Source organism: Syngnathus acus, chromosome 16 (genome assembly GCF_901709675.1).
Source record: "Syngnathus acus chromosome 16, fSynAcu1.2, whole genome shotgun sequence".
Lineage (NCBI taxonomy): Eukaryota > Metazoa > Chordata > Actinopteri > Syngnathiformes > Syngnathidae > Syngnathus > Syngnathus acus.
This window is the reverse complement of record NC_051101.1, coordinates 13,197,031-13,306,272: the sequence shown is the minus strand read 5'-3', so window position 1 is coordinate 13,306,272 and position 109,242 is coordinate 13,197,031. Positions and strand designations below refer to the sequence as shown.

The 109,242-nt window shown below is 45.4% G+C and overlaps 13 protein-coding genes and 1 long non-coding RNA gene across 14 annotated transcripts; 8 read left to right on the top strand and 6 right to left on the bottom strand.

The window, feature by feature from the left end:
* Positions 1-3,759: 3,759 nt before the first annotated feature.
* LOC119136039 (soluble guanylate cyclase 88E-like) lies at positions 3,760-8,780 on the top strand. The gene is made up of 17 exons (XM_037274112.1): positions 3,760-4,014; positions 4,113-4,317; positions 4,381-4,513; positions 4,752-4,926; positions 5,019-5,110; positions 5,296-5,553; positions 5,639-5,783; positions 5,915-6,037; positions 6,103-6,223; positions 6,306-6,435; positions 6,511-6,657; positions 6,778-6,924; positions 7,003-7,159; positions 7,446-7,555; positions 7,659-7,748; positions 7,820-7,935; positions 8,093-8,780. The coding sequence occupies exons 2-17, from the start codon at positions 4,190-4,192 to the stop codon at positions 8,448-8,450; spliced, it is 2,430 nt and encodes an 809-aa protein (XP_037130007.1). The 5' UTR covers positions 3,760-4,014; positions 4,113-4,189; the 3' UTR covers positions 8,451-8,780.
* Positions 8,781-11,208: 2,428 nt separating this feature from the next.
* Positions 11,209-14,711, top strand: tnfaip8l2b (tumor necrosis factor, alpha-induced protein 8-like 2b). The gene is made up of 3 exons (XM_037273034.1): positions 11,209-11,515; positions 13,633-13,956; positions 14,057-14,711. Exons 2-3 carry the CDS (start codon positions 13,639-13,641, stop codon positions 14,297-14,299), a joined length of 561 nt encoding a protein of 186 aa, XP_037128929.1. The 5' UTR covers positions 11,209-11,515; positions 13,633-13,638; the 3' UTR covers positions 14,300-14,711.
* Positions 14,447-16,284, bottom strand: lysmd1 (LysM, putative peptidoglycan-binding, domain containing 1). Its single transcript, XM_037273033.1, has 3 exons — positions 16,073-16,284; positions 15,582-15,859; positions 14,447-15,370 (listed from the first exon to the last, which is right to left on the bottom strand). The coding sequence occupies exons 1-3, from the start codon at positions 16,253-16,255 to the stop codon at positions 15,217-15,219; spliced, it is 615 nt and encodes a 204-aa protein (XP_037128928.1). The 5' UTR covers positions 16,256-16,284; the 3' UTR covers positions 14,447-15,216.
* Positions 16,285-16,799: 515 nt separating this feature from the next.
* On the top strand, positions 16,800-18,761 carry scnm1 (sodium channel modifier 1). The gene is made up of 8 exons (XM_037273032.1): positions 16,800-16,931; positions 17,111-17,181; positions 17,264-17,352; positions 17,447-17,541; positions 17,734-17,837; positions 17,907-18,001; positions 18,094-18,214; positions 18,276-18,761. The coding sequence occupies exons 1-8, from the start codon at positions 16,881-16,883 to the stop codon at positions 18,388-18,390; spliced, it is 741 nt and encodes a 246-aa protein (XP_037128927.1). The 5' UTR covers positions 16,800-16,880; the 3' UTR covers positions 18,391-18,761.
* Positions 18,762-19,341: 580 nt separating this feature from the next.
* tmod4 (tropomodulin 4 (muscle)) lies at positions 19,342-24,610 on the bottom strand. Its single transcript, XM_037273027.1, has 10 exons — positions 24,514-24,610; positions 22,989-23,169; positions 22,367-22,523; positions 22,161-22,280; positions 20,677-20,769; positions 20,472-20,602; positions 20,298-20,405; positions 20,076-20,219; positions 19,870-20,014; positions 19,342-19,494 (listed from the first exon to the last, which is right to left on the bottom strand). Exons 2-10 carry the CDS (start codon positions 23,088-23,090, stop codon positions 19,472-19,474), a joined length of 1,023 nt encoding a protein of 340 aa, XP_037128922.1. The 5' UTR covers positions 23,091-23,169; positions 24,514-24,610; the 3' UTR covers positions 19,342-19,471.
* A 16,291-nt stretch (positions 24,611-40,901) lies between these two features.
* On the top strand, positions 40,902-56,907 carry LOC119135465. The gene is made up of 3 exons (XR_005100563.1): positions 40,902-41,464; positions 41,566-41,572; positions 56,895-56,907. It is a non-coding gene; the product is annotated as an uncharacterized LOC119135465 (long non-coding RNA).
* On the bottom strand, positions 42,144-44,518 carry mcl1b (MCL1 apoptosis regulator, BCL2 family member b). Its single transcript, XM_037273031.1, has 3 exons — positions 43,930-44,518; positions 43,104-43,354; positions 42,144-42,965 (listed from the first exon to the last, which is right to left on the bottom strand). Exons 1-3 carry the CDS (start codon positions 44,381-44,383, stop codon positions 42,849-42,851), a joined length of 822 nt encoding a protein of 273 aa, XP_037128926.1. The 5' UTR covers positions 44,384-44,518; the 3' UTR covers positions 42,144-42,848.
* Positions 46,269-49,878, bottom strand: ensab (endosulfine alpha b). The gene is made up of 3 exons (XM_037273035.1): positions 49,658-49,878; positions 48,268-48,390; positions 46,269-48,174 (listed from the first exon to the last, which is right to left on the bottom strand). Exons 1-3 carry the CDS (start codon positions 49,712-49,714, stop codon positions 48,004-48,006), a joined length of 351 nt encoding a protein of 116 aa, XP_037128930.1. The 5' UTR covers positions 49,715-49,878; the 3' UTR covers positions 46,269-48,003.
* hormad1 (HORMA domain containing 1) lies at positions 50,265-53,784 on the top strand. The gene is made up of 16 exons (XM_037273026.1): positions 50,265-50,331; positions 50,536-50,599; positions 50,821-50,965; positions 51,051-51,114; positions 51,198-51,234; positions 51,352-51,372; positions 51,452-51,478; positions 51,554-51,621; positions 51,701-51,849; positions 51,935-52,092; positions 52,167-52,235; positions 52,333-52,390; positions 52,649-52,698; positions 52,937-53,023; positions 53,402-53,458; positions 53,575-53,784. Exons 2-16 carry the CDS (start codon positions 50,567-50,569, stop codon positions 53,653-53,655), a joined length of 1,104 nt encoding a protein of 367 aa, XP_037128921.1. The 5' UTR covers positions 50,265-50,331; positions 50,536-50,566; the 3' UTR covers positions 53,656-53,784.
* On the bottom strand, positions 53,672-82,072 carry ctss2.1 (cathepsin S, ortholog2, tandem duplicate 1). Its single transcript, XM_037273029.1, has 9 exons — positions 81,833-82,072; positions 81,375-81,505; positions 81,198-81,320; positions 80,965-81,117; positions 80,671-80,895; positions 80,340-80,505; positions 80,146-80,248; positions 79,862-79,961; positions 53,672-53,816 (listed from the first exon to the last, which is right to left on the bottom strand). Exons 1-8 carry the CDS (start codon positions 81,843-81,845, stop codon positions 79,862-79,864), a joined length of 1,014 nt encoding a protein of 337 aa, XP_037128924.1. The 5' UTR covers positions 81,846-82,072; the 3' UTR covers positions 53,672-53,816.
* Positions 70,468-75,934, top strand: onecutl (one cut domain, family member, like). Its single transcript, XM_037273025.1, has 3 exons — positions 70,468-70,759; positions 71,636-72,773; positions 75,379-75,934. Exons 2-3 carry the CDS (start codon positions 71,768-71,770, stop codon positions 75,687-75,689), a joined length of 1,317 nt encoding a protein of 438 aa, XP_037128920.1. The 5' UTR covers positions 70,468-70,759; positions 71,636-71,767; the 3' UTR covers positions 75,690-75,934.
* Positions 82,073-82,120: 48 nt separating the features above from the next.
* On the bottom strand, positions 82,121-85,303 carry ctsk (cathepsin K). Its single transcript, XM_037273030.1, has 8 exons — positions 85,137-85,303; positions 84,474-84,600; positions 83,787-83,909; positions 83,563-83,715; positions 83,093-83,311; positions 82,847-83,012; positions 82,655-82,763; positions 82,121-82,563 (listed from the first exon to the last, which is right to left on the bottom strand). The coding sequence occupies exons 2-8, from the start codon at positions 84,597-84,599 to the stop codon at positions 82,464-82,466; spliced, it is 996 nt and encodes a 331-aa protein (XP_037128925.1). The 5' UTR covers position 84,600; positions 85,137-85,303; the 3' UTR covers positions 82,121-82,463.
* A 4,744-nt stretch (positions 85,304-90,047) lies between these two features.
* On the top strand, positions 90,048-96,350 carry lingo4b (leucine rich repeat and Ig domain containing 4b). The gene is given in 6 exon segments (XM_037273024.1): positions 90,048-90,268; positions 93,468-93,563; positions 93,643-93,748; positions 93,751-93,862; positions 93,864-94,134; positions 94,136-96,350. Coding segments are annotated over 5 exon segments (1,902 nt in total). The 5' UTR covers positions 90,048-90,268; positions 93,468-93,482; the 3' UTR covers positions 95,468-96,350.
* Positions 96,351-99,886: 3,536 nt separating this feature from the next.
* si:ch211-113g11.6 (uncharacterized protein LOC559008 homolog) lies at positions 99,887-108,563 on the top strand. The gene is given in 18 exon segments (XM_037273036.1): positions 99,887-100,167; positions 101,014-101,153; positions 101,365-101,427; positions 101,945-102,041; positions 102,166-102,270; positions 103,257-103,368; positions 103,432-103,461; positions 103,463-103,562; positions 103,631-103,643; positions 103,646-103,710; positions 103,712-103,810; positions 103,893-103,914; positions 103,917-103,999; positions 104,062-104,264; positions 105,897-106,017; positions 106,235-106,407; positions 106,585-106,640; positions 107,501-108,563. Coding segments are annotated over 18 exon segments (1,824 nt in total). The 5' UTR covers positions 99,887-100,160; the 3' UTR covers positions 107,836-108,563.
* Positions 108,564-109,242: the final 679 nt, after the last annotated feature.

Below are 109,242 nucleotides of genomic sequence, written 5' to 3'. Positions count from 1 at the left end.
TCTTCCACACACGAGACGGGATGGGATTACCATTGTTATACAGCGAACTCATGTTTGCGAGATTCAAACACTGCGAGGCGGACATCTAACCACTAGGGCGCCGTGCCGCTCTCACGTCCAACACGTGAGGTCAAAACATTTTTCCTCCTCACAAATAGTATATTATTATTCTTTGGCAGAGGAAGAACACTATTGATTCAAATGGATTCTCTTGTGTGAGCTTTTAAATTCACACCGTCTCCGGTGACCTTTAAAATGTGTGTGTTTGTGTGTGTGTGTATTGTTGCTGAAATTGGATTAGTGTCACCTGTGATGAGGCCAAGGGGCCAAAGCAGGAAAAGTATTAGAAAAGGAAGCAGCTACTCCCTCCCCTCAATCACCCCCCCCCCAATAATTTCATTTGGGCGTCCACGCTGAATACATAACGCTGTTATGGAGCCGACTCCACTTAATGGAATATTTATATGCACGCTTCCTTCTTGTGCAAAGACGCTCGCTGGCTTGCTTCACTTTCCTTTTAAGCTGCCACAGTCGCTCGGAGCGGGCGCAACAACCACGAGAAGCTAGGTGGAAGCTAACACTGCACATCCTCGATTTTACTTAACTACAACGACGATCTGGTTTTTTTTTTTGGTGACACTAAGATGGCGATCCATTTTTGCAATGGCAAAACTTAAAACCTTTAATTGAATTGCCTGACGTCACACATAAGCCCCGCCTCTTAAAGGCACAGTACACAGATGCGGTAATAGGTCCACTATTTTCTAGACATGCCTGCAATTGTGTTGAAATATGATTATGTTATGTATGTGTTTATAAGTTTATAACATTTTTCACATCCCCTATTGGCCAATTTGTGCTTTTGGCTACAGGTCTTTGTTCGAAACCTCAGCCAACAGCTGGCGTTGACTGTAATGTCTTTTTTAAAATTCTAGTACGACGCATTATCGTGCCCGCACGCGCACACACACACACACACACACACACACACACTCACACACACACACACACACACAAAGAGCAGCTGAGCAGGGAGGGAAGCAGCCAAGATAAAGATGCTGTCAGGTGGGGAGGGTTTGGGGGATTGTGACGGGGCGGGAGGAGGCCCGTGGAGAGGGGGTGCTGGAGATGGAGAACACACAGAGGAGCAATAAATGCAACCCAAAGAGCACCCAACTCGTTAGCATTCAGCTAGCGTAGCCCCCGCAGCCGCCATGTGAACCAATGAATAGGCGGCGGCAGCGGCGGCGGCACCCTGGGACTGAAATGGACTGTACGTGTGCATGTGTGAGAGAGCTAGACATCAGAATGCACATCACCTGGAAGATCCAAACACTTTTATAATGAAAGGGAGAAAATAGCATTTCTTAAACAAATAAAAGGCCAGCAGGGCAAAAAGGAAGACGTCTTCACACATAAGTGTCGACCATGCAGAGATTTGGTGCGCGTGCATGCGTGTGTGTTTGCGCGTGTGTAGAAGGGTGAGGTGTGTTGTAAACGTTATCAATCATAAAGATTTCATTTCACTTCCTTCCCCGCAGGCAGAAGATGAACACTTTTAGCAAGTGAATGTGATGGTTAGAGTAGTGTTGCATGATTGCACTTTAAGAAATAAAAAAATGAGAAAGAAAGAAAATGTTCTCCTTTATTTTATCCACCTTCTAGACAAAGCGTTTTTTTGGGCTTGATTTTGATGGTTAAATATGTAGTGGTAGCATGGAATTGGATATTATTCATGTCAGAATTCAAATTAACACCATATTCGTTTACAAAATCCAAATTTTCAATTTTAAAAATTAGTCAATTAGCTGCACTGTAAGGAATTACTTTGTTGCCAAACACTTTTTAACATAGAAAAGAGAAATTGCTTCCTCTTTTAAAATGCAAAACAGTTATGCACAAAAATATATATATAATTATTTGCAGCTTATCCCACCGGTTGAATAACAGCAAGCAAAATCCGCTATCAGTGTTGGCACAGGAGCCTTTCGGAATCAGAACCGATAACGGCGTCGCGTCAACGGATAAGCGGCGAAAAAGATCCACAACGACTGACTCAGCGGGTCGTGCTAATGAAGGCGGCGCGGCGGCCACCTTGTTATCTCTGCGAGGTACCGTCGCCGCACCACCGAGTGGCACCGCGGCGGGCCGCTAACAACCGAAACCTACCGATGAGGCGGGAAGGGGAGGCCAATGTACCCGCTAAGCCGTTAGCCTCATTAGCGCGTTGGAACCAGCGTAGCGACCGAGGGTTCGCGCGTAGCGCCGTAACTTTGTTTGCTAGCTGTCCACTGTACATTCAAAACCACTTCACTCTCAGAACATCCCGCCTGAAGCCTAGCTATTACATGCTAACAAGCTAAAATTCCTCTCAGATCGCTAAAGGAAGCAACGGCGATTTTAGAGGAAAGAAGGGAAAAAAGCTAAAGCATTAAAACGACATGCCAAGACACAAAAGTCCCTGTGAATGCTAAAATGATAAGCTAACACTCTAAAGTAGAATGCTAAAAGTAACATGGTAACATTTTAAACTAGAATAAGCTATTAAGTTAAAATGATGAAACTGAAGCTCTAAAATTGGCCAAACTGAACAGTCTTTCAGTGGGATGACATTCGAAAATGTGCTAAAAAGAAACGCTAACAAGCTAAATTGAATGAGAGGACAAGCTAACATGCTATTATGTCACTCTGAGAAGGTAAGCCATTAAAATTCCTTTACCTTGTCACACCTTTTTTTTTTTTTTTTTTTACAGTGTCGTGTTAGCATCTCTCAGGTGGGCAAGGGGAGTCATGGCCGCTGGTGCACTTTTGTTTGTTGAACGAAGAAAACGGTCAAATACAAAATGAGGAGCAACCGACTCCACATATACATCGGCTAAGAAATATACTACTTTTTTATGTGTTGCGCATACGCTCACATATATCTGTCGTTGGCAAAAGGTCACGCCCATTCTTCTTGTTCTTCACCTTTAAACTGGCGCCTTCCTCTGCAGAGGCAACAACCAAGCTGTGCCAACAGTGCCCCCTAGTGGAACCCAAAACAAACTCTTAGAGCTGGATTTACACTGCATGTCCATTGTTTAATTCTGACTCACTCACACACACACAAAATGTGCATTTCAAAGATTTCCTAGAAAAGATTCAACTGATGTACAGGTTGAAGTTACTAATTAATATTTGGTTCAAAATGCGTGTCACATTGCATGTCCAATGTGCGGTTTAAAGACGCTAATTTACATGAGATAGAAAACGTTCCGTTTGAACACTTGACCGAAAATGTCTAGTTGAAATTCTCTGATGAATATTTGATCAGGTAGTTGTTAAATTTACATGTGATCAGGAAAAAAAGTGCAATCCAAAGTCATTTTATTCATATTTAATAGATTATGAACAGTTTGAATGAATATTTAATAGAGCACGCACCTTAAAGACAGTCTTTAGCATTTCATAGAACGCGTGAGCTTGAAACAAACTTGAATTATAAAATGTCCAGGTCAGAGGCACTATTTAGCAATTTAGAAATAGAAAGTCACTATTGTGCTTACGCATTGAATCAAGCCAGAAACTTCAGTTATTTCATTTTTAACTTGAATAATTAAGACGAGACTGTGTTGGAAAGCCTGTTGGAGTGGATTTGTTTTGTTTGGCAGCTGACACAAACATACGTCACTTGGTCTATTTTGGACCTGCTCGCCTGTTGACCTGACAGTCGAGTGTCTGCGTTTGTTGGGGGGGGGGGGGGGGACCTGTCATGTGCAGGTGATCTTGGCGAACGGCGCTCTGCACCGAGCTTTAGCCTCACACATTCGCAGCCTAAGACGATACAGGGCTGAGCCTCTGAAGGTGAGAAGACTTTTGTCAGACGCCTGCCTCGTTTTGTCATCGACTGAGAACTTGGATCAAGAAGGCGCCAACCACTTTGGTATCAACAGTTTTGTTTTTTGAAAACTCGAAATGGGTCAGATTTGAACCCGGTGCTTCGGTTTTTCAGAAGGTAGTAGAGCAACACTTGAGGTGAGCCCAATTTCATTCCGGTCCATCCGAAGGACTGCCGCCGATGCACTAGGTCCATCTCACCAGAACTAACCCTAACCCCCTCCGCCCCTCTCCAGCTTTTATTTCTCCCCTCAGAAGAGCAGTTACGTCGGACAGCGATACGGAGGTCCCTAGCGCCACCAGCGCCGCCAAGATGTACGGCCTGTACTTGGAAGCGGTCAACGATTACATCAACGAGTCCTACGGCGAGGACGTGTGGCGGCTGATTGAGAACCGGGCCGAAATCCCGCACCTCAAGTTTGTCAGGCATCAGATGTACAAGTAGGTGACGGACGAGATGACGGACAAGCAAAGTCACAAACTAACACGGCTTCTCTCCTTCAGTGACAACCTGATCCTGCGTCTCGCCAAGGCGGCAGGCGAAGTTCTGGGAAAGACACACGATGAGCTGATGTATGCCTTCGGAGTCTACATGGTCAAGAGGATCGGAAATTACGGCTACGAGCGCATACTCAAGGTAGTCTATTCGATTAATTAGCCTTCTTCTTCTGACTCTTTCATTAGATTCCCGAGCAGTAGGTCGAGAGAAATTGTCCAATTCCACTTAAGTGGTCTAGTGACAAGCAGAACAAGTCAAGGCTCTTCCACTTAGATAGCAGAACGATAATTAATTAACCTTTTGAGACATTGCTACCAGATCCAATTTAAAATACGCGAGTGGATCTTGAATGACAGAAATGTGGTGCTTTTCGCAGGTGTTGGGTCGCAACGTGCGCGACTTCATCAACGAGCTGGACAACCTGCACGAGTATTTCCGCTTCTCTTTCCCCAAAGTGCAGCCGCCGAGTTTTTGCGTGGAGGAAGAGTGCGAGACCAGCCTGACGTTGCACTACCGAAGCACACGCAAAGGATTCACGCAGTTTGTCAAAGGTCTCGCTCGCCGCGTCGACACGTCACCGTTAAGTTGATGGAAGTCAAAGCCTAAGTTTCCGTGTTTTGACCTGCATCGGCGCCCCCTGCAGGCCAGCTCTCCCAGGTGGGGCGTCAGTTTTACAACACAGATATTGAAGTCGAGATCTTGTCCAAAGAGGAGACAGAGAAGATGACTTATGTGGTACGTATGAACAGCATCACAGAAATATTGCAGTAAATGGAGCGGCCGGCCATTCGGGAATCGGAACCAGAAAAAGATCTGAAAATCCCCCCAAAAATCCGCGGGGGCAATTACGGACTGTCATGTTGCGTGCGATACGGTATCCAAATGATGACAATCATCTGTGCCCGCCCCCCCCCCGTCAGGTATATAAGATGAACTTTGACAACGCGGCCTTCAAGCACCGCATGCCGCAGCAAAAGACGGCGCCGAGCTATGAGAAGCTTCCCATGAAGCGAGGTATCTTTTTTGACATGTTCCCCTTCAGCGTAATCTTCCGCCGCGACATGACCATGTACCGCATTGGCGACGGCCTCAAAGAGGTCTTCTCTGACCTCCAGGGCAAGAAGGTGAACGAGGAGTTCACCCTGGTCAGGCCCATGCTGGAGTTCAGCTGGGACAACGTGAGTATTGGCCCCAGCCTGTCTCCAACGTTAGCATCCTGGCTGCTCATTAACGTGTCCCCTCCCCCCTCCCTTCCCAACTCAGATCTACACCCACTTGAACAATGTGTTTGAGCTGGTCTCTAGAGCAGTGGTGGAAAGCAAACAAAAAGTTAACATTCCAAAACTCAACAAAGAGGAACCCGAAGAGAAAGAGGAGAGCGAAAAGGCCAAGAGGGAAGAAGAAAGAGGTACGGCACCCTAAAAGCATACCCGGAAGCTAGCAGGTGCCCAGTTAGCTACTCGCTAATGTCCAAGCTAGTCATTGTAGCGTCATGTTCTTCTAGTTGACCTTCTGAACAAGTTGTTGTGGTCCGTGTAGAACAAATGTCTGAGGAGATGAAAGGCACGGATCAGGAGTACAGCAGCACTCTGACTCAGTACAATAGCGCCGCCAACTCTGGAGGCGAAGACATTGAGCTGTTGGCCTTCCAGACCGTCACAGGTAAAGTCAGAGTCGAGAAATACGCTTGAAGTATACATGATGATTCGACCTCATGTTCCTCTCAGGCAAGTGTAGCGAGACCATCTTTGAGGACATGCGTGAACCCCCCAAAAAGCCTCTCCACCTCAAGGGCCAGATGAAATATGTACCCCAGTGGGACTCACTTATCTTCCTGGGGACGCCCATGTAAGCCCACCACCAGGCGCTCGGCACTCCCTCGCTCGGCCTTGAGGTCACCCCCATCCATCTTGTCTGCATCCTTTTGCAGTATTGAGACAGTGGAGGATATGATCAAGATGGGGGTCTACGTCAACGACTTGAACCTGCACGACTCCAGCAGAGAGCTGATCCTAGCCGGGACGCAGCAGTCGGCCGAGCTGCAGCTAGCGCTGGATCAGGTGAGCGAGATAGACAGACCGTGATGGTCAGGAAGTGGTGAAACTGCAGGCTAACATAGAAGTTGGTTCTTGCAGGAGCAACAAAAGTATGCACAGCTGCAGGAGATTATCAAGAAGCTGGACGAAGAGAAGAAGCGAGGAGACTCCTTGCTGTATGCCATGATCCCGAAAGCCGTGGCCGACCGTCTCAGAAAGGGAATCACCGCCTTGGAGACATGCCAGGTATGCCTGATGTCCATAAACCTCGGACTGGGACCAACCTTGACCACCGCAGAACCTGTTCAAGGTTGAGGTTTTGCCTTTGGTGCTATATGACTCGACCGTTTGGTCGGTCCGTTCCAGGTCTTCCCTGATGTGACCATCCTGTTCAGCGACGTGGTCAAGTTCAACGAGATCTGCATCCACATTACCCCCATGCAGGTGGTGGACATGCTCAATGAGATCTACATTGTCTTTGATACGCTCAGTGAGAAGCACAACGTCTACAAGGTGGGCTCCTCATCGGTCAGAGGTTGGACTAGCGCAGACACGATGAATCTCAAGACGGTTTGATGGACGTGGGTGCAGGTGGAAACCATTCGTGATGCCTACATGGTGGTGGCGGGCGTGCCCAACAAGACCACATTCCACGCTCATCACATCTGCGACATGGCTCTAGACATGTTGAGCTCTATTGACCACCTGAAGGATCCATCCACTGGGGACAACATCCAGATACGAGTCGGTGAGTTTGTTTTGTTCCAAATTGATCGCTCATTTCTGTCTATTATACTGCTGAGTCAGCAAATGTTTTGCTTGCACCACTCATGGCTTTGAAAAAGACTTTGGGGAAGATGATGTAAGCACAGTGACGTGCCTTTGTGAAGCATGAAAGGTTTTTCTTCTGGCCAGGGGGTCGGCGTTTGATGCCGATAGCTGGAGCCACAATTTCGACAGAACTAGCACGCTCTACTTGTGCTTATTGTATCCATGGATACATGGATGCTAGAGCTACCGTTGCCGCTTTGCAGGTGTCCACTCAGGAATGGTAGTGGCCGGCGTGGTGGGCCTAAAGATGCCTCGCTATTGTCTCTTTGGCGATACGGTCAACACGGCTTCCAGGATGGAGAGCAATGGCGTGGTGACTGCACTGACATCCATGACTTAACTCATTCTCGAGCTGGAGACCTTGGAAACCGTGTATGTGCGTGCGTGCGTGCGTGTGTGTGCCTGTGTGAGAGCAGGGTATGCAGATACACATCAGCCAGACCACCAAAGACCACCTGGAACATGAGCCATACATCATCGAGGAGAGAGGCAAGATCTTTGTCAAGGTCAACACCTTCTCCTTGTGATCACTCAAACGTCACAATTGAGCCACTCGTTAGCAACCACTTGTATACAGGGTAAAGGCTACATGAAGACATACTGGCTGAAAGGAAAAAAAGATCTCTCCTTCAAGACTCCGGCAGAGTTGCGCTACAGTAGCGAGCAGGACTCGGAAGAAAAAAGCTCCAACGGGTGAGTGGAGGACTTCACATTCACAGTACATCCCAAATTGAAGAAAATGGAGTTTCCTTTTTCCTGAGCTACTTCAGAATTAGTCAAAGCTAGCAAGGCTAACCACCATCGTATCCACTTATGTTTGTAAAATCTCCCCTCTCACAATGCGTGTCAGTTCCACCAGCACCGAAGCCAAGAACATGTCATCCAGTCAGCCCATCAGCGGCGGCGAGGAGCAAGCGGAGGGCAAACCCAGTCCCAGCGACCTCCCGCAGGATACCCTGCCGCTACCCGAGGGTTCCGGCGAGCCCATGGCCGCGCCGGGAGACCTCCAGGAGAAGTCCAAAAAGACTAAGAACAACAAGGGCGCCAAGGCTGAGGCAGGGCCGGGGAACGCTACGTCGGCGCCGCCCATGGATGACCCGGAGAACCCGGGACCCATCCTCAACATTAAGAGGAACAGCTTCAGGCAGCAGTATGCCAAGCTGCCCGTCAACATGCCCATAAAGAGCGCCTCGTGTACCCTCCTGTGAGCCAGCCGGTGACATCACGGAAATGTCCTAACATCTCAATCTCACATTATCATGCTGTGACATCGTGACTTGACTTGAGTGTAGACATGACATCTACTAGATGTTGTTCAAAGTAGAGACATGATTACCATTTGGAGTGAAACAATATGCTTCTTCTTGTACATGGTAGATTGTATTTATATAAACATGGATGTACAGCCACTGTGCATGTGTTTACATCATTTACATATTTTTGTAATCATGGGCCACATTCGATACTTCAAACAGATTAATGGGCATTGACAAAAAAGTCATGTGTAAAACATTTTATGAATAAAATAATTCTATTATTATTTGCTCATTTTTTAAAACCAACCTAATTGCAATTAATTAGCAGACATTTCCTAAAATTAAAACGGTACATGTTTATTTTATTCAACAAAACCTACAATTTACAACTGCAGGTGGTCATACCAGTAGCCACAGTGCCAATTTTGTTTATCTTCCATTACAACATCCATCTCGAAATCTCTTCACAATCCTTGAGATTACACTTGATTACACTTTCTTATTTATTCATTTATTTTTTCTACCTCGTATAGTGTACCTATTGAAGTGTCCATGAGGTGTACCTAATAACTGGCCACTTCATTAGGGAAAAATTATAGTCAAAGCTTCACGGAAAGTGAATAGTGCCACACCCGCCGATTCCCTCGTTAAGTGCACCTGCGTGAAACGTTTTAGCTCCTGCAGAACATGAAAGTGACCAAAATCTTTTCACGCAGGTGCACTTAACGAGGGAATCACACTGATATTTCCCTAATAAAGTGGCCTGTTATTAGGTACACTAGAAAATGGCGGTGTACCTAATGGAGTGTCCGTGTGATTCCCTCGTTAAGTGCACCTGCGTGAAAAGTTTTAGCTCCTGCAGAACGTGAAAGTGACCAAAAACTTTTCACGCAGGTGCGCTTAACGAGGGTAACTTTCTGATTGGCTGGTTGATCTGTGACATCACTCGGACACTCCATTAGCACCATTAGGTACACCATAACTGGCCACCCCTAATAACAGGCCATTGCATTTGTAAATGTGGGCAAAATTGTGAAAAAAATTTAAGTTTGAAACTCAATATCTAAGTCATAAATGTGGACTAAAGTGCTTGGCAGTTTTTTAAACACACAAACAGAAACAACCCCCCCCCCCCGCGCACACACCAAAACACACCCAGATATTGTTGATATTGTCACACGCCCGTTGATGTTTCCTCGTGAGATGTCATTACGCGATAAACCGGAGGCCGACAGGAAACCGCTTAAGCACTACTTCCTGCCTGTTGCCATAGCGACCGGCCTCCTCCCGCTGGGGCCCAGCCACTCGCTCGTTTGGGTTGGCGAGACAAAGAGGCAGGTGTACTCGAGCGGGGGGGATCCTCGGTGGGCACGGCACCGCTGGCCTCTCAGCCCGGCAGCTGGAGCCCAGCGGAACCTCCAATGCCAACATCTGGAAGGAATTATTATATGTTGGTGGGGAGGGGCTAAATGGGCCCAGTGTCCACGCAGCCTGCATACACGGCCATACCGTTACAGATTTCATGTTTACTGAAGTTTCGTGTTTAAATAATCACCACAGTAGAAGATTTGTTAACTAATATTATGGCTTGGTATTCATTTATATTTGCTGGGGCCGAACAGCTCGTGAATTCACGGATTCCAGGTGGATCATCTTTTCGAGGATTTTATGAAGCGTAGCTGTTTGCGATAGCAAGCGTGCTTGGCCTCTTAGTAGAACTTATAGAACTGTGCGAGAGAAGAAATACTTTATCAAGTAGATTGTAATATATGCCGGCATGTTTTAATACATTTTGAGTAAATGTGTGGGAGGCGTAAAATCATATTAAAAATATGTATATCGTTTCTCTGTAATGCAGATTTTTGCAGGTGAGTCTGCAATGTATCCCACATGATAATCGGGGGGCTCACTCTTCATAAATAATCCAAACAGAGTCGAGGATTTGTAAACTCCACATTTATTTATATTTTCTGGGGCGAACAGCTCATGAATTCATAAAGATTCCAGATGTATCATCTTGTAGAGGAAGTTTGGAAGCGTAGCTGTGCACTACACTTTATAAATAAAACCCACAAGATTTCACTCTGGCTTTGTCCTACGTTATAAAATGAAAAGACGAACTTCTCAGTTGTGAGGTCGACGTGCTTTGATGCCATGCTGCTACGTTATTTCTTATATAGAAAAGTAGACTTTGAATTGCGGACAACATAAACCGGTGGCGCCACAGTTAAAAATGTTCCCTATAGGAGTAGAACTACAAACTAGGGATGGGCCATTATGGATACCGGGTGTCTGTATTTTAAGGTATCGAGTACTTGAGGAGGCTGCTGATACCAGCCACCGATACAGAAAATAAAAACTAAAATGAAAACCCCCAAACTATGATAAATCAGAGAAGAAAAAAAACGGAGTAAAAGCTCGTGACTGGGAAAAACTCAGCAGTTGTACTTTTGAGGGAAAAAAATGACGAAATACACAATAAACGTATCTCCACCTACGTCACGTTTTGCTTTTCTGCCTTCGATAAAAGCCAGAAAGTGAACGCAGCACATTCAACCGCATTCCGGGCAAGGTGAACCTACACACACGCACACACACACACACACACACACACACACACACATACACACACACGCACACACACACAAAGGTCTAAGCCGCTCCCCTTTCAGGCTGCTGCATCTCTGGCTTACATTCTTTGTGCTTTCACTTGTCAGGACAGGCAGACTTTTACAACGTCAGCAGTCGGCGCGTTGATCGCGGGGCCGCTGCAACTTTTACATGTCAATCTACGAGCAGCCACTCAGCGAGACACACACACGCGCACACTTGAGCACTGAGGGGTGTGTCAATGCACGTTGAGTTCCTCAAGGAAGTACAAGTCGTCAGTATCTCAAGGCGGAGTGCCGAGACGCCTGGGCCGCTGCTTTTTGCTAACATGAAGCGTTGAGGTCAAGCCAGTCGTGCTGTTTGTTGTCGACCACGACCAGAGCAGGGGGGGGACGCCGCCAACTCAGGTAAGCTGGCTCGCTAACATTCCAGCAGGCTAATGGAAGCACTAGGATGAACTACAAAACAAATAGTTTTGCACTTCCTCATGCACGCGATACGCGCAGGTAGTTGCTCAACTCAAGACTTTGCACTCCCCCCGCTTCGCTTATTGGGTACGAGATGCCGAGAGACGACGGCGCAAACCAACTGTCAGCTGTCAGTTTCACTTCCCGCCAGAGGGGCGTGGCCGGCCAGCCAGCCAGCTGGCGGCCTTGAGCAATGTCCACTTGAGCAAGAGCGCAATGTCCGCTTTGCACTTTCATAACTTCAAGTCGGGATGCTTTGAGGAAGCGATACTCTCATTTAAATGTGAGCAACAAAAAAAAAGGACTTTACTGCCATATGTTTGCCAAAAAAAACATTCTAAAAGCTTAAATGCTAATGTTTGGACTTCAAAGTTAAAGACAACTGAACTAACAAAAGTACTGTACTGGGTTCAAGACAAAATGAAGCCACTGTGACATCACAGACAGTTTGAAGATTTTTCCCGCGCATAAAAGGCAAACGTAGCGCCGCACACTTAAGCCGTAAATGAACACATCTTTGCAATATGTGCTGACGACATGTGCGGCAAACAGGCGTGGGCTTGCCTCAGCTATGTCACTCGCCTCCGAAACAAGCCAGCACAGGCAAGAAGTTGCACACAGCAGCTTCATACATTCTCGTCATATATCTCATCCTGGACACTCAGTCCAGAGTAGAGATATAGTGTCCAGAAAACCAATGGGACTTGGGGAAATAGAAATTGTTTTGGGAATGCACTATTAGCACCTTTCCTCGCACCAAAACCAGCAGACAGCCACGCTGTTTTCTCCCGAGGGGTCAAAATGGCAATGAAAGCATATCAATGGATCGCGTTCCCTCCTCAGACAGGATAAAGTAAAATTCAAGAAGATAGTGAGTTTCCTAATGGTGTGTCATCAAAGTGTGGGACACCTCAGGGAGTAACATTCAGGGCTGATGACCTCTCTTGGGTATCTGTGTGTGTGTGTGTTTTGGATACAAAGTGAGCTCGACGATCCCAGAGGAGGGTAAAAGCCTCGACGGGACACGTTAGCGTTGTTTTTGCCAGTAGGTCTCACTGGTCACAATCGCAAAGCAAGCAAATAAAAATGAGCTGAATGAAGCTTACGTCGCTTTGTTTCACTATGTAACGACACACGTTAATGTGGGCTTTAGTTGGACACAAGTAGTGCTAGTTTAAAGCATCTTGTGGCATCTTAGTGCTAGGGGACTACATTGGAGTGATTTGAGGAGCTTGTTAGACAAAAGTAGGGATTTGGCGCCATCTTCATGCCAGGGAACTATGTTGAAGTCAGTGGAGGAGCTTCATTCAGGCATACTTTAGTGCCGTCTTGGTGCTAAAGGAATCATATTAAAGTGAGTGGAGGAGATTCATTGATGCAAAAGTAGTGCTTTGGTACCATCTTGGTGCCATGAATCCACTTTGAAGTGAATTGAGGATGTAATGTCACAGTAAGCATGTGACACTTAAGCTGGATTTTTAAAAAAAATGCTAAATATGGAATGGTGATTGTTGTTTAATTAATTGGTCATCTGAATCACTTGGGTGACTCATTTGGTGACAAACTAATCAGCAAACATGTTAAGAATTATGATGTATAAAAGGGGTAGGAAAAAACAAGCATTAGCTTCTTCCTTCTCCTTTTTTGAACATGTTGATTTATTTGTCTTCTTGGCATAACATGAAATGTGAAAATGTGAAAAAATGATTTTGTGTTTGGTTGATCTCATGTTCAAAAATAAACTTCAATTTCTCCTTTGAGGCCCGTTTCCTGTGATCATGTGTTTTGCTTGGCAAGTGGCGGTGAGAATGTTACCTGTCCTCATGCCACTGAGAATATTCGGACGATTGCGTGCGGATCAAAACCTGATGTGCAATGCCATCTCTATTAAAAAAAAAAAAAAAATTTGATCTTGCACAAGGAGGGAAAATAAACAATAAACCAGAGGGGGAAACACGTAAAATGCAAAATGGGTGGCGCCCTCTCCATTGTCCCGCTGTTGCAAAGTCATGACCCATTTCTTGTCACCTTTAACGTTTGTACTTTTTCACTTCCAGACAGCCATGGACCACTTCAACTCCAAGGACACGGCCTTGAAGGTCCAGAAGAAAATCCTGAGCAGCATGGCCACCAAGGCCTCTGTCCAGCTGTTTATCGATGACACCACTAGCGAGATCCTGGATGAGCTCTACCGCGTCTCCAAGGAATACACGGGCAACAAAGTGGAAGCCCATAAGGTGGTCAAGGACGTGATCAAGATCGCCGTCAAGATCGGCCTTTTGTTTCGCAATAACCGCTTCAGCACAGAGGAGCTGCTCTTGGCCCAGGACTTCAAAAAGAAGCTGCACCAGGGTGCGATGACCGCTATCAGTTTCTATGAGGTACGCACTCGGAATCTTCAAAAAGATATCGTTTTGTGTATAAGCTGCTATGTGACCGATGGGAAGCAATGACAAAAGAGTGGCGTGTGGTGCTCCACAGGTGGACTTCACCTTTGAGAAGACAGTGATGTCGGAGCTCCTGACGGGCTGCAGGGACCTCCTGCTGAAGCTGGTCAACAGCCACCTGACGCCAAAGTCCCACGGGCGCATCAACCACGTCTTCAATCATTACGCCGACCCCGAGCTGCTCACCCGGCTCTACCAGCCCGACGGGCCTTTCCGGAACCACCTGGTGCACATCTGCAAGGGACTCAACAAGCTTATAGAAGATGGGACAATATGACAAACTCGTGGTCTCCCCTTTGGGACCACACTGACACTTCACGCTCGATCGACACTGACCTGCTGCTAAGAGAGCAAACATAAAGAGGGAAGGTGCCCGACGCACGCTCCACTTGGGAAAAAAACTGCTGGATTGGTTTTTCTTTTCTTTTTTTTTTGAGGTGTCGTTATGACAGCAGGTCAGACTAGAACAAAGTGGTTCACACTGTTTTAAAACTTATGAATTAGGATCCATGTTTCCGTGGAAAGAGGAAGAAGCGGCAGATACATTGCTGATACAATGCTGCCATCTAGCGGTCAGGATGTTGTATCAGCAAGAGGAAAATAATATTGAAGCTACAGAAGTTTGGAAAAAAACATCCAATATTAATAATAATGATGATGATGATGATAATAAAGCCAATAAGGTGACATCAATGCTTGTGTGAGCGGTCTATTTAATGATTTACATTATGTGTAGGTCATTTATATGATCAGATCTCAGAGCAGTTGAATTTATTTGAATGTTATTCAACTAGATGGACTCACAAACAAACTACGACTCACGGTGTACTTTTTATACTTCAACTGTTTATTAAACTTTACAAAAGCTACATAGACAGAATGATCACACTCCTCCCTCCATCTCAACATGTTTACATGAATTAGTCATACTCATGTGCCCTGTATCAAAAAGCTTCAGTTTTTGGTGAATAAGTTAATAAGCGGAGAACACTATTGCCTATTGTTGTGCACGGAGGGCCTGTGAGGCCGCTTCACACACGCTCTCGTGATCGCCATCATGTGACCGCCACCATGTGACTTGCCTCCATGTGACACGTCGCATAGAGGCGCATACTACATATGGATCTAATAGTGTTAAAAATATATTTCAAAGCATACCCAGGTTCAGTGTCAGACTATGTTAGCGTTGTCGCTTCACAGCTCAAAGATGTCGTCCTCTCGCTCCCGCAATTTCATTGTCAGCTTGGTGGCGGTGAGCGGCACGGCGGCGGCGGCCGACGATGGCGGCGGCGGCGCCGCCGGACGCTCGTTCATCCTGCTGGAGCAAAGTGCCTCTAGATCGGCCAGCCTGACAAAGGAGAGAGAGAGAAAGCAATCAATTAAACCCTTTAATCATTCGGTGACTGTACTCGGTATCAGTGAGTAATAGTGAATACTTGGACTGGTTTAAAAGAAAAGAAAAAAAAATGGTACCAAACATCCGTAGTAAATACTGTAGTTCGATGCACGGACAGAAGGACAGAAATGCAGACAGACAGAATGTCAAAATGTATTTTGACCTCTTCTCCGCATCCTGCCATCTCCTGGCGGCCGCCCGCTTGGACTCGCTGATAATGCCGTCCAATCGGCTTAAGAAATCCGTCGGCGTCAACTCTTTGCCGGAGGAGCTCGCCGTCGGGCTCTTATCAGCCCGGGACAGCTCATCGTTCAAACGTTCACCTTGGTCATCCTCCTCTTCGTGAGCCTCCGAGCGTGACGGCACAGGAATGGACAAGGACTTCCTTTGGAAGATGGAGTCGTTGGTATACAGACGGTTGACTCGCTTGATTTGCTCGGTCTGAAAGAAAACCACAGCTGTTGGAATACACATTGATAAACTATTTGCTAAAAAATGTAACCAGATTTAAGTTTTGCAAATGCATTTTTTGCACTCATTTCAAATATCCCCCCCCCCCCCCTCAAAAACAGGTTTTCATAACAATAATAATGAACAAATAATCATAGTAGTGTAGTAAAAGTAGAGTAGGCAGATGAGATGGGTACTACTTACAGTGACTCCATATTTGAGGGCGAGGCCTTGAAGTGTTTCGCCGGGCTGGATGCAATGTTCGATGGGTCTCCGTCGGACCGGAGACACATTGGACCGGACCAGGCTGCCGTAAGACTTGCTGCTCCGACCGCCTCGCAACAGGCCGTTCCCACCGGCGTCCGCGGGCTCCTTCCCCGCGGACATGACGGCGAGGAGCGGAAGTAATCACTCGGCTCAAGTCAACTTTCGTCGAATCGTAGAGCAGCAAACATGGCTGTTGGTTCGATTTGGTTTGATACTTAACAAATAAACTGCTTAATCGGCGCTCCACAATGACGACCGAGGTAACTTTCGTGACGTCACCTACAAAAGAGTCGAGTCAACATTATATAGAAGGGTAAAGGAGAGGCGCATGAAAAGAGAAGCAAATTAAAATGAGACAAAAGGGGCGGAAACATCCAGCAGAAAAAAAGACTAAGTTGGGCCGGCCGGCCGTCTCTTGCCTCCTGCCTGCCATATGTTGCCATGGCTGCCTTGTAAAAGTGACACCTCCCATAATGCTTTGCGCATGCTCATGATGCCTTCAAGGACACACGTTAACATTTGAGCTGAATGGACCCATTTCCGCGTTACAATGTAGTTCACAATTTTCAAACGCAAAACGTTATATTCGATCAACAGTTGTGGCCATTTCTGCTCAATTCGGAAAACGTCCACTTTACTTCTAAACTTAAATTTACCATTCACCCTGAACGCCACAGTTCTCGTAGGCTAGACCGCTGTGTTACTAAGCTACTACTTTAACATCAAATGACACTGCTGTACAAACATGTCTTTTAAACGGGAAGGTAACGACAAGAGTCAGCTCAATATCCTCAAAGTAAGTATTAATGTTATATCATGTGTGCTATTATCAATCGATGCATACACATTGCAGTGTGCAAAGTAAGCTAATTGCTAGCATCACTTCACACAACAGCATAACACACTCATACAAATAATATAACTCTACATTACTCACAATTTGTTGGTCGTCGACACTTTTGTGTTTAATTGCAGAAACGTCGCGTCGCAGATCTCCTGTCAAATTTCATACCAGAAGACGAAGCAGCACTTCTGAGCAATGGAAGGTAACATGTAAACACGGACCGCACCGCGACTACCTGATGGCCATCTTTGATCACGTGATCACCAGAACATTTTTGTCTTTAGGTACACTTGCCTTGTGTGCCACTACCGCCCTGTGTTTGACACCGTCGACATGCTGACAGTCCACAGGAAAGGGAAAAGACATCTTGAAGGTGAACAAAATGTTCTTTTGCATTGTAACTGGCTTAAAGTCAAACAAAGCTTTGATTCATGTGAAAATATTGACACTTTTGTGTGTATGTTTAGGTTTAAAGGCATTCTATGGGAAGAAAGCGCGGCTTAAGCATGAAATAACAAAAAGGAAACAAGAAAACCTCATCAGAGCTGAGGACCAGCCGCAGGTGGGCAACACAAAACTACATTTCCCAGTAGCCTTTGCTGTGATAGTTGAGAAAAAAAAGTTCTAATATTCCATCAGTAGAGCGTACAACAGTGCACAGCCCAAATCTGTGTCATGTGATTCATCTGTTTGGACATTTTCATCGACATTGTTATTAAATTGAACTCCGATGAGCTTCTGTTGTATTTCTCAGGAAGGTCCCAGTTCAGAAGCTCCTTTACTGGCGCAAACAAGGAAGCTGACCCATCACGCTTTGCTGAAGACAACCCCATACAACAGCTGCCATCGGAGAACCAGGCATGGCAAATTCAGCTTTCACATCGTCTCACAAAAACCCCAAAAGAAATTAAACTTTTTTTTTTATAGCAGCAAAACGGAAAAAAGACCAGCAAGCAGCCAACTTGAACATGTGGCGCCACCTTGTGGAGCTGCAGAGTCAGCTGATGTTCTTAGCATGTCGGGTAATATTAATTCGAGTTTAGCTGTCCGTTTTTTGATTATCTTAAAATGTAAGACTTTACTCTCATCCATCAATAATTGTGCATTTTCACAGGCAGTGAGCGGTCTAAATCATCAAGCACCACAGGAGGGCATCCTCCGTCCGAGACTCCAACATCTGAGCCCATGTCGGCCCAGAGGAGACTCGAGTTGGAGCATTACGTCAAACTAAAAAGGTACACCGCCTCCATCATGTCACATACGGCATATGCCCTAAATGGATTATCTTTCCCGTAGCGACGGCTGGCTGCAAGATCGGTGCGGCCGATGGGTTAAAGACGAAGGTGTCGAGTTTGATTCCGATGAGGACGAGCCTCCCTCGCTCGCAACCGTGCCTTCTCTTAAACCTTAACAACTACGACTTCCCCGACTAGATGTGACTTGGATCCGATGTGACACGACACATAAAAAAATAAAAGATGGCCGCAGGTCTTGAGTGTATCAAATGTACCCCTCCTGATCCCCGCTCAGCTTAAGTGTAAACCTGAAGTGGACGGAGCTACTCGGGTGCTAATTTGGGTCGTGATTCCACCAGTTAGCATCGCGCTCAGCAAAGTGGCGTTGACTTAGAGAAGCACGCGAGGGTCAGAAGAACTAAGGCTGGGACATTTCTCAATGCCGCTAATGTGTCGAAAGCACCACGCGTCCTCCGGTTGGGGACCTTCTGAGGCAGCCATTTTCAACATCTTTTTGCAAGCTTGCTCCCCCACACCTACCTGTTGGGAAAAAAAATACACTTGACAAATTCAAAACTGCGGTTTACAAATAAATGTCTTAAGTGAGTGAACATTTCCAAATGATTCAATCACCAAACAAATTTTGCGGTCAGCAATGGAAGTCAGCTGCCATCACTTTAAAGAGAAGATGAAAAACATGACAGGCGAGGAAGAGAAGGGAATGTTGTGGAAATCCTGAGAGGTTAGCAGCTGTTAGTAGCCATAAAGCGCTGAGGGCGCAAACGAGCTCCTCTTCTATGTGGAACGCCGTAACCCAAGCCCGGCCGTCCGGATCCGTTTCACTTTGCGGCCCGGGCGGGATAAAAATAGCTCAGGTGCTTGTGGGAAGTGCGAGGATCACAAGTGACTTAAAGGAGATTTGCGTGATTAAAATGAAACCTTAGCATATTGTCAGCAGACCACGTGCCAGAGGTGCGGAAATCATGGAATTAGGGATGGGCAATATGACCTGAAATGAAAATCTGAGTTTATTTACAAAAATCTGATTTTTTTTTCCCCCAGCCCTACTTGAAATTTTGTCATTTTTCTTCATCCAATGAAAGGTGTACAAATATTTACAAAGAGGATTTGAATAAATATTTTATTGAAAGTATTTACAGACGCTCCTCCCCTTCCAAATGAGATGATGAATCATGTCACCTGTCCTAAAAAAAGATGCTCTGCGTGACAAGGGATGACTTCTTCTACCCTTCATCTTCATCTCAGCCTCTGCTGCCGAACTAAACGAACAAGCAAACAAAGATGTGTCAAATTCTGTTTTGTCAATAAATTTGACGCCTGCATGTCAGTTTTATTGTATTATACTGCTCCCTAGTGGCCAAAGTGCACACACAGGAAGGAACAGCACAATGCCCATTGACTTATATCAATGCACAAAGTGTTTATTCTTTACATTGAATTTTAGGTCATTTGTATGAAGATGAGTATTTTTTTTTTTTTATTAAAAATCATGCTACAAAAATGAAAAAATATTCTTAGTTTGCGCAGAGGCATTCAATGCAAAAAATGGCCACGAACAGTTGAGAGTAAACTTGAACAAGGCCTGTGACATTTTTGTTTCGAGATGGAAAGAAAAGATATTTTGGTTTTCTTACGCATGTCGTTGTTTCGCGTGATGGCCATGGCGGCGCGGGCGCGCGGGCCTTGCTGCGTGAAATGGTAGCCGAACTTGAGCATGCTGGAGTTGTTCTCCAGCATGGCGGCGATCTCCATCTCAACCGAGTCGCCGAGTTTCTGTCGCTGAAATGGAATGAAATTGGAGTCGTGTGTGTGTGTGTTTGTGTGTGTGTGTGCGTCCAACCTGGTTGTCGATCTTGAGCTCCACCAGTGTGGCGTTACTGGCCATAGCCTTAATGACGGCCTTCATGCCGTCGGAGGTGATGAAATTGGACTCGATGTTAAGACTCTGCAAGCTGGTGTTCTCCTGCAGCATCTCGGCACATGCCTGACACACGCAAATAGGCCACCTCAGCTAACATGACATCATATTCGTTGCTGTTCCTGACCATTTCACCAGACTCACGTAGGCCACGGGGTCGTTGCTACGAGTGGCGGCGATGCTCAGAACCTCCACGTGAGAGTTTCCCTTCATGGCCTCGAAGATCTCCTTCAGTGTCGGTATGGGAATGTCCTGAAACAGTCCATCGAATGTTCAAAAAGGTGCCAAATCCAGAAAGTAAAAACCTTGCCACCTCACCTTGATGTTATTAAAGTTGACTTGGGTCAGGCTGCTGTCGTTATTGTGGATCCTCTCCAGGGTCTCCTCCACGTTGGTGGGGTTGGGCGGCTCGTCGGGGAAGATCTTGAAGGGGTCTTCTTTCACCACGCCTGAAAGTCCACATAGGAGAGATGAATGATCTCCAGCATGGAAGGTGAGCTCACTTCCTGCTACGGCTACGTACTGTTGATGCCCTCGGTGTTGGCGATAGTTCCGGTGGTGCCCAGAGCGTCGTAGTACTGCTTGTTGCTCATCAGCGTGTACATTCCCAAGATGGCTGCAAGGGTGACAAAACATTCAATTGCCATCCAGGTGGAAGACCAAAAAGTGGACGCTAGAAATATTTGTGTATCATCACAACAATGTGAAAGAAGCAAATCGCTGAGCTGACTTCTGAAGAGTTCAGTCTGATATGAAATTGCACGTAAGCAAGAGCTTTAAATTTAGCGCAGATCATCCCAAACGTTCTATTTTGGTGTTTCTTGACCTCGGCCAGGCCTTCGCAAGTTGACGGAGGAATTCTCCTTCAGACATTTGAACTCTGGTCAGGAACAGTCTTCGTCTTTCCATTCTATGCAGGATGCAGGCCCTCAGGGGTCCGTTCTGTGACCCCTGATCTTTTCACCTGGTCATTTGTGATTTTTTTTTTTTTTTGATGATTTAGATTAGAATGTAGGTAAGATTAGCAGTTTCCACCTGAATTCTGTTGTTACCAGCAGGGGGCAGCACTTTTTTTTATCATGTAAACTGCCTCCCATCAAAGTGTGTCACACACCAACTGCTGCCCCCCCCCCCCCAATTCTCCCCAACCCTTGTGACCCCATCGGGAAAAGGCAGGCCAGTGAGACAGCTGCCTGCTTAGCCATAAACACCCGCTGTGGCCCTGACAGTAACCCTACTAGCTTTACGGATCGAGCTAGCCTAGCAGGGGAGCGGCGACTGATGCTAACATTGTAAATAAAAGAGTTAATTACATTGCTGATCTGCACTTGCGCTCGCTGTTTTTTAGGCTAGCTTTTCATCCCCTGCCGACACACTGGCCAAAAAGCTCAACAAAAGGCTGACGGAAGCTAACTGAGCTTTAATCCTCATCTGGACCCGGTCCAGATTCAAGCCCCCAGGCAGCCAGGCTCTGTGGGTCTGTCTGTTTTTCTGTGCAGAACCTTTAGAATCAAATAATTGGTCCTGACTTTTCCACCTTTAAACAGAAGCACCAAATCCAAGGCTATGCTAATGCTAGCGACAGTTGAACCCCCAAACCTGGCTCATCATTCCAGAACATGTGTTTAAACAATTAATAGGCTTAAATATCAAATTGATGCGCCACGGGGACGTCTTGGTCTTTTTCTGTCAACGGCCGTGTGTTTTACAAAGATATCCTATCTCGCTCCCGCAGAAGCCGCTCCACCCCGACGCGTTTTATTTTTGGGCTGCTGACTTCGGGGAATCGGATCCCGTCGCATGTCTGTCGTGGCTGATGGGACGTCCCGGCGTTACTTATATGTGGGTCAGTCCGGTCGATGTGCTGGCATGCTGGGGGTTAACAAAAAAAAAAAACCAGCAGGAAGCTTGTTCTTCCTTCCATCAATTACATCTATGGATAGTTTGGGTGAGCGCAGTTGACACCCGACGTCGGGACACATATAGACAAACAAGACGTGGTCTCACCCGCAATGTCGCACATTTCGGCGTCGGTGGCGTTTCTGAGAGCTTCCTCCAGCTCGGGTTCCAAGATGACCTGCTCGTGCGCTGGAATCTCGGCTGCCTTTTTGGCCACAAAAGCTTTTCCTACACGGACAGCAAAGTCTTTATTGGGTGCCTGGCCTAGAAAACAGACTACAGAAAGTGGAAAATGAATGTAAAGTGTCAGGCACCTTTCTTCTCCCCAGTGAAAGGCACCAGCTCCTCCTGGTCTGGGTGCTCCATGGCCACCTTCTCCAGGTGCTGCATCAGAGCGTCACGGTCATACGGTCCGGTGGGGTTTTTCTTTGTCTGGTCACGCTGTCGCATACCAGCTGGCAGTAAGGCATTCTGAGAGGACGGACAGGGGAGGTCATGTTTATGGCCCAAATCATAAGTCGGTCTTGAGTGTTAATCTTCAACTTTTGAGCAAGACCTAGATTTAAAGTCAAGCAGTTGTTTTAATGGTCCAAAATCAGAATCGATGACTTGATGGTTTTCTCTATTAAAGGCATAAATGGACATGAAAGCTAGCTTAGTTATCAGTTAGCTAAACTGTTAAGCTAATGTAGCCTAGCTTAATTTAGCTCACTTGAGCAGTTTTTTTTTTTACTTAAGCAGTTTTGGCATCAGTAATTATCTGGTGCAGTTGTGAGTTGCTTTTGATGACTTGGCCCATTTCCATCATTACCACACGGTTAGCTAGCTAGCTTACACAAAAGTTCCAATTCACTGATTAGACTTAGAGAACAACTTGGTGTCATTATTCAAACTCTCAAGGGACACATTTATTTTCCACTCAAGTCAGGTGACTACCTCGGGGTCCATCTCCTGCAGTTCATAATCCAGCTGGTCGAGCTCTTCGGGACTTAGGCCCTTGAGGATGGCGTCCTCATCGATGTCCCTGGGGTCCGACATGACTGACTCTTGGGGAGGGGGGGAAGGCGCACACTCACATGCACTCGCTCTTGTATGGGTGAACCGTGATGGCGGGGTTCTATGGGACAAAGGAACAGTAGAAAAACTAAATTTTAAATGGGTGAGTACTGACACCGGGTACCGGTATCAACCCAATATCGGTCTTGTTTTATTTCCTAGTGGTATCGTGACTCAGTATCGGTGCAAAAACGAAAACCAAAGTACCAGACATGGCATAGAAAAGCCACTTAACACATCACATGACGTCACAAAGCACAGGAGCGTGGCCAAGTGATGACGGAAGCGGGAAATCGAATGAGGCGCGAGTAACTCTAAACCTTTAGCGCAGCTCGTAGCCGCTAAGAATAGCAGGGAGGCTACGCAGCCTCATTTATCATCCGCGGACCCTCATTTGTCATCCACGCAGCCTCTTTAATGCAAACAATCACTTCTGGGCCCGACGGCGAGCCAGGCCAAAGCAATCGGATCATCCAATGTCAGTCAATCATGTTTGCCTGAGATCAGACGATTGCCGCATCGATTGCTTTGGCCTGAAAACCGGAGGTGACGCTTTGCAGCCACGCCTCAAACGATATCGATATGTAGTTTCTTAAAAAAAAAAGTCACCAAAGCTAATCGCTTCCCGAAAGAACACTCTAGGATTCATTTTTTTTTTTTTGTCTTGTTCCTGTTGGTGCAGGTCTTAGCGCCCAAGTGTAAAATTCCAAATCACGCTGGGCTTAATTTTAGCTTGACAAGTCAGCTACTTGCAGCCGCGTCAAGCCTCAGCACCTTACCTTGCATACGCGCACACACACTCACGGACCGGACCTGACCGCACACAAAGTGTTACACAGCCAAGAGAACTAAACAAAAAATTTCCATCAACCTTTCTTGTCCACCTTCCAAATAATTCAACAAGCCATCCTCCAAATATTTTCAAGCTCCAAAGATGAAAATTATTATTTCCAAATGCCTTCATCTTTAAAATGGTACTCTATTTTCTACTTCCAAACCTTCTCTAACTTCTAAGACCCTCCCTCCCATCTACTTACAAATTCCTTCATGCTCCAAAAACCTACATGTTCAACCTCCAAAACATGTCAAAATCTCCATCAAAATCAACTTTGAAATATAAAGCAAACCTCAAATAAAAAAACCTCAAATAAATAAAATCCCTCATCTTCAAGAAACTTTCATTCGTTGGAAAGACCTTCATCTTCAACTTCTAAAATCTTCGTTACTCTGCCAAAAACATTCAACATCTGATTATGTTGATCTGCAACCCCTATAATCCTTCTTCATTTTTTACTTTCAAAATCATCATATTAATCCGTGCATTTGATTTATGTTTCCCAATTTTTCCTGTCTCAAATTCTGCACAAGCAACACTGAGATAAAGCTCAACGTGGACCTCACCTACCTCAAGTCCCAGCGTCCAAGCCTCCACTGAGACACAAACTACACCCAGTCCAGGACCCCTTACCATCCGAGACACCCCACCTCTCGTGACGTCAGCACTGTATTTTTGGGAGAGAGAAGAGGGCGGTAGAGAGACAGAACTTTCAGGATAGACAGCAACATGAAAAGTGCAGTACACCTGAGAAGAAACACTGACACCTAGTGGCCAAAACGAGTCGGTACAAAAGACGGTCCAACATCGAAATGATTTCACGTTTAATGACTTTTTGTGTGCGCGACATGGACACGTTCGCGTTTTTTGTTTCCCTACATCGACATTCTCACATTTTTATGTCGTTTTTGCGTCCCATATTGACATTCTCAGGGATTCTAAGCTTGCCATTTTGAAATGTCTCACTTTTTTTGTGTGTCCCACAATGACTGAACTTTTCCGACTGACAGTAACACTAACCACTTTTTTTTTTTGTGTGTGTCCCCCACGCTGACATTCTCACGCTTTGTGTGTGTGTTTTGTGTTTCCCATTACCCAGACGTCCTTCCCCCGTCATGCCCCATTTCTTACGGTGACGTCATGAAGCAAAGGAGTTTGACATTTTCAAACACACCTGGCAACATTGTGCACATTCTCACTGGCAACACCAACTCCCATTTCTGACATTCTCAAGACTTTCTTGCCTTATTTCGTGACCCACATTTCTATTACCACGTCCAAGATTTGCATTCACACAACTTTCTGACGTGAACATTATTCCTCTGTCTTTTTTGTTATTGCCTCAAAGTTCTTTGACTTTTTTTGGGGGTGTGTCCTGCATTGACTTTTCGCCTCCTTCATCTTTTACATAACCGTATTGTTCTTGTGTATCGAAACAACAACAAACATACCTGGCAACATTGCGCGCATCCTTACCTACAATAACAAACACACATAATTCACATATTTTGTGTCCCTACCCAAACCTTCTGTTCTTTTCATCCTCCTTATAACTCAGTGTTATGCTTACTGTGATGTTCTGAAACTTCTACTGTATGTTGAAAATTGATAAGTATCTCTTGATATTCTAAAGTGGAGCGGTTGGATTCAGTACAATTCAGTGCAAAAATGATTTTCCAATGTACACTTTTTTTGCTACACTCCTAATCTTGTCACTTTTTTTGTTGGATTTGTGTAACATTGGGTATTTTGGCAGACATCTTTGCACTTTGCATCCCCACATTGGCATTGTCACACTTTGCCACCTACCATGTGTCTTCTTATATGCTTCAAATTGATGCGGTGTACCCGTTGGGACTTCCATGTTGATGATATAACAGGCTATGAGAGAAAAAAAAAAAAGTAGACGAACATTGTGATCGTTTGGTACATTATGACACGATTGCACATAATGGCATTCATTGCAAATGACGTTAATTGCTTCATGTTTGCTAGCAACAGCCAAGAACAAATTGTACAAACGAGAAGGTGACTCACCTGAAATGTCAGCTTGCACAGCGATCGATGACCTATGCCAAAGCCTTAAAATGTGACGACAAAAATCAATTTATGCAAATCCTGACACGAGATGTAATCAGATTACTTGCACAAGCAGTTGTCCTAACTTGCGTGCTTTTGCTATTCTGGAATCATTTCTTTCAACATTTCAGAACGCTGCACAACACAAAGAATGTCGTGCAACACAAAGAATGTAGCGCAACACAAAACACAGCCTACAGCAACACAAAATATTACAATTCAACAAAACAGCACCTTACAACCCAAAATAACTCCACCAAGTATTCTCCAGCTATGATACCTGGTCACCTTTTTGGGCAATCTTTTAACCTCCTCAGAGGTGACCAAAACACACATGTGGCCGCACACAAAAACTTTGCCTTGCAATATACATTCCGCCGCTAGGAGTCACCCTAGACGAGCTACATTTTAGGGAAGGACACTAAAGTCTTTGTACAGTAATGCTAATTTTTCCCTTTGTGTGTCTTTTGGGGACAAAGAGAATCAAAGAAAGATTTGTTTGTATGCGTGCGAGAGTGTGTTTGTGTATACACGTGTATTAATTAGTGTGAGAGCATAACAGAGGCTATGCGTATGCAAAGGCCATATAGTGTCCTGCAAGGCGGCAATTAAAAAATTCAAAGAAAGGTTGCGGTTGGACACCAGAGCAGGCAAGCTGGTTTGTCATGAAAATGATGCCATCCACAGGTGTGTCGGCGACATTACTCAGAAGTCTCACAATGTATGTTTGTTGATGTTACCATAGCAAGTAGGAACACAAACGGCGAAACCGGAGTTTAATATTCTCCACATTCATTTCGCCAACATGCTGAAAAATGGACCCATTTTGGGAAGTGTGTGTTTGGATGTATTTTAGGGATGCTCAACAGGACTCCCACAATACTTCACAGATGTGTTTCTCCCTTCTGCTTGGAATGAAAGTGAAAATTTGGGGGGATAGAAAGAAGCAGATGACAAGACAAAGAAAAAGCGTCCGTCTCGAACGTCTTGTTAAAAACATGAATGGCTAAAAATGTGAATGGACGCAGGCAGCCCAGCCGGCCTCCTCGTGAGCGCCATCACGTTCTCTTTGTCTCTCAACGCCGAGGTCCGCTTTGTCCCACCCGGGTGGGGAGGGGGATCCCATTTCCCCTCCACTTTGATGTCTCCTCCCCCATCCCACCCACCCACACACACACACTCATACCCACAGACCACATGAGCGCATAGGGAAAGAATTCCAAAGCAAATCCATCAGAGTAAAAACAGAACCTAACAGAGAAGAAGTGAAGTCTGAGAGCTGGTTTGTCGATACGTGGCCTGACATTAACTGCACAAATGGAAATCTTTGTCACGGTCCCTACTGTCGGAAGAAACGGAAATACGTCGAAAAACATCAAACGCACTAAATGAAAAGGAATGCTAATAAATACAGGAAATATTACAGAATGTAAATCTATTTACCAAGTTAATCAGTTGATCAATAAATGGGATGTGCGCAATGCATTCTGGGTATTATGGAACTTAATCGTGCGTGTGGCTTGTGTTTCACATTGAGTAGAATAAATATTTACAATGAGCATATGACCTCAATTTCCATATGTGGTGACAGTGAGGGGGGGGGCACGTTTAATCCATCTTAACGACAGCGGGGCCTCGAACCCGAAGCGGCAAACAACATGTGGCACGTAAAGCGTCCCTTTGATTGCATTGTTGCCATCGCGGGCCCGTCGAGGCGGCCCGCCAGACTGTGGCCGCCCACCCCCGCATTCACGGCGCCCCTTCGGGCCCCCCCGTGCAAAAGAGCGAGGCCGAGTCTTTCCTGCAGCCGGCTGATGTCAGGCTGCAGGAATGTGGAAAACAGAGCACACTGGGGGGCCTTGTTCTCCCTCCTTGAATAGAATCCAGCAGGCCAAAGCACATGCCACACACACCGCCCGGCCGAGGGCATTGGAGGGCTTTGCGGGAAAGGGGTGGGGGGGCACCTAATGTAGTTTGAGGTCATGTGGAGGCACTTCTGATAAAGTTTGGAAAGAGAGCTCTACTGAAAACAACGAATGTGAAAGTGTCAAAACAGGAAGTGCACGGTCAGCACTCCGCCTCCCGATTTTTTATTTTGTTTTTTTTATCACTCTATGAAACAGAGAAGCGCAAGGGGGTGATATAGACTCCTGGAATACCAAGGGCAACAAGTCAAGTTGATAGACAAACAAGCATTCAAACAAGGACTGAACGATTAATCAAATTTAAATATAGCTAGCTAGCTAGCTAGCTAGCTAGCTCGATGTTACTTGTCAAGCCTAAGGATGACCACAACAGTGTCAGAATTAAAGCACCAAAATCAGGAAGAAGAACCAGAAGACGTGCACAAAGCACGTCCAATTCAAAAAGTGAGAAAGTGATGAAATCAGGGAGAGAAGTGAGACACGGAAGAGAGAATAGCTCCTTGTGACTTTTGCCTAGCAACCGGCCTTATACAAAATAACAAGGGCGAGGGTGTGTATTAAATGTTTACATGCATGTGTGCAGGCCGAAACATTTCATCACCGCGTGACTCTCGGGGTGCGCTCATGTCTGCTGGGTTGCCGTCTGCACTCTTATGTAAGCGCCAACAAGTCCAGGCGTGCTCTCGCCGCCAGATGTTTGATGCTAGTACGTCACCAAGTACAAAATCTTTCTTACTGTACTTAAGTTGTTGTTTTTTTCAGACTAGTTTTATTTCTATTGCTTAACAATCAAACACTGATATCTGCAGTTTTTTTTCAATGTTGTAAAATGGTGGGCACACAAAAGCACACTTAGCTTGGTTTTAGCTGATCCTTTTAGCGAAATGCTAACAATAGACGGGCTAACGAATGGCGGCTACGTATAGAGCTCTTATAGCTCTAACGCAACAAAAATGGTGAAGCAGCATTTAGCTGTTACGCCGCATGGAATTCAAATCACTTCAGATTCATTTTCTTCTGTAAGCTACTTTTGTTCTCTTTGCCTTGTTATGTTTCAAAATGTTTTGTTTTTGGTTTCTGTGAAGCACCTTGAGTTCCCTAGAAAAGTAAAGGTGCCTAGCCTTCAAAAAAACTGAATGCGAGCTCATTGACATTCAAGGATAGTAGCCAAGATGAGAGAATAAAACTAATTAAGTTGACTTTGAAGTCTCAATTAGGCACACCGGCAAGTTGTGCGGTGCATTTGCAGACGGGAGTCTATATTTAGCTGCAAAACAATGAGCACGTGCTTTGTTTTTAATTCAATAAAGTGCACCCCCCCCATCTGTGCACTTATCCTATATTCAAGATATGTTACAAATCGATTTTATGTTCATAATTGTCGATGGCCTTGCTGCATCTTTTTGTGTATGTAACAAAGCGATGCAAAAACACAACAGCACTCTTGCATGCTCTACTGATGCAATGAAAAGCCACATGCAAAAAAAAAATAAAATAAACACTTTCTATTTCACTATAAGTCCACCCAAAATCCCCAGCGGTAATCACAACGCCTCCTCACAGACAAAAATTACACGACTGTGGTAAAAAAAAAGCTTTCTATTTCACTCGAAGTCGAGCAAAAATCCCCAGCCGTAGGCGTATTCGCTGGTGTTAGAGCGACAGCACAATGGAAGCTAAGCCATGATGCTCCATGCATTTACATGTCAAAAAGTAGAGCATAACACACACACACGACAGATACAAACATGTGTATGGACAAAAGCGATTCCATGGCCGCCCACGAACTCGCATACTTACACGCGCACACGCACACTGGGAGTGAGCCCACAGACTTCTTTCATCACATGAAACCAAAACATTTTTGTTCCAGCCAAGTCAAACAATGCATAAAAAAAGTGTTTTTAAAAAATGTGTAAAATATATTTGTGCAGTCAGTAAAAGCAGCTTCTGCAACAAGTAAAAAAACAAGATGTTCCATGCAGCTCGATTGTCTAAAGACGCTATTCTAATTAATAATGTAATTGTGGAATATGAATTAAGTGGAAATATCACAAGGGAGGGCCATTTTACTGCTTTTCACAATTGCTCAGTACTCGGCTAACGACCAAATGAAACAAGTTGAAGCACTGAGTCAGCATTACGTGTTTGTGCTAACGTTACTGATTGACATGTTTGTGTGTGTGCGTGCTGATAAGAGCCATTGCTGTGTTTTGCTTGGACACGAGTAAAAAAATGATTGCTATCAATCATCCGCGACCATCCAAATTTGCCTGGTTAGCATGGAGATGCGACGAGGTTCGCCACGACTCGGCTCTTTTTCGTCACATACGCTGCCTGTCGCTGATTGCTTTAGCGTACTGCACAATTTAACTAGACTGGACTAGCACCGACTCGTTCATGCTATGCTATGCTATGCTATGCTATGCTATGCTATGCTATGGGTGCAGGTGACACAAAGACAATGACCGTGGACCGTTGGGTTAATATTGACTATACCTAAATAAAATGAGTTGCTAGTTAATTGCTGATTTAGTTATGTTGTCATTCATGTTGTGGAATCAATGTAGTCAATCGCACGATTGAAATTTTTATTGTAGCATGCTAAACTCGAAAAAGGCTTTAAGGCTGGTTTCAGGCCCGTCAAGGTCAACAGAGTTTGGAGTCTCGGGTACTTTCCTCGGCTCTCGAAAACGCTCTCGAAAGTTGACGCGCACCGCTAAGCATCGACATGCTACGCTGCCACGACTTCTGCTTTTTCTGTTTCAACGCGTCAATGAGCACCAAAGGTGTTGGTCCGCTTTCAAACAATCTTCAAATTAATGTCAGGAAATATTTATTGACTGGAGCGGTGCTCAATGTTAAGACATGTTTCACACAAACAACGGCGCAATCGGCATCCGATGATGTATCGACATGTTCGAGTCAAATAGGTTTGATTATTAAAGACTAAAACGAAAACGGTGACGAATGAAATCAAAAAGGAGTGGGTGGGAAAATTCCGAAACGTGAACGAGGCGTGAGAAAAAAAACTTCACAACTGGCATCACAATACCCGTCTGACTAAAATTGACATCAGTGCATGGCGAGCACCAGCATGCAGCGGGTGTCATGTGACCTTCCCTGATGGGAACATAAAAATGACTTCTTTAGCATCCGACACGCGCACGACTTCAACCCGATTCAAAATGAAACAAATAAACAAGAAAGTTTCATTCATTCACGAGTGTTGCGAAGCAAATGGAACAAACAAGTCGCTAAGAGCAGAAGCTGACAAGCTAAAATAACCAAGCTAGCAAACTTTGTTTCCCACAATGCTAAAAGAAGAAACGACTCCCACAGTGCTATAAAGAGGATAAACCAACATTCCTAAAAAAAAATAAAGCCAACAAGTTAAAAATGAACAAACCAACATGGATGCTAGGGTTAGGGAGAAATGAACTTGCTCAAACTATTTTCATAGCACTCAAAGCAAACTTGCAGTGAACTTTGTTCCACTCCCAGTACGTAGGTGTGTGCGTGCGTGGGAAGGGGAGTCAAAGTTCGCATGACCAGCATCATTTAGTTGATCATCTTTCTTTCAGTCATCACTTTTATCTGACTTTTAATCAACTCCAGTCATCTAAAAGTCATGGTGGACAGGAAACTGAGTCACATGACAAGTTGTCACATGACACACTGGTCAGCCCAAATGTGAGTCAGTTGAGGAAGAACAAAACAACCGGATGTAAACTTTGAACTTTGTACGTGGCAAAAGCAAGCAGGAGCTACTCCAGTTTACTTTTGGAGTCACATGACCCTGAACTGCTCTGTTCAGGAACAATTTTGACCCTCAATAGCATCCATACACACTAATAAAAAGTTTAGGGTTGTATTAAGGCAGGGGTGTCAAAGTCATTTTTTTGGCGGGCCGCTATGATTGTAGTCATAGCTTCTTTCGGAAGGCCATTATGACTGTCAACCCAAATAAATGTATGAGCACCTGATATTATATACTGTAAAAGCTACAAAACAAACTGACATATAACTCGATTTCAAATCAGACGAGTAAAAACTGGTCAAATATAAAAAAAAAAAAAGATATTAAAAGTGAAGACAATTTGCAATTCTAGTAATGACACACGAATTTGATGCACAATTTGTCTTTGCGGGCCACAAAAAAATGATGTGGCGGGCCGTACCTGGCCCCCGGGCCTTGAGTTTCACACCTGTGTATTAAGGTGAGCTGAAGCCAACCTTTAGATTCAATCTCTGAACATTGATCTCTACTATGAGGTGGATTTCTTATTTTATGAGGAAACAAAAACTTGGCTGTTCTTTGACTTTCATTTCGACCGCAACGTTCTCATACGGCGAAGTATGAGGAAGCATCAGAAACATTTCAACAATGCTGCACTTGCGACACCCAGTCAAATAGAATCAGAAACCAGTTTCTGATATAATTAACATAAGTCCTGAAATGTTTCGGATTCCAGAATGCTTCAAAGCCAGAAGGTTTCAGAATGCTTCCTTCACACAGTAATGGCTGTTGGTTTCTTTTTCTCCTGCCAAGGTTGTTTTTAAATACTTAACAGGAAAAACGATGTCACATGGAGAAAAAAAAAAATCTAACCAAAGCATGAATATGGAAAAAACCTCGAGAAGTTCAGAGACGAAAAAAGGAACACACGGATGTCACATGTCCTGGCAGGTACATAAAAGCTTTATTGACATTCAGCATAGCCTGAGGGTCAAGATGTTCCTGTTTGGCGTGATACACGCTTCTCTGCCAGGAAACGCTCTCATTTGCACGCTCCTGACATATTTTGCTACGAAATATATGCAAAGCTGAAATCCTTCCGAAATTGCGTTAACGTTCTGTGACCAAGCGTCGTTTTAGCTCATCTTTGCGCCATTGAAATGATTTGGAATGTCGGTGAGCCGTTCCAGCTCGCCCAAAACATCTTTGTTATTTTTTTAAATACAGAAATCAGCAAACGCATTCAATTAAATATATAACATAGAATAGAGAAAATAGTTCAAAAATCCAACTGTATGCAAAGTAGTCTGTTTCTTTTAGGGGCGTGGCCCAGCAAATGTCAACACTGGGAGTCAGTCCGGTTGGACAGCCTCCCCCGCAGTAAAACAAAATATTTTCTAATATAACTCTATTATTAGACTTCTAAACAAAGAGCAATACAATTCTTCAGTAAAATGTAAAGAATGTGCATCACGATGACCGGATTTTCTGGACTACTTTTTGCACAAGCTTTGAACTCTGCAGCTTATCAATGGATTTTTCATGATTTTTATAATATTGGACGATTTGTGCATATTCGCTTATATATGTAAATTAAACATGCACACACCCGTGGCTTATATTCTGGTGCGGTTTATAGTCCAGAACTTACTGTAACTCATTGCAACTATTTCTGGTGTGTGTGACTTGGCCACTAGGGGCAGTATAATGCAGCCATGCAGACAAAATGTTTCTGAATGCAGCTCAGCAAGTTGCAGTAATTTTAGACTTTTGTTTTTTTTACAGATGATAAAGAATATATGCATTTGACTATTGTTACATTGGACAATATGAGTCACTGCATTGTTTTGTTGTTTTATGATACCGCCACAAAGGTACTAAATCGGTATCGATTTGATCGATTACGAAGATACTAATCGGTATCGAGCTCATTGCACTTTGATTTAGATACACATCTTTATTTTCTAAGTTGCCCTACAGTACAGGGTTGGTATCTGTGAAAGGCTGAAAAATTACCAGGCCAACCCGTGTGCACACTCAAAGTGTTGACGGTAGTGAAGGCCCATTCAAAAGGTTCTCAGCATTCCTTTATGCTAAGCTTTTGTTTTTCTTGACACGGATCAGAGAGTTCAAGCACTTTGTGAGAATTTGTCGTGCACATTTAACGAGCACGCCGTAGCAACAGCAAGGGTCAGGGGAGATGTCGCCTCCCGCATTGCCCGCCATGCCCACACCAGCACTTTGGTTACAAAAGGTTGCCTGAGTTTGTGTAAACAATCACAACCAGCGACTGGCTCCAGTTTTATTTATGTATCTTAATTTTTTTTTAGGAGGAATTTTTACTTTTACTTGCTACATTTGGAAACAAATAATTTTACGTCGTCAAAACAGGCAAGTCAATAGATGCCTAAAATCAGATGCTAGCATGATAAGGAAAGTTTATAGTGGTTGGGATCTAAATTGACTACGATTTGGGGGTCTTATGAGCAGTGCTAATGTAGCTTAGCCTCAGATTTACGACATGGTCAAATTGACCGGCAATCACAACGTAACTGTTTTGCGTGCAGAAAGTAGCAATGGTCACGTGATTACCATCCGAGGCACCAAACGGGAAGTTGTCAAACGTTTATCTGCTTGGGGAAGCAAACGCAACGGTTGGTGTAAACAATGTTTCTCCCACCCCCTTCACCTGTTCCCCTTCTCGTAATGTCTCACGCCGATCACCTTTCCCTGCCCAAATGTGACGCTTCAAGCGCAGGGCTTCCATTACCGACGGCCTGTTTCCTCATCGGATGGTTATCGCCGCTTCTGTCACGCGGGAGGCTTTCTCACGAGACTCTGGTTCAAACTACAAAAGACAGATGGAATTCTGCCTATGTCGTCATCTTTGACATTGTGGAAATAACACTGGATGGTGGTATACAGTCCATATAGTGCCTTGAGATACGAGTCGTTCCGAGAAGTCGTCATTCGGCAGATTTGCGGCAGTCGACGCAATTCAACTCCCATCACAATAAGCAATCGTTTTGCAAATAGAGCAATTAGAAATCAGCATCAGCTTTACACTGCCTCAAACAATTCATTGAATGTGTTTAGTTTTATTTGCACGTAGGTGACTTCCGGCAGTTTTATGCTTGTCGCGCTAAAGTGAAGTTTGTCCTCTGAGATAAGCTATCCACTTTTTATCTGTTAACCGATATCGGTGGTACAAAGTGACAGCTCATGTTACAGGATCAAAAGATGTGTTATCATGGAAAGTCATAATTAGCAGGACCTTTCAATGACATATACACCCTAGAAATGCGCCCTGACTCTGCATCTCCCGTCCTAAAGGTCATTTGGGGTAGACTCACCTATGGACTGACTGAGGTGGATTGCTTTGTTGTCTTAGTTCACTGCGGTTGGGTGGCGACCAAAGTCGAGGGTGTAACCGACTGCTCGCTCCAAATAACTGGGATAGGCTGCAAACATTAAAACAGGCGTGAACGTGATTGCGAATGCTTGTATTTATAAATGCCCTGACCTGACCTGACATTGACTTGCATCAAGTCCAGGCCGTACCCAAGGTTTCTAGCTAAACAAACATGCAGCATTTGGCAAACTTGCACGAAAATGAGAGGGTTGACTGGTCATGGAGTCACTTGACATCACAGGTGCTCAACCAAAAGTAAAAAGCAGCTGGTGTGGGTTAGCAAACAAGACGCAGGTGCGCCGAATGGAACACCTGGTGGCGGCGTCCAAACCAAACAGACGTCATTGGAAGCGATCTGGACGAGAGATGCGATAAAACAGGCTAAATGTCAAAAACGTGAGTGCTAAATTTGATCTGTGATGAATTTCCCTAGGAAATAAATACAGCGGATCACGGGATTGGTCGCCCACGCAGTCGTTCCGAAGAAAGGCCACATATATGTCATTATGGAGATTTATAGTCCCGATAAGGTTTTCATTTCCCTAATCCATGAAAGCTAAAAGTTGTTGTCACATGAGCATATCCAAATGTCAACAAAGCCTCGAGTATAAAGATCAAACAGCACATGTGGAAATCCCAAGACTTTTTGATGCAAATTAAGTTTCTGTCACAAACATCGGGATTTCCAGCTAGTTGCCCGAGAGCTTGCGTTGGATGGAAAGACTCGGTAACGGTGAATTGATTGCGATGGCGACACTGGCGTCGTTATGAATCCAATATGATTGGTCGCCTTGCTGGTGCCGCCATCTTGGTTTAGCATTGATGAGGGGGATAAAAATGCGAAAAGGACCGACCGACCTGACTACGAGACGATTTCATTTTCCTTGGATGACTTTGCTACATTCCGCCTATGATTGTTGTGCTGCCTTTTGTTTCGATTTTCAGAAAGGAGCATTTATTAGCTTTAGCTTGGCGGTATGTAAAGTGGACATAAAGTCTTTAATCAAAGTGTTGTCGAGTACAAGTGGTAGACAGACGTGTGAGCTGTTTATGACCTTTAAAGAGCTAAACCTCTTTGGTTTTAAGGAATTTTGATTAAAGTCGTAATACAGTAGGATTAAGATACTTTAAGGGCAGATTAGCGCATCGATAAAACACTCCTGATCTGGCAGTTTTTTTTGTTTTTTCTTTTGGCCAGATTATCTGCTTAACTGCTGTTTTCGGTAACCTTTTCTTTGTGTCTGGGAAAACGCCAAAGTAAAAACAGCAGGATCAACAATTTGGCGTCGCAGTTACACTGGTCTTTGTCGCCGTCTTATTTTGTCTGCGCTGTAATCCCCCCATCGTCACCTTCATCATCATCCCCCGTGGTCGTTATCGTCATCCACGGGGGAGGATGAAAGATGTGACCCACATTCACGTGGAGACAAAACAATGGCGAAGCTTTTAAATGTCAACACGTGTGTAAAAACGCTTTGAGAAATTCAACACAAGACAGACTAAACACCCGCAGCGCCATCACGTTATCGGCCGAACCGCACACGCAATACGTGTGAGACATTAAAGAAGGCATACGATGGCAAAAGTACTCGTTTAAACGATTCATAGAATCCTTTGTTTGAAAGTATTTATGATTGTTTGAGTCTTAATGGATTTGTTTCGACTGCTAAATTGTTTCGTCACGATGAAGCAGCGGCACGTGGGTCCAGCACCCGAGGCCTAAACAAAATGTCCCCTGTAAATAAATTGGACTTCTCGATCACAAGTCTCCTCGAGCGGAGTTGCGGTGACGTGATTCTCTCAAGAAGGTGAACGCTTCTAAAGCGCTCCGTGTTGCTAACACGACACATTTTTTGTCTTCTGCCGGAGTTGCTCTTTTGAGTTAAATGAGGAGCAGAAGGGCAACTATTCGGTTCATGTGTTGCTGACTAAGCGCTGAGCACAGCTTTAAACCCAGTGTGGGGGAGGTAGGGGGCGCTATAATTAACTTCTCGGGGGTGAGCTCATCTCTTGAACTTCGACAAGTCATCAGATGGTAAGCACAACAACACGTATCATCTGCTCAGCTGAAAGCACAAACATGTGAGGTAAAAATGCATGACTCCACGTTTCGGTCACACGGAGGCCGTGGCGCCGCATGCTGAGCTTTTTCCGAAGGCGGATGACGACTGACGCAAGGCCGACGTTCAAATAAAATCTTCAATCTATTTTTTTACGCCTTCGTTTATAGAAAATTATAAAGTGAGGCTTCGAATTTGCGAAAAGGCGGGCTACAAAAACGAGACCACCTGGGAAAACTGGGGTCAAACAAGTCCGGGTCTTCCCGCCGCCGTCACGTCAATGCAACGCAATGGAAATGTACTTCCCCTGTGTGACCATACAGGAAGTAGGTCATCTACTTCTCAGATGTTGATGAACGACGGCCACATCCTCACCATGAGGTCATGGAGTCTGTGTCGAGCTCGAGTTTGGTTTCCGAAAAAATTTCCCGCAAAAGTTGCACAAAACGAAACCAAAGTGTCTATATTGCGCCTCTCCATCGCTCTTTCTCACACTAAGCAAAGACATCGACAATCAGGAACAACAACAAAAAACACAAAGTGCCTTTAAGAAGGAAGTGACAAAGCAAATAAAGAGCAGTCGCCAAGTTGATATGAAGGAAGTCACTGCGTTCTCTGAAAAGAATTCCGCAATAACCGTCGTACATTTACACTCCAATTAACAATTATCTAAACAGCATTAGCAATTAGCTCGAAACAGCTAGGCTAAATAGCATTAGCAATTAGCTCGAAACATCTAAGCTAGGTTTCAGCATTCTTCATAACCTGTTGATGAAGAAAACGTGTATGACTTTATCGCGACGTGCTTACTTGTTATTGTCGATCCAGTCCAAACAGATGTCAGCGACCGCCCAATGGCGCCCGCAGAGTGGACCACGGGAAACCAGTCAGCACACAGTTTTGCTGTTGTTTGCTAGCTCAGACAGAGGCAGGTTGTCCCCTTTTAGAAAACAAACTGGACATATTTAAACTCTGGCCCGCAATCGTTTCCTCACAGACAAACCCAAAAGTTATTTCTTGTTGGTGACAAAATGTTTCCTTGTGGTCCACCTAAACAAAAACAGCAACGTGATACAGTCAAGTCATTCAGAGCTATTATTGATGTTGCCGTTATTATCATTATTTGGAAAGAAGAAGTGGGGTGCGGCCTGGACTGGTTCTCAGCCAATATTAGTTTACATACAAACATTCAGCAATTGCATGTACGGACAATTTAGCATCACGCTGTCTATCCCGGTTGACAAAAGTGGGGTGCACCAAGGACTAGTTTGCAGCCAACTCCATTTCACAAGCAAGCATTGTATCCAAATATACGGATTATAATTATCAAAACGAGCAAAGGCCATTGTGCAAGTTATTCAGACACTTCCACCTAGGACAGGAAGAGCAGGAAGTGCTGTCTTTGTGTACTTTTGAGATGATTGACGAGCCTCCGATTAAACAAAGATGTCACCTCTCCGCATTCTCATCCAAATGTTCATCCAACCAGCCAAGCAGGAACAAAGCAAAAACGAATTCTGACGCTTGTGCATACTTTTTTCTCATGCTTCGCTTTCTTTGCAAACTTCTTACTGGGAAAGTCCTGGCAATCAATTGCGGCAATGGCAACAGTTCTGGAGCGGATGTAAACAAAGACGGGTGACCCATGGTGAGGTCAGGCGCTGTGTTTTCTTCCTTTCCGGAACACAGTGTTCCCGGCGACAGCTTGCATGGGAACGATCCACATTCCAAGATTACATAACCACGCAACAGAAACACCCACAACTCTTTCCCTGCCCTCACTTTTTCATTTCTTAACCCTAGTTTGGCTTTTTAACACAAAAAGTGGCTGTTAATTAATATTCTTGTTCACGGCCAATCGTTACGACATAAGGAATTATTTTCAATATTCTATTTTAAGAGCCTATTAGGAAACATCATTGTCCTTAACTCCACCTCCCAAGCTAAAGAAATCACCCGAAATTTTTTTAAGATGACTTCATGACGTGACATAGCAGTTGGATCAGCGTGAGAAACAAGAGCCTTCATCCAGGACTTTCTTAAGCGACTATTTAAAGCGTCACTAAATTTACGTTTATGCTCCATGTGAGCCTTCAGTGACAAACAAGTGAAACAAACATGACTAAAGGCCGCACTGCAGTAAAAGGGAAGTGACAAGCAGCAACACGTCGGAATTGACATTTTTTTAGCAGTAAAGCGGAATAGGGTGCTCGTAATCCATCCTCCTGGTTTTTTTTTTTAACCCGTTTTCACAAGTCTGTGTGAATGCATACGTGTGAAACGTTTCTCAACTCCATTTAGTTGTTGTGTAAACAATGTGTCATTTTACTGCTGAGTACAAGCAGGCTTTTTCTTTCTCTCGCAGTCGTCCGTCCATGCTAGGGCCGACTTTTATCGTCTTTATCGACACGCTCAGGCTCTCGCAGTTCCGAGCTGACGCATCAAAGTTCTCAGTATGAGCAGCTGAGTGGTCGGGTTAAAGATAAACTTATGCCACGGCCCATTTCCTGGAATCGAAGGTTGTTTTTTTTGTTTTTTTAAAAAGAGAAGAGGGTGGGGGCAGCCTGTCGCCAGCGAGCGCCCGATGCACATGGCGGGGCCAGGAAGCCGATCCTCACGGCTCGTATTACCAAAAGTTCAAACTGCAGCAGACCGGTTTGCATGGGAAACTGCGGGATCACATGTCAGAACACAGCCATTCTTTTTTCTGTTGACTTGGGGCGGATTACATTCTACAAAGAAAACCACTCGGGGTGTTTTGGAAATCACTTTCTATGCATTTGATAGTACCTGATAGAGTTTAGGAAATCCTTCCATTTGGTGCCCGCAATGCAGCTTGAAAAGTAGCAAATAACTTCAACCAATGGAAAGACAATGATGACTCACTCATTGCACCTATACAGAAAAATAATCATGTATTTTAGTTTGATTTTGAAACAAATTCAAAATACCATAAGCGCCATAACTAGTTTTTCGAGCTACCAGCACTCACTTGGTCGTTTTGTTTTTGTGTTGCCTACCAGCCTCAGGGAGAAGAGACTAAGTTATGCTGTATACAGACTTTGGAAGTTAATACTCAGCTCGAAAGTAAAAGAACGAGTTTGAACCTGATGACAATCGGGCTACACCGCCCACGGAACGACAATGTGAACTATGCGCTCGATTGTTTCCAAAGCGACCGCGCCTGCAAACGCTCCCAGCACTGCAATGCGGCTTGAGCAACACTTCCTGTTTGGCGCTCTCGACTGTAAAGCATTTTTTTTTTCTCAGTAACTGCTAGCCACCAGAAGTTAAAAGAATTTTTATTTTTGATACCTTCATTACAAATAATACAATGCGGTGTCTTAGAATCAATGGTAAACAATGGACCGCTGCCAAAATGCTAGCTTACGCTAGCTAGCGTAGCAATCTTTTAGGAGCTCAACACTTAAGAATTAAAGAAACTAAATGAGGAATTGACAAATAATTCACTTGTAATTTATCTTGGTAACCTCTTTCATACAATTCCAAGAAAAATGGCAAATTTAGCTGCATAGCCGCGACTTCTCAAACTTTGCCTTCCACACCAAAATGTCTCTGGTATTCATTTCAATGAATTGTGTATAGAACGGTACATGAGGAATCATTGGCAAAGGCAAATTTTTATTTGGTTGCGGAGTCTCGCTAACATCCTCAACGTAGAACAGCTTAAGGCCGGTTACAACAAGGAAGAAGTTGCCGTCAGGGTAATCATTGTCATTTGTGCATTTCAGAGATACGTCATGGAAGCTGTGGAATGTCGTCACTCCAAAGTCTCCTTGTTCAGACGGTCTCGTCTGAGATGGAGACGTTTTTTCTACAGAAGTACTTTAATACCACGCACGGTATTGATATGAGTCACTTCCGGTTTCCACTGACTACCACAGCCTACGTTAAAGGGGAGATAAGGAAGCATCAATGATTGGTCACAAGATTGAGATTGTCCAAGTCTTGCGAAAGTCTCGGGGGAATTTTTGACATCTCGCAAGATGTCAAAAGTCTAACACAATGTCACAATGTAGGAAATTTTACATTTTCTAAAGGTATGTTGTCGTCTTAAAATAGAACAAAATCGAAGTGTCACAGGATACGTCATAGTCTCGCAAAGTATGTCCAAGTCTGGCAAACTTGTTAATGTCAAATCTCGAAATGTCAAAGTATCACAAGATTATTGTTAACCATGCCCAAGTTAAGTTAAACAGCTGACAATAATTAAACAATACCAACATTTTTTTTCAAAAAGTCTCAGGATAAGTCTTTGGAAATTAAGTCAAAGGATCACAAGATTGTAGACTCTTCATAAATGATGACAGATAATCGCCTCGGGATGCACGGCAAACGTAAGACGTCTCGGGATTTGTTTATATCTTACAATCTATGTCAAACAAGTATTTATGTTGCCTTGGTGGCTGACGAAATGTTTTTACGTTAATGAGGACGCTGCTTTAATTAGGAATCCAAGGGTAACTCAAGGATTCATATTTAAACCAATCAAGGTCATTGCCAGAGCTTCAAACTGACATTAATTTTGCTCCCAGGTGTCGCAAACATTTCTGTTAAGTTGCCCCCCCCCCCCCCCCCCCCAATTAATTCCCTTCAGGCTGCTGCACGGCAGCCGACATCACTGATCATCACCATGGAGAACACAGACTTCCTTCTCCTAAGTGTGCTTGGGTTGCAACCCTGGACAACCGTGAGGATTTGAACAAACACGACGACGCTCCTGGGCAGATATATTGGCCGCATTGTCGTGTCTAATGGAGCCGTTATATAATTCTGACGGATATGGGGTGCGGGCGGGCGGGGGAGTGTTATTTCTAAGAAACTGTGCTGTGGTGATAAATGGGAAGTAGAGCGGAAGTGGTTTGTGGGCAAAAACAAAACAAAAAAAAACTTAACTTCTTCATTTACAAAAAGTCCTCAAACAGAAAGACAGAATCAACAAAAGCATTTTATGTTCCTTTTTGTTTTTATTAACTAAACCAACTTTTCCACCTCCACATTCTCCTGATGGCTTACAGGTGAACACGTGCCAGCGCCATTGCCCAAGACCCATCGTCTTCAAGATTTTGTTTTTGTTAACGCTCTTTGAACTCAGTCCTTAACAATGTTCTTGCGCGAGACTCAAAAGTTTCCAGGGCACCGTACTTCCCAAAGTTCTGCTGTGCTTCGGTTCTTGGCGCTGATCTGACGTGAGGGGAACCGCCGAGCGACACCGATGCAAATGTTCCGAGCTCCACTCACAATGCTGGATTGTTCCGGAATGAGACTTATGAGTTTCATCGTCGTTTTGCCGTGCACGGAAGATGTGGCGGGTGCTTTCTGCTACAAATTCTTACAACTATGGGTGCAGTTAAAACGTCTTCAACCCGCAAATTTAACTCAATCCAAAAAAAAAAACAAGCACAAAATCAAAAGTTTGCGTGAAATATATTTTACATCTATTAGAAAAAATAAATTTCTTTGTAAATTAAATATTTGCTAATTGCTGGACGAAGTCAACCCGTTGGGACGCGTCGGAGAAAACACTAAATCGTAGGTCGGACCGCTCAGCTGTCATAAACGGCGACTTAATTTCCATCTTTTCGTGTCCAAGGGGAACGTGGACGTTGCTTGTACATGTTCCAGCATCAATGTTGTTTCAAAAACAGTCTTTTAAGAGTCCAACAAATTCACCTGATCAACAGGGCCAATGTGGCACCGATGCCAGCCACTCCAGCAAATGCCATTAAAGTGTTCCTCATTGTTGACTCAGGATCGGCTTCCCGGAAGAATTCTACAAAGCCATCCTGAAGAGCAAAAGAAAAAAAAAAAAAAAGGAAAAAAAAAATTACACTCGCTGCTTGTGGAGTGCACAGGCTGCTTGACACGTCGACTTTGCCGTGTTACACAATCGCTTTACAGTCAGCCATGACTCACTAACTTACCCAAGAGTTGTTATTCACCAGCCAGTTGCGCTGGTGCGACAGCAGATACGAAGAGATCTCCTCGGCCACGGCCTCCACACAGTGGGCCTGGCCCTTTTCCTTCAGGTACTGGGACACGGCGGCCCCAAAGGCCACCAGGCTGGCCACACGACCCCAGTTGGTGGTTCCGTCCGAAAACAGGCTCTTGGCCACCTCACTGACAAAACCCACATCGTCCCCTCGGTCGTCCAGAGACAATTTGTTGACGATACCTTGAGGGGGGAAAAGTCTGGTTAACACAAATGTGCTTCAGGGAAATTCACTGAAATATTCAGGTCATGCTACCTTGAGTAAATAAAAGGGCAAATTTAAAAAAAAAAAAGCCCAGTTACCTTATTGTAGTGCTTTTTGCCTTCAAGTTAAAACTGCTCACTTGTAGAACTATGTCTCACCCATAAGCCTCAGAGGGACATTTAAATGTTTGTCGACAACACCTTTAGTAAATACAAAGTCTAGTTTACAAGATTGTATTTTTTTTCCCCCACTTACATTTATTTCTGGAAGTGTGCTCTTTTCATTCTTGCCTTTTTGAGTGACTTTGTACTTGATGCTTGGTTGGAACAAGCTACTAAAAGTGATGTGTAAACAATGTTCGTTGCCTTTGAATGCTATTCAAATGATTAGGAAGTCAAATTTGAGACTCAATCCCACGTTGGAAAACAATACGTTAGAGAAGAAGGCACGTAGACATTTCCTGGTTGTGTGGAAAAAATGGCGACCGAGTAACTGACTCACATCACGTACTAAACGTACGCCCAAAAAGCCAGAAAAACAAACAGCCACTCACCATTGTATTTGTACTTGTGCTTTTCCAAAACGCTCGCCACGACTCTTTTCATGGTAGAATGCGCCTTGCTTTCGTTCCAACGAGCCTTCGACAGGCCGGTAAAGTCTGTAAGGAAGCGGCTAATGAGGGTCTTGGTCTCGGAGTCCATCGCGTCTTCGCGGTAGTTGCCGTTGGGAGGCTCCTGGGAGTCCGGCGTATCCGGCGGTGAACCGTCGCTGCCTTCCACGTCGCTGCTGTGGTTGTGGAGGTTCATGGTGGCTAAGGTGCCCTTAGAGACTAATTCTAGGGCGCTCGGTCGCTGCTTAGCGGCCGCGCTGTTGCCGTTTACTGGGTCCAAGGTCGCCGCAGCAGCAGTGGCAACGGGGGGAGAGCCGCAGTGCACCGAGCCGTCCACGACTCCATTTTGTGGAAACATGTAACTCATAACGCGTCTCGTGGTCTGCATCATATTCATCTTGAGGGTTGCTTTTTCTTCTTGGTTTCTCGCGTTAAGTGCGGGGTAAAAGTAACCTAGTTGAACAAAAGCTAGTATTACTTCGAGTTACTCTGCCATATCTGCCTTGATGTCGAAAGGCAGAAGGTGGAGTGAGCCAATGGGCTTTATATAAACACGTGGCTGCGTCATTGTGACGTCAGTTTAAAAAAAAAAGAAGAAGAAGAAGAACTGAATGTACATACTTTGACTCTTTTGATGATTCATACTAAGACAAATTAACAACATTCATGGAATTTTTTCTCTGTTAGTTTATAGTGTACTGTAATTTACAGTAAAGTTGTGAGCTATTGAATGATTGATTTTGGGCATTAAATTTAGGCTGTTTGGGACAAAAAAAGTCATACGTACTTGAAATAAAACTCCTGTCGAACACATTCTGTACAATCAATCTTTTTCTTCTATTTTTTCAATTTGCATTACATTTGACACTAGACATTTATACACTTTCGGACCTTTTTAAAATGTACTGTCCCGTCCGTACTTGATACTATTTGTGCAATGATTCAATAAAAAAACAAAAAAAAAATCTTAATGTGTTACAGTAGAATCTTTACATATGTTTTTTGGACAACACTGGGCTTTGTCATGGCAACGTGACTAAACTAAAGACAGCACAGGACGGACTGTTCCCTTTTTGCAAATAAAAACATTCCATTCATTTTTCCCGTCTGCGGTTAGTGACTAACACTTTGGAAATTAGGTTTTGCTTCCCCCCAGTGGTTGATAGTGGCAACAACTATCACATGATCTCAGTTCATTTTTACCTTCTCGAGAAGTCTAGAAAGAAATGTGCAGGTTATAGGTCATGAATGGAGAAGCATCTATTGATTTTTTTAAAATCCCCACTGTACATGTACTTTATGTAAAATAAATTAATTAATTCGTTAAGTTTAAAAACAAAGTAATGCATGTTAGATTAGTTTTGTGTTCTTAACTTGTTCCATAAGTAATTTAGCACCGTAAATATATTTGAATTTATGTCAAGTGATGTGAACAAAAACCAAGTCGATTTATAAATGTAAAATTTTATTTCAAATACTGGCAAAAAAAAAAACCTCTCTCTGCGATTCCCCACCAAAAATCAACATTCCGAGCACTCTGTGAAGAAGTTCTTCTTCCAGTGTTACCCACAAGTTCTCCTGTCATGTAAACCCTTTCTTTTTTTTTTTAAGTAATATGTTTGTCCTTCACGCATGGAGGCCTCTGGTTTCCCTGCAGCGATGCCAGGCCAGGGTGAAATATATATATACTGTATATACTTGTGAGAGGAGAGGAGAGCACAAAAACTGAGATGAAGGTGATGCTCGTTGGCCGTCACGTTTACATTCGGCCCCGCGACTTAAAGGCGACCTCGTCGTTGCCGCTCATCGCCCGCAATTTCTCTTCAACGCAACAGCGAGATGTTAAGTTGGCGTTGAGGTCAATTCCACATGTTTCAGAGAGGCGACGGCGCCGCAGAGCAAATTGGCAAATTTGCCTGAATCGGCTGCATTTCGACACGATGCAGCCTCTTCTAATAGCTGAGGTGCCGTTGAATCACATACATACGTGCGCACATTCACACGAGTCTATTTACATATTCACACAAAGATAGAGAAACGAGCAGGCTGACTTTGTACGGGGAGCCGTTTTAACATGGATTTGATAGCCTTGATAGCCATCTTGCAATTTTCTCTGGGCACGAGTAGGATGTGTTACTATTGAGGCAAAACTGTGTACTAGTTGACAACTGTGTGCTACTAGTACTAATAGTGACATAATTGGACTCCTTTCTGTTGGTCAACTGGATTCCGACTGTTTACTCCCAATGACGTATATAGTCGTAACGTACGTTTTTCAAAACGAGGGCATTGAAAAGAGACTTGTCTGTAACATTCAAGACCAACAGAACTTTCTAGGTGGCGGTATTGCCGTGTTTTGATTTGATATGTATGGCCTGATAACCGATGAAGTGATGCTAGCTAGCTAGAAACAAACAAGAGTGTACTGGTAACATTGAGCCAAATATTTGCATAACTGCTCAAACGGCTTTCCAAATACAACGTGCCTTCCTTCGCCCTCATCGTCGAGCACATTTTAAGTCAAGCTTTGTCAGAGACGCAAAGCGCTCTGACATGCTTGAGGCGTCTCCGATGCGTCACGACACGTCTATGGATTCTGCTCAGAGTAGGCGTGTGAGCGAATCCCCGCGGGAACGCCACGGCCTACTTTTAGAAAAAGAAGCCAACCTTGTTTCTTATCAGGTTACGGACACGCTACAGATTATGGAAAGTAGTTGGAGCTTTTATTCGAAATCCTCAATATCCAGTATCCTCTTTTGCCGTTTTAACAAACATCACAGCGGTGAAGGGACATTGTGATTTTCAAAGACATGTCGATAATATTATCTATAATATTGCAATTATTGTAGGTAATGCCTAGGACACAAGTGAATTCAATTCAAAGAAGCAATATGGGATCCCGCTTATATGGGCTGTGGTGCGATTCGAGGACAGTACATTTTAAAACGTAACAATTTGATTCATTTAAAATTGTAAATTATTTTCCGATTCAAATCGATACTGGTAGTTAAAAAAAAGTCTGCCATTGTGCTGACTTGTCTAACTAGTGTGGCTCAAGCGTGTACTAAGATGGACATCGAGGAGATCAAATAAATTCTCAATTGGCTTCCCGTACGAAATCTGAAATATTAACAGAGTTGTTTACTGGAGCCCAATGATATTTCATGTGTTATTTCAAGATGTGTGGATGTTGCTGTAACCAAAGTGATGAAGCACACAAGCACGATTGGCCACCAGTGTCTCCAAGAGAGAAAGTCTGTCAGGATGGATTAAAAAAAAAAAAAGAACCCACACTCTTCCTGCCACTCTGCAGCGCAATTTCCTGCTCAAAGCGCACAACTTGAACTGCACAAAGGCATGCCTGTGTGAGCACGACTGCGAAGAGCATGCGGCCAGTGCAACGGTGCTTGCTCGCAAAAAGCAGAAGTCAGATAAAGTTCAGCGACCGGAAGGCGCTGTGGATTGTCCGGACAGCAAAAGACAAAAAAAAAAAAAGTGAAGATGGTCCCCCGCCCCTCCTGTTAGGATTTCTCGTCGGATACAATCATGCAGCGTGTTTTTCCGAGGGAACAACAAGTAAAGCAACGTGAACTCCCATCGCATCGCAAATTTGGTATACGAGCAAGTAAGGACGTGCGCACGTTCGAACCCCGCACCGCATCCTGGAGCGTGAAGGTGGGCTCCTCAGTCGCCGACGCACATCAATCACCAAAATACAAAAGTGCACAATGTCCCCGGCCAAGCCACACACCTGCCGATGGCAACCATCTTGGAACACGGACGGCCAAGACAAAGAGGTGGAGCGCTGTGCACAGTAGGGGGCGCTGTGCTCAGGAGAGGACAGAAGAGGACGACGCCTCCTTCCACCCCACAAACTAGCATGTCACACAACAAGTCTGCCTGGATGTTGCCTGCGGATGACAAGGGAAGTAGGGGGGGGTGGACGACATGGGTGGGGGTACAGGTGAGGCTGGGAGGGGGGTGGGTGGGGGGGTTCTCCAGGTGCGATGGCGAAGGCTAGCCGGCGAGCTTGCTGGTCACCAAGGACGACTTCCTCTGCGGCAGGTCTTGCGGCGTGGGGATGTGGTCGCCGGTCACCAGGTTCTTGTCGGGCCCTGCCACGGGAAGCTGCTTGTTCTTCATCTTGGCTTTGGCCATGTTGTAGTCGCCCGAGTCAAAGTACTTTTGCTGTGCGGCGAGAGAGAAGTCGGCCATATTAGCACTTTCCAATAAAATGAGCATGGAAAGACACATCTGTGTTACGCAAGCGATGCGTCATACCCCTTTCTGCAGCCGCTTCATGAGGAAGTCGGAGCCGCCGGGCCGCTGACCCAGACCGGGATACTTGGCCTTCAGCTTGGCCTCCTCGGCCTTCACCGGGTTGGCGTTCTTCTCCTGGGAGTCCTGTGGGAACAAGTTGGCATCCTTATCAACGCACGTTTCTGTCAACACGGAGGAAACGGGGAGACTTCTCGCAAACAGCAGATCCAGACGGGACCGGAACCAGGCCTTATCAATTCTCATTGGGTGACGCAATGAAATGATAAGGCGGTGATGTCATCATCACATATGTTGTCACATATGATAACGACAAAGTTTCTGTTGTGTGTGACGGCCCCGTGTACTGTTTATAGTACGTCTTAAGCCGCATTGACCTACTTGACACTGTTTTCCAGTTTATAATGCAACCATGGTTTTAGTGAACAAAACGAATGGTTTAAGCAGCCGTCGCACAAGACAAACAAGTCTGATAAGCGACGGGTTTTAAGCGCCGCTAGTCACCTGGGGCCAGCGGGACACACCTAGATCTGGAAGAGATTTTGCTCTATTATTTTAGCATATACAATGTGGTGTTTAGCTGTTTGAAACCAAGTAGGTCACACTGCAAAGAGAAAGAAAGCAAAAGAAAAAGACTGTCCGGATACTTCTGGACCTAACTGATTTTCTGCACACTAGTAGGACAACCACATGCTACTAGTGAGGGAAAACTGTGCACGAATTGTGACCTGTGTCCTACTAGTCACTAGTAGGACAAAGGTCAAATACACACTAGTAACTAGTGACATGCTCTAGCAGCCTGCAGATGACAACACTAAAAGCACAGTCTACAGATATAGACAAACATGTCACACATGTAGAAGGTTATTCTACAAAAAGTAGTCCTACTAGTGCATGAACGTTAAACTGGATCTCAGCGATGTTGCATTGATGCTCAAACTGCTTTTGCATTGGATTCATTGTCAATAATAAGACGTCACCAGCATGACATTCACTTTTTATCTCTCCCATTTCCATTGTTTTGTCGACGTAGGTCAGCAGTTGACGCTTGAGGCTCGTGAAGCAACACTGAGCTTTTCATTTAGAAAAACAACTTTTAAGACAACCTGTGAGTACTCATCCAAGAGGACCCAAAGAGGCCTGACTAGCTTCAGCTCCCCAGTCAATTACACGAGACCAGCCAATGCTGTTGCCGCAGCAAAAGCACGAAGCTCTTTGGAGCAGGACAAACAGCATTTCATGTAGTTACATGAGCACAGTTTGAACAACACGGAGCACTTATTATGACACCGATGTCACACAAGTTTATGCTAGTTTGACGTCAGCCTTCTTCTGGCTAGCCTAGCACGCGATAAGTTAGCCCACAACAGATAGATAGCAACCACAAACCCACCTGTTTTTCGTCCTCGTAGTCCAGCTGAGTGTCCGAGTCCAGGTTCTCTGACGACATTCTGTGAGTGTGGCGGGACGAGCGGGTGGTCCGGTGGCCAGAAAAGCCAAAAAGCTTTTAAAAAAATATATAAAAGCTACCTTCAGTTCGACGTACCTGTACACAATCTAATCCTCGCTTTCTGAGACAGAACTGCTCCCCAACAAAAATGGCGTGCTCAGAAATGACATCACTCTTAGGGGCGTGTCGTACCTGTGAGTGACACATACAGTAGCCAATGGTAAAGCGTCACTTGCCCGGACAACAATGGCGACCATCTTTTTGTCCAATCGGTTAGCGACATTGACATCTGTAAGCGACGCCTCCGCAACGCTGCTTCAACAGCTAAACACTTTAACAAAATGTGATTTGAATGTCAAAAATCTATCATGGATATTCACTTTGAATTACAAATTGTTCTTATCTATTTCATGAACGCATCAAATAAAATGTAATGACGGGAGAGGGTGATTTTTAAGTGTCATTATCTTGCAGTATCTGAAGAAAGCAACGCCCCTCTTGCTTGATTGGCTACTTGTTAATTTTTGCTACCTGTCAATCAAACGTTACATTTGCCGTTGTGTTTTGCGGTTTCCTCACAGAGTCAAAACCATTTTCAAATAGAACTTTTTCTCCAGGTAAAGTTCATCCTTCGTCGTATTAATCGTTTTAATATTCGTAATATTTTGGGGGTCCAATTTTATTAGCTAAATACACAAGTGCTGAATGAGTTTTAGAACGGTTTACTGTTGTAACTAGTTAGCTCATGTGTTAGCTCAATTTGCTAAACCAACGTAATGAGCTAATCTGTTTGTTCATTAAATCTTGTTTCTTTCCCCCAGATCTCTGTTTACGTTCTGTTTTGCTGAAAATATGACATGTGTACAACAAATAAGGACATCTAAGGTAAATGTAATCAATAATGACTTCATGTTTAACAGTTATGTGTTTAAATGATGTAACTTAACCAAATCTATAATCAATCATAAATGTGATGCTTTTTTGTTTATTAAGAAGAAGCCATTAAATAATAACATCTATATGCCATTGAATAATAAAAGCTATATGGGTATTGTATACACACTGTTGGTTCTGTGTGAATAAACAAGTGTGTGTTTGTTCCGCAGAACACTCACTTGATGCCCAATCAGGTTGTGTCCGAGCAGCAGTCTATCACTGTCATCAAAAATCTTTTGGCCATAGGCGTGTCGGGCATCATGTACCTCCGAGGACTTTTCCCTGAGGGAGCCTACGGGATCAAATATTTTGAAGGTCGGTCAATAGAAGGTGCAATAAAACGATGAATGTTTCATTAAGTGTTTAGTTTCAGTCTATATCAACAAGTTTCTTCCCACAGATCAGAGAGTGATGATCCTCAGAGAGGAACGGAGTTGTCCCGGCGCCTGTCAGCTTGTCAAATGGTAAATGTCCGCATTTTTCCACTTACAAACAAGAGGCATGTCGGAATGTCTCTGCTCACGACTCTTTCTGCTCCCCTCCAAAGGATTATGGGATGCTTTGATGCCATTCAGATGAAATATGTAAGACACATTCAACAATATTCATCCTTTGGCTTTTGTCACATAATTATGGAAATTAAATTGGTTCACATTTTAACATTTTGCATCATACCAAATCTCATTTGTTTTCCCCTCCAGCTGCAGACCGTCATTATCACAGTAAGTTTGTTTTTTGTGACGGTGAAATTATTAAGTCATGTCAATGGCGATTTTACGTCAACTTCCGGCACGTTTGCAGGTTTCGTCAGAGCCCGACAACCCTCAGGTAAGGTGATGGCACAACAAACGACGTTGACCACTTGACAGGATTGTAACGCATCTGACATGTCTCCTTTTTCAGAACGTGACCGAGTTTTATCAATTCAGGATTCAGTACAACACAGAAGGGGCTCAGTTGGACTTTGCCAGGTGTTTTTTTTGGAAGAGCAACATGACCCAAAATCAACCTCACCTGTCTGTCTGCTCATTCTAGCTCTTTTCCCATCAGCAATGAAAACAAGGATCTTGCCGTGTCTTTTGGCAACACAAAGAAGGCCAGCATGCTGCTGGTGAGGAAGCTCTACCTGCTTCTGCAGAACCTCGGCCCTCTGCCCAACAAAGCTTTCCTGAATATGACGCTGACCTACTATGATGATGGTAAATGGCTCCGGTTCTTTTAGATTATCTTCGCAATTAGCATGGATCTCTCCTTTAAATTCTGATCGGAACGCCGCGCGCTCAGTTACGCCGCAGGACTACCAGCCACCGGGCTTCAAGGATGCCGATGACAACATGCTGGTGTTTGAGCGGGAGCCGGTGAGTCTGACGATGGGCGAGGTGGCCACGCCCTTCCACTCGCTCAAGTTGGACATGGTCACCGAGAGACACAGGCTGGAGCCGGTGAGTGCTGGGAACCAGAGCGGTTCACACACCGCCCGGGACCGACAGTAACATCTGGTGCTTCCTGCCCACAGGTGGAGGAGAGCACAAGAAAGAGAAACAGATGGTGCCTTCGGCTAAAACGTGACGGGAGCCTGTCACAGGTGACTTTTTACTCAGGCACTCTTAGTGGGCGGCCATTTTGCCTCTTGCTGTCAACGAAAAATGACATCGTATGTTTGCTAATCTCACCACCTGTAGGAGTCTCTCAGTGAACATGTGGACAACACGCCCCGAAACGACAAAATAGACCATGAAGGTAAAATCTTGTTAGTGTTTCTTATTAATTAGGGCCAAAGCAACAGGCGGTCATAAAGCCCTCCGACTGTTTTTATTGTTATTATTATTATGACATTATTGTTCTATCCTGTTGTCATGCCCGAAGAATACACTCATTTTTGCAAGTGTCAAAAATGGATGAAATTTAGCCCCCAAAACAACCAGCTCCCTTGGAAGTTGCAAAAAAAAAAAAAAAGAAGACTTCACACTGGTTTATGTTTTTTCCCCTTTTCATCAGCACAAGAGATTGAGCTGACCTGCCATGAGAACACTTGTGAGGTTGAAAGGGTGAGCGTGACATCGTCATTGTCATCACGACCGCATACACTGTTGTTCATGAAAGGATGCTTGACAAGAAATACGAGATCAGTTCATCAAAGGGGGGTGGGACATTTCAAACCTTAAACTCAGCAGTGACACAACATGAGATTTAAAAAATACGTCATAAAGTGGGAATGAAAAGCAGCTACAAAAATGCACAATTGTAGGATTCAAAAGTGGCGGTAAGAAGAAGTGTTCTTCTCAGATGGAGACTGTTGTGCTGAAGAGAACATCTGACATGGAGACGTCCACAATGACCACCAGGAGCGGACGCGTCATTCAACACACCATGGTTAGTGTATCCTTGCATTCGCTCATTTGCGCTAGTAATCGCAATAAAAAAGAAAAAGAGAAACTTTTTTGCCAAAGAGGAAAAAAGAGCATATCGTTTTAGGAGTAAGAATTTTAAATGAAGGCTCCTCAGAAATTGTGTGTAAGAATTAAAGCAGAAGACCTCAAAGGTAAGTCAAAATATTTTCTGTCTCAAGAATTAAAGGCACAAACAAATGTGCGGAAGACAAGAAGGTTTCTGTACAAAAATAGAATGCAAAAGCCACGACAGGGTGGTTTCTTCCGATGACATAAGACTGTCGATCAAGATTTCGACGTGCAAGACCTTTCGTAAAGTCATTTATAGTGATCCTAACCCGGTGCCGCATGTTTCTGTCAGCAACAGAGAAAGGCAACGATGAGCACAAGGAAGCAAGCACCTGTCAAGAAAAATATGGTAAGCAGGACACATTCTTAACAACACGCGTGCGTGCGTGCGTGGCACGCTCTTAAAAAACCTCACTTGTGTTATCGCTGCCTGTCAGCTCACATGTTCAAATCTTCTCCCATCAGGTTCGCCAGTACAACATCCCCAACAGTCAGGAGGTACCTCTGAAGAAACGCAAGTTCAGCGAGTCCAAAAAGAACGTGTAAGCTCGTCTCTTTTTTTCCCACATTTACTCACCTGTGAGGTATTTTAAAATACCGCACGTGAACTTTGTCGCGTTAGCAGTTGGAAGAGTTTTCTTTTCTTTTGGTTGTTGTATTTGTGAGGTTCTCACTGTCTGTTATTGTACCATTTGAAATGTTGTCGACGCAAGTTTGACTTCTGCAAGTCAGCATTGCCATAAATGACAAGTTCAAATTGTTTTTACTGACTGCTGTTACTGTCGTTGGTAGATGATGTCAACGTTGTCAACACCATTTTTGCTCACACAGCAAGAATTGTGCGAGATGTTTCAGCCCCCCAAAAAATCAGTTAAACTAAAAAGTGTATCGCTACAATTCAGTCCATCATTCTTCGCAAGCTAAGCTATTTCTTTACTCGCGTCCGATCACAACCCATCTCTTCATTTTGCACTCCCACCAGTCAGCGAGCACTAAAGTCACCAAACAAGCAGCATTTGCATGCCGAGTACTGAAAATGAAGCCGTTAAGTGAAAGTGGATTATACGCGAGGACAAGTGACCTTTGAGCTCCTCCGCGGCCGAGCTGTGCGTTTTTAATCTCCTATTGTTTTTCCCGGAGAGAGGAACATTTGCCGATAGACTGGCCAAACCCGCTGTCGATCAATACCGCAGGAAGCCTTTGTGATGCATATCCAAGCAGCAGCCCCTTCGCTGTCTGGGGGTGGGGGACTCCATCAAATGGCCGCTTACGGCATTGTGTGGAGCGCTGCGTTTATTTTATTGTCTCTCGGCGGCGCGTGCGCAACGTTATTAAGACGACAGGCAGAAAGCAGAGGGCGTGATAGAGCCAAGAAATAGTTGCACATCTTTGTGAGAGGCTGAAATGCGATACAACCCCTCCTGGAATAAGACTTTATGAGAACCGCCACGGGGAAAGTCCAGTTTTACAACAGCGACGTGCACGGGAACAACACACGAATATAAAACATACATAAAAATCCATAAACGTAAAAGCCAAACGGGAGATCACGCGGCACTCCCACACGATGTAAATACGAGCAACTTTTAACGCCGTCTTGTACTTTTCCTATGCGGTCCAACAATAGCCCGTCCTCACCCACAATCCTTCACTCACACATTTCATTTCGACACACAACCGCTGCCCACAAATGAATTCTGAAATGGAATTCAGGGACACACGTTCAACGGGCAGCGCAGGCCGATCAATCAGCTGCGCAAACACGGCAGTTGACCAATCAGAGCGCGGCGCCGCGCGTCTCGGTCAATAGCGGCGGTCCGGGCGGCCGGCGTGCGGTCAAGGCCTGATGGACAGCCAGCTCGACTCAGTCCAGGCTCAGCGGAGATTAAAGGCAGCTTCTGTGATTGTGCCTGGAGGGCCCGTGGGCCCCCGAGGAGGGGGGGGGGGGCTCGGGGGGTGGCGGCAGCAATGCAGTGGACATCCAGCTCAAGAACTATGACCCCTCTGACATTACCAGAAGGGCAGCAAATGTTTGCGAGCTGATTAGCGCACCCCCGCTCGAGTGGGCGCACCGGAAAATCTGCTAAAGCACTCCTGGAAAAATGTTCTAATACACAATAGGTGGTCTAAATATGCTTCAGTAGAGCTACATAAATGATATTTGATTTAAATATAAAGTACATGAAGGTAAAAAATATCAGCATTCCTGTCAATTGGAATTGGCTACTTTGCAAATCTATTTTTTTGAATGGTGGACTGCCTTGATTGTGTCCCTCCACCAGGGGGCGATAGTGGGCAATGCAAGAGGCTTTGAGACAGAGGCCCTCGGAGACAACTCCTGCCTGTTTCTTGTTCTTCACACAAGCGTCACGCTCAGCTCATACAGTTGGCTTCTCGGATGCAAACATTCCCCCCAAAAAATCTGTCCGTTTGTCCTCATCAGCGCTATTGATCGCAAACGGGAACCCTCAAAGGCGGCCATGCAGAGAGCAGGTGGTGGTGGGCAGGCAAACTCGGGACTTAGCGTGCCGAGGTGCGAGTACGAACGCTGGTCGGCAGGTCCGAGCAGATGCTCAAAAGCCACGGGATGAGCCTCCATTGTGATCCGAGTGGACAGCTGAATTGTTTGCTCCGCAAAAGGGCTTTTCTTCGGGGACAGGCCGCTAACAATAGGGGCCCCCGCTAGCTCACAACCGAAGGGGGGTTGGGGGGGGGGGCACGCGTGTGCAGGGTGAGCCTTGCCTCATACACTTTTTTTTTTTCCTTTCTCTATGTTCACTGCTCCCTCTTTCCACTAAAGCCCCCCTGAAACTACCGCAGGGCAGGGGTTTAAATGTCACGCTTGGGCCATTAGAGCGGCCTGCCCCCGGCTCGTGTCTCCCTTGGGGGGGGGGGAGCAAAGGGGCGGGACAAACTTGCCCTTGCCCCATTGTCCGTGACGATCGGCATGAGGCGCTAACTGACTCGGAGTGGAGTGTATCCTCTCGCCACGTGTCGGAGGGTGTGGGCTTCAAGTCTCAAATATGAACCTTGAAGGTTCAAACTGAGTTTAAAAACATAGTTGACCTCTTTTGTGGCATTTATCGTGAAGAATGACATTTATCTTTGAGTTTCAAATTTGAAGTCCTAAAAGCGTCCCGCCACGTGCCGAGGCTCACAAAAGGCCGCCTTGTGCGTTTGCGCCTCGGTCACGGCGCGTTTGTCACAGCGGCCCCCGAGGCGCCGCATTGAGCCGGACACCACGCGGGCCCGACCATACGCACGGAAAGCCTTCTGCTCCCCAGAGAGACCAAAATCAATGGACCTCTGCTGTGTCCTCACGTGAAGCTGTGACAAACAAGTCCGGCCGGACCGCGTTTGTCTGCTACGTGAACTTATTCCAGATAAATTTGGGAAGAGATTCACTACAAAATCCCATTTCATAACAGTTTTTGTTTTATTTATCTTTTTTTTGTCAATCAAAATAACCTTTACGGAGTTGTTCTAAATAGGGTCACGCTTGACCTTGACGCAAGACCGGGAATCATCCGTCGTGTCGGCGCTGACCTTGAAAGGTAGCGGCGCCGGGGCCTTCGCCGAGCCGACCGACTCATTTAACTCCTCGCCGCGTTATCGACATGCTGTAATCAGGAACATTACGGATGATGAAGAACTCGAGTTCTTGCTTTGACGAGAGCAGAAATTTGAGATACGAGCAGTGTGTAAGCTGAATTCACTTTATATTTTGACGCATAGTGAATAATTCATCAAAATAAGCGCGATGGAGGTTTCTATTGGCTCTCAAGGGTAAAATGACACATTGCATATTTAAGCTAACTCGCTAGCTTAATATTTGAGTTGAGAATGGTGTCATCGTATTTTTTCGGCTTTGCTGCGTTAAGATCAGGGCGGAAGGGTAAGTGAATTCAAAGTACCTCACAGGCCATAATCATTCAAGTTTGTATCCATCTTTTGAAATGAAATTATCGATGAATTATTGACGCTCCGACATGCTTTTGCAAGCCAATCGCAACAACCGCTCATTAGGAGCCGAACGAGCACGGCCAGGTCCCGAAAGCATTAAATCATTTTTGCGCTTTATGTCCTTTTTTTTTTTTAGCACACATTGCTCTGCGAGGAACACTTAACCTGTTCGGACTTCTTCTACGACCTATTATTGATCCCCCTAAATGGCCGACGTGAACATGTCTGAAGAAAACCCACCAAAATTGGCCAAAGAAATTATTGCTGCCATTACTACTGCCACTACTGCAACTTTTTCTTTGGACAGTCTCCTTCATTTGGACGTATTTGTCTTCTTCTGGCGTAATCATTCCGAGCAACTCATCCCAGCAACTGCGTCGCGTTTTATTTGTATCTGATTTGCTATTTCATCCCGCCCGGAGCGACTCTCGTCCGCCTTTTATCCAACAGAATTAGACACATAATCAATGGCGATGATACCTCCTGTGGTTTGGTATCGATACGCTGCTAGGTGGACGGCAAAATGCTGTCTAATGATACTTTGTCCCCCATATTGTATTTGGATGATCGCATTACCCTACATGAGTTTTTACAGGCACAATCTGATGACAATTTGTCTTCTTTTGTTTTTGTGGGAAATATGAGCTTCTTGGTCAGCACGGTGGACAAGTGGTTTGCGGGTCGGTCACGGTTCAGAGATTCAGAATTTGAATCCAGCATAAACCATCGCATGTGTGCGTGTCTGTGTGTGTACATCCCCGCCGCTGCTGGATGTATATTTCATGCACAGCAGGTCTGTTTGGACCACATGATGAAGCACCTCGGGCCTCAGGACAAACTTTCGCATTCGCCGCATTTGGCCTTCAGAGGTTGACTTCCTTGCCCTTGCAGCATTCGGCTGTCTCCAGGCCTTTTTGTGTGGCCGAGGGGCAAGTGCATACAACCGCTCAAACACACACACACACACACACACACACACACACACACACACACACACACACACACACACACACACACACACACACACACACACACACACACACACACACACACACACACACACACACACACACACACACACACACACACACACACACACACACGCCACACATTTCCATCTCAGCTACAGCCAAGCAGATTAGCAGCCCAAAGCTCCTTGAAGACGTGCCCTGTTGTTGGTTGCGTGGGGGGAGCCGTTCAATCCCCCCCCAAAGACATGTTGGAGGCTATGAGGATTCCGAGGAGGAATCCTGAATGAAGGAGACCCATTGTCAAGTACTGCTTGTCAACCTCAAGTCCTCACTCAAAAATAATTTAGGCTAAGGCCCCAAAATGTAGAAGTCAAAGGGTTCCAAAGTGGAACCTTGCTGAACTCCAGGTATGGTCAGTTTTTCTCAGAGTTGCCATTGGGTTCTACTTCATTCTTCTCACGCAAATGCTAAAACCATTTTTATGTGGTTGAGGTCCTGTGGATTCCAACTCAGATTTAATGTTTGTCTTTCTAAAATGGGTTGGCTGCAATTACAGCACCAACGGACATCCCTTGAGTTTACGTGTCGCTAACGTGCTAACTCAGCTCAACGCACTTATGTAGCCAAAACACAATACAATAATAATACAATGATGACAAAATCATCTTCATTCCACTCAGCATACGGGAGGCCAGCTGTCAGTTTGCAGATCTAGAAAAGCAAGATGTCAGTGTGGAGACAGTTTGACCAGAAAGGCGACAGCGCGTGTTGCAACTGACCTGGAACATGTGGGCCCCGCTTGGGCTAAATTGTGGCTGAATTATTGATACAGTTGGCGTTGGTGCGCTTTGCGAACGGGGGCATGAAAGGGAGCCAACATGGGAATGGTCTGCTAATTTTATATGGGAGCCTCGGGGCACATTCCTCCCCGTCAACACCAAACATATTGACTGTGTGTGTGTGTGTGTGAGAGAGAGATTGTATAGAATATGCTGTGTGTGTACTTGGAGAGAAATGCACAGCTTGGACGTATTGTGAGGCTAAGTGCAGCGAAGACGATGTGCTTTTTTCCCTTCTCGTTAGCACACTTGCGGCTAATCTTACTTCGCCGGTGTGATGACAAGAAATTGTATTTACACTCCTCGAAGAGTGGACTCACAAAGTGTTTGATGCAGAAATACAGACATCGGACAGCCATGTTATATGAAGTAAAACAATTCTCAATGAAAATATGCATTTGTTATGTTTTTATATATATTGTATTCATTTTTTTGGATAAATTTAGCAGCGTTAATAGGTTGTTTACTTCAGGTGAAGTTAAAATAATATTTTCTCAGGGAGTCATTTGTTTTACTTTTTTATAATGTTTGTATTTTTTAAGATGTAAAAGAAGATAGAAAACGGGCAGGATGACTTGTGAGCTTCGGGATCAAGCTGTTCTGGAGGGGAGGGGCGGGGGCTGCAGGGTGCTTATGGCAAAAGGTGGGCGTGTCTTCCAAGGTTGTTGACCATGGCTGAGCTGACGGGCTAATTTCTCCACACGTCTTCAAAAGCCTTTGTGTCCGCCACCCTTTCATGGGCGCCTCTCTCTCGGAATCGTGATGACCGTGCCTCGGGGCGACAGAAACACCTGGACTAGCGGAGCCCACCTTGGCCGACTTCAACCGTGACCCCCTTGCTTGAGGGAACCCTCGGGCGAGATTTAAACGAGCTCCCCCAGGTCTGCAACAGCAACCCCCCGCCCCCACCTTCTCAGAGAGGTGAATTGACCCTCTCTGATGGCTAATTGCGATGACCATATCAATGGATGCCCCGTTTGGGCATGAAAGGAGCAAACGTGGTGTGACAACGCTGCCAAAAATTTCATTTTGGCTCATTCGGCCACATCGTCCTTTCCTCCATAATCAGGCTTTTTTTTCTTTTTTTTTTATACACAAGTCACTTGTGTTCCTATCTGCTTTTGTCCGCGTTAAATACGATCACTTGCAATTTTTACAATCCTTTTTCGCCCCCCCCCCCCTTCCTCCTCCCATGGCGAGAGGAGCATACAATATACAGACTATTGATCCACGCCCATCACCGCGGAAAAAAAGTCGGGTCGGGGAGCGAGGGTGGGGGGGGATTGTGGGTCGGGGTGGACGCGGCGATCGATAAGCCTACTCTATCAGCCGTTTCCATGGCAACCCCACCGGGGAAAGACAGAGGGTTGCCATGTATCCTGCACCTGTCCGCTCGGAGCACCTATTGCGCTAATGAACGTGTCAGGCAAAAAAGTCCACTTCCACAATGACACAAATTACACAACGTTAATAGGCGAGTCATTGAAAAGATGGCGCCGGAGCCCAAACGGGGAATGCCGGGCCATTGGTTGGCCGTTGCAGAGATGACGGTGTGAAATCAGCAGTTGCTTCCTGACTCTTTTGTGCTTGACCCCAATTTTGAGGTCGAGTAAGCGTGATCAATGCGGCGGCAATTAGCCCGCTGTGCGCGTGTCCGCGAGTGTGTGTACGTGTCTCAAGAAGTGGAACAGCCAGGTCCAAAGACACCGACCAGGTCAAGGTTGAACAGACAAACAAATCAGCGAGCTCAAAAGTGCTGCGCCCGGTCCGACACGCATCGTATTGATCACTGGGCGGAGTCACGATGCATAGCAACGGAACCCAATCAGCTGTGGGTGTTCTGAAGAGAACAGAACCCCGGCCAGAACCCCGGCCTTTGACTCCTGGTCCACCTCGTTGGTCAGGGGGGAGGAAGAAGAGCAGGAGATGCAATAGTAAGAGATTAGATAGATGACCCCTGGGCTCCTGGCTTGCCTCCCCCACCGACACCCCCTCTTCTCTCCCCCCCTCCCTCCCTCCCTCCCCCCCTTATGCCGATCAATGACAGTTTCATGTGGCTTCTCTAGGCCTGCAGTGACGTGTGTCCTATTGATTTATCGACTTGACTCCAGGCAAGCCGACCCAGAAGCTTCTTCTCTCGGTGAGCAACCGAGTTCCAGCCAGGCACAAGCGTACAAACAACCCCCCCAAATACCCCCACCCCACCCCTCTCCATTTTCCCCTCATGCCAAGTCATCCGACTGTACAACTGGTTCCCCTCCCTCTGCTCTCTGGTTTCAGTTTGGTCCCGCCTCCTTGCTCTGGTCATGTAAAGAGGACAATGAGGGACACGCGCATTTACTGTCGCCTCCGATTTCCAGAGGCGGCTGTTCCACTTTTACGGTTAAAAGCTTCTTTTCTGTCGTGCGTGTCAATGTCACGCCTCTGTGCCCCCCCCCCCTCCCTCAAACGTTCTTATTTTTTGTAGGGGTCCAGCCCATCCTTTTTACTCTATGCCCCACCCCCTCGGGGTCTCTGGTGTCCAGTGAAAGGCCAGCGGACTCCGAGAGGGCAGCTGGACACTCCCTTGGTGGGTCTACCACTACGATGGCAGCTGGTCCTAAAAAGGAGAAGTTTAGTGGTGGCTTGGAGGAGGGGGGTCAGCGGGGGTCACGAGAGGCTCAGAGATCAGTGACCTGGCCACAGTTTCCAGCTGGGAGTTGGGAGGAGGTCACTTGGCAAATCCAGCTTCAGCCACGTGCTGGATGACCATCTGGGGGCCCTCCTAAAGAGAGCCAGCCAGCCAGCGTCATCTTCTTAGTGGGCCCATCTCAAGGTGGGGCCACTGCAGCTGTCTGCCATCAAAATGACCCCCATGTTGAATTTTCTCCTCAAATGTCAAGAGACTATCGAAGATTTCTTCCGAATGACATTATCTTTGACATGATGACATTAACGTGAAGATAAGCTGTGGAACTTCATTTGGTTGCCTGTAATGAAATGAACGATTGTCCGTTGAAGCCATTCCAGATGCTGTTTTTGCTCTTGTGCTGACAGCAAAGTAGATTTTTCAAAAAGGTGGTTGAGATTTGGGGAAATAGACACAGTAGCAGAGATTGGGATCTGGGAGCAGTCAGATGTTCCAAGCAAGGCCCTTAAAGGTTGTTTGTAAATGTCCAGATGGAGCAGCAGGCCCTCTTTGAGCTCTTAGCTGCTGTCCACTCTGATGGGCTCTGATCGAAGAAGAGATTAGCACTGGTTTGTTGCCACTGCTTTGCTCCTCCTCCTCTTCGTCTTCCTCTGTCCTTCCCCCGTCCTTTCATCATCACCCTCTTCTCCACCTGCCTTCTGTTTTAAAGTGATGGCACTGACCCATCCTCCTCTAGTTGAGGGTGCTGATTTTAAGAGTATTTTTAAGTATTTATATATTTTATTATTAATATATTTTTATTATTTTATTATTGTAATTATTATTTATTTTATTATTTTTGTTATATATATTTCTCAAGTATTTTTAAGAGTAGGGGTGTCTTCAAAATCATGTTTCGATATTCCTAATATGTCCTAAGGTCCATTTTGTATCTCTAGCCCTCGCCTCTACTTTCTGGAAGGCCCCGGAATTTCTGTCACGATACGTCCTAATCATAACAGAGCTTTGCAAATGATTTTGCGGACCTCCAAGTCATGGCTCACCGACTCCCGAGTTTCAGAAACACAAGCGGAACCATCCGACCCGGATGATCTGCTGCGGGGGGGGGGGGGGTCAGAGTTATTGCACCAAAGTACTCGAATGTGCTGAGAATTCCAGAAATGAGAAAGCGGCTAGTCAGCGATTCGATTCGGTCCTCATGAAAGAAAAAGCTGGCGTGAAATTTGATTAATTGCAGGACCGCTACCTCCTGATCCAAAATCAGCTGGACCGCTGTCGGGAAAGATACATCAGCCTGTTCTTGTCCGGGAACAGCGGACCTCTGCTTTATTTATATCAGGAGTGAGCGGTCAGGACCTTTTCGCTCGCTTTTTTTTTCGTCCAATCAGATTTCACCTTTGACGTCATGTGTTGCCAGATCCATCTAATCCGCGCAAGGCCTCCAGAATCAGTAGTACCGACTCATCAACTATAATTTCCGATCCATCCTCACAAGGCCAAAAGCATTTTTTTCCCCATCATCCTCAGAGCAAAACTATTCTCACGCTAGCAATGCTAGTCATGCTAGCGCATTAAGAGCTAGCGCCGACAGCATCAGGTGGAGGGAGAGAGGATGAATGCGCATACGTGTGGAAAACTGCATCGTCTTCATTTGGGAGTAACAAGGCTTGCTGAGGTGGGGGGAGGGTGTGGAGGATTGAAGGAGGGGCGGCGCCGGCCAGCTCGCTCACTCGGGCCGAGGCGTATCGATTGATTTCCCAATAGCCTCTGGTCCGCGAGCGGCGAACCCTGGCCCCGGTTGCTAGGTGACCGCACCGTCCGAGATGGAGAGCGGGGTGATGGAGGGTGACAGCGGCGCTCGGGGTCAGGAGGGGGCACTGGTCATTCTCCATCCGGACCCCTTTGGGATTCCGCCCGCCTGCCGACATGCAGAGCAGAGCGGAGCGCCGCCATCTTTTTACCTGCTCTCCCGCCATTACGGCCAAATAAAAGTGTGAAGCTTTTATGGACAGAGTGTGCTGAGTGCTCCTTGAAAGAAACTGCAAATGTTTACGGTGGTTATCCAGAGCCAGTTTATATGAACTATTGATCGGCGCTGGCCAGAGGTAACAAAAGTAAAAATACTTCATTTCTCCACGTACTTAAGTATTTTTTTTTCACATGACATCATTTTAATCCCTCCGTTTGAAAACGGTACTTTCAAAAATATTTTCTTTTATTTTCCTCGGTGGTGGATGACACAGCAGTTACGGTTTTGATTGATTAAAAGTTCCTAGCTAATTTAATTTAGCATGTTTTCAGCTAGCTATTAAAATTGGTTTTGTATAAAAGAGTCCAAAAAATACGAATTCAAAGTCACATTTGTTTTCTTTTTACTGACTAAAAAGAGTTAGTCATTTTTACTGTCGCCGCTATTGTTAGCCGCTAACATACAAAATGCAAACTTTTTATTTTCTCCCCTCCAGAGTACTGTCAAGACCCCAGAACAAAAGAATAATTCTGTAAACATGAAGTGTCCATAATCTATAGGCCGTATTCCACAGTGATACATGATAGCGCCAGCCAGCCAGCACGACGCTCGCTCTTCTACATATCGATCGATCGCTCGGCCGCCGCTGAAAAATGATCCAGAAGAAGAGGAGGGTGGGGGGGGGGGGGGGGGGGGGGGGGTGTAAAGAGGGAGATGAATGTAAAAAGATCTACACATCCCACTGTACACTGCCAGCCAACTTACCAGAAGGCACAGCGAGGGAGGTGGAGGGGGGGGGGGGGATTGCGAAGGGTCACCGGCAGCTCCAGTTGGGCCACCTCACTGCTCCATCCGCCTTCATCCCGTGCCATGCTTCTCATGTGAGGGAGCTTCATATCCCGAGGAGAGGGAGAACTTTTCAGTCTATTAATAAAATGTTGAGGGGTGAAGGAGGATGATAGCTTTGGTAGCGCCACTGATGTTTCTGTCTTTTTTTTGCCCCTAAGCGAGGCCGCCGCCGTTGCCGCTCTTAAATATTCTCCTCCCCTGCGACTCGGAAGCATGGCCGGGGCCTCGGGGTCTGAACGGGAAAGACCTTGCGCATCAACCAGGAACTGAGATTCCGGAGATGAATGAAGCGGAAGAGGACCTGAGTGTGTCTTGACAAGAATCCCAAAACAAATATTGTTAGTCTTCTGAGGATAGCTCCAAATTCTCAAGCCTTCCGCAAATGCAAAATGATTCTCATCTGGTGAAATTCTCAAGCTGGACCAACTGTAGGACCTCCTTAAAAGGAGCAATCATCCCGAGAAAATGTTATTTCATTTCAGGTGCAAGTTGTCATTCCCGACCTTCCACAACCAGCGGGAAGTCCAATTTCACTTCCGTATCTGTCACAGCAACAAACATTGTATTAAATTCCCCAAAACGATTCAAAGTAAGAATCAGGAGGTTCTCCTTTCCATCTAGAAAAACATGCCAAAGATTCTAACCCAGAACCTTCAAACTGCGTGGCGGATGTGCTAACCACTCCACACTATGCTGCTTCATTATTTCAAAACATGTTTTGAAATAACTTGCAGGTTCTACATGCTAAACCCAGATTTGAAGGCAGAATCTCACAACATATTTCTAAATATCTAATCCTGTCAACTTTTCTTGTTTTTACAACGGATTTCCCCCGTGGGGACGGACGGCTCTACGTATTTGTGTGTGTGTGTGTGTGTGTGTGTGTTGCAGCACGAGCGGGGGTGCGCGGATGGAGATGGTATCAATCCAGGCCATTGAATCTATTGATTAGTTACCTTTCTTATTAACATGCTGATTAAAGAGAGGGAGTGAGCGATGGAGAGGGAGGGGAAGGAAAGGAAGCAAGGAAGGAGTTGTGCACCAGGCTGCACACACACACTTTGCCTCGGACGCACACGGAGAGCGGATTTTAGATGCAGAGCTGCAAAACGGGAAGAATCGCATGCATGCGGCCATGACCAAGACGAGGATGCGTGAAAAGGTGGGAGAGGGTGAAAAAGAGGAGGAAGGGTGGGAAGGCCTTAGGAGGCCAAACACTTTGAGGAATGACTTTTTAGATGACCCAAAGGAGCGCTTGAAATATTCGCCATTGCTCCACGGGCGGGTGGGGGGTGTTCACTACTTTTTTGGCTGCTGACGCAGGTGAAATATGTCCAATACGTTCTGATCCAGTTAGCATGCGGCAAACCCTCGACATGTTTACGTTTTCAAATTGAATGTCAATTTAATGTTGTAAAGATATGTTCGTTGAATTAACATTGACTTCAATGTTTACTTAATGGTGGATGACACAGGTGAAATATATCCAATATGCTACAGGTTAACCAGTTAGCATGTGTGTTGTCAGCATGCTACATTGTCTGTACTCATATTGCCCTTGCCATGTTCAATGAAATCAGATTTTTTTTCCCTTAATGTTATGTTTTTGAAATATATTTGTTTAACACTGATCTATTTGTTTACTTGGTGGCAGGGCACACACTTGAAATATGCCCAATATGCTACTAGCATGTAACCAATTAGCTTGTGTGGTAGCATGCTGTTGGGTCTGCTCACAACTGACCCTTCCTTACATGTTTATTTTCCTGAAGACTAATCTGTTTTTAATCTAATATTGGAGAAATATGTTCATTTAGGATTGATTTATGTGTTTACTTGTTGGGTAAAATACGTCCAATCTGTTACTTCCAGGTAATCAGTTGTGAGCATGCTGCAGTTTCTGTACACAAATTGATTTGTTTTTAATGTAATATTTCATATGTTCATTTTAATTGTCTTCTTGCACTGCAGTGGGGATGAAAAGAGTGAAAAACTTCCAACATGCTAATTTCAGCTAACCAGATAGCTTGCGTGTTGTTAGCATAATTCTGTATTTGTAGACATGTATAGGCCTTAACCTGTTCATTTCTCTTTTTGTAATAATGTAGGACAAGTAGATACTATATTCATTTTACTTTGACGTGTGTGTTAACTTGTTGGCTGGTGACGCGGGTGAAATATATACAGTATGTTCGTTACAGCTAATCAGTTGTTAGCATGTTCTGTTCATGTTGGTCTTGACCAGCTTTTGTTACGTAATCTAATATTTTGGTTACATTCATTCAACATTTACATTTATGTCTCCCTTCTTTTTAGCATGCTCTAACCCATTATAATTGACTTTTGTGTTTCATTCATTTGGACTAGTTTTGTTTTATTTGCTCTACTATGTGTATTTTTTTTTTAGCCTTTTCACAGTATCATGGCTTCATTGATATTCATTTTGACTGGATTTTTGTTTTGTTTTATTTTACCTAGAAGCAAGATTTTTTATTTTAGTTTATAAAGGTGAGGTAAATCTCACCTTTATAAAATAAAATTGTGCATGTGTGTCAATCTCACTAAATATTGATTATTTTGATGCACTGGGGAGGGGGCGGAATGCAAATCAGAACGTGAACTATTCAAATTGTTGCTGATTAATGTTGCCGTTGTTTAATCTTATTAACTTTTTATTGAATTTCCATATTTAATAAGATGGAAAGACACAAACACACACACAATTTGATGTCATTTGCAAATGTATCTTGCATCTTCTATGAAAATAGTAGTAGGACAAATAGAAGCTGTTTAAAATGCATGGATCAATATGCTGAATATTAATACTTGCGCTCTCAACACACACGCTTACAGTCTAGCCACTTCATTAGGTACACAAATAAGATGAAAAAAAAAAGTGCCTTTTTCCCTTTTTTGACACGATTAGACAGATATTCGTTTATTGTTGTGCTTATTTAAATCTGTACTGCACAATAAAAGAACACTATTGCCTTAATTATAATTTTCTAATATTTGGACCAATTTATTTAGCTACATGTTAGTTGAAACATGAAATTGAAATAATGACAGCCCATAAATCAATATTTTGGATTATACATGAGTTTAAAAAAAATATGCTGTAGTATTACAATGAATTGAAAAAGAAAAAAAAAAGAAACGCGACGAGTAAAAACGAAAATCACCTAAATATTTCTAAATATGAGTTTTTGGTTGTTGTTTTTTGCAGCAGCAGTTGATCGATCGAAGCACGTGAGCGCGTGCGCGAGCTTTACTGAGGGGAAAAAAAACACGGATCTGAATGCATTCAAATAAAGTTGCATTTGTTCTGCGTTTTTTTTTAGACATTGTAGTTGTGTCTGTGTCTGTGCGTGTGTGTGTGTGTGTGTGTGTGTGTGTGTGTGTGTGTGTGTGTGTGTGTGTGTGTGTGTTAAAATGTAAAAACGAGTCGTGATGTATTTGTTTGAAGCTTGTTTTTGGGCCGTCTTTTTGGAGTTTATTGATTTTAAAAATGTAAATCACAGTTAAGTTCCCTTCTCAGCTGATCAATAGAAGTGTGAAGTCACGAGAATTTACTCCCCCAAAAAATATTCGGCGATTCCGTTTGTTCCTTTTCTCACATGAAATCCAGTGCAATTAATTCACATATTGACTGGTGCGTGCGTGTGCGCGCGTGCACGTGCCGTTTTATTGATTGCTCAGTGAAGCAGAAGACATTTAAAAAAAACAAAAATAAGGGCTGGAAGGGAAATGAAGGATATTCTTGAATGTTTGATTTAACGAAAGAAATGCAAATGTCTCTTTTGACGTAATAATATTGAATGTACTTCTGGAATCTGGATTCATAAAATAGTTGAGTGTATTTATTTGTTTCAATTCTATTGTCGTTCATTCTTGCACGATGCATTTTATTTGACAGCAAATTAAATGTGTTTTCTGCTCACTTTTGACATGTCATTTAGTTGTTTCATCGTTTTTTGACGGATCATTTTAAATTCTAAGTCAAATGTAACACTTGAATGCATGGGAATAATAGACGTATTGAAGGTGTTTATATTTATTCACTTTTTTTTAAAGAGATGTGTGTGTTGTTTTATCACAAAGCAAGTCAACTTTAAATTCCACTGCTGTGCTTGTAAAATCTAAAAAGAATGAAATACAATAAAAATACGTTTCATTTGTGCATAAATAAAGTGGAGTGAACGAGAACATGATTGCCGACTGGAAATGTTATTGATGAATTGCACACATTTTATTTTAGTTTTACAAAGTTCTTTTGTTGCATTTAAGGCCACATAAAATTGATATATGTCATTCAATTGGTTATTATGACAATAAAGTCAGTGCTTGTAATAACTTGTGTTTTTCTCTGTGTGTGTGTGTGCGTGTGTGTGTGTGTGTGTGTGTGTGTGCGCGCCTGTGTGTGTGGAAAAACACGTGTTAATGTGAATATTAAGATGAATAGGCATCGGTAAAAAAGCTGCCTTAATTGATAAATGTGAAAATAACATTGATAGGCTAAATATAAAATCAATACACAGCATGGTTAAAAATAGCAAATATTGCAGATTTGAATATAACGTGTAAAAACACCTTTTTAGCAATCTCTGCGGTTAATTGCAGCACTTGCATGTGCATAATAAATGATCATTTATTATGAATGATAAACGATTATTGTTCCGTTGTTTCACTATAAATTTTGAATTGTAATAAAACGGAGGACAAAATGAATCCCCGCAAAAATATTTGTGTTTGTTGTCCGTGTAACGTCACGCAGACATCTTCCTGACCTTTCGGCCAATAGGGGGAACCTGACACTCATCGATCATACAATTTAATTGAAAATTATTTAAATATGACCCATAACTTACATGTTGGAAGTTACTGTGGTTGAACTTTGAACCCCAATCCCCATCATGGAGCTTTCCAGAACCATCTATTTCTCCCTGTAGGCCCGGACGCGCGTGCACGCCCCTTGGTGCACATGCACGCGGATCGATCGCACGGCATCTGCTGTGCACGCGCAGCGTCGATTGAATGATCACGTGAGAAAAAAAAGACTTGATTATTACGATGAGGAAAATTCTAATACACAACAGAATAAAGCAGCAATTCAGCAAAAAGCTCATTGGCGGAATCATCCCTAAAATATGCCTTTAAAAAATTACAAATGGCTCATAAAAATAATGCTTTATACTGTTTTTAATATTAGTCATATTAAAATCAAATGTATATAAATGTACATCATAGATAAGTATATAATCCATATTGTACATGTCATTGTGTGTGTCCAAAATATTACAAATAGAACACAATGTCCATAATAAATTAAGTAGAGTTATTATTATGTATAATATACACTATATTATATATTATTTTCTATTCATCTGCACATGGTATCTACATATTGTATTAAATTAGATGCATAGTGTGAACAAGTGAGAGCTCCAATGCGTCGGTCACCCTTTGTCTTAGAAATGATAATGCAATTATAGATGTAGGCGGTTCACACTGGTCACTAAATTAGGAACACAGAGCTATGCTATCTAATAGGAGGGAAAAAAATATATTTGATGTAAGTGACCAAAACATTAGGAACACATGCATCACTAAATTAATCAACGCCGACTATTAATTATTATATTATACCGTACAATATTGTTGAATAAATGTATTTATTTTTCAAAGAAAGAAAAGACAATTTTATCCCTCCATTAGCATCGGACGGTGTACCTAATCAAGTGTCTCGACGAGAGTGCATTTCAAGAGGTTTTAAACGCTTGGATCCGAGATTTTGGAGTGAGAAGGATGAGAAGGACGGACTCAACTTAAGATAAGTGTGTGCGTGGGAGGGGGGGGGGGTATTTAAGGGGAGGGGGCTCATCATGGAGGTGGAGATGTAACACACACACACACACACACACACACACACACACACACACACACACACACACACACACACACACACACACACACACACACACACACACACACACACACACCCTGGAGAGAAAGGGTTAATTGGAGGAGGAATTTCATCGCACATCTGTCAGATTTTAAGGCCGTGGTGACGCACCGAGGGGAGGGGGAACAGTGGGGGGTGGGGGTGAGGAAGAAGAGGAGGAGGAGGAGGAGAAAGAGTTGGTGCTGAGATCGATGAAGTGGCTGGCAGAGCGAAGAAGAGGAGGAAGAGGAGGAGGAAGATCTCGGCAGATAATGAAAGAAAAAGCACCGCGGAGCTGCTAAGACCAACGCGGGCGAACGCGGAGCAAAATTACGAGTGGGGGAAGAAGAAAACGAAGGATTAAAGGCATATGTATCTTTTTTGGGGGGGTGGAGAACACAAAAAGCTTGACGGAGGTTTTCGGACCGTGCGTGTGCACGTCGCTCAATGCAGGAGATGCTCAGCAGAAGTCGCGGACGCGCGCTGAAGGTAAGACCGCGAACGCACCATTTTGATTCATTGTTTAATTCTAATCGCTTGGTTTTTATTCATTATTATTATCATTTGTCCGCATTTTTACCCCCAAGTACCAATAAATGTGGTTCAATATTTGAGGGGAAAAGCGCGTGCGCGAGACAAGGGATTCGGACGCGGTGGTGTGAAACGTGCTCGTTTTGTTGTCGGAATGCTGGAGTAGTGGTTAACACGTTTGCCTCACACTTCTGACTTTCACCGTTTGAATCTCGCATCTCATCCCAATTCCAAAAACAGGCAGCTTCTGTTGACTGCTTTGCGTCCATGCTATAGTGCTTGTTTGTCCATTTGTGCCTTGCGATTGAGTGGCAATCAATCAATTAATTAATCAATCAATCAATCCAGAGTGTATCCCACTTCTCTTGCCAAACAAAAGTCAAGGACAGGCTCCATCCAGCTCACCTGTGACCTTAATTTCACACACGAAATGCAAGTGTGAGCTTGATGCTAATTGTCCACAATGTGAATGCTTTTGGGTCTTTTAAGCGACGTGATTGGCTGGTGAGCAGTCCCTGGTGTACCATGGCTTGACTCCAGCTCACCTGCAATTGTGAACGCTTGTTTGAGTGATGAGACGCCGCTGCCGAGCCCATGTGACGACGTCTTAACTGAATTCAACAAATATGTGTGCCAAGGGTGTCATAAAGGGAAGACAAGTAAAAGGCTAGCAACAAAAACAATTCGGAACTATTGGGCTCAATTATCAGTTATAGCAGTTTTTCCAAAACAATGACATGATGTAAACAATGCTTAGGTTTGCACCCCTTTGGTGTAAAAATAACAAAAAATGTCGGTTTTTGCACTGTGTAACTGTCCTGTTGTTTCATACAGGCACAAAAGGACGCTTGAAGAGGGTCTTCCTGTGGGTGACGTGGGAGTGCCAGGAAGTATTTAACGGCGCTCACATCATTAATTAGCCGCCGCAAATCAATACATTCCCACTCATCGATAAATCCATCCGGGATGGACGGGAGTCTGGGAGAGATGTCGCTGCACGGCCACACCGAGCTTCACTCGCGGGACCTCTCGGCCGCCTTCCCCCGGCCCCCCTTGGGCGCCGCCGGGCCTCCTCTGGAAGCCGAGCCGCGGGCGCCTCCGCCGACCTTCGAGCACTCCATGTCGGCGCTGGGCTACAGCGGCGACTCCCCGTCGGCGTCGGGGAGCACCTACACCACCCTGACCCCCTTGCAGCCCTTCGACGACAAGTTCCACCACCATCATCATCATCACCACCCCTGTCTCCCCGTCAGCAACGTCATCGGGAGTTTCACGCTGATGCGCGAGGATCGCGGCGGCGGCGGCGGCCTCCCAGCCAACTTCTACAACCCTTACGCCAAAGATCTCGCCATGACGCCGCCCTCCTCGGGTTTGGGCTCCATGCACGGCTACGGGAGTCCCAACAGCGGGGGCGGAGGCGGCGGACAGATGCTCCACGGCGGTTACGACGTCCACGGCGGGAGCCTCTTCTGCAGGACCTCGGACTTTGGGCGGGAGATGTCGCCCCCGGGATTGGGCGCCGGCGACATGGCCATGGGGCACCAGCTGAACAAAATGGACGGAGCGGCCCACCACCCTCACATCTACAGCCAGCACTACCAGGCCCACCACCATCACCACCACCACCACCCCGGCCAGCAGGCCGCCAAGATCGTGGACCACCTGCATTCCCTCTCATCTTCCCAGGGGGACGGCGACCTGGGTGGCAGCTCCCCAGGGGGCGGGGGCGGCGGCGAGGAGATCAACACCCGAGACGTGGCGCAGAGGATCATCACGGAGCTGAAGCGCTACAGCATCCCGCAGGCCATCTTTGCCGAGCGGGTCCTGTGCCGCTCGCAAGGGACGCTCTCGGACCTCTTGAGGAACCCCAAACCCTGGGCCAAGCTCAAGTCCGGACGCGAGACCTTCAAGAGGATGTCCCGGTGGCTGCAGGAGCCCGAGTTCCAGAGAATGGCCTCGCTTCGGCTGGAGGGTGAGAACACACACACACACACACACACACACGTGCATACAAAAACTTGGAATGACGTTTCTCATATGAAACGATGTCCCAAATAGCAGAAAGAATGGATGATGTTCCATGTTCAGAAAAAAAAGTTGGAATCTTCTTCCTCATGGTTCCAAATGGAAAAGTATCCCCAGTAGAACGCTGTTCTTCACAGAATGTTGCCGAGGTGGCGGTTTGTTGTTTTTCCTTCCTCGTGGCCGATCCCGCTTTTGTTTAATTACAAGTGTGTATTGATTACCATGGGAAAGAGCAGCTCGCCTCGGCCGCCATTTCCAGACGGGAATTAGCATTCCGAGGAAGGAGTCTCCTCTCTCGCCCGTGCTGTTTTGTCAAATAAGCGTTTATCTGCCGAGTCGTTTGTCCAAACACGACGAGCCGCCGGTGAGCTCGGCATTAAGCCACGGTTCAATTATATACGCCACGACACCCTCGAGTGTTTGGAAGAGGCCATCGGGACGAACGCTCCGAGTGAAGGACGTGGCGATCGGAAAAGGATGAAAATGCAAAATGAGGGCTACGCAAAGTCCGGCTTGCGGGCCACTGCTCATTTTTTAATTGTTATGATTCAAGATTGTTTTGTAAACATGCACTCTCTCATTTAAAATGTATTGCGCAAAAATTGTACCTCAATAAATAAATGCTCAGAATAAAAAATGACATGCAAATGGATTTAAAAGTGAAATACAACTGAACTGTACTAATTGCGGCCCATTTGCATGTTGTGATTTCAGAGCGCAAATACACATCAATGTTGTTTTTATTCAGCCGTGCGGCCTCGCAAGAGTTAAACAGCCTGGCCGAGTCTGAGCGGCTCACATTTAATCAATAATTTCTATCAGCCGCTGGCCCACAAAGCAATGGAGAGGGAGGGAGGCGGGAGTTGGGGGGGGGCAACTGCGTGGGCTGCGGGGGGAAGGCCGGAGCCACCCTGAGGTGGGGGGAAGGGATTGTGTTGGGGGGGCGCTAAAGGGCTCTCCATCACGTTTGCGCAACACGAGACGCAGCGTACATCACGATTAGCGGCTGTTCCCACCATCATAAGACACCCGAGGGGGGGAGATATTTATGTCGGCCCGCCACCGCCGATTTATAGCGCGTCCATTGTGAGCCTCTTACGCGCCATTACAGTGCTAGCAAGCATTTACTTAATGGTCACCGCCATGGCCAGCCAGGGAGGAAGTGGGCCAGGGCGCACCCCCCTCATCCCACATCCTGGTTACCCTCCCACAACAGGCCCTAAATTCTCCCTGCACGCTAACTAGCCGTCGCTATTGTGTTGCAGTTTTTATTACGACATATCACTACTGTACAGAATACGCTTAGCTAACTAAGCTAGCTCATGCAAGGAAAATGAAGAGTGACGCAGTCATTTTGTTTTTTGCAGAAGATAAAGAATATACGCCCGCGAGTACTGTTATATTGTCTGTCTATGTGTGTTGCTGCACTATTTGTGTTCAAATAGGCATTGCTTAAATGGATGCCTGTGTAAAGTTCGAATTTTCATGTGTAAAAAAAAAATAACACACAGGTTGTGCATGAGCACTTTTGTTCATAATGACGCTAAACGAGCATCATATTGTTTCATCATCGCTAGCGCCGTCGGAGAGTCTCGTCGTCGAGACAAGCTTTTAAATGTCCGAAGGTTGTTGCGGTGTCGCCGGGGAGAAAGATGGAGAACGAGGCGGCGCTGAGGTCACGCTCGTTTCCCGACTAATGACCGAGAAACCTGGAATGAGATGTTTGGGGATGACGAAATGGAAGCGGATCAATTGCGGGTGTTTCATTTATTTAATGTAGCGCTTGTGTGTGTGCGTATTTGAAGGTCACACTGAGCTGCTATCTCCAGCCAATCAGCTGAGGCGTCTGCAGACATTCCTCAAAGAGCGGAATGAAATCTTTTCACTCGCTCATCTTCAGATGCTCGACTGCCATTTTTCAACAATGCAGCTACAATATTTATTATCGACATGAACAATCCATGAATTCAAACAAGGGAGCACTGTTACTCGTCCACCGGTAGTGTTTATTCTCCACACGAGTATTTTGGTAAAGGTGACTACAGATGATCTTATTATTCGATTAATCTTTTAATGATTTTGCCGATTAATCACTGCATCAAATTGAAAACAAATTTGAATTATTTTACTCAAAAGTAGGGCATTATATTTCAAATTGACATTGAAAACACACAAATATATGCAAATTAGGATTTCGTCTTAATGTCAGAAAAGAATTCTCAATTTGTTGATTGATTTGTCGTTCGATTAATCGGTGCGCTACAAGAATATATTATTGCAGTGAACATGTTAATGCAGTTAATGTGCTATTGCGGTGAGCAGTTAGCGTGTCACTGAAGGCATCGGCGAGCCCGTCAGAATCTTCAGGAATCCGCCAGACAGGCGCGCCGATGCCTTCACTGACACAAGTTGCTGATTCGTCTCTTTGCGGAGCGTCCGCTTTGCCGACCTCAGCGTTTTCCCTTCGGACAAATCCACTTTCCCGCACTTAATCCATTTGTCCTCGTTATCCGCCTGCACTTTTTGTTTGAATTTGTCTCTCCTCTTCGTAGCTTGCAAGAGGAAGGAGCAAGAGCAGAGTAAGCTGGAGCGGAACCAGGGGCCCAAGCGTACTCGGCTGGTGTTCACCGACCTCCAACGCCGCACGCTGCTGGCCATCTTCCGGGAGAACCACCGGCCTACCAAGGACTTGCAGGTGACCATTTCGCAGCAGCTGGGCTTGGAGCTCTCCACCGTCAGCAACTTCTTCATGAACGCACGCCGCCGCAACCTCAGCAAGTGGAGCGACGAGGGCCGCCCGTCCTCCACCGGGTCCTCGGGATCCAGCGCCTCGTCCTCGGCCGTGTCCTGCAGTACGGCCTGATGGCGGCGGCGGCGGCGAGGGGACACGAGGCCGAGTCTGAGCAGTGATCGGCCGGCGTGAAATGTCCTCGTGGAGGCGCGGAAGCAGCCGTGATCCACCATTTCAAACCAAAGCGTGGGGCGGGTGCCCTGGAGTGGAGATAGAGGGCGCCGCAGTCATACGAGCACGGAGCGGGTTGTCTGGCTCGTACAGTGGTACCTTAACTTTCCAGTCAACTAAACTCAGCTATTGTTTCATTTTTTTTAAAACACAAAAGAAATGAGAACACAATTTTCCTCTCAACAAAAAATGATGTGGGGTTTCATTTCATTGAAGCTTGGTGACGGAGTGGAGCTACCACTGTACTATCCTTTTCAAGACGCCATCTTAGATGGGAGAGTGGCGGCGGGAGGTTCCACCAATCAGGAGCAAGCATACTTTTGGTGCACCTCCACGCCTTCGCCCGCTCCTGACCAATCAGGAGCTGCTGTTTGCTCACATGCGCCGAGAGCTCTCTCTTTCTCTCGTGGGTGACTTTTCCCCCAATCAGACGCCCCCCCCCCCTCCCGTTTTGTTTATCCCCCGCCTTTCCTCGGGAATCACGGTGGAGGAAGATGGGGAGTTTGTCTTTTTTTTCTTTTTAGCATGCGTTTCCATGGCGATGGCTCCCAGGACTTGCGAGCCTGGAATCATCCGGAGGCCTCGGTAGCGTCTTCGACTCGCAGCTGTCAATCATTCCCAGGAACAGGAGCGCCCCCTCCTTTGCCACCACATGCAGAATCAACCCTAATTCCTTGGCCTTGACAGAATCACAAAGGTCAGGACAGAATCCAACAATTTTGAAAACCATTCAAGGTCTTTGAAGGAGGGGGTTGACACTTACTGTTTGCCACACACTTTTTCTTCTTTTTTTTTTTTTTACAATGAAGGAATGTGGTTCTTTCTGAATTTTGTTTGTACAGATGTCAAGCACACGCCGGTGGTTTTGGTCCGCAAAGGAAACGGGTTTTGACTTGCCGCCCTTTTTGGCCAACTGAACCCCATCCTCTATTTATCTTTGTCTATTTATTGTTTAGTTCCTTTTATTTATTTGCCTATTTATTGACTGATGCCAACTATACGATCTACGTGTTTATTTATGATGTCTGTGTTTTTAATCCGATGGGCACTTTTAGCTGTAGAATCCCATCGTAATACCAAAGATGAACTTTGCTTCCCTGAATGTACGGCTCGAACCCCCTGACCTGACCTGACCCGACCCCTTGATTCCTACGTCCCTCTCTACAATTAAGACACTTGCAGAACTCCTCTGCGCATGCGCGGGGAGTCGATGCGTGATTAGAATTTTAGAGGCTTGAACGTTGATGTTAAAGAAAAAACATTACAAAACATTGCAAACCTCCGTTCATCTTTCACAATTTCCGGACAGGAAAAAAGGACCTGGAGACCTAAGAGTATGGACTTAATTTGTAAATTTCTTCAACATATTTATTTCATCAATATGTTAAAACGCGTTGACTGCGCAACTAATGAGAGACAAAATATCAGCACATTTTTAAAGTCATGGTCAGTATGTAAATCAAGAAACATTTCCACGTGTCAATATCATAAACTCGCTGCCTTAGGTCACGTGAGCAAAACATGGCGTTATTTGCGTTTTGCTGCCAGTGTTGTGACGCATAGTAATTGAAGACAAACATTCACTTTTTCGTCAATATGCACATAAAACAGCGGTCGGTGCGCTACAAGCACATTTCAACAAATGTCCTACCTGTGTCATCGTCGTGTCTCCGCGTTGCACACTTGAGCAAAATGTCATCCATGCGTCCATCCATTATCTGAAGCGTACATCTTCTAATCTTAACTATCGTGACCCAGCATGGGGCGGTCAGCGTACGGACACAGTTTAAAGTAGATAATTTTTTTTTTTTAAAAAAGGCGAACTTCGTCCAAATCACGGCGTCCATTCAAAAGTTTTTGTTACCCACAATGCACCGTGCGAACCGGAGCTCTGCAAGTGGTCTGCTCCCGACCCCGCCCCCTCCCGTGGTGTTCCGTACAATGTCTTGACGGCTTGGCCCCCGTTTCTTTGTGTGTGCGTGCTCAGCTCTTCGAGGCCAAAGCTTATTTGAATGTTGTGATATGAATATTGATAATATTGATGATGACAATAATAGCGTGATGAGGTGGGGGAGCCCGTCCGTCCGTCCGTCTCTGGACCCTTCCGTCCACCTTCCACATGCGTCTTCAAGGTCACATGCTCGTGTTCCTCGGGGGTCCTGCATGCTTGTGATCCCCCACCCCTTCCAACCCACCATCACCTCACCCCTGTCCTCATCCACAGTCTCAGTTCCAAGTCCCTCTTGAAAGAGCCCTCAAAAGGTCTAAGCAGCTCGCAAAATCGGACCTTTCTCCCCTTCGGATTTTTTCTCTATCTTATTTTCTAAAGGGGTTGAGGGGTCCAGGAATCAGGAGCTCCTCAATGGGAAGCCATTTTGAGCATTGATTTGATATCCACGAGTCTTTGTCCTCACTCGTGAGACAATTCAGTGCACAATTGTTTCTTACTCGTTGGGCTTAGCATCACTTACGCAGCACATTCATTTACTTTTAAGGTTGAATTGTAAACGAGTAAGCCAAAAGTGGCTAGTAAGACCCAGTTGCTCTACTAATTGGGTTACTAGTGAGGACAAGGAGGACACTAGTACATGGACCTCAAGGTGGATATCAAGGATATGGAATAAATCCCCCCAAATGTTTTCCCCAACCCTTCCTCGCATGGTTGTCTGAGCTTTACGAAAATACCAAAGATCGCATCCGTTTCCCAGTCCGCTTGCGCGTCTCTGCGGACAAGCAGGCCTTCACTGTGTGCACTTGACAGATGAGCGGTGAGGGGGTGATTTGGGGGGGCCTCGGAGGAGGTCATTGACTTTTCTAGTAGACTTCAAAGGAGTCCTTCTCTGCGGGTATTTGCTGGGATGTACGCTGTCGGACATACCGGCGGGCTTTGGCGAGGGTGGGAGGGGCTTGTTTAAATGTTTAATGCGTAACAATTGAGAGCATGATGGAAGGTCAGCCCGGGTTGTCGGTCTTTTGAAGAATAAATACGGGAAGGCCTTCAATCGGTGTGCTGCCGGCTGACTGCACATTCTAGCCCCCCCCTTCCATCCCACTGGCTCCACCTAGTGGCTGGAGGATGCAAATGAAAAACTCTTTCAGGGTCAAAATGGAGAAAAGAGCAAAAAATGAATCAAATAACCAAAGATGGAAGTAATATAAGGAACAGTATTGTTGTGTTGAAGCGGAACTGAGACAATGATTCTCTCGACTGTGCCCCCCCCAACACCCCCCACACTTTTCTGTACACGAAGACTCGACCATCTACCTCAACTGTGTGAGAAGATATTCCGTAACCAAAGAATTCCATGCTGTCAGGGTGTCTGTCTGTCTGTCTGTCTGTCATCCGTCTCGTCATCTTCTACTTCATGCCTTTATGTGCAAAAAATCTAAAAAGCAACCCAAAAAAATAGCTGGAATCAATCTGTTGCGGCGCCCTAGTGGGCCCGCGTCCAGCCAAAGCTTCCGTCCCGTCCATCCGTGTTCTGTGTGTAAATAAATTCCTTGTCAAGACCAAAAATAACGAAAGAAGGAGGTGACAATCCAAGCAAGGAGGTTCTTGCTGTAATCAACGTTGCCTGTTCCTTGTTTTCCCCAAAAGAAAAAAAAGCCGGAATCACGGGACTTTTCCCCAGAAAGTCATCCCGTAATCAAAGTAGGAGACAGAAGCTATTTTTCCACGTTTGTAAGAAGAAGCCAGCCTCGCTCTCTCGTTCTCGCTCCAAAGGGAAAAACGGGGAAAGGCGCCGCGGGAATGCGAATATTTGACTGAGTGCGTTTCCTGGGCGAACGTGGCGGGAATTTTGCTTTTCTTTTTTTTTTCTAACAGCAACTCAAGAGAATCCCTTTGAATACCTCATGTGAAACTTGTTTGTTGTGATGTTGCACTAAAAAAGTAGAAAAAATAAAAACACTCATTTGTAACCCAACACGTGCTCTCTCTCTGAACGTCTTTAAGTCAACTAACACTTTCATAATTGCTTCACTTACAGTTAAATGCATAAAAGAAAAAAGCATTACTCACATGACGCTAACATAGAAGGCTAACAGAAATTGGAATCAATGTCAAGTTACTGTTACATGACGGGGTAGCAGGCGAACATGGCGATGCCGCACTGGTTGCTTTTGCCGCGAGCCATCCGGATGTAGCCGCCGTCCCCGAACGAAGCTCCCCAGCTGGAGAGAGAGAGAGATGCAGTTACCACATTTGACCACACGGTGGCGCGGTGTGGCTGTGGTATTAGGAACCGCAGCACAATTAACAACTGGCCGTTATGCTTTTAAAAGTCATTAAAATTGGATTTGTGGAGACGTTGTTCCTAATGAAGTGGCCATATTGTATACAAAATGCGGTGTGTACCTGTTCTTGACCAGCCAGAATTGTTTTCCATCTAGCGTTCCGTAGCCGACCGCTAACACGGCGTGGTTCACGCTCTTCGAGCATGACGCGTCGTCGTACACGCCTAGACATATTCATATCTTATGAAGTCATAATCTTGACTCCTCAATTTTGGATGAAGAGTGACAATGCTCGTGGGTGGACATTGAACGCACCGCTGCTGTAGAAGGCAAAGGTGGGCCGGGAGGCGTCGATGGCGACCGAGATGGGTCCGATAACGGCGAGCGCTTGCTTGAGAGCGTCCTCGTCGTTCTCGGGCAGGACGTTGTAGCTCGAGCAGTTGGCGGCGCGCTGGGCGGCGCTGTAGCGACACTGCCCGGACTGAACCAGACAAAAATAAATACAATATTTAGAAAAAGAAATGAATAATCACATAAAAATTGGTGCTCATTTTTGTTTGATATTTTTTAAATTATATCAATTCAAATTTATTCTTTATTTATAAAATGAAAAATGTTTTTTGTCTTAATGTGATCCGATCCTCACCTTCCCCGTATACGGGTACGACTTTTCCGAGTCGATGCCGCCGTTGTCGATGACGTATCGGAAGGCCGCGTTGATGAAACCACCATAGCAGCCCCGGTTGCCGTACTTGCCCGAGCAGTCCACGAGGTTCTGGGGGCTCAGGTCCACCAGGCGGCCGGTAGTCCTGGCCAGCTGGCCCTCCAGAGCTCCCGCCGCGCTGAAGGCCCAGCAAGAACCACACGAACCCTGCAAAGCCACAACGATGCCCTCGTGAAGATCACTTCTCCAGTTTTGGACAGATTCTCACCACTTCACCTGCATCTTGACGCTTGTGACGTACTTTTGGTCCCTCCAGTCTACAGAGTCGGGTATGTCAACCGTTTGGCGAAGCGGCCAATCAGAAGACCGGTTGTGGAAGTCGGTGGGAGGAGTCAAGTTGGCGAAAGATTGACGGATCTCATCAAGTGTCTACAAAGGGATACATGCAAAAGAAATAAAGATGAATCACAGCAGTGAGCAAAATTCAAAATAGGTTAAAGAGGTCTCACTAGGTCTCCAAGTATGTTCATGCTGAGCTGGTAGCTGTGGAGACCCATGGATGCTTCCAGGTTGTGCAGTGTGATGAGCATCAGGTTCTTTTCCCACAATCCTCGGCGATGAAGGTCCTCCGGCTGAAAGGCCGCAGACACTTGTCAAGAGGTTAACTTGAAAAAATAAGGACTTACCTGGCTGCGGTACCACTTGCCGTGCGTCTTCTTCCACAGCATCCAGTGCTCATCCAGGTCCACGTCCAACATGGCTGCCGCCAATACCGTGTGCAGTGAGACCAGCAGCAGGCCCATTAACATCAAGCCTCCTACATTTTTTTTTTAAACATTTTAACCACAAACTAAATGAAAATGTAACTCAGTGGGACTGTTTGGTCGAAATTTTGAAAGCATCAACTGTGTATCGGAAGCATTCAAGTGGCAGTTGACTGTCAAAATGAAAGTAGACTTGCTTCATTTCCTGCTGGCGGCACTTGAGCAACAACGTGGAAAAACCCCCGTTACATTACAACAATGTATTTTAAGTTCATTATTTGAATCATTTGAGCACCCTAACATCTCCGATTACTTATTTATTTAATTAATCAAATAACACAAATAACGATGAATGGTTTGTTAAAGTTGGTCAAACTTGCCTGCCTGAAGCATCTCAGAGGCTGAGGGCTTTTTTTTTCCCCAGAGTGATGGAGACAGAGATAAGCGTTGCTCAAGTTCTTCCTCGACCAAGTGAATATATTCACCAACAAATATTTGAAAGTAATTTTAACACACCGCCTAAATCCAGCAAAAAGTAGAAGACAGGCAAACCAGTCAAGACTTCCTTTCAGGTCATTTCCCCGTTTGTGAGTCAAAAAAGATAACCAACATCACCCTCTAGTGGCCTCTGCGTGTACTACAAGTAGACCGGTATGACGTCACTAAACTGCCTTTAGAACTTTAATTTCATTTCATACAAAACATCACTTTTTACACATGAATAACAATAACGATCACAACAAAAGTGCTGAAGTGTACGAAACCTCACACATGACAAAATGACACAAATTAGTATTGAGTGGGCCATCATTATGTCACGTCTGGGGTCCCGTAGAACTGCGTCGGCCAGCGACGCCACGTATGCGCGCGCTTTCAAGTCAAAAAAAAACTTGCAGCTAACAGCAGCTAACAGCCACAGAGACATGAAAACTGGTTGCCACGGAGATGGGCAAACATCACGGATGGAGTCGAGGGACGAGATATAGACGAGAAAGGAGAAGCGTCAAGCGCTCACACGACGGGGTAGCTGGCCAAATTGGCGATGCCGCACAGGTTGCCGCGGTTACGCGCCATCTTGATGTAGCCTTTGTTGCCCCAGTTCTCGCTCCAGCTGCCAGAAACACAAATGTCAAAACAATTCCAAAAATGTTACCATAGCGACAGCGTCCGTGTGATGATGTCACGCGACGATGACGTCACACCTGTTCTTGATGAGCCAGAACTTCTTGCCCCGGGCCGTCACGCCGTAGCCCACCGCCAGCACGGCGTGGTTGACGTCGTCTTTGTTGCAGTTGGAGTCGTAGTAAATGCCTGGTCGTGTGACAAGGGGACGGACGGCTTGAAGTGAGCAGGTTGGGATGCGATGAAGTTTGATGTGGCTGGCGTTCACTGACCTCTCTGGTAGAACTGGAAGGTCCCCTGGGAGGCGTCAATGCCAACAGCGATAGGGCCGACCTTGAAGAGCGCCACGGCCAGGGCGTGCTCGTCGCCTTCGGGAATTTCCTTGTAGCTGCGGCACTCGGCAGCTTCGGCCGACGAGTTGTAGCGGCACGTCTGCGCCTGCAGGGGGCGCCGCAGAGGAAAAAGAGCTCAAGATGTCCAGCATTGAGAAGATAGTTGTTGCCATTCCGGAAGGTCACCTGTGCCACGTAAGGGTAGGCCTCCTCCGAGTCGATGCCGCCATTGTCCCTGACGTACTTGAAGGCGTTGGTCATGTAACCTCCTCCACAGCCGCTGTTCTCTGTCACGCAGTCCACCAGGTTCTGAGGACTAAGGTCTCTCAGTTCTCCCGTGGTCTTGGCCAGCTGACCCTCCAAGGCCCCCGCCGAGCTGAAGGCCCAGCACGAGCCGCATGTACCCTGAGCAGCAAAAAAAAAAAAAAAGTGTTGATGTGTTAAGTGCATTCTTCTACTTGTCCAGTAGGTGTCAGTATTTCATCCCTTTTAATATTGGGCTTGGATTATTATGTGAAGCTTTTTGAATGTTGCTTATTCAGAGACGTTTTTACATTCTGACAAAAAACCTAAATTTCATCTCTAAAAAAACTAAAGTTCATGTTGTCATTATGGTGTGTGTTGAATGACGACCCTGACTTGTGAAGATGACACACCTGGTCTTTGACCGACGTCACCATGCCCATCTTGCGGTAGTCCACCGACTTGGGCAGCGGGACGGTCTTCTCCTCGGGGCTCATAGTGAATCCCCGTTCCCGAGTCATGGGCATCTCCAAGCCCATCATCTTCTCCACCACTTCCTCCGACGTCTGCAAGCACAGCACATTCTGGCGTCTTGCGGCTCTGATCTATATTTATATATAAATATTTTATTTCTCACCATATCTCCCAGGTGGTTCATTCCCAGCTCGTACGAGTGCAGGCCCAGCGCCGCCTCCTGGTTGTGAGCCTCGATCATCAGCGTGTTCTTCTCCCAGATGGCCCGCCGGATGCCCTCCTCATCCTGGTCGAGAGGAAGAGGACACAGAGTTTATATATATATATATATATATAGAGAGAGAGAAAGAGAAAAAAAAAAATGGGACTTGCTCATTGCTTCTAAGACGAAGCAGACTAAGAGAGGAGCAGACAAATTGAAAGTCATCCATCTGGGCAAATGGGTCAAATTGACATTTTAATTAGCCCCAAATGACTGCTTGATGCCGCAGCCTGGATTTTTTTAATCAGGACGATTAAAAGCAGATCACATTGCAGTCTCGGGACATCCTCCCTCTTTAGTAGCGCAAAACACGGCAAATAAAGACCAAGCCTGTGTGACATTGGCACTCTCGCTAAACTACACACGAGGTAGTAGCCATTTTAGAAAGGTCAACTACGCACCTATTTTGAAAGCTCAAGCCCAGTTTAAAACCCTAATCATAACCTGAAATACATGATTGACAATGAAAATGACGCTTAAAAAATATTGGCTCGCTAATGATGCAACTTTGGCCCGTTGGCCACACCTTAAGCAAGGCCCTGGAATTTTGAAACTTTGGGAACAAAGCCATAATACAAACACACTGACCAAGCCGTTGTATTCCCGCCGGTGTGTTAACTTCCACTGCTCCCATTGGTTGTCCAGGGTCACCTGATCCAGGCGGGCCAGAGCCGAGGCGGCCAGCAAAAACACGCTCAGGCAACGCTGCCACATCCTGCACAAGCGCAATTGCAACATCGCCACATCAGAATGCTTGTTAGCACCATTTGCATTCCATCTGTCATTTTCTTGCTAGCCTATTTGAAGTCAGTTCGGTTCTTTGTTTTTTTTTCGACCTCAAGTTGGTTAAAAATTCTCATTCTTTACTAGCTCATATTTTGTTGTAGGATTTTGCCCGCGGGTCTTATTGCTTGTATAAACAGGGGTTGCTGTATCCATGGCAACCAACAAGGAGGATACATTTCCAGGTTTTGTTTGCGACGCACGAGCTGTCGTCTGGCGCTCGAGCCACTCTAAAATAAAAATGCATTCTTTCTTTTGAACGTAAGTATATTTTGAAGTTTTGTCTATTTTTTTTTACTTTAGTTTGAATACAGAAGCTGAATCAGCACTTTTTTAACCGAGTCTGTATTTTGTTTTCACTTTGGTTCTTCTACTTCAGAAATTTGGTGCTGATTAAAAGGAAAACAACATTTGCAGAGCAGAAAGTAAACTTTAAAGTCAGACATACAAACATAAAAGTTGACATACCTAAAGTCCAGAAGTCGGTCAGATTCCGTTCAAGTGGTTCTGTTTTGACGCCGGGCGGGTCCAATGTGCAAGTAGGTCAGCGTCTGGTTTATATGTAGAGGGATTTTTGAGGAAGTACAAAAGGAGTTTGGGGTCCGGGGAGGAGTTGTGAGAAGAGGACATCTGGTTTCACTCGGAGGGCCAGCGTGCTTCATTATAAACAACGTTTGCTGACGCAGCTGGAAAAAAACACAGGAAGGGTTGAAATAAGAGAACATCATACTTTGAGGATGTTTGGGATGTATGACATCATCAATTGTTGCCTCGCTATATCACGGGTTCATTGCGCTCCATGAATTATCAATAAGCAATTGTTATTTTTCCCATGAATCGTTTTTTCCAGACAAATTGAAATTCATAGTACCTTGAGTTTTGTAGCACATGGACAGCACTGAGATCTTGTGGAAGATGAAACAAACCCAGAGAGATTTGCTTAAAATGTCCGCTTCAAAAACAAAATGTCTGACTTCTTGTTCAGTTTTCGGGATTGGCTTGAGAGACTTTTTCATGCGTACTGTTATGATTAGGATAGACATATCTACTAATTTTGTTGCAAATCTGTAAAAATGGTGCGGTGGGACAAATTTGATGCCATCGTCAAACGACGGCTGAATTTTTGCATTGGATCTCAATGTACCTAATGAAGTGTCCCGTGAACGTTTGCGTGCCGATGATGAAAAAACATCAAGTGACACATTTCCTCAGGTGGTCATCACAAAATGGAAACAAGCACATTTATAGAATGGAGACAAAATGGAGGCCACACGCTAGTTCTTCCTCATGGCGGTCGTCACATGCCTGATTTGTACATGAACATGTCTAAATATATAGAAAAAGGGACCGTCTCGGTCATGTGAGAGCTGACACACCGAGCAAAGCAAAACTGGGGCAGGGCGTTTTATTAGGTACACTTGTTCTTTCATGGCGGCTTTGAGAAATCTCATAAAACAATACGACTTCGTTCTCATGCCTCATTTACTGTTGAAAATGTATTTCTGCTCTCTTCAAAATATCTTTTTTAAAAAAAATAGATTTATGGCAACATGGCAGCGATGCATCCACGTGAAGGCTTTTAGAGCTAAAAAGTGATGACGAAGCTTTCCCGCCTTTCAAGGTCACGAAGGAGCTCGGTGGCATAACGATGCTAAGTGGCGCCCGCGGGACCGCCGCGCTCGCTTTGGCTCTTGATTGATGACGCTTCATTTTCATTTACTTTTCTGCGTCCCAAAGCGACGGCGACGGCACTTAAGATGATGAGATGACGGACTGATCGGCCCGCAGAGGCGGCGGGATCGCAACCTTGGTGCAAATGCGGTCTCATTATTAAAAAACAAAAAAACTTTATACTTGTATTATATAAGATTAGATGAAATTTATCATCAGCTTCCTGTTGCTGAGCAAGTGGACTCGCTCTCCCCGAGGATCAGTTCTTTTACATCAGCCGGATATGCTATAGCGATCTATAGGGGGAGTCGCCCGGGACCTTACGTAAGACGTTATTGCCGAGAAGCTTTTTTCGACAGCACTTTTCAGCGGCTGCCCGCTCGCCAGATTAACGACAACCGCAGACACCAAAGAGGGTTTAAGGCTTGTTTTGACCTCGGCGGATTACAGCCGCTGGCCTTTTTTACCTCCTGACCTCTGATTGTGTATGACGGGAAATTACGCAAAAAAATACAAATGGAAAATCATCCAAAGGACTTTTTGAATGTAATACCATTGATGGGAAAAGTCGAGTCAATTTCTATCCAGACAATCCAGGTTAAATGCTAACCACAGTGCAGTTAAGCTAGTTGCGTTAAGTTAGTTCGTAGGAATGCAAAACCAAGTAAAATACTATGACAAAAAATAAAGGGAAGCAGTTTTGAAGTCGCGCCAAACTAACAAACTACAAAAATATTAACAGTGAGACGGGAAGGAGGAGAAAGATGCATCATGGGAAGTTCCCTCGCTTTATATCTTGGTGCATCACTCAGAAATGATTCAGGGCAGGTCTCATCAAAAATAGAAGCTTTTAAATACAGTGGCAGACTTTTTGGAAGGAAGATGGTAGGCACACAATGTTCCAGTAAGGTAAAGTAGGTCATAAAACTCATTTCAACTTCAACTCTGCGATTGTTTGTCTTTCTCGCCACGCGCCGCTATTTCAACCGGTCGGCAGACCCCTCAGGCTCCAGTTTCACCTGCCGTGACCTTTTGACCTCTGCATATTTTTAGGCTGCAATCTTATCTTCTGGCTTCACAACAATGAGCGCAACTCGGCATTCCCGACGGAACCAGAGTATCACAGCGGCAGAAGAACAAAATAAAGTCATTCGGGCTCCCTGGCGTCTAATCGCTTCATGTGGGTGAGCACATGTGCCGTCATGTTTGCTGAGATTACTTTGGATTCGGAGGCCGGAGAGAGAGAGAGAGAGACAGAAAGCCCCGCTAATCACGCCCCGGCCAAGTCACAAAACAAGCTGGCGACACACATTCAGAATTTTTCGGACTCTCGATCCGCCACATGCTGATCCGCCACCGACTCGGATTAGCAGTCGTCACGGCCTGGCTACGCTACACTCCTGGCCTTTAATTCATATTTTTAGAGCTGTGAAAGCGTTGACGTGCACGAATTAAACACGTGTGTCTGTGGCGGCACGCATGACATGTAGCCTCATTAGAGACGGCGGCAGCTGTGGCCCGAGCGTGGATTTAAAAGGTCCATTTCTTGGCGTATTAGCGCTGCGACTTTCAACGTCGCCCCGGCTTTCATTCATGATGACGGGATTCACGTGACGCTCTGAAGGTCACATGCTTCACCGCCAAACAGGAATGCAGCACATTTGGAGTTGTGCTCTGAGTTCCCAAATGTGCCGGCGGCCATCTTGGCTTGCTCAATGGATTGTTTATTTTTCAAATTTAATTTTAGGGGTTTGAAAGTTCGCTGATGTGCTTTGCTTTCACTTTCAACATGGCTGCCAACTGAGCGGAGCTTGTTTACAAAAAAAGCACGCCAGTGTTGCTAACGTAGCCATTTGGCTAACCGTTCATTTTTCATTTCATGACTTGCCTGACCCGCTAACAACATTTTTTTGTTCTTTTTTAAAACAACAAGAAACTAGTCCTTGAAAGAACTAAACAATATGAGCGGAACGAAAGTCAAGAAGGGAGCCCGGTGTAAGCCATGGTGCCCATTTACAGATTACCTTGCAAAAGCAGTGATTTATCCCCACGCGGCAAATTTTTGACCCCGAGGTATGCGCTTCCAAGCCGTAAATATTCTACCGAGGTCGCCCAGCCTCACCTGTGCGCCTCTACTTGACGAACGAGTGTGTCAGAGCCGGCGGGAGTACGCCGTTACTCTTCGCACAAAGACCAGCTGAGCCATTCTCATTTTACGATATTAAATTATTGAACTTTTAAACTGATTAAAGATCGCGTTTGCCGGAAAAAAATAACTTTCAATCGTATATCAGAGGTTTCAAGGCCGTATCGCCGAATAGGTTTGAATAAAACGCTGAAGGACGAGGCAGGATCTAATCCCTACATATAATTCATCTTTCTTTAGGGAGGCGGAGCCTGCAGATGGCAGCAGGATGGCCAGATGCTACGGGCAGCTATTACTTCCTTGTGCACAACCCCCACAGCCGCCCACCAGCATGCGGGACTCACTCTCAGCATGCTGGCATAATGCAAATGTCTCGGCACATGCCAGAAGACATTTTAAAAACAGTTACGGAGGCAGGCATTCAGTGTCTGCGTGTGAGCGTGAGCCGCGGTCGACAGCAGCTTCTGTGAGTGTTTTTTTTTGGTGACTGTGGTTCTCCTTTCCCACATGTGAGGGCATTATTGAGAGAACAGTAAAAATGCTTGGATTAAAGATCGCAGTTGCCCATTCTTGCTTTTGTGTCTACGAAGCAGAAAAGGGATCCTAAGGCTCAAACATCAGTTTTACTTTCCGAGTTGAAGATTCTACATTTTCTTTCATGAAGCTCAATGCTGATGCGTGCACAATGTGTGTGTATGTGTTCCCTTTGAAACTAATTGGCTCCCTATTGAGCTGACTGCTGTTTGTTTGAAGATCCGGACAGAAAAGGTGAAAGATCACCGCTCGGTTGCTCACTTTTAATTCTGCCGAATGTAATTGAGCCCCTCTGGATTTGAAACCCCCCGAATAATGAAGAATCACAAGAGTGCATTTGGACCCGACTGGCCCCGAATGCATCAAAACACTTATTAATTATGACTTATGGTTGGCATCATTTTTTTTAGCATTAGTGGTGGAATAAGAAATAACATGAATAAGCTTCAATAATTCTGTTTGGATTTAGTATTTGCTGTTTACGAAGGCCCTCATAGAATCGCTCTTTTTTAATTTGTATTCTTATGACTAATGAATTGGCTTTTTGGGGAAAATACATACATTCAGTAAAATCAAAACCAAATATTTTGTTTTTGCGAATTCCCAAGATGTTCTACTCGTTACAACAATCAACAAAAATGCTCGAAGACCCATGGCCTAATTTTGCAGCAACAATCTCTACAATTGACGTTCCTAACTCTCATTGCGGGCCAAGAAGTAAATGAAGCACCTCGCCACATCCACAAAAACAACAAACAAATCCTCTTAAAGCTGACAGATTGGGGATTTTTCCAACCATATTCTGATGATGTGTGTCCCGTCACGTAGGTGTCCAATGACGAGATGCTTCACCTCGCTATTAAGGGACCTTGACTATTTTGAAATTTAGACGTAAGAATTTCCCTCGCCAGAAGTTTGGAAGCTGATTCCAAACGGCGCCGTTGTGTTACGAGCGTATGACGTGTCTCCATTGGCGGACGGAAAGGATCACGTGCTTGCCGCCTCAAACGGGAGGGAGGGAGGGAGGAGGAGGGGGGGGGAGAGGGATGAAGATGCGGCAGCAACTTTCTCTCCCTCACACACATACACACACGGGCGCACGCAAAGTCGACCTGGATTCTCGCCGTGGTCCAATCATGACGACTCTCGGAGGTTCCGTCAAGTAAATCAGGACGAGGAGCGCGTGTGGACATCATAGAGACAAGAAAGTGGAGGTGAAAGAAGCTGCCATGGAAGCTCGTCCAAACTGGTATGTAGACTTCCTTTTGTTTTTTTATGGCGGACAATCGATTGTTATTGTTTTCACGCAGCTGATGCAGCAGACAGCTTTGTGTTGTGTTATTTTGCGTTTCTACTAAATCAGCTTTATGGACGTGCCGGTCATGTTACGCTTGATTGAGTCCGAACTGGGACAGCACTTGATGTACTTTGGGTTTAATCCAAATAGTTCTTCTCAAGGTTGGCTGAACAATGAAATCATCCGGAGAGTTTAACTTATTCAGCAAGCAACTGGAATAAAGATGTCATTTTCAGGTGTTATATAGAATTTTTTTTTTTTGGCATCAATCTCTTAATTGAATTGAAAAAGCACAGTCAATAAAAAAAAAGAGATTGAAAATACCTTTTATAGAGAGGAACTATATTTTGCATACAGAAAATAGTGAGAAATAAATATAAATGACTAATTAAGTGATGAATGGACATTTAACGCACAGGATGTTGCCCTAATATGTGTTGCACCCTTCTTACACAACTTTGCATGAACATGAATCGGTTTTGGGAAACGAGTTACGCCTTTTTTTTGTACGAAAGTTCGATGAATCGTACGAAAACGAGGGTGTACAAAAAAACAAGTTACGCTAGTTCTTTCATTGAGGAAGTTAACATTTCGAGAGCTTCTTGTCAGGTAATCATCGAGTTAACGTCACCTTTTTTCGGAGCGAGCTGTGACGCATGCGAGCAAGGAAAGGAGTCAAAGTTGTCGCCGTTCGTCATTGGCAGATCCAAGGAAGCCGTTAGCAACCTGGCAGCTATTAGCGCCCCTCCACCTTAATGCTCCAAATGAATCATGAAAACACTTTGTGCTCATGAAAAGCTCTGATTAAATTGAGCGTCTGGCTGGCGACCAAGCATCACCGCATAGCCTTAGTGCTCAGGAGGATGACCAAGTGCTCACAACTGTTAGCAAGAGTCTTTTGGGACACCGTAGAATACATCAAAGCTTATATTTGAACCATGACAAGGCAGCTGATTCCTTTTCTTTTACTTTTTCTCACATCCCCCATAAGAAACCTTTATTAGCGTTTTCTGTAGATTTTTTTTAGGGCTTTGTAAAACTAGAAATTTTCATTGCTTGGCCCCCCCGAGGGAAAAAAAAATCCTAGCTCCGCCGGTGCTTATCAAAATCATGTCATTTTATCTAACAGAAGTTTCCAAGCTTAATGTTAAAGTGTAGACGGGCTAACGAAGATTAGCATAGCATCTTCTGGTAACCCCAATACATGGATGAACCAAGATCTCGGTTTTTGTTTGTTCATGCATTCAGCGATGATGTCATCGATGTATAGCGGCGAGGAGGTGGCACCATTTGGGCCTTTTCGCACAGGAGGCGCACAAATAACGACCAGCTAAGAGGATTATGAAGGGCTCTCCAAAAAGCAATACGGTGAAATGATTAAACAATAGATTATAAAAGAAGCTGGCAAAAGCACGTTGGCCTAATCTGTTTTTTAAAAAAGATTGGAGCTTCACGCGTTGCCGTGGTAACGCCAAGACGCTTCCACTGCCGTTGACAGCTTTGTCAAAACAGATTTAAAAAAGAAATCTTAATGTGTCAATCAAAAGTAAGAACCTTCCTGAGAGAAGAACGACTAAACAAATTCAAATTAAGAGCCAGGGCTCGCCTGCGAAACCCCGCCCCCTTCCTCACGCAAGGGTTAGGGTCAATTTGCCACGACGACCTAATTTGTGAGGTGGTGCTGCGCTGAGACTAAATCCCTCGCCTCATTTATGCCGGCCGGCTATTATTAATATTGCTGACGCAGCAGATTCAAACGGGACTCGTCTCGGTTGCGTTCACGTCGCTCTCACGCGACTGTTTGGGTTTTTGGTTCTTCTTGATGCAGCACCCGGCGTGATTTTTTTAATCTTTGTCTGTTTTGTAACATCAAGCACCAGGCTGGTAAAAGTCCATCCCCAGGGAAGGGACTTTTTGTGACGCTCATAAAGCAGCTGCTCATTTCTGCAGTGTTCTGCAGGCAACAATTTTTTTTTAAAATATTTGCTACTTGCATGCTGCAGGCCTCCGGGGGCCGCCACACCGCGGCAGGTGCCACAAGCTCATAAAAAGAGGCACGCAAAATGTACATGCGAGTCTCCTTTAATTGGGGATTTGAGGCTCTTGTTGTTCTCACCGCCATCAGCTAAATATATCACAAGTGTCCACAAAGAAACCGTGTCGGTTGGGTCGGCGTTTTCCGGAGGACAAACGGCTACGTTTGTGATGCACCTGTTGCCAGAAAGGCTTCATCGCACGGCAGGTCGGCGACGACAGCAGAGGAAGTCGTGAAGCGGCCGGCGGGATTTGACAAAATGGCGGGTTGTGACCCATAGCGAGTTTGGGGGGGGGGGGGGCTTTGACACCAATCACTGATTGGCAGTTGTTGAGATAAAACACACCTGCCAGCCCGTGTCTCTCACTAGCCCCGGATCAGACCGGATCACCACTCTAGACCGCGGGAATCTGGGAATGTCTGGCACAGAGTTGGGGACAAAGGACAAAAGGCAAAGTTTGTGCTCTGGTGTGTTCTGCTTTTTCAATGGGGATTTTGTTTGTGCATTGGGTTTCAAAAAAGCCTCATGCATGAGAACCTTGATTCAACTCTTTCCAAATGTAACTAGATGGCACTCATACGGGCTGGTCCCGTGCCAGATGCTCGCCTCAAGGCGTCCCGTGGAGGCCTCATGTGCACCTTTGGAAGCGCCGCTTGCAGCTTTTGCCGGCAACGCAGGCTCCGTTTCACATCGACGCCTCCGAGGGTGCTTTTTGGCGGGATGAAGTGTCTTCATTATTTTTAAATTATATAATTATATTTTTAAAAAAAAAATAAAAAAGCGAGATATGGGCTTTGATCATCAGGATATTGGTGATATTGTGGGGTGAAATTTCCCAAAAATCATGCGATGAAATGAATGCTATGATTACAAAGTGAGTGGAGAGTATTGAAAGTCATCAAAATGAAACAGGAGATTGCTAATATTGACTTCTCAATGTTTTGGATACAAAAAAGGTCTGTCGGAAGTGTCGGCCATTTTGAATTCCTGTCTAAGCTAAGCAGAGCTGCAATGTTTTCTCATTAGCATGAGCACATTTCATGTTTTAATGAAAGAAGCAACTTCAGTGTTTCATGAATTTACTGTCGACGCACGTCTCTCTTTGTTTGCTCTAGGCTACGCTAGCTGGGATGACCGGAACCCGCCAGACCCAAGATTTGACTCCACTTGACCGGTGCTGTTATGATCCTCTGCACTCGGGCGCTGACACGTACTGTTTGTCAGAACAAGTCGTCCAAATTCTACTTGTATATCGGCAACCAAATGACGTACTTTCTTTGTGTCTTTTCAGAAGGGGGTAAGAATGTTTGCGGAGTCTCTGGTAGATGGCTGGCATGGGGCATCCTGCTCCAGGTGGGACTGGACGTCTCCGCAAGGGACTGCCCTCCTCGCTGCTCGGTCGGCCTGACGCTAAGGAAGTCATCTGCTCCGGGAAACATTTGAACTCCGCCCGGAGGGCTTTCCCGGCGATTGCGAAGCATTTGGATTTAACTACAACAAAATTCGGACCGTGGGCGTCGCCAGTTCTCTGGCCTCCATGAACTTCAAGATCTGGACCTCAGTGACAATATGATCTCGATGATTGAGGTGGAAGCTTTTCAGGGGCTACAGAATCTCAGGACGCTTCGGATTAAGAATAATCGGCTGAAGATCCTCCCCGTGGGTGTTTTCTCTGGCTTGTCCGGTCTACGATATCTCGATCTGAGCCATAATGAGATTCTGGTTTTCCTGGACTACACCTTCAGAGAGACGGTCAATCTGCAGACGCTGGACGCCGATGAGAAATGACTTGGTGTTCATTTCCCAGCGAGCTTTCTTTGGTTTGCAGAGTTTGCAGGAGCTCAACATCAATCGTAGTAATTTGACGTCCATTCCCACCGAGGCGTTGTCTCACCTGCAGAGCCTCACGTACCTTCGCATGCTGCGCCTCACCATTACGACGCTGCCTAACAATGCTTTCCGCCGACTGCACCGGCTGCACACCCTGATCCTGGCCAACTGGCCCTCACTGGACACGGTAGCCGGCAACAGCTTGACCGGACTCAACCTGACCGCTCTGGTCATCAGCAGCTGCAACCTCAGCACGGTGCCGTACTCGGCTCTGCGTCACCTGGCCTACCTGCGTTTCCTGGACCTGTCCTACAACCCCATCACTGTTGTTCATGGGAATCTGTTACGGGACCTCCAAAGACTCCAAGAGTTACATCTAGCCGGCGGGAACCTGCTGCGAGTAGAGCCGGGGGCCTTCAAGGGTCTCGCCTCGCTCCGAATGCTCAACTTGACATCAAACCAGCTGACGACTTTAGAGGAGAGCACCTTGCACTCAGTGGGGAACCTTCAGGTGCTGAGGTTGGATGGGAATCCCTTGTCCTGCGACTGCCGTCTGCTCTGGGTGGTCCGTCGGCGATTACGCTTGAACTTTGACGGACGGCAACCCACGTGCTCGTCCCACGACGCAGCGAAGCAGCGAGAATTTCGGGACTTTTCCGAAAAGGAGCTGACAAGGGTCTTCACCTGCCGGCCCGCTCGAATCCTGGACCGTAGGCCGCAGGAAGCCAGGGTGGAGGACGGCACCACCGTTCTTTTCACCTGCAAGGCGGATGGGGATCCGGCACCGTCCATCACTTGGATCTCATCCCACAGGAACGTGATTTCTCCAGCGGGAAGAATCAGAGCTTTGCCCAACGGTACCCTAGAGGTGCGGTTCGCGCAGGTCCACGACAGCGGCACCTATCAGTGCCTCGCGGGCAACGCCGCCGGCAACGACAGCATCACGGTCGGCCTCTACGTGAAAGGGGGCCAGCGTAACCAGACCATCCCCTTCTTCCCAGAGGAGGACTGGTTAGAACAGCCCCTGATCCCTCAAGCCACCAACTCCTCGGCCCAACAGGCAAAGCCGTACCCCTTTGACGCCAAGACGCTGATCATTGCCACCACCATGGGTTTCCTGTCCTTCCTCAGCTCGGTGGCCATCTGCTTCATCTTCATGTTCTTTTGGAGCCAGAGCAAAGGCCAGATCAAGCACACGGCCACCATCGACTTTGTTCCTCGCTCCTCCATGGGCGGCGGAGGGGACGGCGGCGACGGCGGCAGGTTCACCATGAAACTCATTTAAAGCCAGCGAAGCCTGACCGGTTTGAGGACATCTTTCAGAGACACTTTCATGGACTTGTCCTAACTTAAGAGCAAGAGTTCTTTTGGGTCCAGCGACTCCTCACAGGTGAAACACTCCTCTCATAAATCTACGACAAATTAAACGCAACAACCAACCGACTCGTGTATCCCTAATCGCCATAGTGTTGAGAAAATGAGTCTAAACGTAAAAGTGACAAATTCACTTTTGTTGTCAAAGCTAAATAATTTCTTTTTTTCATCTTAACCAATAAACATTTGACCACTCTCTCTTTCTGCTGACATGCAAACACATTCAGAAGCAAATGTTTCTGGCTCTACAAAAGCTTTCAAGTGCTTGTTTCAGCGGCCATTTTGTAATGTTTGCATTGCCAATACGAATAGACATGCTCACTGTGAACAGAAGACAGAAAAACAAAAAGTAATAAATACTCTAGGTGGAGTAGATTAGCGGCTCTGATGCTTCCTGTAGATAAGAATGTGCCCTTTACCGTTTGAAGCTTAAGCAGATTTGTCAGGATCTTTTTTCGTACTTTTTTTTATTTTTGTACCTGCGCCACACTGGAGAATATGTGCCTCACTTATTTCATTGTAGACGAGAATATGCTCTGAAGTTTGACCATTTTGTAAATATCAAGGTCTTTAGTGTGCGCGTGCTGGTTAGCCTAATAGCATGAGTGCGTCAGTATTTTACTTTTATTACCCTGCTTGCTATAAATTGTTTTGTTTTACGTCAGTGTAGATTCTCAATCATCCAGGTCATTTTATTCTGCAAAGGCAAATACTGTATGCTATTAGGCTAACATTTCGTCATCAGCCTGACAATTACTTTCGATGTGTGACAACTATTAAATGCTTTAACAATCCACAAGTGGTGTTTTTTTCACAAGTGTATCATTCATTTAAAGCCCTCTCGAATTGTTGTGGTGAAAATCCATAAAGGAATCGATTGGTTTTGGCAGAGATGGTTCAGCATTTTATTATTTTTATTATAATTATTTTTACTTCTCATTGTTGTATGTTTTCATAACATAAAAGTTTTATTTTTCAATTTAAAGAGACATTTTTTAATGGTTTTCGGGGCAGGCCGTAACAGATTAATTGTATTCTCTATTCATTTCAATGGAAAGAGATGATTTGGGATACTTCAAGTTGCATCTCAAGGCAACCCTGTACTTGCTTGTTCAATTTCAATTTCACACTTGATGGCTAAAAAGGCACCCAAGAGACACAATCAAACATTAAAAAGTCACTTTTCCTTAAGAAATCCTCTTTATGGCTATTAAAGTCTAATGTTTCAATCTGACACGTGTGTTTCCTGCCTTGCCTTCTTGTTGTTGTCCAACAGCAGATTAGAAAAAAAAAAAAAAAAGAATCAGATCTAATCATCTTAAAAGCAAATCTTCTTGCGGTGAGATTGTTTTGTTGTTAGTGACAAAGGGAAGCACACCGGCTTACATAAGCAAAGCACTTAATCTGCACTCGGAGGACTTGGAACAAAGACCCAAAGTGGCCTGCTTGTAAGGCAACACAACAGCAAGGATTACTTGCGCACCTGCGCACACAAATGCGAGACCATTTGTGGACGTTTACGGAACTTATACTTCGTAGCTTTCATGTGTTATGTAAAGAGATACTTCATATGATCTATAGTATGTATAAAGACTTCAAGCTGTTAAGATCGTTTCACTATCAAACTAGACATAGAGATTTACACGTCGCGTCTGCTAGCTCAATGCTAACATATAATGGGAAACATCAGCGATGAGCTAGTGAACAGGTGGGATGACGGATATATGAACACAAACGATGGAGCAACACATGTAGACAGTTAATATAATAGCCACAGGCATATATTCTTTATCTTCTCTCAAAACGACTAATCTGACCATCTTCATGTGCAATAATATATCCGCGTGCTGCCCTCTAGTGACCAAGGCGCTCATACCAAAAAGAGCAGCACAAAGTTCACTGAACCGAAGCAAAAAAAAAAACTTTTGGATTGGTCACATTCTATTAGTAAGTTTATTGAGGACTATTTTTGTCTTTGAGCTCATATTTCGAGGCAGCAGCAGCAGCAGCCCGAGAGCACGTTCATGCCCCGGGCAGTAATAACCTAGAAAAATGAAAAACATCCTATAATCACATGCAGGAGTGGGGATTTAAAGCCCTTTGGATTACCTCTCAACTGTCTCAATCTGTTCCATAGGTCTGTCTGCCGGCCCGCGTGAATTGCCTATTTTAATACGACCACTAGCTCCCATTGGAGGCGGCGCGTCCGAGGGTTGGATTTAGTGGCCTTGGCCCCTTCAGAGTGGCTACACGCACGACCTCACCGGCATCCCCGTCGGGTTACACCCGGGCCACGGGGACGATTTGCAAAAGATGACCCAAATTACAAGTGAGAAGAGAATCGAAAGTACACTATGCAAAGTGGTGTAATTATAATGTACTATCCGTGCACTATTATTATTTATTATGTTCTTTGTTTATTTATTATTTATTCATCACTCTTATTTATTCATTGTTGTGCCTTCTTGTTTTTATTTTTTGTGTTGTTTACTTGTATGTATATTGTGTACTATGTCTTGTCACCGTGGGAACGTCATTTCGATTTCTTTGTGTGTCTTGGCATGTGAAGAAATAGAGAATAAAGCAGACTTTGACTAATTATTTGTCCAATAATACTATCTAACACACTTAAGCATTCAAATGGTGTCTTCTTTGGTTGGGAATCAAAATGACTCTTTCCTAATGAGCAAAACCAATTGAGTAACCAATCAGAGGAAAGGGACTCGACGTGATCATCATAATGTTGATGCTGCTGCCATCTAGTGGCTCAAATGATCACATCCAATTTTGAGCCCAAATGAGGTCATAGACCCCCTCCCTTTTTTTTTAAACATGAATTATATATTCCATCCATAATAATGACAATCCAAATATGTTCTACCTGTCAGGAGATCTTCCTCAGATTTGTTGCTGAGCCTCCAGGAGAAGAAAACGCTTGATTTTGTCACTGCAACAACAGCAAAATATAAATGAATTCACAATAGGATGCTTTTGACGAGGCATGAAACGCAGTGGCTGACGATGCATTTGACCTCGCCGCTATGACGTCACCGTTAGTGTTAAAAAAATTAATATCTACATTAGCAGGCATATATACACCACATGATTATTAGCTAAACTTTTAATATATGCAAATTACAGGCAGGTTTTTCTTGATGACGTTTTAAGGCAATTTGCGGTTTTACCAATGCATTAAAAGCTTATCAACAGGTAGTGTGTGTGCATGTGTGTGTGCGTGTGGTGCAGCCAATTGTTGCCAAGCTTCTGCGAGGTGGAGCTTCTTCTTCTTCATCGCGGCACCACTCATCCAAGTCATCAGCCGGCAGCAGCGCGCAAGCATCGGGCACTGAGGACGCGACAGACCCGCGAAAGGAAGGAAGCTAACACCGAGGAGCAATTCCAAGCCTAGGATTTTGATTTTTTTCATCATTCCTCTCCATTTTTTGGAGGTGTCTTTTTATCGACGATGAGCATGAAGATGAACGCGCTCCATCATCACGTCCTCCTCCTTCTTCGCGGGGATTTTTGCGCGGCTGTGATGGCAAAGCCGGCCAGCTGAAATTTGTGGTGCAGACGGTAAGCACAGCTGTATTGTTTCTTATCGAAAAGCATTAATCCCACTTTTGAATCATTTTATCCACCAAATGAGTTTGGGTGCCTGGCGGAGGCAAATGGTTAGTTCTTAATATGTCCCCTCCCCCAGCTGCTTCGAAGTCAATTCAATGATTAAATGCTGGAGAAAATAATCAGAAAAAAAACAAAAAACAAAAATCGACGTGACGTGAGAAAGATTGTGAAGATTTGCTTCAGGTTGGAGCCAACCTCAAGCGGCACGCGGGCTGCTTCGTGCGCCGCTTTCACAATTAGCGCACCGAACGCCTGTCTGTCACAGGCGCGTGCGCACACCAACCACACACACACACACACACACGAAAGGCTGCACCCTTGACGTGAAATATGGCGGTGTGGAGGGCGGCGCGCTGTTCCCGCGGTCCTTGCGGGGCTGCAATGCGGGGACCAGCGAGGCGGCTGCATCACCAACGCCAGCCATAAAATAACACTAGGGTGGCACATGCACGCCCATCTGTGTGTGTGTGCGTGTGTGTTTAGTGCGTGTGCGTGGAGGAGGGGAGAAGGATTTGTGGAGCCCCCCCCCCCCCACCCTCTTGTCGTTATTTATTCCAACTCACAACATTTTACACCTCACACATCCTGCTAATGTCCTGATGGAGGTGGTGGGGTGATGGTGACGTGTGTGTGGGGCTGGACTGGATTTTCTGGATCATCTACCTCCCCCAATCATAAAAATGAGCGTGGACAAATACGCTACTAAAGATGACGTACAAGGGCAGTCAACATTCATTGCAATGCCGAGCTTCCACGACACACCACACACACACGGTGCACAATTCCACCAGACGGGCAGACAACAAGGTGAAGCATTTAGAAGGAGATGTGAGGAGCTTACAGAGGCGTCAAGTCCTCACGTGTCCTCACTCGACCAGCTGAGGAGGCGGTCAGATGAATATTTACATTGCTTTATGAAAATCAGGAGAAAGTCCCATCAGAAAATTTGATATTGTGGCAAAGTGTCATTTGGTCTCATGAAAAGTAAACAATGGCTTGGGTGATTTTTGATTCGACAAGCATCAGATATATGAACAATTCTTCCAAGTGCTCGCTTTAAGCTGCTTACTGCCATTCCCACTTCAACTTTAAACATACAATATATTGTGTAGTGGTGCGGCAACACATGTAGGCAGACAATGACACAATCCACATAAGCATGTATTCTTTATCCTCTGCCCAAAAAATGTTGTTGATTTTGAAGGGACTGGAACAGATGAATGGCTTTTGCATTCATTTTAACGGGGGAAGATAATTTGAGATATGCGATCCGAGCAGTGTTGCTAAATGGCATTTGGATCGATGAAGTCAGTCACTGAAACGTTCACGGAAATAAAGCATGCTGTTATTTTTTGGTTTATCTGGACAACATGATCAATATTGGACCATATAGTCCGTATCATATATTAAGTACAGTGATGGACACATTCATGGAACGACATTATCGCAGAGCCTCCGATGAGTTCTTTGTTGGACTCACCAATGGTTATTTCTAGGCCAAAATTTTGGTGGCCACGATGAATTTCCCTTGTTACATTACGGCTTGCTTATAAAGATATTTGTCTATGTAGCCCTCCTAGCGTAATTACATTTTTTCCCCCCCTTGAGAATCTCATTAAGCGCTGAGAGATTCCGGTAAGGACCTGGCACAATTGTACCATTGTACATATTTAATGAGCACGGCAATCATGACAGCTCCCACCATTCATTCTCCTGCTTATCTTCTTTCGAGGGTTCATTTACAAAAAGGGGAATTATTCAGCATGTAAATCGCAAATCATCATTTACAGCGCTCAAAGTGATCGTTGGATATTTATCTCCCCCCAACAGAACCGTCTCGCTTCCACTTTGACAAACCCGAGAACTACATCAGCATGTATCACCAGGAAGGCAGCGACATGCTCTACGTGGGCGGCCAAGCCATCATCTACGTGCTCACCTTTAGCAACCGAGGCGTACGCGACGTGCAGGTAAGCTAATGCGCACACGTTTATTTATTTATTCATTCATGATGTTGTGAATATGAAATCAATTCCAACACGCTAAGAATTGGCCTGCTAACGAGTACTACGAGGGAAGTGCTTGATGTTCAGAAGCTCGATTTTATAATTTGGTCAACTCATACTCGTCAATTAGCACACACAGATGCTAACTAGCGCACCTCGCTAACCCTTCCGACAGATCCCGGCACCGTCGGACCAGACCGCCATCGACACCTGCAAGGCCAAGGCGGCGCCTCTTGAGGTAAAAGCGCTCGCTCTTCTCCGCCAGGCTTCAAAGTGCCTCTTCATCATCAGAACATTCCAGTCTTCCAGATTTGTCATGACCTCTATGGATCATTTAGGGAGCTGAGGTTTTTTTTCTCATCAACACCAAGGCAATGATAGTCGATGATGTCATTGGTGTTATTTTGAAGCTCTCAACTTGCTTTTCGCGAGGGCATCCTTTGCTGACCGTGTTATTTGGATTCTTGCGAACGAGTGAAATAAATTCAGCCTGAGGCGGCGGAGGTGTCGGAGCGTGATTTTGCAGTTTTGTGATGAGATGAGTCGGGGGAGGAGCGAGGGGGCGGCCCGGCCCGCTGTCCTTGTCCTGTCTTCAGATGACGGCTTGAGTCACAACCAAAAATCCATTTCACAATAAATGGATGATTCCAAAGAAAAGGGGAGGTCCATCCGATCTCATCCTCATGTTTGCATCCCGGCCTATCTTCAGGCTTGGCGTCATCGTTTTGACTCGTGTTTGTCCGCTTGCCTCGCAGCTGGAGTGCGACAACTTCATCACGGTCATTGAGAAAGTCGACGACACCTTCATCGTGTGCGGGACAATGCCCGGCAGTCCCCGCTGCTGGATGCTGGTTAAGCGCCGTGGCGTGGATCAAAAGAAATTCGAGGATGTCCCTTCCACGCCTTTCAGTGACTCTTCCAGTCTCGCTGGATTTCTGTCGCAACCTGCCGATGACGCCAAACGTGTTGCGCGCAGTTAACGACACAGTGCTGACCGACATCCAGGGCGTGGGGCCCATCGGGTCGCCCGCCGACATCTCCCCGCCGTACCCTTCGCAGAAGTCCATCACCCTGCCCGCAGGTAAACCGACCCGTGTGCGCCGTAGCGGCAAGCGAACGCCGTCCACAGCCGCATAGAAAAAGCATTTCTGTTCATCCACTGAGCGAATAACGAGCAGCTGTTCCTCAGCAGTCTCACAAGGTCAACATATTTTCTTTCCTCGCTTCTCATTTTCATCTTATTAACTGAACGAGATTCGAACGCTCGGTGTACTAACGAAGACGGAGTTCCACTTTTGCGTCGCTGCCCTCGTTCCTCGCCGCCGGTCCGAGGTAGCGCCGTATGAATATTTTAGGACTGACCAGATGCTAGCGAGGCTAACCGCTATGACACCACTAGCGTATTTTGTACGATAACGTGTCATGTGGTCTCATCGGCCGGACTTTTGTCCGATGACGCGAGTTTGAAGTCATTTTTAAAATGGCCGACCGGAGGAGAAGACGCCAGAAAGACGGGAGAAGTCAAATGAAAGCATTGACATCAAGCATGAAATATGCATGCAGAGTAGAGACGTTGAGTAGAGATGTGTCTGGAGGATTTCCTTTCAATTCATCTCAAAGGGGATTATTGATTTGGTATTCTGATTGACTTACAAGCTTGGTCAACAGAACGCAATGAAATTCAACTCCTCAGTCGAGTCTGTGTGTTTGGAATTTAGAAGACCTTATCTTCCCTCTATAGGGATCCGAGTGAGTTTCTGAGGTCAAATTCAATGAGATTTAACCTTTCTGGTATGCCAAAAAAACAACGTGCGTTTGAGTGAAAGGCGACTTAATTTTTCTGGTTTTAGTGACGATCGCTATGGAAAACTGAAAGATGAGGTGTCGGTGGCTGTGCCTTCTTCAGCCTGGCTGTGTTTCGCCTTCATCTACTTCATCTTTACTGCGTTGAGCCCCTCGGGGCTTCGGGTGTTTAGATGTTCAGTCTCTGCATCCACATTTTCCCTCCATCATCCATCAGGCACCATTTTGGCCTTTGTTTACCTGCTGATGTGCTTCTGCTCTCAGATGGGAGCCTGTATTCGGCCATGTCGGCGGTGGGCGGTCACGTCGGCTCCATACGTCGGACCTTTGGGCCCCAGAAGCTCCTGAAGACGGAAAATGTTTGGTTGCTGAGTAAGTAGGAGGACAAGTGCTGGTCCAAGATCCCGCATGTGATGTTTATATCATCTCAGACCCTCAGGTTTGCCGGAGCCGCCATCATCCCGTCTTCCCTCATACAAGGAGGAGAATCTATTTTTCTTCAGCGAGATCAACAAGACCGTCCCGAGTGGACTAGGAGCCTTACCGGCCCGCATCGGACGTATCTGCACGGTAATATTCCCGAATGACCTTTTGGATCAGAGAGGGAGACATTTTTGGATCAATGTTCTTGTTCCCAGGTGGACGAGGGCGGATCAAACACCTGCTGGCCGACTCGTGGACCACCTTCATGAAGGCGCGGGTCATGTGCGGTGCCGGAAGACACTCAGCAGCAGTACACAGCATGAGCAGCGGGTGTTCTGGACCGCACAGACAAGCGGGCCGGCGTAATGTACGGCCTCTTTTCCAACGCCTGGTGAGCACCGACGTGAATCCAATCTCTTGTATATTTGATCATCTATCAATCAGGCCGTCTTTCATGTTTTGGACCTTCTCTTCCAGGGGCAGAACCGGATCTGCGCCTACTCATAGAAGACATCGACCAGGCCTTCTCCACGTCCAAGCTGAAAGGCTACAGCAACTCCTTCATTGGAAATCGACCCGGCATGGTAAGCATATGCGGTTCCGGCACTCGCAAGTCGATTCTGATTCCGTTTTTGTCTCCTCGCAGTGCATTCGAAAGAATTCCTCGGCAGCCAGCCAGAATGACCTGAAAAACCTGGGCGTGATCCGATATCACCCGGAAATCGAAGACGTGATCCGGCCGGTGGGCGTGGCCCCGCTGGACCTGCCGACGGACGACCAAATCACGCACACCGTCGCCGACATCGCCCTGGCCGTCAACGATGAGCACTACAGTGTTCTTTACCTTGGAACAGTAACGTCGCATTGAGCTGGTGTCAGTTAGACTAGCTCAAGAAAAATTAGATCAGATCCATGTTTACCAGAAAAGCACAAATTTGGGAAGAACAAAGCAGTTCTTGCGAGTTCTTCTTAAGTCAGTCCTTGTCCATGACATTCATCATCTTTCTGTACCACGAGCACGCTGATATTTGATTTGGACGTGATCAAACATGCACGTCACGCAGCCGCCGCCGCGGCTCTGAGACGGACCGACAAAATTGCCTAGCGCCTGAGGGAGATCACCATGGCAACAATGACAAGTCATATGTGTACATGACTCTCCCGCCGCTCTGGTGTACACGGGAGATGTCACATCTATCGGCTTAAGAGTCTGCAAGCAAATTTCACAGCGCCGTCAGTCCAATATGAGAGACTAGCTTAAAAATAGCCGACGGAAAACAATTTGCTGTCGGCGGAATGAAGTGTGGGCAGTGAGGGAGACGATCTGATGGGGAAAACAAGTCACCTCGCTGTGCCTTTCGCAGCAGCTCGAGATGGTCTACGACCCAACGTGCAAGAAATTGAATCGACGGGCAAGAAGTCACACCGTCGTAAACAGGATTACGGCAAATTCAATCAACATCGATGGGCAACTGGGAAGAACGAAAATCGAAGTTTTCAAAAAGCTTTTTGACATGTCCACGCACAGACGAACCGATTTCAAATCATCAACGCTGGCGAATTTTACGGGTCGGTTTAACAACGGAGGCTAAAAAATCAGCTTGTGTCCAAATGTTGCAAAAGGCATGGCTTTATACGGTCACAAAAGAGAGATCAAAAAAGTGGTTTTAAGTGAGGAGGAGTTGGCCACAAGGGGGCCATTGGGAGGATTTAGAACCATATGAAAATGTTTGTTTCTAATCTATGCGAGATTATCGTCACAACCAAAGCGCCGTTGCCGTTTGAATTTCTCAAAGAGTTGAAGTGCCTGCCCGAGCTAAAGCCCCCAATAAAACTTTTGCGCTTTTTCTCCAAGAGTGCAAGCTTTCAAATAAAGACTGTTGCTCGACTAAACCCAATGTGTCCACTCAGCAGCTCAAGTGAAGTTCTGCACTGTCACCCGTTTTCACCCCCGTCTGCTGCTGCTGCTACTGATCCACTATCTTGATAACAGAGCCGGAAAAGAGATAAAGCGGCTAAAACGAGCGTTCCAAAACCTTATCTTTGACAAAAGAGTTTTTGACGCTTGAGGGAGAAAAAAAGTTAGGACAGCTCAGGCTGGGAATGTGATGAAAGGCCTCATTGTCGAATGAAAGAAAGAAGCAACGGGGCGAAAAAAGGACAGATTACACAAATATTCCCTCTGGGATTATTCGTCAGACCGCTACGCTTCGGCTCTAATCTACGTTTTTGTGAGAAACTAGGCCAATTTCTGTCTCTGTTGTGGCATTTCAGGCAGGTGGTGTTAGCGTAGCGGTTGTACGCTATATGCCAGCTGTGCGTTATGTCTTAGCCTTGAGCTAGCAAACTATTCGATGGTTGGTTGAACATTTAGATGTAAAAATGTGAACGCGTAGGTGCACTTCTTTATTCTTTCTGACCCGGCCGGCAGCCACCTACGAATGGAAATGTTCCAAAAGTTCCGTCTGCTTTATCTTCGCCAACAGAACAAGGAAAGGTCCTCAAAGTTCTTCATAGCAGCGAAGGGGTGTTTATCATCTCCCAGTACTCCATGTTCCGCAACGAGGGGCCTGTCCTCAACATGGCCATCAACCCCCAAAAGGTACGTCGGGGCATTCTGCTATCTTGTGAATCAATATTTTATGCTCTTACAGAGATGGATGAGGCTACTTGCTATTCCGTTATAGATTTCACAAAGCAGCCGCTAAAACCAGACGGTGGAGTCCCGTCTGAAAACAAGACGGCTCTTAGCTAGATTGGAAAAAAGCAATGAATTGCAAAGCGATCGGATGTAAAAGGTGGTCGCGCTTTCGCCGTAGGGTCACTTGTACGTCGCCACGGCGATGGAGGTCCAGCGACTGCCGCTGGCCGACTGCGGTCGCTATGGCGACACGTGCCGCGAATGCATCCTCTCCCGGGATCCGTATTGCGGCTGGGACAAGGCCAGGAGGAGGTGCATTGCCATCCCGCCGGGATATAACGTCACGTCTGGGTATGTTGGCACACTCAAACCCATACAGCGGTCGGTCCTTAATGGTTTTACTCCATAAAATGTCCATGCAGCAATTTAGGAGTGTCTTGCTGCTTCTAAAGAACACTCGCAAGGCTTCTAATTACGTTCCGAGAGCCTTTTAAAGCAATCTGTCCTTTGTGTGTTCTCTCGGAACAGGTCGCTGATTCAGAATCTGGACCAATCCAATTCGTCGGTTTGCGGGGAGGCTGCTGGTGAGCCCTTTGTTTTTTATCTGCTCTCTCTGTATCTTAATTAAACCGGCAGGCCAAAGATGAGTATCACATAATTGAGCTGAGTCCTAAAAAGATGCAGGCGGGATGGGGTCAAGTTCAGAGTCCAGAATGCAACTGGCGACAAGCATCTGCCAGCTCATTTTTCCACATCTATAGAAACTCACTGTTGACTCATTGACATCGATGACGTGTGTTGTCACTTCTCAGAAATCAGTCTTTTATCTCCCCGCATTTTTTTGTCGCATAAACAGCGTGTTGTTCTGATTTTACAGTTTAACAACTTACTTTTATTGATCGTGTTTGGTCTCCCGCGTTGTAAATTGACGCAGTGCAGCCTCTGTGACTGGCGGAGTCTTTGTATTTATGCAGCCGAGGCGCTTTAATTGCTTTACAGCCGTTTCTTCAACTCAATGACTTTATTAGCCCCCCCCCCCCCCAAAAAAAGCCCGCTCAGAAACGACAAAGCAATTCATGAACTGTTCTTACAAATAGAGCATTGCTCAAGCTAAAGAGGAAAATATTACTTCTGTTTTTAGGTGATAAGGACTCAAATGTTTATTTTAGTTGACATTCCGTAGGTGTTTAGCTGTCAGGGAGTTCAGGGACGGTAATTCTAAATGAGTTACGTCACAGAATGACATTCTTTAATTTACGATTCAACCCTAGGCATGACTTCCCACGACTTGCTTAAAATTCAACGGGGACTCGACTTGCTTGATTTAAGGTTAAGCCTAGAAACTTGACAAACTCTTACTCCCACCTCTGGTGATTTCACACTCAATGACTCATAGGTTAAACCATCGCCGACAAGTGAGCATAGAGCATCTTTCTTCCAACAGCCCTCAAGCTGCGTCGCACCTCCCCCAAAGAAGTGTTGGTGCCTTCCAACACCTCCATCTTCCTGCCCTGCCCGGTGCGTTCCTTCCACGCCACCTACCGCTGGGAGAAGGACAACTGCGTCAAGAACTACCCCTGCCTCTTCTCCGGCGACTTCTGCGTCCTGGGGCCGGCGCTGGACACGCCCCTGAGGGACGGCGTCTTCCGTTGCATGGCCACCGAGGACGGCTTCAAGGTGGAGGTCATCTCGTTCAAGGTGGTCAACCACGGCCGGCTGCTGGCCAAGACCGTCGGGCCGTCGCTGCTGCTGGCCGTGGCCGCCGTTTGGCTTCATTAACCGTGGCTAGCGCTAACCACGTATCCTGAATGACTCCCAGTAACAGGATATACGGGAGGTTTGGCTCACAAAACATCACGCATGGTAGTTTTGTTTCATTTGGATGATGAGAAGGTCCTTTGGGGAAAATGTATCTTTGTAAGGAATCCTTGGACCGAAAAAGTCGGGGAACCCCATTTGGTCACATTAGAATCAGTACCCAAAACTCCAACATGGAATTTGTCTTCCATCTTCAAACGATACTTAATCCAGGGTCACCATTTGTGACATCATCTAAAATTCAGCTTTTTGCTAATGACTTGCAGATTTTAATCGCTATGTGGTCCCACCTACATTTAGTACCAGCGCCGATGATGACTCTTTGTGAACCATCCCTCTCGCACTAACTAAACATATCCGACGGGTTGAAAAACAAAAACATCGATGCCAGCCGATTCTTTAATGATGGTTTCTTTGGATATTTTGACTTAGATTGTGCTTCTTTGTGGATATGTGAAGCTTTACGACTGCTCTTATATCAGACATCTTGCATCACATCTCATTGGTAGTTTTCAAGAAAAAAAGATTTTTAAAGCCTTAATACTTCTGGGACATCAACTCCTAAGCACAATTTTGCAGTCTGTGCAAATAGAGTGCGATCGCTGGGACTCGGGCAACATCGCTGGGAGGAAGAGTCATCTATTTTTTGGACAGGAAGTCACGAGGATGAGCGAGAGCTCGTTGCCGACCATCACTGTGTCTCAGCACCTCCTCTTCAGACAAGGTTTTTTTTTTTTTTTTTTTTTTTGCGGCATCTTTTTTAACAAGACGCCATCAGATATGACACCTTGGTCACAGCTTTGACTACATCAAGTGCGGAAACGCCTTTGCAAAGTTAGCAAGAGCAGAAAGGCGCAAATTATATTTGGTGCGCCTATGGATGACGAAAACCAAAAGTCCATTTTTCAGATTGGCCGAAGTCGACAAATCATCGGGCCGAACCCTTTCAACTAAGGTGAAGGGTTCTGCGCGACAGAACGCAAAGATGTGATCAAGGTGTCGAAAATAGGATTTACGCAACTCGTTATAAGGGCAACACTTTTACCAGGAGAAAAAAAACAAAGGCTTGTGTTTCGATTTGTGATGTTCTGTATTTTATTGCTGCCTGCAGTGCTGATTTCTACCATTGCTGCCTCTTTACGTGAGCGTTTGTCTCGATGCTTTGAGTTTCTTTTTAAAACGGCATAGTTGGAATGTGATATATAACTGTTAGTTTCTCTTACTGGTTTTAAAGCTGCGATAAAAAAACAAACAAACTCGCTCGTCCCCCGGACAGAGCTTCACGTACGTTCGCGCCGACTTTACGTTTAGCTGAAAGAACATTACGTCTCTGAACTGAAGAGTCGTGTAGCGGATGAGAATGTTCTC

Coding starts and splice junctions, on each gene's coding strand:
- mcl1b (XM_037273031.1), bottom strand. CDS start 44,383: ATGAATATGATGCAGACCACGAGACGCGTTATGAGTTACATGTTTCCA. Junction 43,355..43,929: donor GCACAAGTACAAATACAATG/GTGAGTGGCTGT, acceptor TCCCCCCTCAAG/GTATCGTCAACAAATTGTCT. Junction 42,966..43,103: donor TGGTGAATAACAACTCTTGG/GTAAGTTAGTGA, acceptor TTTGCTCTTCAG/GATGGCTTTGTAGAATTCTT.
- ctss2.1 (XM_037273029.1), bottom strand. Junction 81,321..81,374: donor GCAAGTGGTACCGCAGCCAG/GTAAGTCCTTAT, acceptor GCGGCCTTTCAG/CCGGAGGACCTTCATCGCCG. Junction 81,118..81,197: donor TGAACATACTTGGAGACCTA/GTGAGACCTCTT, acceptor ATCCCTTTGTAG/ACACTTGATGAGATCCGTCA.
- hormad1 (XM_037273026.1), top strand. CDS start 50,567: ATGACATGTGTACAACAAATAAGGACATCTAAG. Junction 51,850..51,934: donor GCTGACCTACTATGATGATG/GTAAATGGCTCC, acceptor CCGCGCGCTCAG/TTACGCCGCAGGACTACCAG. Junction 52,699..52,936: donor ACACTTGTGAGGTTGAAAGG/GTGAGCGTGACA, acceptor TGTTCTTCTCAG/ATGGAGACTGTTGTGCTGAA.
- tmod4 (XM_037273027.1), bottom strand. CDS start 23,090: ATGTCGGACCCCAGGGACATCGATGAGGACGCCATCCTCAAGGGCCTA. Junction 22,524..22,988: donor TGCAGGAGATGGACCCCGAG/GTAGTCACCTGA, acceptor CCGTCCTCTCAG/AATGCCTTACTGCCAGCTGG. Junction 22,281..22,366: donor TTTCACTGGGGAGAAGAAAG/GTGCCTGACACT, acceptor CTGTCCGTGTAG/GAAAAGCTTTTGTGGCCAAA.
- LOC119136039 (XM_037274112.1), top strand. CDS start 4,190: ATGTACGGCCTGTACTTGGAAGCGGTCAACGATTACATCAACGAGTCC. Junction 5,784..5,914: donor CAAGAGGGAAGAAGAAAGAG/GTACGGCACCCT, acceptor TGGTCCGTGTAG/AACAAATGTCTGAGGAGATG. Junction 7,936..8,092: donor GAAGAAAAAAGCTCCAACGG/GTGAGTGGAGGA, acceptor AATGCGTGTCAG/TTCCACCAGCACCGAAGCCA.
- ensab (XM_037273035.1), bottom strand. CDS start 49,714: ATGTCGTCAGAGAACCTGGACTCGGACACTCAGCTGGACTACGAGGAC. Junction 48,391..49,657: donor ACTACGAGGACGAAAAACAG/GTGGGTTTGTGG, acceptor TTGTTCCCACAG/GACTCCCAGGAGAAGAACGC. Junction 48,175..48,267: donor TGAAGCGGCTGCAGAAAGGG/GTATGACGCATC, acceptor CTCGCCGCACAG/CAAAAGTACTTTGACTCGGG.
- onecutl (XM_037273025.1), top strand. CDS start 71,768: ATGGACGGGAGTCTGGGAGAGATGTCGCTGCACGGCCACACCGAGCTT. Junction 72,774..75,378: donor GGCCTCGCTTCGGCTGGAGG/GTGAGAACACAC, acceptor TCCTCTTCGTAG/CTTGCAAGAGGAAGGAGCAA.
- scnm1 (XM_037273032.1), top strand. CDS start 16,881: ATGTCTTTTAAACGGGAAGGTAACGACAAGAGTCAGCTCAATATCCTC. Junction 18,002..18,093: donor TGATGTTCTTAGCATGTCGG/GTAATATTAATT, acceptor GCATTTTCACAG/GCAGTGAGCGGTCTAAATCA. Junction 18,215..18,275: donor CATTACGTCAAACTAAAAAG/GTACACCGCCTC, acceptor TCTTTCCCGTAG/CGACGGCTGGCTGCAAGATC.
- ctsk (XM_037273030.1), bottom strand. CDS start 84,599: ATGTGGCAGCGTTGCCTGAGCGTGTTTTTGCTGGCCGCCTCGGCTCTG. Junction 83,716..83,786: donor TGAACCACCTGGGAGATATG/GTGAGAAATAAA, acceptor CTGTGCTTGCAG/ACGTCGGAGGAAGTGGTGGA. Junction 82,764..82,846: donor CTTCCAGTTCTACCAGAGAG/GTCAGTGAACGC, acceptor TCACACGACCAG/GCATTTACTACGACTCCAAC.
- tnfaip8l2b (XM_037273034.1), top strand. CDS start 13,639: ATGGACCACTTCAACTCCAAGGACACGGCCTTGAAGGTCCAGAAGAAA. Junction 13,957..14,056: donor CCGCTATCAGTTTCTATGAG/GTACGCACTCGG, acceptor GGTGCTCCACAG/GTGGACTTCACCTTTGAGAA.
- lysmd1 (XM_037273033.1), bottom strand. CDS start 16,255: ATGTCCGCGGGGAAGGAGCCCGCGGACGCCGGTGGGAACGGCCTGTTG. Junction 15,860..16,072: donor CCCTCAAATATGGAGTCACT/GTAAGTAGTACC, acceptor GTTTTCTTTCAG/ACCGAGCAAATCAAGCGAGT. Junction 15,371..15,581: donor TGGCAGGATGCGGAGAAGAG/GTCAAAATACAT, acceptor CTCCTTTGTCAG/GCTGGCCGATCTAGAGGCAC.